Source organism: Salvelinus namaycush, chromosome 20, assembly GCF_016432855.1.
Source record: "Salvelinus namaycush isolate Seneca chromosome 20, SaNama_1.0, whole genome shotgun sequence".
Lineage (NCBI taxonomy): Eukaryota > Metazoa > Chordata > Actinopteri > Salmoniformes > Salmonidae > Salvelinus > Salvelinus namaycush.
In genome coordinates, this window is record NC_052326.1 from 31,216,207 (window position 1) to 31,360,385 (window position 144,179).

General features: G+C 42.2%; 5 protein-coding genes across 8 annotated transcripts in view; 1 reads left to right on the forward strand and 4 right to left on the reverse strand.

Annotated features, from left to right (window-relative positions):
- Positions 1-19,788: 19,788 nt before the first annotated feature.
- LOC120064569 (diacylglycerol kinase beta-like) lies at positions 19,789-27,062 on the reverse strand. Its single transcript, XM_039015160.1, has 9 exons — positions 26,990-27,062; positions 23,585-23,708; positions 21,812-21,922; positions 21,628-21,718; positions 21,345-21,424; positions 20,808-20,881; positions 20,635-20,709; positions 20,100-20,218; positions 19,789-19,999 (listed from the first exon to the last, which is right to left on the reverse strand). The coding sequence occupies exons 3-8, from the start codon at positions 21,812-21,814 to the stop codon at positions 20,209-20,211; spliced, it is 333 nt and encodes a 110-aa protein (XP_038871088.1). The 5' UTR covers positions 21,815-21,922; positions 23,585-23,708; positions 26,990-27,062; the 3' UTR covers positions 19,789-19,999; positions 20,100-20,208.
- Positions 27,063-45,623: 18,561 nt separating this feature from the next.
- On the reverse strand, positions 45,624-54,887 carry LOC120065236 (E3 ubiquitin-protein ligase NRDP1-like). Its single transcript, XM_039016051.1, has 7 exons — positions 54,756-54,887; positions 54,241-54,371; positions 51,347-51,462; positions 47,680-47,951; positions 47,208-47,343; positions 46,928-47,031; positions 45,624-46,428 (listed from the first exon to the last, which is right to left on the reverse strand). Exons 3-7 carry the CDS (start codon positions 51,434-51,436, stop codon positions 46,074-46,076), a joined length of 957 nt encoding a protein of 318 aa, XP_038871979.1. The 5' UTR covers positions 51,437-51,462; positions 54,241-54,371; positions 54,756-54,887; the 3' UTR covers positions 45,624-46,073.
- Positions 54,888-55,103: 216 nt separating this feature from the next.
- Positions 55,104-57,898, forward strand: LOC120065237 (SOSS complex subunit B1-like). 2 transcript variants are annotated; one of them, XM_039016053.1, is made up of 7 exons: positions 55,104-55,244; positions 55,470-55,609; positions 56,002-56,140; positions 56,349-56,420; positions 56,520-56,604; positions 56,742-56,784; positions 57,111-57,898. In XM_039016053.1, exons 2-7 carry the CDS (start codon positions 55,531-55,533, stop codon positions 57,272-57,274), a joined length of 582 nt encoding a protein of 193 aa, XP_038871981.1. In that variant the 5' UTR covers positions 55,104-55,244; positions 55,470-55,530; the 3' UTR covers positions 57,275-57,898. The 2 variants fall into 2 exon arrangements, with proteins under 2 accessions (XP_038871981.1, XP_038871982.1); XM_039016054.1 differs by lacking the exon at positions 56,349-56,420.
- An 11,563-nt stretch (positions 57,899-69,461) lies between these two features.
- LOC120065238 (serine/threonine-protein phosphatase 6 regulatory ankyrin repeat subunit C-like) lies at positions 69,462-111,498 on the reverse strand. The gene is made up of 28 exons (XM_039016055.1): positions 111,334-111,498; positions 110,158-110,241; positions 108,235-108,313; positions 107,858-107,928; positions 107,446-107,646; positions 107,142-107,229; positions 104,827-104,969; positions 104,425-104,637; positions 96,758-96,836; positions 96,344-96,458; positions 92,299-92,381; positions 87,961-88,078; positions 87,793-87,861; positions 87,531-87,671; positions 87,393-87,452; positions 87,097-87,208; positions 86,507-86,578; positions 85,974-86,175; positions 85,715-85,802; positions 85,432-85,549; positions 85,001-85,220; positions 84,773-84,860; positions 81,088-81,171; positions 80,801-80,946; positions 80,477-80,559; positions 75,336-75,418; positions 75,002-75,093; positions 69,462-72,222 (listed from the first exon to the last, which is right to left on the reverse strand). Exons 1-28 carry the CDS (start codon positions 111,358-111,360, stop codon positions 71,981-71,983), a joined length of 3,201 nt encoding a protein of 1,066 aa, XP_038871983.1. The 5' UTR covers positions 111,361-111,498; the 3' UTR covers positions 69,462-71,980.
- A 19,677-nt stretch (positions 111,499-131,175) lies between these two features.
- The window catches only part of LOC120065239 (citrate synthase, mitochondrial), a 13,645-nt gene continuing 641 nt past the window's right edge, over positions 131,176-144,179 (reverse strand). For all 3 annotated transcript variants that reach the window (XM_039016056.1, XM_039016057.1, XM_039016058.1), the window contains 10 exons: positions 143,078-143,125; positions 142,683-142,790; positions 142,494-142,559; positions 139,220-139,351; positions 138,717-138,905; positions 138,292-138,491; positions 137,988-138,117; positions 133,554-133,655; positions 133,112-133,321; positions 131,176-132,769 (listed from right to left, as the gene is read on the reverse strand). In XM_039016056.1, the coding sequence (XP_038871984.1) occupies positions 132,596-132,769; positions 133,112-133,321; positions 133,554-133,655; positions 137,988-138,117; positions 138,292-138,491; positions 138,717-138,905; positions 139,220-139,351; positions 142,494-142,559; positions 142,683-142,790; positions 143,078-143,125 (1,359 nt within the window). In that variant the 3' untranslated portion in view covers positions 131,176-132,595. The remainder of the gene's footprint in view (positions 132,770-133,111; positions 133,322-133,553; positions 133,656-137,987; positions 138,118-138,291; positions 138,492-138,716; positions 138,906-139,219; positions 139,352-142,493; positions 142,560-142,682; positions 142,791-143,077; positions 143,126-144,179) is intronic.

Here is a 144,179-nt window from a genome sequence, read left to right on the forward strand (position 1 = left end):
AATAAAACGGAACTACCCGGTGCGGGATTTCCGTTCCGCGAGGCGGAGGAATTTCAGCGTGGCACCAGAAAAAAAAATTGCTATTTTCCCTTGTTAGCTTTAGCACCTCGTGCCAGCTAACCCTCCTTTGTGCCTGAAAATGTAGCACGTAGGATTCCCTTGGCAAGGGAAAAGTTTTACTTATAACTTATTATGTTCAAACCCTTTTCAGCGTTTTTTGACGATGTTTTAACGGGAACACGCGGCAAACACGAAATGCACCGTGGTCTCCTCGCGTGGAATCGCGAGAGAGAGAGAGAGATAATTATCGCTGGTCGAGCTATATCTCCTGAATTTCAATCGGCTGGCTCTTTGTCCTCGCTCGAGAAATTAATAATGACCTCGCCTACCCGCGTATGAAACGCGCCAGGCAGAAATAGCCCTGCGTTTGGCCAAACGCTCTATTGCTCAGATTTCTATAATTAGCTTTCTCAGCCTCTTACAAGAAATGTATTCGCTTACGTTATCCACTGACTGCGTCAGAGAACAACACGGCGGCGGGGGAATCTTCAGCACACACACCCAAAAATGCTTGTCTATCACTCCAAAAATGTGTATAATAAACTTATATTATGTAAACTGCTTTTCAATTTTATACAGGCTGAATCAAAATGAAAACCTCATTCTATCTTAGATTCCTCACAGGGGGCACCAATATGTCGTGTCTTTGGCTATGCCAGATTAATTGCTATGACATGCTATTCTATAAAATAATTTCTCCGTAATTAATGATTGAACTAATCATGTAAATATAATTAACTAGAGAGGGACACCACGAAATAATATTTATAGAGCTGTTATCTTCCGAATAAACTCTTAAAGATTTAGTAATATTTTACATCCATAGCAGTCACATTAATCGTCATTTTATTCAGTCTCTACTGAAAGTGGTAAATCCTTGGTTATCTGCAAGAATCCTGGCTAACAAGTTGAATCAGCAATACAAAATTGGGTTTAATTATTTATTTACTAAATACCTAACTAATCACACAGAATCACACATAAACAATTAAATCATAACTTGATCACAAATTGCCATCATAAAGGCAAACGTCCCTAGCGGGCGGAACAGATATGACAGCTTGTTACACAAAGGGAAGGGGCGGGATTTTAGTGAAAGAGCGGGAGACTGGAACATAGGCGAGCTGTGCTATCGTAAATACAGTATCTTATGCATTCTAAATTACCGCCCATTTGAAAAAGGAAAATGCAATAAATATTTACTCTGAGCTGCGCTTCAGTAGGTTGGTGGTAGATGGAAGACCGTATCGCCAACCCGAGTCCTCTGTCCTTTGAAGAATGTCTCTGGTGGTATTTTTGTCAATGGCTTTTATAGTGGAGGGAGAGGGGTGTGTCTGAAAAGTTTATAACCCATGTCTCTTCACAGGGGCGGGCCCCTGGTTGAGCAGAAGCCAAGCTTATGAAAACCCAAATCTCTCATTTGGAAGCTAAAATTACATTTCATCTCTTCACCAATAATTTCATATTCAAACATTTGAATTAAACAACAATTCCATGTGAATCCGATACCTCTGACGTTTAGACTTTCCACAGTAGAGTTTATGTCATTCTATCATTGATGAGAATGTGTCAGAGGGCAACCGAACTGACATAATATACCTTAAGTACCACCGCATATGTTCAGTTGGTCGGATTACCAGAATATAGTTCATTTCCCCCCCAACTTCTGATGTTCCCAGAATCTCTATGTTAACCAATGGGTTTTCTTATGTCACATCAGTTATAGTAGGGAGAGAGAAAAAGGGGGAAAGAGGTATTTATGACTGTCATAAACCTACCCCCGGGCCAACGTCATGACAGTAGCTACAGTTGAAGTCGGAAGTGTACATACACTGAGGTTGGAGTCATAAAAACTCGTTTTTCAACCACTCCACAAATTTCTTGTTAATTAACAAACTATAGTTTTGCCAGGTCGGTTAGGACATTTACTTTGTGCATGACACAAGTCATTTTTCCAACAATTGTTTATAGACAGATTATTTCACTTATAATTCACTGTATCACAATTCCAGTGGGTCAGAAGTTTACATACACTAAGTTGACTGTGCCTTTCAACAGCTTGGAAAATTCCAGAAAATGATGTCATGGCTTTAGAAGCTTCTGATAGGCTAATTGACATCATTTGAGTCAATTGGAGGTGTACCTGTGGATGTATTTCATTGCCTACCTTCAAACTCAGTGCCTCTTTGCTTGACATCATGGGAAAATCAAAAGAAATCAGCCAAGACCTCAGAAAAAAAATTGTAGACCTCCTTGGGAGCAATTTCAAATGCCTGAAGGTACCACGTTCATCTGTACAAAAAATAGTGCGCAAGTATAAACACCATGGGACCACGTAGCCGACATACCGCTCAGGAAGGAGACGTGTTCTGTCTCCTAGAGATGAACTTACTTTGGTGCAAAAAGTGCAAATCAATCCCAGAACAACAGCAAAGGACTCTGTGAAGATGCTGGAGGAAACAGGCACAAAAGTATCTATATCCACAGTAAAACGAGTCCTATATCGACATAACCTGAAAGGCCGCTCAGCAAGGAAGAAGCCACTGCTCCAAAACCATCATAAAAAGTCAGACTACGGTTTGCAACTGCACATGGGGACAAAGATCATACTTTTTGGAGAAATGTCCTCTGGTCTGATGAAACAAAAACAGAACTGTTTGGGCCATAATGACCATCGTTATGTTTGGAAGAAAAAGGGGGAGGCTTGCAAGCCGAAGAACACCATCCCAACCGTGAAGCATGGGGGTGGCAGCATCATGTTGTTGGGGTGCTTTGCTGCAGGAGGGACTGGTGCGCTTCACAAAATAGATGGCATCATGAGGAAAGGAAAATGATGTGGATATATTGAAGCAACATCTCAAGACATCAGTCAGGAAGTTAAAGCTTGGTTGGAAATGGGTCTTCCAATTGGACAATGACCCCAAGCATACTTCCAAAGTTGTGGCAAAATGGCTTAAGGACAATAAGTCAAGGTATTGGAGTGGCCATCACAAAGCCCTGACCTCAAGCCTATAGAAAATGTGTGGGCAGAACTGAAAAAGCGTGTGCAAGCAAGGAGGCATACAAACCTGACTCAGTTACACCAGCTCTGTCAGGAGGAATGGGCCAAAATTCACCCAACTTATTGTGGGAAGCTTGTGGAAGGCTACCCGAAACGTTTGACCCAAGTTAAACAATTTAAAGGCAATGCTACCAAATACTAATTGAGTGTATGTAAACTTCTGACCCACTGGGAATGTGGTGAAAGAAATAAAAGCTCAAATAAATAATTCTCTCTACTATTATTCTGGCATTTCACATTCTTAAAATAAAGTGGTGATCCTAACTGACCTAAGACAGGGAATGTTTACTAGGATTAAATGTCAGGAATTGTGAAAAACTGAGTTTAAATGTATTTGGCTAAGGTGTATGTAAACTTCAAACTTCAACTGTAAGTTGAGCATCTTAGAGATCCAAGATGGCGTAGCAGTGTAGGCGTGTTTTGTTTCGTCCTCTCGTGTACTTTTGTATTTTTCGTATTTTTTGTATATATTTAAAAAAAAAATTCTATCTCTTTTTGATTTTAATTCGATTATACCTTCCGGTAATCTGCCTCACCCAATGTGATACGGAATCGCTATTATTTTTTACTTTGGAACACATTCAAGAACCTCCAGTAGCTAACCAGCTAATCAGCTACAAGCTATTTAGTCATTTTTAGCCACTGCTAGCGGTTTTTACCTTCTGCACAGACACCAGTCCTGTTCTTAGCCTGGATATTACTCGCCAATCTACCAGCATCAGACTGTCTCTCCACAACAACGCCGGATTCCTGCCGTAATCCCTGAGCCACTACTTCTGATCCTCACAGCTAGCTTGCAGCTAGCTAGCTCACAGCTTGCAGCTAGCTAGCTCACAGCTAGCTTACACCTTCCGTGGCACCCAGTACCGAAGCTATCCCCTAACGCCACTGCCACGAAGCTAGCACCAGTTAGCAAACAAAATTCTACAATACCTCTTTCGCCATCTGGCTTGGATTCTCTGTCGACACGGCGCCCCGCCGCACCACCACGTCTGGTCTGCCGACGAATACTCCATCCGCTGTGCCCTCAACCGGCCTCCGTCTGAGCAGACCACCCCCGGGCTACTAACTTTAAACGCCGCGTGCTAGCGTGGTGACGGCTTCCCTGTTCCATCCACTGCTCCCCCCTGGACACTATGATCACTTGGCTACATAGCTGATGCCTGCTGGACTGTCCATTAATCACGGTACTCCATTCTGTTTATTTGTGTTTATCTGTCGGCCCCAGCCGCGAACTCAGGCTCTGTGTGTAGTTAATCCGACCCTCTCTGCCTAGTCATCGCCATTTTACCTGCTGTTGTTGTGTTAGCTGACTAGCTGCTGTTGTCTCACCTGTTGTTTTAGCTAGCTCTCCCAATCAAGACCTGCGATTACTTTATGCCTTACTATATGTCTCTCTCAAATATCAATATGCCTTGTATACTGTTGTTCGGGTTAGTTATCATTGTTTCAGTTCACAATGGAGCCCGTAGTTCCACTCCTAATACCTCTGATACCTCCTTTGTCCCACCTCCCACACATGCGGTGACCTCACCCATTATAACCAGCATGTCCAGAGATACAACCTCTCTTATCATCACCCAGTGCCTGGGCTTACCTCCGCTGTACCCGCACCCCACCATACCCCTGTCTGCACATTATGCCCTGAATATATTCTACCACGCCCATAAATCTGCTCCTTTTATTCCTTGTAAGCCAAAGCTCTAGGAGACCAGTTTTGATAGCCTTTAGCCGCACCCTCATCCTACTACTCCTCTGTTCCTCGGGTGATGTGGAGGTAAACCCAGGCCCTGCATGTCCCCAGGCACCCTCATTTGTTGACTTCTGTGATCGAAAAAGCCTTGGTTTCATGCATGTCAACATCAGAAGCCTCCTCCCTAAGTTTATTTTACTCACTGCTTTAGCACACTCTGCCAACCCTGATGTCCTTGCCGTGTCTGATACCTGGCTTAGGAAGGCCACCAAAAATTCTGAGATTTCCATACCCAACTATAACACTTTCCGTCAAGATAGAACTGCCAAAGGGGGAGGAGTTGCAATCTACTGCAGAGATAGCCTGCAAAGTTCTGTCATACTTTCCAGGTCTATGCCAAACAGAACGAACTTCTAATTTTAAAAATTAATCTCTCCAGAAATAAGTCTCTCACTGTTGCCGCCTGCTACCGACCCCCCTCAGCTCCCAGCTGTGCCCTGGACACCATCTGTGAATTGATCGCCCCCCATCTAGCTTCAGAGTTTGTTCTGTTAGGTGACCTAAACAGAGATATGCTTAACACCCCGGCAGTCCTACAATCTAAGCTAGATGCCCTCAATCTCACACAAATCATCAAGGAACCCACCAGGTACAACCCTAAATCCGTAAACATGGGCACCCTAATAGACATTATCCTGACCAACTTGCCCTCCAAATACACCTCTGCTGTCTTCAATCAAGATCTCAGCGATCACTGCCTCATTGCCTGTATCCGCTACGGGTCCGCGGTCAAACGACCACCCCTCATCACTGTCAAACGCTCCCTAAAACACTTCTGCGAGCAGGCCTTTCTAATCAACCTGGCCCGGGTATCCTGGAAGGATATTGACCTCATCCCGTCAGTTGAGGATGCCTGGTCATTCTTTAAAAGTAACTTCCTCACCATCTTAGACAAGCATGCTCCGTTCAAAAAATGCAGAACTAAGAATAGATATAGCCCTTGGTTCACTCCAGACCTGACTGCCCTCGACCAGCACAAAAACATCCTGTGGCGAACTGCAATAGCATCGAATAGTCCCCGCGATATGCAACTGTTCAGGGAAGTCAGGAACCAATACACGCAGTCAGTCAGGAAAGCAAAGGCCAGCTTTTTCAAGCAGAAATTTGCATCCTGTAGCTCTAACTCCAAAAAGTTCTGGGACACTGTAAAGTCCATGGAGAACAAGAGCACCTCCTCCCAGCTGCCCACTGCACTGAGGCTAGGTAACACGGTCACCACCGATAAATCCGTGATAATCGAAGACTTCAACAAGCATTTCTCAACGGCTGGCCATGCCTTCCTCCTGGCTACTCCAACCTTGGCCAACAGCTCCGCCCCCCCCGCTGCTACTCGCCCAAGCCTCCCCAGCTTCTCCTTTACCCAAATCCAGATAGCAGATGTTCTGAAAGAGCTGCAAAACCTGGACCCATACAAATCAGCTGGGCTTGACAATCTGGACCCTCTATTTCTGAAACTGTCCGCCGCCATTGTCGCACCCCCTATTACCAGCCTGTTCAACCTCTCCTTCGTATCATCTGAGATCCCCAAGGATTGGAAAGCTGCCGCGGTCATCCCCATCTTCAAAGGGGGAGACACCCTGGACCCAAACTGTTACAGACCTATATCCATCCTGCCCTGCCTATCTAAGGTCTTCGAAAGCCAAGTCAACAAACAGATCACTGACCATCTCGAATCCCACCGTACCTTCTCCGCTGTGCAATCCGGTTTCCGAGCCGGTCACGGGTGCACCTCAGCCACGCTCAAGGTACTAAACGATATCATAACCGCCATCGATAAAAGACAGTACTGTGCAGCCGTCTTCATCGACCTGGCCAAGGCTTTCGACTCTGTCAATCACCATATTCTTATCGGCAGACTCAGTAGCCTCGGTTTTTCTAATGACTGCCTTGCCTGGTTCACCAACTACTTCGCAGACAGAGTTCAGTGTGTCAAATCGGAGGGTATGTTGTCCGGTCCTCTGGCAGTCTCTATGGGGGTACCACAGGGTTCAATTCTCGGGCCAACTCTTTTCTCTGTATATATCAATGATGTTGCTCTTGCTGCGGGCGATTCCCTGATCCACCTCTACGCAGGCGACACCATTCTGTATACTTCTGGCCCTTCCTTGGACACTGTGCTATCTAACCTCCAAACGAGCTTCAATGCCATACAACATTCCTTCCGTGGCCTCCAACTGCTCTTAAACGCTAGTAAAACCAAATGCATGCTTTTCAACCGGTCGCTGCCTGCACCCGCACGCCCGACTAGCATCACCACCCTGGATGGTTCCGACCTAGAATATGTGGACATCTATAAGTACCTAGGTGTCTGGCTAGACTGCAAACTCTCCTTCCAGACTCATATCAAACATCTCTAATCCAAAATCAAATCGAGAGTCGGCTTTCTATTTCGCAACAAAGCCTCCTTCACTCACGCCGCCAAACTTACCCTAGTAAAACTGACTATCCTACCGATCCTCGACTTCGGCGATGTCATCTACAAAATAGCTTCCAATACTCTACTCAGCAAACTGGATGCAGTTTATCACAGTGCCATCCGTTTTGTTACTAAAGCACCTTATACCACCCACCACTGCGACCTGTATGCTCTAGTCGGCTGGCCCTCGCTGCATGTTCGTCGTCAGACCCACTGGCTCCAGGTCATCTACAAGGCTATGCTAGGTAAAGCGCCGCCTTATCTCAGTTCACTGGTCACGATGGCAACACCCACCCGTAGCACGCGCTCCAGCAGGTGTATCTCACTGATCATCCCTAAAGCCAAAACCTCATTTGGCCGCCTTTCCTTCCAGTTCTCTGCTGCCTGCGACTGGAACGAATTGCAAAAATCTCTGAAGTTGGAGACTTTTATCTCCCTCAACAACTTTAAACATCTGCTATCTGAGCAGCTAACCGATCGCTGCAGCTGTACATAGTCCATCGGTATATAGCCCACCCAATTTACCTACCTCATCCCCATACTGTTTTTATTTATTTACTTTTCTGCTCTTTTGCACACCAGTATCTCTATTTGCACATGATCATCTGATGATTTATCACCCCAGTGTTAATCTGCTAAATTGTAATTATTCGCTCCTATGGCCTATTTATTGCCTACCTCCTCATGCCTTTTGCACACATTGTATATAGATTCTCTTTTTTTTCCCTTCTTTTTTTCTCCTACTATGTTATTGACTTGTTTATTGTTTACGCCATGTTTAACTCTGTGTTGTTGTCTGTTCACACTGCTATGCTTTATCTTGGCCAGGTCGCAGTTGCAAATGAGAACTTGTTCTCAACTAGCCTACCTGGTTATATAAAGGTGAAATAAAATAAAATAAATAGAAATCTTCTACAATATCCCTCCTCACGGTTGCCAAAAGCAGAAGTGCCATGGGGGTGTATCTAGGGGGAAGAGATTGAATTAGTTGTGGTCCCTGAAATTAATCAACCTATTGAGACATACATGTAGTCTACACTACCGGACATAAGTTTTAGAACACCTACTTATTCAAGGGTTTTTCTTTATTTTTAAAGAAAAACCCTGTGAAGACATCAAAAATATGAAAAAACACACATGGAATCATTTAGTAACCAAAAAAGTGTTAAACAAATCTAAATATATTTCATATTTTAGATTCTTTAAAGTAGCCACCCTTTGCCTTGATGACAGTTTTGCACACTCTTGGCATTCTCTCAACCAACTTTGTGAGGTAGTCACCTGGAATGCATTTCAATTAACAGGTGTGCCTTGTTTAAAGTTAATTTGTGGACTTTCTTTCCTTCTTAATGCGTTTGAGCCAATCAGTTGTGTTGTGACAAGGTAGGGGGGTATACAGAAAGCCCTATTTGGATAAAATACCAAGTTCATATTATGGCAAGAATAGCTCAAATAAGCAAAGAGAAACGACAGTCCATCATTACTTTCAGACATGAAGGTCAGTGAATACGGAACATTTCAAGATCTTTGAAAGTTTCTTCAAGTGCAGTCGCAAAAACCATTAAGCACTATGATGAAACTGTTTCTGATGAGGACCGCTAGAGGAATGGAAAACCCAGAGTTACCTCTGCTGCAGAGGATAAGTTCATTAGAGTTAACTGCACCTCAGATGGCAGCCCAAATAAATGCTTCACAGAGTTCAAGTAACAGACACATCTCAAAATCAGCCCTATAATAAAAACAGTTATAAAACATAAAGAGTAAAAAAATTATTCCGCAAGACACCAGTACCAAAAATGATTGCCTAAATTGCAATGCCTACAAGTTGAAGGCCTATTTTATATTTGGATAGGCCTAAATTAAACATTAGAATTTAGATCATTTTGAATACACATGGATTTCAATAAACAAATGGATAAGACTGTTCTATTCTCTTTGATTTAGTTCCTATTGCAACTCAGACAAATGACTGAATGGATGACATAGACTGACTGAATGAAGGATTAATTCAATGTTCAAATATGTTGGAATGCATGCTCTGCACTTTATTTGGCTAATAGGGAAATAGGCCTACATTAGGGTATAATGACTGTATGGCTGCATGCCTACAGAAGGGCATCTTCTGAGGCTGAGGGGTGCTTTTCTGAAGGTCCATGGTCCTGTGGGGCTCTTCGTGATGGAGGGAATAGCCTAAACGGAGACTACCTAAGACCACTGCAACAGAGTTATTGTAAAGTGTGGGAATAAGCTTATGCCAGACTTAGCCTACGTTTAACCTTTCCCTTGTTCATTTCAAAGTCCATACAGTATGTTCATGACCCGATTAATATAAATCATGTACAATTATTTTATATTATTATTATGATTATTTTACACCTCCTACAGAATATGCTTTGGCAAGATTTTGAGTGATAAAATAAACATCAAAACATTAGATAAAAAAAACATTTAGCGTGGCAAAGACTCTGGTGGTCATACGTAATTCATAGATTCACCAAACATCTATTATTCTTCTATGTTTCATTATTCCTGGTATATACTACTGGTTATGATTGCAGACACAGCCCAGAGAATGGGATGGTGCAATAATCAATTAGTCATATTTTGAAAAGTTGGCCATGCTGTAGAAATACACCTAGTGGACTGAAACTTCACTGTTGTATGCATAATACAGCTAGTGCTATCTAGACTTGCGCAGGCAAACAAATCCATTACATTAGCTACCTAAATGTGAAGTAAACTCAACTGAGGAGTAATAGAGAATGGAGACTTTAAACTTGAAAACGTGCAGAATACTTCTTTCTGGTTTCCCTGACTTCCGTTTTTTTATACTGTGTTATGCTTGTTCGCGTAGCACTCCTCACAGGCTGTTTGGTGTATGATTTTGTCTTGTTTGTGAGATGAAAATGCCAAAACTCTGAAAGGTATTATTGTACGTCAGAATTACAACACAAGATTTGTTCAAGCCTAAAATTTTAGTCCGTAATCATAATATGGTGTTTGTACAGTAGCAAGAAAAAGTATGTGAACCCTTTGGAATTACCTGGATTTCTGCATAAATTGGTCATCAAATTTGATCTGATCTTTGTCTAAGTCACAAACATAGACAAACACATTGTGCTTAAACTAATAACACACAAATTATTGTATTTTTCTTGTCTTTATTAAATACATCATTTAAACTTTCACAGTGTAGGTTGGAAAAAGTATGTGAACCCCTAGGCTAATGACTTCTCCAAAAGCTAACTGGAGTCATGAGTCAGCTAACCTGGAGTCCAATCAATGAGACAAGATTGGAGATGTTGGTTAGATCTGCCCTGCCCTATAAAAAACACTCACAAAATTTGAGTTTGCTATTCATAAGAGGCATTGCCTGATGTGAACCATGCCTTGAACAAAATAGATCTCAAAATACCTAAGATTAAGAATTGTTGACTTGCATAAAGCTGGAAATGGTTACAAAAGTGTCTCTAAAAGCCTTGATGTTCATCAGTCCATATTCTGGGTTCGAGTCCAGGCTCTGTCGCAGCTGGCCACGACCTGGAGACCCATGGGGAAGCGCACAATTGGCCCAGCGTTGTCCGGGTTAGGGGAAGGTTTGGCCGGCAGGGATGTCCTTGTCCCATCGCGCACTAGTGACTTCTGTGGCGGGCCGGGCGCAGTGCACGCTGACATGGTCGCCAAGTGAACAGTGTTTCCTCCGACACGTTGGTGCAGCTGGCTTCCAGGTTAAGTGGGCATTGTGTCAAGAAGCAGTGCGGTTTGGTTGGGTTGTGTTTCGGAGGACGTACGGCTCTCGACCTTTTGTCTATTCCACCTTTTGTCTATTCCATTTGCACAACAGCATGTGAAATTTATTGTCAATCAGTGTTGCTTCCTAAGTGGACAGTTTGATTTCACAGAAGTGTGATTGACTTGGAGTTACATTGTGTTGTTTAAGTGTTCCCTTTATTTTTTTGAGCAGTGTATATAAAGATGACTGCAAGAGCACAGAGCAAAATGCTTAATGAGGTTAAGAAGAATCGTAGAGTTTCAGCTAAAGGCTTACAGAAATCTCTGGAACATGCTAACATGTCTGTTGACGAGTCTATGATACGTAAAACACTAAACAAGAATGGTGTTCATGGGAGAACACCATGGAAGAAGCCACTGCTGTCCAAAAAAACCATTACTGTACGTTTGAAGTTTGCTAAAGAGCACCTGGATGGTCCACAACGCCATTGGCAAAATATTCTGTGGACAGATGAAACTAAAGTTGAGTTGTTTGGAAGGAACACACAACACTATATTTTGAGGAAAAAATTGCACAGCACACCAACATCAAAACCTCATCCCCACTGTAAAGTATGGTGGAGGGAGCATCATGGTTTGGGGCTGCTTTGCTGCCTCAGGGCCTGGACAGCATGCTATCATCGACAGAAAAAAGAATTCCCAAGTTTATCAAGACATTTTGCAGGAGAATGTTAGGCTATCTGTCCGCCAATTGAAGCTCAACAGTTGTTGGGTGATGCAAGAGCACAACGACAAAAAACACAGAAGTAAATCAACAACAGAATAGCTTCAACAGAAGAAAATACGACATCTGGAGTTCTGACTTCAACCCAATTGAGATGCTGTGGCATGACCTCAAGAGAGCGGTTCACACCAGACATCCCAAGAATATTGCTGAACTGATATAGTTTTGTAAAGAGTAATGGTCCAAAATTCCTCCTGATCATTGTGCAGGTCTGATCTGCAACTACAGAAAATATTTGGTTGAGGTTATTGCTGCAAAAAGGAGGGTAAACCAGTTACTAAGTCCAAGGGTTCACATACACGGTGTGTTCAATAAAGACATGAAAACGTATAATTGTTTGTGTGTTATTAGTTTAAGCAGACTGTGTTTGTCTATTGCTGTGGCTGAAATGAAGATCAGATCACATTTTATGACATATTTATGCAGAAATACAGGTAAATTAAGACCAAAAAGCAAATTTTTGTTTTAATACATTTTATGATATAGCTAATTTAGACTTTGTGTAATTTAGACTCACGTGCTAGTAAGAACTAGGAAACTCATAAATGTCCGACTTTCTAACTGGTTGTTGTCATACACGTACTGCGTTCAACAAATCAGCAAGTCAGAGTTTCCTAGTTCCGACTAGCATGTGAACACGGCATATAAACCCTGGATTGCTGATGCTACATGTATTGGCCATAGAGTAGCACAGTATGAGTCATAATACCCATAAAACCTAGCGGTCAAACAGGGAAATGGTTCCAATATTTTTTCCACCATTCATTTATCCCATAGGGGATTTTAGAAACACGTAAAATAAGGGCTGTGTTTCATGTAGGCTTACCCTGGCGTAACGTTTTGATAACCGTGTAAATCTCTCTAGGACAAGGGGACTTTTATCAATATATTTGCCTGTATTTATCCCCACAAAATGAAACGTTAATTAGCTGCTAATGTAGCTATCATAAGAACTACAAATGCCATGATGCCTGGACAAGACTGCCGAATCGAGACAAAGGTAAGATGTAGTGAAGGCTAAATCTAGTAATGAATAAATTGGCTACATTTCTTTAAATTGACAATTCTGTGAACTGTTTTGTGCAAGTTTTAAATTGCCACAGACTAACATATAGACGAAAGTCACCTTGTTCGAGAGAGATTTACATGGTTATCAAAACGTCACGCCAGGGTAAGCCTACACGAAACACATACCTTATTTTAAGTGTTTCTGAAATTCCCAATGGGAAAAAATGAATGGTGGAAAAACAATTGGGACCATTACCCTATTTGACTGCTAGATTTTATGGGTATTATGACACCACCACTGTGGCGCTCTATTGAGAGATTTTAAAGCCACCAGACGGCCATATTGGCACTCCCCAGTAGGAACTGCCCTCCATAGGAATGAATGGAATTCTACAGTATGTTAGGGTTAGCAGTGTGGTTAAGGTTAGGCTTAGGTTTAACATTGTAGAAATAGACAGGGTTTATGACTTCGTGGCTGTGCTTGTGCTTCCTATCACTCAGAAGTTGTATAGCAAGCTAAGGTGACAACAATGCCTGCCATCGACGTTTCCCAGTTGCTTTGAATGTTCAAAATCATAGTGTAAGAACACTTTTAAATTCTCAAAGGGTAAATCAAATCAAAGTTTATTTGTTACGTGCGCCGAATACAACCGGTGTAGACCTTACAGTTAAATGCTTACTTACTTACTAACCAATAGTGCAAAAAAGGTATTAGGTGAACAATAGATAAGTAAAGAAATAAAACAACAGTAAAAAGACAACCTATATACAGTAGCGAGTCCATAAAAGTAGGGAGGCTACATACAGACACCGGTTAGTCAGGCTGATTGAGGTAGTATGTACATGTAGATATGGTTAAAGTGACTATGCATATATGGTGAACAGAGAGTAGCAGTAGCGTAAAAGAGGGGTTGGCGGGTGGTGGGTGGCGGGACACAATGCAGATAGCCCGGTTAGCCATTGTGCGGGAGCACTGGTTGGTCGGCCCAATTGAGGTAGTATGTACATGAATGTATAGTTAAAGTGACTATGCATATATGATAAACAGAGAGTAGCAGCAGCATAAAAAAGAGGGGGGGCACACAATGCAAATAGTCCGGGTAGCCATTTGATTACCTGTTCAGGAGTCTTATGGCTTGGGGGTAAAAACTGTTGAGAAGCCTTTTTGTCCTAGACTTGGCACTCCGGTACCGCTTGCCATGCGGTAGTAGAGAGAACAGTCTATGACTGGGGTGGCTGGGGTCTTTGACAATTTTTAGGGTCTTCCTCTGACACCGCCTGGTGTAGAGGTCCTGAATGGCAGGCAGCTTAGCCCCAGTGATATACTGGGCCATACGCACTACCCTCTGTAGTGCCTTGCAGTCAGAGGCCGAGCAATTGCCAGTCAGGATGCTCTCGATGTTGCAGCTGTAGAACCTTTTGAGGATCTCAGGACCCATGCCAAATCTTTTTAGTTTCCTGAGGAGGAATAGGCTTTGTCGTGCACTCTTCACGACTGTCTTGGTGTGTTTGGATCATTCTAGATGTTCCAACTAGCTAGGTATCTTTTTAGTTTTCTAGCACATTCATTCATTTGTTTGTGAACAATTAACAAGCTAGTTAGCTCCCACATGTTCTTGTCAAACTATCAACAGAGTAGCTAGCAAGCAACAAGATATGCCAAATACGGGGTCTAAAAACCACTTGAGGGCAAATGAATCAGATTTGACCATTCAGACAAGTCGCATGGCTAGGAATCAGATTTGTACATATCCGTGGGAAGTAGGGGCGCTGAGGGTGCACCCCCTGAAAAAACGGAATCAATATTTTTTTTAAATTATAAATCACAAAAGTAGTGCACTGGGCCTTTACTAGTCATGTATTAGCAGACCGATATAGCCCCCCCCCCCCCCCCCCCCCCCAACAAAAGAATCTCAGCACCCCAACCCTCAAACTACTTCCGGCGGCTATAGATTTGTATCCGATTTCAAACCACCTACGAAGGTGGTTTCAAATATGTCTTGAAATATCCGATTCCATATGCTTTTTGGCTATTCAGACTGCAGGAAAAAGAACAGATTCAAATTGGATATGCAAGAAAAAAGGATCGAGTCACTTGTGAACAAGGCTTCACTTACTTTCTGACTGCAGCTGGGGCAAAGGTCTAAATGTGCTGAGTGGATGTTTTGCCCCTCCTTCATAATGTGTATGGGGTTTATTTCGATATGGGCGCATGGTTAACAACTGGTGCTCAACATAATGGCTGTATATCAGTCTGATTAGTCAACAAGTGTAGCATGTGATTGATGAGTGTGCTTGAACTCTGTGCCATTTGGGCACTACATAAAATACCTGGCCAGTCATGTCTGATAGCCAGACAGTATTCACACACTTTGATATGATTTGCATTAAAGAGGGCATGAATGTATTTTGATAAATGTTCCAAAATTAGATGTATTTTCTGTATTAAGTGTTCCAAATGTAGGGGATGCATGAATCACTATACTGTAACTCATGTGTCTGAGTGTTTGAATATGTTCTGCACCTTGAGACATAGACGGTTTGTGTGTCTGGCCAACAACACTAAGGGGCCGTATCAGTGTGTCTGTGCCTGTGAGTGGACATGTGAGTTGAGGGACTTGAGTTACGGGGGCATTTCCCCTGTCTCTAGGCACCACTATGGGCAGAGAGAGAAAGGGAAAGAGAGATAGAGTGTGAAAGGGGGAGAGAAAGTCAGAGTGTGGGTGAGAGACAGATAGAGAGAGAAAGGGAGTTAGGGGTGGGTAGAAAGAGAGAGAGATGAGGAAAGAGAGAGTGGAAGCACCGAAAGAGACAGATATGGGGAAAGAGGGGGTGGGTAGGGGTGACACGGAAAGAGAGAGCGATGGGGAAGGGGTGGGTCATGTTCTGGTAGAAAACTTCTCTACGTGTTCCCATAAAAAAAGGCAGAGTAACATAAGCCTTGCCCCACCCCCTCACCCCAACCCAACGCCTCCCGTAACCCTCTCCCATGCCCCCCCGCAACCCAACGCCCCCCGTAACCCTCTCCCATGCCCCCCCGCAACCCAACGCCCCCCGTAATCCTCTCCTATGCCCCCCCGCCTGAACCCCCTGCACCCCACCCCAACACCTCCTGTTACCCTCTCCCACACACCCCCCCCGCATGCCCCCTAGACTATATCAGGTTAGCATAGGTTGTGAAGAGTTTCAAATATTTCAGTAAATTGGGCAGATGTTAAAAAACTGATAGTTTTGTTGTTTATTCTGCTAGAAATTGAGAGCTCAATTCAGCCTTTCACCACCATCACTATTCTGCCCCCTCATGTGAAAAGCATTACTGCCTGGGTTAGGGCAAGGTTACAAATCAAGGCTCTGCAATGAGTAATGGTATATTTGGATAAATAATTCATTACATTTAGTAAAAAAAACAATGAACTATTGTCCCTTGACTAGAGCAATGAATCTGTATTTTAATCTATAGAGCATTCACAAATGCCCTTTGAAAATCCTTTGTACACAGTAACTAACTCATACAGCATATCATTAAGTGAAGCTGACCAGGTGGGTACAGTAAATCAGCTTTAATCCAACTGAATAGTATCCATTGAACTGTTTTCCCCTTTAACTGTGACAGTGGATTTGTACATTTTTTTGTTGTATTTTTTTGACCGAATGCTTCTCTCACCTGTAGCATTATTATTTTTTTTAATTTAACCTTTAATTAACTAGGCAAGTCAGTTAAGAACAAATTCTTATTTACAATGACGGCCTACACCGGTCAAACCCGGACGACGCTGGGCCTATGGGACTCCCAATCACGGCCGGTTGTGATACAGCCTGGATTCGAACCAGGGTGTCTGTAGTGATGCTTCTAGCACTGAGATGTAGTGCCTTAGACCACTGCGTCACTCGGGAGTACCATAAAATGCACCACCAGATGTCATCATAGGCAAATGAGAGATGGCTGTGCCATCTTGCTGTTCCATTGACAACCATCAGCAAATATTGCTTCCAAAACAATATCATGGATAAGTGAGGGAAAAAAGCATATTTGATCAAGACCAATTAACTTGTATCCAGTTATTCGGTTCTATGATCTCTCATGAGTCATAACATATAATTGTCATTGAGGGAAATATGTTGGCTAGGACATGTTCTGCAGTATTTGTCTTGTCTTTGAAGAAGGAGCCATCCAAACCATGACTTTTGAAGTGAAGCCTGTAGCAAGCTATGCACATAGAGAAAATCTCACAAATTGTCCTAGAAAGAGTTCTTCCCAAGTTTGAGGAGTCAAGGGGCCCCAAAAGTGAGCTTAGCACCTTCATTTACAGATCACGTTACTCGTCTACATACTTCTCTTTTGGTAAAGTATACCATGTAATGTACTGTATACATGTAGTCAGACACACAAATAGGTACCCTATGCTACATATGGAGAGCATCCCCTTTTCATGTGACCTTTGGAAGGATGGAGTGTGTATTTCTAGGGGTATCAGACTCTAGCTGGTTCTCGTTACAGCATCCCTCCGCCACTAATGACTCAATTAGCACTCATTTGCTCGTTATGACTAAACAGTGTTGTGACTAAACAGTGCAGCGTAAAGACGGGAAATCTCCAATTAGAGAGGCTATTTGGGTGTCATGGGTAATAGAACTGTTCTATTTCAACCTATTTTGGCCTCTCACATGCAACGTTACATTGGAACACTAACATCATCTAGCTAGTTCTAGTGTTGCAGTCATTTTAAGGGAGCCTCCTGAATACTAGGGATGCGTCCCAAATGGCACCCTATTCCCTATATTGTGCACTACTTTTGGCCAGGTCCCATGGGGAATAGGGTGCCAGGCTAGCCCTCCCGGACCGGGAATAGCAGGCCCTGCCCTCCATCCATGCTGACTCTGTGGAAAGACTCCCATGGTAAAGCCAATCCATGGCCAACAAACACAAAACCTTTCAGGATTACACAGCACCGCTATGACAGCTGCTCAACTGCCTTAGACACCCTTTATAAAACTACATTCAGTCACGTACAACGATATCCCTCTGGTAACTGACCTTGAGAAAGGCGGAGATAAAATTGCTGTCTGTTTTTCAAGGTCTTTAAAAAAAAGATCTCTTACCATGGTAGATACATGAATACACATACTATTCTTTTTTATGAGAAAAGCCATGTCTCTTTTTCATGAGGACAGCATCTCAGTAGTTGTGGTTTGGAGGCAGCCTCACTAAGCAGAGAAAGATGAGGTCAGCAATAAAGAGGAAGTGAGCTTCTGAATGTCGGGCAATCCTAATGATACCCTCAGCTGTCTGATCTGTCGACACTACAGGACATTTGCTGAGGAAGTCAAACGTACTTAATTAGATTTATGACAGTGAACAACAATTATAGCGACACAGACTATTGGCATTTCGCATTAATCAATATGGATACAAAAACATTTGTTGTGAAAATGCTATAGGAAGCTGGTAAACAAACAGGAGGTCTATTACTGTAATGAGACAAAACAATAAGGCATAATAGTAATCCAACTCATGGAATTGAATTATAAATTATAACAACTTAAACAATAAGCAGATATCAAGCTTAACATAAGGAACCTACTCAAATCAACAAAAGCCTGGGTTAGTTAGAGTTCTTTGTTCACTGAAATGAGTTGAGCTTCAATGTTAATTAATGGCTAGTAGTGTTTCTGGAAGCAATTCAGACGAACATGATTCAGAATGTTTCCACTCAAATGTCTGTTTCTTTATGGCAATGGACCTTGAGCAGAGTCAGTGGATTCAGAATGTTTCCACTCAAATGTCTGTTTCTTTATGGCAATGGACCATTGGGTGAAGTTCCTGGGTGAAGTGGGTGAAGTTTCCCCTAGGTACAGATATAGGATCAGCTTCCCCTCCCCAATCTTAACCTTAACCATTAATGCAAAACTGAAAAACTGACCCAAGACCAGCAACTAGGGACAACGTAACATTACACCTGGACCTTTGAGGTGGAAGAAGCCTGACGGTTAGGCAGGTATAGCCATCAGCATGTTGGCTTGGTTCTTGTGTGTGATGTGGATCTAAACACAGGGTGTAAAATAAAGAGGTTTTACGATGCCGTCACAGTCTACAACACAGTCTATCCCTATACCCTCTGGTGTTAGGGAAACATTTTTGTTCTATCCCTACACTGACACACCTGATTCAAGTAATGAAGTAATCACCAAGCCCTAGATGAATTGTGTCTGGTGTGTCAGTGTATGGCAAAAACAAAAATGTGGTCTGTCTGGTGAGGGTTTGGGAAATGCTGATCTCCAGTAAATCAAATTGTGTTTCTGAAACAATCTTGAGTCATGAGAATGGGCCTAATTGGGGACATTGCTAAAACAAACAAGCCAACATTTATTTATTACATTTCTTATTTAACCTTTATTTAACTAGGCAAGTCAGTTTAAGAACAAATTCATATTTACAATGACGGCCTACCAAAAGGCAAAAGGCCTCCTGCGGGGACGGGGGCTGGGATTTAAAAAAAACAACAACAAAAAAACAATATAAATACAAAAAGAATAAATACAATTTAAATACAATTTAAATATAGGACAAAATCAACAATGTTTCTTAAGAATAAATGTGCCTTGAGTTTTGTCACACTCTAATTCAATTTGTCATAAAGATCCCAATGTAACGATATTCGTCGTCGGATGAAGAGTAGTCGGACCAATGCGCAGCGTGGTAAGTGTTCATGTTATATTTATTAAAAAACAGAACACTAAACAAAATAACAAGGAGAAGGAACGAAAACAAAACAGTCCTGTAAGGTGCAGCAACACAAAACAGAAAACAACTACCCACAAAACCAACATGGAAAATGGCAACCTAAATAGGCTCCCCAATCAGAGACAACGAGAAACAGCTGTCTCTGATTGGGAACCAATTCAGGCCACCATAAACAAAAACCCTAGACAAGACAAAAACCCCTAGACAATACAAAAAACTAAACAAACCACCCTTGTCACACCCTGACCTAACCCTAACCAAAAAATAAAGAAAACAAATATAACTAAAGTCAGGGCGTGACACCCAAGGCCAACCTCACTTATTACAGTATACAATATATTACATTTATTATATCAAGTATAAAAGTATATTAATATTAGCACGTGCAAGGAGGCTGCATCCAGGGCTCACCATCAATCTACATAGGCAGTGCTTTATATGTCCTGAGAAAGGCAACAAGACAGAGAGACAGGTCCATTTTAATTAACAAAAGGTAAAAGGCATAAAACCTTTAAGACTTGTGTATAGAGCATTAAAGTCTACCTGATAGTGATCTGTGAGGTTTGAGCCAGTCTGTGTCCAGCACACTTCAGCCCAGAATAGATCTGACCCATTTCGATAGCCCGACAACCCCACCACCTCAATCCGCTTGTCACTCGGGTCTGTGGTAGGGAACAGAACACATAAAAATACTATACATTGTCATACGCTTTTGAATCCCCTGCACATGCCAGAGGTCCATAGGAACCAATGAGCTCTCCTCAACCCCACCATTTACATCAGCAGTTGTCACAAAGTGTTTTTAGTCACCCGGCCCAAACCCCAAAGAGCAAGCCGAAGCAAGAGCACACAATGATACAAATTCATAGTGGAACAGATAATAAGAATTAAGATATAATTTAACTAAATATGTCACACAGATCTCCAAATTGGAAATTGGTTAAAAAAAGGTAGCACTTTACATGAACCCTTCGACATAAGACAGTTACTGTCGTAACAAGGACATAACAGATAGTTATGTAATAGTACAGTCCACTTCCCTCCCACCCTGAGATGGTCAAACTGCACTTGTATTTACCGGGGTCCAGGTCCTCCGTCAGAGAAGTTGATGACCTGCCGTGGGTTCAATAAATAGTGGAACTTCCTCATCACTCTGAAACATACATGCCATGACATGATATTCCCTCACAGGACAACATGCTATTAGTGCAGGCTAGGAGATATTTTATGTCTGTCCTGCTCTGTTCTTACCTCTCCCCCTGCTTCCCTCCACTCTTTGGGTTCACAAACACCAGAAGAGGGTGGGTGTCTGGAATTGGAGCAATCTGCAAAGGGAGATGGGGAGGAGAAAATATGAATGTGTTAATTCCCCAAATTCCAGTAAATACAACTGACATTCGCAGATCCATATAAAATTAAAATGTATTACTGGCTTTCACACATTGGTGCCCAGGCTAATAGATAGGACTAGTATTTTGTGTAAGGTGGATATGCTTACCCCTGACATTGATAGTTAGGGGACCCTACACTCTTAGAAAAAAGTGTTCCAAAAGTTTTTTTTGGCTGTCCCCATAGGATAAACCTGTTTTGGTTTCAGTAGAACCCTTTTAGGTTACATGTAGAACCCTCTGTGAATAAGGTTCCACAAGGTACCAAAAAGGGTTCTACCTGGAACCAAAAGGGTTCTACCTGGAACCAAAAAGGGTTCCTCAAAAGGTTTTCCTATGGGGACAGCCGAATAACCCTTTTAGGTTCTAGGTAGCACCTTTTTCCCCCCTAAGAGTGTACCTGCAGAATGTGACCGTCTGGGGTGATGTCCTCTAGGCTAGTGTCCTCCGTGGAATTCCTCCTTCCCTCTTCATCCTTCTCTAGAAACCCAGGGACAGAGAGTTAGGAGCATGGCAATGAATAAATACATTTAACACATACTGTAGTTTTATTGGGTGACAAAATCTGCTTGCATTTTTTGCTTTTAGTGGAAGAAAAGTCTGTATGGCAATTAACAGCGTGACTTAATTTGCAAAATGTTGTGGAACGGAGTCATGGGCTTGTCATGGGTTTAATGGCTGACCTTGGAGACTGAGTATATGGCCCATGGTGGCAGAATGTGGTCTCTTAGAGTCGCACGATGATGACCCAAAGATCACACATTCGTCATGGCGCTAAAACAAGACAGTCATTGTAAAAACTAGTGGCAGCCTGTGTGTACACATACATTCAAGCAAGTAAACACGCACGCACACACACACACTCACCATTTGTTGGCACCACACCCAGTGCTTCACTGCCAGGGTCTTGATCTTCTTGTTGCAGAAGGGATACTTACTGGAGTCACAGTCAGCAATGACCCAGCCATGAGCCGGCACCTGGAGCAGACAGAGGGACCAGAGCAAGATTCAATTTCGCTGACTGAAAACACATTCTTGAAATTTACATAAAAGTGATCAGGTGCGCAGATGAATCAAAATGTAAAATCATAATTTTACATTGAAATGTGAAGGACATTAGAACTCTTTTGAGCCTCACCCCAATCTGTTTTTTGGATTTAACGAATGTTTGGGTGCAAACACACCAAGACAGTAGTGAAGAGGACATGACAACACCTTTTTCCCCTCAGGAGACTGAAAAGATTTGGCATGGGTCCCCAGATCCTCAAAAAGTTGTACAGCTGCCCCATCGAGAGCATCTTGACCGGTTGCATCACCGCCTGGTTTGGTAACTGCTCGGCATCTGACCTTAAGGCGCTCCAGAGGGTAGTGCGCGCGGCCCAGTACATCACTGGGGCCAAGCTTCCTGCCATCCAGGACCAATATACTAGGCGGTGTCAGAGGAAAGCCCAATTTTTTTTCCAAAAACTCCAGTCACCCAAGTCATAGACTGTTCTCTTTGCTACCACACGGGAAGCGGTACCGGAGCGCCAAGTCTAGGACCAAAAGGCTCCTTAACAGCTTCTACCCCCAAGCCGTAAGACTGCTGAACAATTAATCAAATGTCCACAGGACTATTTACATTGACCCCCCTCCATTTGTTTTTTACACTGCTGCTACTCGTTGTTTATTATCACTTCACCCATACCTACATGTACAAATGACCTCGACTAACCTGTACCCCCGCACATTGACTCGGTACCGGTACCCCCTGTATATAGCCTCATCATTTTTATTTTATTGTGTTACTTTTTATTATTTTTTATTTCGTTCATTTGGTAAATATTATTTTCTTAACTCTTTCTTGAACTGCACTGTTGGTTAAGAGCTTGTCAGTAAGCATTTCACGGTAAGGTCTACACATTGTATTCCACGCATGTGACAAATAAAGTTTGATTTGATGGATCAAGGTTCTTGTTGGCATAGCGACCATGGACGGTGTACTTGTATACTGATCGGGAGAGAAGAAAAAAAACACTCTTAAGCATTTCTCTTTGGAAATGTTTTGTTGTTTTTGCATGTTGTTGGCAGTATCAACAATGTGCAACTCTCTTCCATAGGCAGAATATTGGATCAACTATATTGATGAAAACGTTTAATATTTCAGTCTCACGTTGTTTACTAAAGCTGCACTTAAGGAGGGTGGGCATTGTGAGTGCAGGGGCAGGGAAGCTGAATCATGTTAAATGCATAAATAATAAGTTAAATGATGGTTGATTGACATTGTGGCCCTACCATGCTTAGTTTTGAGAAGCATATGGCACACATCTGTGCAGCAATCAGGGGGCATAAAGAACGACAGCAGTGATCACCAACCCTGGTCCTGAATAGCTATCGGACATGCAGGCTTTTATTCCAACCCAGCCCCAACACACATGATTCAATTAATCAACTACTGATACAGAACTTGGTTAGTTAAATCAGTCAATTGCTGGGCTGGGACAAAAGCTTGTATGCCCTTAGGCCTATACACTGTAGCTCTCAAGAACCAGAGTTCAGTTAGTGACCACAGAACTACAGTCTACTGGGACACACAGAACTCCGGTCTATGAATATCAGACACATAGAGATCGCCCCCTAGTGATGGGATAGAGCTCTTACAGATGCAAGAAAGGCCTCATTTCCCTAGGCTCCGATGCACGCTGCAGTACACAGGCTTGTTAAAGTGCTTCATCCTCCAGATGTGCTGCCTGTCCATTTCTGCCATCTGAGCGAGGAGAGAGAGCTAGAAAAGAGAGAGAGAGGCAGGGTTCTTTGTTAAAAACAGTCAAGTAAACAGCGGGGTAGTCTCGTTGCATGGTAGACTCGTAGCGAAGGAGACACTGTGGCTGTGTGAAGAGACTAACAGCATGGTAAAGTAAACAGCACACCAATCCAAACAAGTATCTATTGTATGTGTGTACAGACTTATTTCTGATCCAGTCCTGTCAACAAAGTATGAGGGCCATGAATAGATAGATTTTGGATAAGACAGGGACAAGATAAGACATAACTGGATAAGACATGACTTTGGGGTGACATTTAAAAGTATAATCTCAAACAGAATTGAATAAAGCTTTATCAAGATGTACAGTAGTTGAACCATAGAGCACATAACAAATGTTCTAGGACATAAGGAGTCTATTGTCATATGCTGAATCATGTACACTGATTGAGTTAACCAGAGGAGCCAGAGTCTGACTGTCGGTGCTTCTTGTCTTGAGTCCCAGCAGCACCAGATTGTTAATCCCAGCATCGATGGCATTCATCATGTCCTTCAGCACCTTAGGGACCAATCAGAGTAGTTAGGCTTCCACTGTTCCTGTTTCCCTGCCAATCAGAGTAGTTAGACTCCCACCGTTCCTGGTTCCTGACCAATCACAATGTATGCTAAATCTCACTGCGCTGCTGTGAGTGGACATCACTTCAAATTTAATTTCGTAAATTAATTTATTGGAATTGAAATTGAATTTAAACCCAACCCAGCTAAATACTGTTAACGTTAGCCACTCATCGCTATTCATTACAACTCTCTAACCAGGAACTTGCACAAGGACTGTACAACTGAGTGCTGCTGAGTGTAGATTTTGGGCCCAATTCAATCAAGACCGGTAACTAGGTTACTGGGATGAGACAAAACAATTTGAGAAAGTGTATATTTAGATTAATGTGGTCTAATTCTTTCCATGAAAATAATGTTTTGCTCCCCATCAAAAAAAAAGGCATGATAATTAAGGCATAATAATTCCAACATCAAAACATCAACACTTGCTTACTTGTCCCTGAAACCTGATGGGTAAACTACAAAGCAGATTGGTTAGATGTACTATGAATCTAGCTAGCTTCAGATTTCAGCTCAGGCTTCATCCATATTACGAAGGTGGATATTGATTCTGCCTCCACCGCTAACTCCAGCCAGGCTTGTAACTATCACGTTTCAGGTACGACCCAAATGCAGACCGTGTCGAAGTAACAATGTTTATTACAGCAACAGGGGCAGGCAAACAACAGGTCAGGTCAGGCAGAGGTCGGTAATCCAGAGCAGTGGGGCAAAAGTACAGGACAGCAGGCAGGGTCAGGGCAGGCAGAAAGGTCAAAACAGGGAAAACTAGAAAGCAGAAACAAATGAGAGACAGGAGCAGAGGGAAAAATGCTGGTAGGCTTGACGAAACAAAACGAACTGGCAGCAGACAAACCGAGAACACAGGTATAAATACACAGGGAATAATGGGGAAGATGGGCGACACCTGGAGAGGGGTGGAGACAAGCACAAAAATGTGAAACAGATCAGGGCGAGACACATACTGGATAAGGTCTGCCAAAATGACAAGATGCCAAGTGTGTGGCGAAATCCTGCACCGAGCCTTCACCGTGCGCTGCCACTTTAAGAGCGCATCAGCAGTAAGGAGGAGGAAATAAAGACAGCTCTTTCAGCTCTCTGGGAAGGAGCTTTTGGTTGGTATTTAACTCAATCATCGGTGTGACCGCTCTAAATCGTGGTTGTTATAGTTTGGGACCGCACCGGTTATGGATCGCATGGATTAGTAGCAACATTGTTGCGAAGCTTTGACATACAAACTATCAGACGGTCAGACAGTACACCGGCACGCCTGAAGACCACAGCTAAGATCTCTTGTTCTCGTTCTCTCATTCTCTTCCCTCTATCGTTCCAGTGCTTTACCCTGCAACAGACTTTCTATTTTTCAAATGCACTTCCCATTGATGTTCATTAGAGCTGGACTATTATTGCCCTGCCAGAAATATTTGGGTGGACATTTTAATTAAAAGGGAGGTTGCTTGCAAGTTGTGTATTGTTATTTGAACTATATTGATGACATGTGGCCGAGAAGATTGTGGCCATTTTTAAGGCCTTTGTTTTGTCTATGAACACCCCCCACATTCATACCCTCTGCACTCCTCCACTGGAAGGTAATACATATTACTGCAAATCCTCTGATGACTGGGTTCTTTCTTGTAAATTGTTACTAAGAAGTTGCCGTTCAATTGCATGAGGAATTATTGGTGGGGTTACCCCTGTGCTGTGACGTGTGTCTTCTCTTTTCTCTCCACTGGCTATCTGGCAAACAGGCTACACTCTAGGCAGTCTCTTCTGCTGATGTGTGTGGGTCTGGTAGTGGTACTCTCTCTATTACACTCTTTTCCTTTCGGCATGGTTAATACCTGCCTGGCGCCCGAACAAAATCTTTATCTTTACCCCTCTCTAATAAATACCGCTACAAGTGTATTCTACATAAGTGTATACTGCTTTATGTAAACATTAGCTGTATCCATAATGAAAGCAGAGATAGGCAGGTAGCCTAGTGGTTAAGAGCGTTGGGCCAGTAACTGAACTTTTGCAGGTTGAAATCCCTGAGCAGACTAGGTAAAAAATGTTGATATACTCTTGAGCAAGGCACTTAACCCTAATTGCTCCTGTAAGTCGCTCTGGATAAGTGTCGGCTAAAATGCTTTGTAGTATACCCGTCAGGTGAAATGTTTTGATTTAATACCCAGTGAGTATTCCCATAAGGATAATTGACAGGTATGCAAGTGGATGTTTTACCGGTCTGCGATCTGTCACGTCCCAACCCAGGTAGTCTGCCGCATGCATCATCTGGGCGATGATCCACTTCCTGATTGAGAGTTAAAGCACATTATCATGGAGGTGTGTATTCTTTCACAACTCCTACTGTTCACTGTACAGTGTACACTACATCCCTTTTGATTTGATGTGAGAGTAGAATGTATTCATAATATATCATATAGAAAGTACATTTCAGTCAAGTTGAAGTCATTTACTGAGCTGTCCAGGAGTCCGTTGCCATCTATGTCGTAAAGTTTGAAAGTAACAAAGCACAAAAGGTTATGAAATTAGTAAATCAATAACAAATCCTTTGTTTCCACTCTCTGCTCCTTGTCTCTCCTCACTGGTGAATTGAAAGCAGCTAAAATATAAACTTATCAGGGAATACAACTATCACACAGAATTACATTTGGTGAAAAGACAGTAGGCTACTCAGTACTCACGTTCCAGTTTCTGGCGTCTTTTCCTCCATCACAGAGAAGTAACATGACACATCTTTGAGGTAGACTTGACCTGAAAGACAAAGCCAGGAGTTTATTCAGATGTTTAGCAATTGGAATTTTATCCACTTCCTGCCCATATCAAGTAAGGAGCCATTTACAGTACGCATTAAAGTATAACATATTGTTGGGCTATCGTAAACTCATGAATGTTCACATCAATGCTGTCACTTTTTAAGAGCAATTGATGGGCATTGAGGGTATACGTAAGATACAGTGCCTAGTGAAGGCAGGCAGGGGTCGATAATCCAGAGTAGTGGGGCAAAGATACAGGACGGCAGGCAGGCTCAGGGGTCAGGCGGGCGGGCTCAGGGACAGGACAGGCAAGGGTCAAACCCCGAGAAAAGAGAGACCCGGGGAAAAGCAGGAGCTGATACAAAAAACGCTGGTTGACTTGACAAACTGGCAACAGACAAACAAAAAACGCAGGTATAAATACACAGGGGATAATGGGGAAGATGGGTGACACCTGGAGAGGGGTGGAGACAATCACAAAGACAGGTGAAACAGATCAGGGTGTGACAGTACCACCCCCCAGGGGCGCTACCTGGCGTCCTACCTGGGCGCACACCTGGTTGAACGGGGTGACGGCGGTGGAAGTCAGCGATGAGGACTGGGTCCAGGATGCCTCTAGCGGGGACCCAGCACCTCTCCTCCGGGCCATAACCCTCCTAGTCAACCAGGTACTGGAATCCCCTGCCCCGCGGTCGAACACTCCGGAGACGTCTCACCATGTAAGCCGGATGGCCGTCGATGAGAGGGGTGGGCCTGGAAACAGTAGACAAAGGGCTGTGAGACATGGATTTAACTCGGGACACATGAAAGGTGGGGTGTATAAAAAGGGTACGGGGAAACAGAAGATGAACAGCAGGAGGGACTAATCATTTTAGAGATGGGAAACGAGCCAAAAAAGCAGGGGGAGAGATTGCAGGATTCCACCCGGAGGGGCAGATCCCGGGTGGATAGCCATACCTTCTGCCCGAGACGATGCCGGGGTCTGATGGCGATCTGCTTGTCGTTGATACCTGGAGGTGGTCTTGAGGACCGACCTGGTTCTCCTCCAGGTACGACAACAGCGGTGGACAAACATCTGGGCAGAAGGTACGCCGACCTCTACCTCCTGCTCGGTGAAGAGCAGGGGCTGATACCCCAGGGAACATTCAAAGGGCGATAGGCCCGTGGTAGAGCAGGGAAGGGTGTTGCATGCGTATTCCACCCACACAAGCTGCTGGCTCCAGGTGGTGGGGTTGGCGGAGACCAGGCAGCGCAGAGTTGTCTCAAGGTCCTGGTTGGCTTGCTCCGACTGGCCATTGGACTGGGGGTGAAACCCAGAGTCAATTGCTGGGCTGGGACAAAAGCTTGTATGCCCTTAGGTCTATACACTGTAGCTCTCAAGAACCAGAGTTCAGTTAGTGACCACAGAACTACAGTCTACTGGGAGACACAGAACTCCGGTCTATGAATATCAGACACATAGAGATCGCCCCCTAGTGACGGTATAGAGCTCTTACAGATGCAGGAAAGGCCTCATTTCCTGAGGCTCCGATGCACGCTGCAGTACACAGGCTTGTTAAAGTGCTTCATCCTCCAGATGTGCTGCCTGTCCATTTCTGCCATCTGAGCGAGGAGATAGAGCTAAAAAAGAGAGAGAGAGGCAGGGTTCTTTGTTAAAAACAGTCAAGTAAACAGCGGGGTAGTCTCGTTGCATGGTAGACTCGTAGCGAAGGAGACACTGTGGCTGTGTGAAGAGACTAACAGCATGGTAAAGTAAACAGCACACCAATCCAAACAAGTATCTATTGTATGTGTGTACAGACTTATTTCTGATCCAGTCCTGTCAACAAAGTATGAGGGCCATGAATAGATAGATTTTGGATAAGACAGGGACAAGATAAGACATAACTGGATAAGACATGACTTTGGGGTGACATTTAAAAGTCGATGAGAGGGGTGGGCCTGGAAACAGTAGACAAAGGGCTGTGAGACATGGATTTAACTCGGGACACATGAAAGGTGGGGTGTATACAAAGGGTACGGGGAAACAGAAGATGAACAGCAGGAGGGACTAATCATTTTAGAGATGGGAAACGAGCCAAAAAAGCAGGGGGAGAGATTGCAGGATTCCACCCGGAGGGGCAGATCCCGGGTGGATAGCCATACCTTCTGCCCGAGACGATGCCGGGGTCTGATGGCGATCTGCTTGTCGTTGATACCTGGAGGTGGTCTTGAGGGCCGACCTGGTTCTCCTCCAGGTACGACAACAGCGGTGGACAAACATCTGGGCAGAAGGTACGCCGACCTCTACCTCCTGCTCGGTGAAGAGCAGGGGCTGATACCCCAGGGAACATTCAAAGGGCGATAGGCCCGTGGTAGAGCAGGGAAGGGTGTTGCATGCGTATTCCACCCACACAAGCTGCTGGCTCCAGGTGGTGGGGTTGGCGGAGACCAGGCAGCGCAGAGTTGTCTCAAGGTCCTGGTTGGCTTGCTCCGACTGGCCATTGGACTGGGGGTGAAACCCAGAGGACAGGCTAGCCGACGACCCAATGACGGTGCAGAACGCCTTACAGAACCTGGGACGAGAACTGGTCGGAGACCATGTCCATGGGCAGTCCATGGATCCAGAAGACGTGCTGCACCATGAGCTGGGCCGTTTGTGGTTGGTCCATACGATGAACGCATGTTCTGCCCCCTCCAGCCAGTGCCTCCATTCCTCCAACGCCATATTCACTGCGAGAAGCTCACGATTTCCCACATCGTAGTTTTTCTCCATGATGTTGAGGCGATGGGAGAAGGCGCAGGGATGTAGCTTCAGGTCCAGGGCAGAATGCTGGGACAGGACCTTCCCCACTCCTACATTCGACACATCGGCCTCCACCACGAACTGATGGGAAGGGTCAGGATGAACCAGGATGGGAGCAGTGGTGAAGCGGTGTTTGAGGTCCCGGAACACCCGGTCAGCAGCAGGGGACCACATGAACGGAACCTTGGGAGAAGTGAGGGGGGAAGCCAGAGTGCTGTAACCCCAGATGAAGCGGCAATAGAAGTTGGAGAACCCCAGGAAACGTTGCAGCTGCACCCTGGACGAAGGCTGGGGCCAATCCACCACCGCTCTCACCTTCCCGGGATCTCTCTGGACACTCCCAGCGGAGATGATGTACCCCAGAAAGGGGATGGTGGAGCGATGGAACTCACACGTCTCTGCCATAACAAACAGCTGGTTCTCCAGGAGGCGTTGAAGAACCTGTTGGACGTGGAGCAAGTTCTTGGGGTGAGCCGGAGAAGACAAGGATGTCATCAATGTAGACGAAGATGAACCGGTTCAATATGTCGCGGAGAACATCATTTACCAGAGTCTGGAACACAGCAGGGGTGTTGGTGAGGCCAAATGGCATGCCCAAATACTCGTAGTGGCCGCTGGCCATGTTGAAGGCGGTCTTCCACTCATCCCCCTCCCGTATTCGCACCAGGTGGTAGGCGTTCCGTAGATCCAGCATGGAAAACACGGTGGCCCGCTGGAGCGGCTCGAAAGCCGAGGAGATGAGTGGTAGCGGGTAGCAGTTCTTCACCGTTATGTCTTTGAGTCCCCGGTAGTCGATGCACGGGTGCAGGGTCTTGTCCTTCTTCTCCACAAATAAGATCGCTGCACCGGCGGGAAAGAACAAAGTACGTATAAATCCTGCAGTACAGTTGTCCCCGGGATGGAGTGGAGCTAGGGAGAAGGTCAATCCAGCAGTCATATGGTCGGTGCGGCGGAAGCGAAGTGGGCTGGGCCTTGTTGAACACCTCCCAAAGGTCCTGATACCCCGCGGGAATGGCAGAGAGGTCTGGGGAACCTTCCGAGCCCCCAGGAAGATGTCCCGGGGCAGGTTGCGCTGACTTCAGACACTGAGCGTGGCAGAACAGACTCCAGCCCATGATGGCACCAGTAGACCAGTTGATGAGGTGATTGTGTCGCTGAAGCAAGGAGAATCCCAATACCAAGGATCATCAAAAGTTGTGCTATAAATTCTCGGACAACCCAAAGATTCCTAGATGCCCTTCCAGACTACCTCCGCCTACCCAAGCACGTCATAGTACAACAATCAGTTAATCACCTAACTGAGGAACTCAATTTAACCTTGCGCAATACCCTAGATGCAGTCGCACCCCTAAAAACAAACATTTGTCATAAGAAACTAGCTCCCTGGTATACAGATTATACCCGAGCTCTGAAGCAGGCTTCCAGAAAATTGGAACGGAAATGGTGCTACACCAAACTGGAAGTCTTCCGACTAGCTTGGAAAGACGGTACCGTGCAGTATCGACGAGCCCTCACTGCTGCTCGATCATGATATTTTTCCAACTTAATTGAAGAAAATAAGAACAATCCAACATTTATTTTTGATACTGTCGCATAGCTAACTAGAAAGCAGCATTCCCCAAGAGAGGATGGCTTTCACTTCAGCAGTGATAAATTCATGAACTTCTTTGAGGAAAAGATCATGATCATTAGAAAGCAAATTAGACTCCTCTTTAAATCTGCATATTCCTCCAAAGCTCAGTTGTACTGAGTCTGCACAACTCTGCCAGGACCTAGGATCAAGGGAGACGCAAGTGTTTTAGTACTATATCTCTTGACACAATGATGAAAATAATCATGGCCTCTAAACCTTCAAGCTGCATACTGGAACCTATTCCAACTAAACTGCTGAAAGAGCTGCTTCCTGTGCTTGGCCCTCCTATGTTGAACATAATAAATGGCTCTCTATCCACCGGATGTGTACCAAACTCACTAAAAGTGGCAGTAATAAAGCCTCTCTTGATAAAGCCAAACCTTGACCAAGAAAATATAAAAAACTAATCGGCCTATATCGTATCTTCCATTTCTCTCAAGAATATTAGAAAAAGCTGTTGCACAGCAACTCACAGCCTGCCTGAAGACGAACAATGTATACGAAACGCTTCAGTCTGGTTTTAGACCCCATCATATCACTGAGACTGCACTTGTGAAGGTGGTAATTGAACTTTTAATGGCGTCAGACCGAGGCTCTGCATCTGTCTTCGTGCTCCTAGACCTTAGTGCTGCTTTTGATACCATCGATCACCACATTCTTTTAGAGAGATTGGAAACCCAAATTGGTCTACACGGACAAGTTCTGGCCTGGTTTAGATCTTATCTGTCGGAAAGATATCAGTTTGTCTCTGTAGATGGTTTGACTGTAAATTTCGGTGTTCCTCAAGGCTCCGTTTTGGGACCACTATTGTTTTCACTATATATTTTACCTCTTGGTGATGTCCTTCGGAAACATAATGTTAACTTTCACTGCTATGCGGATGACACAGCTGTACATTTCAATGAAATCTGGTGAAGCCCCAAAATTGCCCTCCCTGGAAGCCTGTGTTTCAGAAATAAGGAAGTGAATGGCGGCAAATGTTCTACTTTTACACTCGGACAAAACAGAGATGCTTGTTCTAGGTCCCAAGAAACAAAGATCTTCTGTTGAATCTGACAGTAAATCTTGATGGTTGTACAGTAAAAAAACTGTGAAGGACCTCTGCGTTACTCTGGACCCTGATCTCTCTTTTGACGAACCTATCAAGACTGTTTCAAGGACAGCTTTTTTCCATCTACGTAACATTGCAAAAATCAGAACATTTCTGTCCAAAGAAACAATTTATCCATGCTTTTGTCACTTCTAGGTTAGACTACTGCAATGCTCTACTTTGCGGCTTCCCGTATAAAGCACTAAATAAACTTCAGTTAGGGCTAAACACGGCTGCTAGAATCTTGACTAGAACCAAAAAATGTGATCATATTACTCCAGTGCTAGCCTCTCTACACTGGCTTCCTGTTAAGGCAAGGGATGATTTCAAGGTTTTACTGCTAACCTACAAAGCATTACATGGGCTTGCTCCTACCTACCTTTCCGATTTGGTCCTGCCGTACATACCTACACGTACGCTATGGTCACAAGACGCAGGCCTCCTTACTGTCCCTAGAATTTCTAAGCAAACAGCTGCAGGCAAGGTGTTCTCCTATAGAGCTCAATTTTTATGGAATGGTCTGCCTATCCATTCCGTAGGTCCTATGATTGAGTGTAGTCTGAGCAACGAACCGCCCTTGCTGTGTCTGCCTGGCTGGTTCCCTCTCTCCACTGGGATTCTCTGCCTCTAACCCTATTACAGGGGCTGAGTCATTGGCTTACTGGTGCTCTTCCATGCCGTCCCTAGGAGGGGTGCGTCACTTCAGTGGGTTGAGTCACTGACGTGATCTTCCTGTCCGGGTTGGCGCCCTCCCTTGGGTTTGTGCCGTGGCGGAGATCTTTGTGGGCTATACTCGGCCTTGCCTCAGGATGGTAAGTTGGTGGTTGAAGATATCCCTCTAGTGGTGTGGGGGCTGTGCTTTGGCAAAGTGGGTGGGGTTATAGCCTGCCTGTTTGGCCCTGTCCGAGGGTATCGTCGTACGGGGCCACAGTGTCTCCCGACCCCTTCTGTCTCAGCCTCCAGTATTTATGCTGCAGTAGTTTGTGTCGGGGGGCTAGGGTCAGCCTGTTATATCTGGAGTATTTCTCCTGTCTTTTCCGGTGTCCTGTGTGAATTTAAGTATTCTCTCTCTCTCTCTCTCTCTCTTAGGACCTGATCCCTATGACCATGCCTCAAGACTACCTGGCCTGATGACTCCTTGCTGTCCCCAGTCCACCTGGCCGTGCTGCTGCTTCAGTTTCAACTGTTCTGCCTGCGGCTATGGAACCCTGACCTGTTCACCGGACGTGCTACCTATCCCAGATCTGCTGTTTTCAACTCTCAAGAGACCGCAGGAGCGGTAGAGATACTCTGAATGATCGGCTTTGAAAAGCCAACTGACATTTACTCCTCAGGTGCTGACCTGTTGCACCCTCGACACTGTGAGTATTATTATTCGACCCTGCTGGTCATCTATGAACATTTGAACATCTTGGCCATGTTCTGTTATAATCTCTACCTGGCACAGCCAGAAGAGGACTGGCCACCCCTCATAGCCTGGTTCCTCTCTAGGTTTCTGAACAGGATCTCATTAACATCGACAGGGCTGTAGTGGAGCGGGTCGAGAGATAAGTTCCTTGGTGTCCACATCAACAATAAACTATCATGGTCCAAACACACCAAGATAGTCGTGAAGAGGGCACGACAACACCTTTTCCCCTTCTGGAGACTGAAAAGATTTGACAGGGGTCCCCAGATCCTCAAAAAGTTCTACAGTTGCACCATCGAGAGCACCCTGACCGGTTGCATCACGCCTGGTATGGCAACTGCTCAGCCTCCGACTGCAAGTCGCTACAGAGGGTATTTCGTATGGCCCAGCACATCACTGGAGCCAAGCTTCCTGCCATCCAGGACCTATATACTAGGCGGTGTCAGAGGAAGGCCCAAAAAATTGTCGAAGACTCCAGTCAACCAAGTCATAGACTGTTCTCTCTGCTACCGCACGGCAAGCAGTACCAGAGTGCCAAGTCTAGGTCCAAAAGGCTCCGTAACAGCTAATACCCCCAAGCGATAAGACTCCTAAATAGCTAATCAAATGTTTACCTGGACTATTTGCCTTGCCCCCCCCCCCATTTTTATGCAGCTGCTACTCTGTTTATTATCCATGCATAGTCACTTTACCTCTTCCTACATGTACATAATACCTCGACTATTCGGTGCCCCCGCACATTGACTCTGTACCGGTACCCCTGTATATAGCCTCACTACTGTTATTTTATTGTTACTCCTTAATTATTAGTTTTTTATTTTATATATATTTTTACATTTATTTCAGTAAATAATTTCTTAATTCAAAAGGCACTCGCACATCTGAGCTATCTTTTTTGCAGGTGCATGGTAACAGTTGAATAAAATGAGAAAAAAGAGGCAAACCGCACACTTCTCTTGATAGTATCACTACTCTTTAATAAGCTTTACATATCAGCCCCGCGGACTAAAAGCTCTGACGAAGGCCGTGAGGCTGATATGTAAAGCTTATTAAGGAGCAGTGATACTATCAAGAGCAGTGCGGGTTTCTTCCTTTTTCTCAGTAAATCCTTTCTTAGCACTTTTTTCTTAAAACTGCATTGTTGGTTAAGGGCTTGTAAGCATTTAACTGTAAGGTATTTGGCGCATGTGACACATTTGATTTGATATAGACAAACAAAAGAAGGATAGCAATTCAAAGTAGATGGTAACTTTACAAGTAAAGATGTGGGGCTTGCTTTAGCTTTTTAAAAGTATTTTTGTGGTAATGGAAGAAGTTGTGGTCAGGGATTGTGTTCAGTAGTTGTTGTGGTCTTTAGTTATGGTCAGTAGTTGTGTGGTCAGAAGTTGTGTGGCTGTGGTCAGTAGTTCTGTGGTTGTGGTCACTAGATATGGTCAGTAGCTGTGTGGTCAGAAGTTGTGGTCCGTAGTTGTGGTCAGGGATTGTGTTCAGTAGCTGTGTGGTCAGTAGTTGTGTGGTTGTGGTCAGTAGTTGTGGTCTTTAGTTATGGTCAGTAGTTGTGTGGCTGCAGTCAGTTCTGTGGTTGTGGTCAGAAGTTATGGTCAGTAGTTGTGTGGTTGTTGTCAGTATTTATGGTCAGTAGCTGTGTGGTCAGAAGTTCTGTGGCTGTGGTCAGTAGTTCTGTGGTTACTAGATATGGTCAGTAGCTGTGTGGTCTGTAGTTGTGGTCAGGGATTGTGTTCAGTAGTTGTGGTCAGAAGTTGTGTTCAGTATGTGTGGTCAGTAGTTGTGTGGTTATGGTTAGTATTTATGGTCAGTAGTTTTGCTCAGTGATTGTGGTCAGTAGTTGTGTAATAATGCACAGCCCCATGTCGCAAGGATCTGCACACAATTCCTGAAATCTGAAAATGCCCCAATTGTTCCATGTCACCCATTGAGCATGTCTGGGATGCTCTGGATCGACGTTTACGACAGCATGTTCCAGTTCCCGCCAATATCCAGCAAGTTCTCACAGCCATTGAGGAGTGGGACAACATTCAACAGGTGACAATCAGCAGCCTGATCAACTATGCGAAGGAGATGGGTCTCGCTGCATGAGGCAAATGGTGGTCACACCAGATACTGACTGGTTTTCTGATCCACGCCCTTACCTTTTTTAAAAAGGTTTCTGTGATCAACAGATGCGTATCTGTATTCCCAGTCATGTGGAATCCATAGATTAGGGCCTAATGAATTTATTTCAATTGACTGCGTTCCTTATATGAACTCAGTAAAATCTTTTAAATTGTTGCATGCTGTGTTTATATTTCTATTCAGCGTAGATTCAAATCTCTTTTTAAGAAATGTCTCAGACTATCCCTGGAGGTAATGTGGAAGACATCTGAGTGGCACAGTGTAAAGACAACGACTCTCCCACACCACGTGCCTGCAAGAATTTACCCTAATACCAGTAGACAGCCTTTTTGCTCTGTTAGCCAAATAGAAAATAAATACTTGAAAAATATTCACACATTGGTGAATCATTGCATTATTCAAGTGTGTAGCACTATATGCAATGTGGTTTAGATGAGAAGCTTGTGTATAGGTTGTGGTAAACTGTGGGGTGTTGGGTTGAGCGTGCAGAGATTGGCACAGAGGTTTTGGGGTCCCCGGTATCCCCCCGGGGTAGACCTCCTGGGATACAACAAGGTGTAGAGCTTGCGAAGTGAAAGCCCTCACTTAAATCTTCAAAATAGTTATTCTTTAGCACTCATCTTCTCACTGTTTAAACTAGAACTGCCGTTCAAACTTTATGTGTAGACTGGTCTGGATTGAGTTGCTTGTATTCAACTTTTTGATATCTTTGATACTTTTTAAATTACAATTTCTTTCCTTTTTGTCCATCTTCATTCACTTTTATGGCATTTCCCTGCACATTGTAAGTATGATATTGGAACTGACCTTGTATATAGTACGCTTACTTACTTATTGTGCTTTCATATTTCTCGTATTTTTCTAGGATTAGATTGTTATTGATTATTGCATTTTTGGGTTTGCAAGAAAGGCATTTCACTGTACTTGTGCAATGTGACATTAAACTTAACTCAACATTCTAAAGCTCCCCATTGTGACATCACTTCCAACATTCACTGTAAACAATTTAACTTTTGACACAAGTCAGCTATTGACCACTTTTCCAACAAGTTAGACAAAAAGTTAGAGCATACATCTTTGTCAACTTCTCTGCTATTCAAATATGTTAGCAGAACTATATCTGCTACGGATCTAACAATACAGCTGTTTTAGTAACTGCATTAACGCACTATTTCAAAACTTTTGCCCAACAACTGCCATTTTGACTACTCCCCCAACAAGTCAGACAAAAACTTAGAGTATGAAATCTTAGCTAACATCAGCTAACAGCTCTCTGTCTCATCATTGAGCAGCCCAAAATTATGTTTAGGGTGAAGTGGCTACAATTAATGAGCACAACCCCACAACTACTGACCACACAACTATTGACCATAACTACTGGCCACAACCACACAAATGTTGACCACACAACTACTGAGCCACACAATTACTGACCACAAAAGTACAGATCACAACTACTGACCACAACCACTCACCACAACTACTTACTACGACACAACTACTGACCAAAATTGTTTACCACAACCACTGACCACACAACTACTGAACAAAAACCACAACCCCACAACTACTGGCCAAAATGACTGACCACAATGACTAGCCACAACCACAAACAAAAACACTGACTACAACAACAAAACTACTGACCACAGCTACAGACCAGAATATCTGATCTAATATCCACAACTTCTGATCAAAACTACTGACAACCACACAAACTGACCACACAACTACTGACCACAATCCCACAACTGATCACAACCACAAAACTTCTGACCACAACTACTGACCAAAACCTCAACTACTGAACACAACCACATAACTACTGACCACAACCATACAACTGCTGACCACAATTACTGATCACAACCACAACCACACAACTTCTGATCACAATCACACAAGGTGGCTTATGGTAGAGAAATTAACATTCAATTCTCTGGCAACAGCTCTGGTGGACATTCTTGCAGTCAGAATGCAAATTGCATGCTCCCTCAACTTGAGACATCTGAGGCATTGTATTGTGTGATGAAACTGCACAATTTAGAGAGTGGTCCTTTATAGTCCCCAAGCACAAGGTGCACCTGTGTAATGATCATGCCGTTTAATCAGCTTCTTGATATGCTACACCTGGCAGGTGGATGGATTATCTAGGCAAAGGAGAAATGCTCACTAACAGGGATGTATATTTGCAAAAAAAAATTATACAGAAATACGCTTTTTGTGCGTATGGAAACATTTCTGGGATCTTTTATTTCAGCTCATGAAACATGAGATCAACACTTTACATGTTGCGTTTACATTTCTGTTCAGTGTAGATCCGTCTCTTTACACTACCATAAGTATCTCTCCTTGACCTAGTTTGTGTCGTCAAAGTAGTGTAGTGTAAAGAGGCCCTTAGATTCAGACTCGATTGTGTTCTATGTAAGCCATTGTTCCAACAAATATTTATATAAACTTGAGAAAATGGATACATTCTTCAACTGAATTAAGTGAATTGTATATACATTTAAATAGGCATAACACAGTAATTATAAGGGAATAATACTTACATGAGTATTAATAACAGCCTACCCATCACCATTATTAACTCGTTTTGGAACATCAAATTACACTGTAGGCTAGTGTCCAAAATCAGTTCCAACCTGGTTAGTCAAACAAGTCCAAGGCATCGTGTTAGATGGGCAAAGAAAAATATTTTTACCTTTCAGGTGCCATAGCCTACACATTGTGTTATCGGCAGGTGGTCATAGCTCTTTCACTAGGCTACATTTGCTTACAGGTGGAGATTAATCATTTATAAAGGGAATGTAAGAACAGCTTACTTTGCATAAATACCTTGGTGAAGTAAGTCCTAATAGATGGCAATGGTGACGAGGGACAAGTGGACCTGAAAGAAACCCTGTGTCCACAGCAGAATTCAGTCGAACATGGGTGAAGTTAGGTGGCCATAGCAGTAGCGTAGCCATCCTGAGTAGATGCTTTTAGTGTATTAGGGCCTTACATAAATGGATTTAGTGGGCGGGGAGGGGTTTGCCGCCAGCTTGCAACAAGTTACACTAGCACCACCTTGGTGACAATATAGGACAGTTCCTACTTATATTTTTATGCGATAAGGGGTTAAAGTAATCCATTGGGACAGGAGGCCCTTTTTGCAGTTGAATTTGTCTTTTGTCAAAATGATAACTGACAGAATACTCCAGATTAAAAATATAAGAGCAACAGAATCACTATCATCAAGAAGAGTGGATAGGTCAGAAAGGATACAATGTAGCTTCTCAGGGCACAGCAGGTAGAATATTTCCTCATCAATACATGAACAAGTTGAGACATGGTTTAGGCCATTACAATGTAATCTTTTTCATTGGGGAAGATTTCCCCTTGTACTTGGAAATAAATAGTGTGTTTTTGTTATAAAACAAATTAACACAATACAACAATCCAAACCACCAGGAATTCTTATCTGCTTTTAATGAAAACATATATCTCACAAAACAAAACTATGGATAGATACTGAAATGGAAGTGCATCAGTATGTGAATATTGATATATGGTGAACTATTTACAATAAATGTGTAATTCTAACCTAGTTGTGTGGTATTATTATCAAGTCAGTATGGCATCATCACAGTAACACACTAGTTCACATGAATAAGCAAAAAAGGTAAAGACAGGTGCAGCCCAAAACCAATTTAAAATATCAGGGGTACTTTAAGTTCTATTAAACGTTTGCTACGGTGCGTGACGGTTTGTCCTGAACGACACGTATCCGAAAACGTTCAACTTTCTTGAACCAACTTTGATGTATGTTTGCTCTGATTGGTAGGGTGTGACTTTTTTTATTTTACCTTTATTTAACTAGGCAAGTCATTGAAGAACAAATTCTTACTTTCAATGACGGCCTAGAAACAGTGGGTTGTTCAGGGGCAGAACGACAGAGTTTTACCTTGTCAGCTCGGGGATTCGATCTTGCAACCTTTCGGTTACTAGTCCAACGCTCTAACCACTAGGCTACCCTGCCACCCCATGCAGCAATGAGTGACGTATTTAAAAGGGCAGAGGCCATGCTGACTGCGTACCCCAACCCAATCGCTCCCCGTTTTTTCAACTGGTCGTTGAAAAAACGAACGAACAGCACTGTTTCCGTTTAATTTAATGTTACACACCATTTCCCCCCCGTACTGAACGCAGCCCAGTTTCTGTGTACAGGGGTGTATTAGTCCACACCATTGCAAACTGTAGCAAAACATTTTTCAACAAAACTCAGCATTTCTTATTGGATAAGTTTAGGTTGGTCCCTTCCGTTTCGTTCCTAGTGAATACATCCTAGATTGCAGTTTAACATCAAAATACATATTTGTCCTGTCTCTCACTGCCGTCTACATTTCTGAATAGTAAAATGGAGGGTCTAGCCACTAATCCTTCATCAATTATTTGGAAGTTTAATCAACATTCTGACCGTTTTGTTTCAAGTACAGTATTATAAATCATCCATCCTCTAGGAAGACACACAACAGAACCCCTCTATTCAAACTGAAGCTGCACAGATGACTAAGTCACAACACTATAAAGAATAAAGGCACCTAACTGAAAGAGCAAAGAGAGACAGCCATATAGAAAGAGGAAGCAGATTTAGACTAGGTTCCAGTTTCAACACAGATCTTATGAGGAATGTAGAGGGCAGTCTAGATATTGGTTAGCTTCCGCCGAGTTAAATACAAGTGTGTTCGTGTCCATTTTTATTCAGTCACCCCAGGAATTGAATTAATTGAATTTAGACTAATGTAATGAATCAGCAGAGGTAAAGTGTGTGAACTTGTTCATTATTTGGTGGATGGAAGTAAAACCAAATAGTTTTGTTCTCAAACTAACAAGTTACACAATAACCAAATGAAAAAATGCCACAAAAGGCTATCACTATACAGAAGATCTAAACCAGAATAGTCCAAACTGTTAGGAATAATAGCATCAGTAAAAGCTTTGCTAATTGTGGTGATGGATTCAGGGTCACAAATCACATAACCTCATCTGGGAAAAATATTACAAATCAGCAAAGCCACAGGGAAGTACTTCATGTATGACTGAACACAGAATATTAGGATAAGCTACATGATATACAGTGATGTGTTAGTGACATGCTATTTGACAATGATTAAAATAAACCAAGCCTAAATAATAAAAAACAGAACTTTTGGCTGATGTTATTTTGTACACAATTGCTATGGATAAATGCTTTGGTAGCCTCTGAGAATAAGTATTTATTTTCATACAAATTGGACCCACTTCTAACCAACTACATACATATCATAAAATAAAAACAGTTCAAACACAGGACTCTCAATAACTCAGACAAATCATACACAACAATAACATCACAAAAAACACAAGGTGTGAAACTCAAACCAAAAGAAAGTTCCAAGTCTTCTCTGTCCATCTACTACTCCTATCAGAAGTGACATTCCTGATTAGCTCCGCATCCCGAGGATAAACAAGGGCATTCCTGATTAGCTCTGCATCCCTGATTAGCTCTGCATCCCGAAGATAAACAAGGGCATTCCTGATTAGCTCTGCATCCAGAGGAGAAACAAGGTCTGTTGTCGACAAAGGGGAAGGTGGTACCATTTTAAATGTGATACTGTAATGATGGAAAATGTAATTGCCCCCCCCCCCAAAATGTGATAAAACATGCTCTGCATTTACGTTCAGCCCCCCCCCCCACACACGTCTATGTGCATACCGGGGCTCACATACAGCAGAGCACATCCAATAGGATTCACTTAACCAATCCAAGCATGCAGTCCTTCTCCTGAGCAGGAAATAATCCACATTTCTCAGCCCAGGGAGGAGAGAGAGTGCCATGGACATAGATACAGAGAGCTAAAGAAACCACATTGTCTCAAAGGTCCTGAAGAATTGTGTAGTCCCTGACAGAGATAGTCTCAGAAAAAACATTCAATCACAATGATCAAAACCTTATGATGTTGCACTGAAGTATGCTTAGATGGCCTATATGTTAGTTTCATGATTGATAGATGACTTTCTGGTGAAATCACATACCTAGAGGCCATGGGGGGTATGAGCCAGCTCATTACACATCTGAGCCAACGGGATATTTTGTCAGCAGCAGAGGGGGCAGGGAGAAGGCAGATTAGCCAACAATCTTGTTTCCCTTGAGATTACATTAAAAAAAATATATATTCCTTCCTATGCACTTTACTGATAAATCCTTGTTAGTTTCCCTAAATAAAAAAAATGTGTTTAAGGCAGAGAGCAGGGGAATCCTGACTGAGTGTCTCCTTCAGGATGTTTATCCTTCACTTCTATTTCCTCTACCCTCTTAGTTAGAGACCCCTGTTATATTTTTCCCTGTCCCTCCAACCCTTGATTTGTCATGGTATAGGCAACTAGATTCCGATTTTTGTCGGAGTGGATGGTCGGGGGGCCGGAACATAATGATAATTTGTACACTGCAAATTGACCACAACTAGCCTAAAAAGAGATTGTAGTTTTGAGAATGACACAAATATTAATTTTCAAAGTCTGCTGCCTCAGTTTGTATGATGGCAATTTGCATATACTCCAGAATGTTATGAAGAGTGATCAGATGAATTGCAATTAAATGCAAAGTCCCTCTTTGCCATGCAAATTAACTGAATCCCCCAAAAACATTTCCACTGCATTTCAGCCCTGCCACAAAAGGACCAGCTGACATGTCAGTGATTCTCTTGTTAACACAGGTGTGAGTGTTGAAGAGGACAAGGCTGAAGATCACTCCGTCATGCTGATTGAGTTTGAATAACAGACTGGAAGCTTCAAAAGGAGGGTGGTGCTTGGAATCATTGTTCTTCCTCTGCCAACCATGGTTACATGCAAGGAAACACGTGCCGTCGTCATTGCTTCGCACAAAAAGGGCTTCACAGGCAAGGACATTGCTGCCAGTAAGATTGCACCTAAATCAACCATTTATCGGATCATCAAGAACTTCAAGGAGAGCGGTTCAATTGTTGTGAAGAAAGCTTCAGGGCGCCCAAGAAAGTCCAGCAAGCGCCAGGACCGTCTCCTAAAGTTCATTCAGCTGCGGGCTCGGGGCACCACCAGTACAGAGCTTGCTCGGGAATGGCAGCAGGCAGGTGTGAGTGCATCTGCACGCACAGTGAGGCAAAGACTTTTGGAGGCTGGCCTGGTGTCAAGGGCAGCAAAGAAGCCACTTCTCTCCAGGAAAAACATCAGGGACAGACTGATATTCTGCAAAAGGTACAGGAATTGGACTGCTGAGGACTGGGGTCATTTTCTCTGATGAATCCCCTTTCCGATTGTTTGGGGCATCCGGAAAAAAGCTTGTCCGGAGAAGATAAGGTGAGCGCTACCATCAGTCCTGTGTCGTGCCAACAGTAAAGCATCCTGAGACTAGAGGTCGACCGATTATGATTTTTCAACGCCGATACCGATTATTGGAGGACCAAAAAATCCGATACCAATTAAAATCGGCCGATTTTTTAAATGTATTTGTAATAATGACAATTACAACAATACTGAATGAACACTTATTTTAACTTAATATAATGCATCAATAAAATCAATTTAGCCTCAAATAAATAATGAAACATGTTCAATTTGGTTTAAATAATGCAAAAACAAAGTGTTGGAGAAGAAAGTAAAAGTGCAATATGTGCCATGTAAGAAAGCTAACGTTTAAGTTCCTTGCTCAGAACATGAGAACATATGAAAGCTGGTGGTTCCTTTTAACATGAGTCTTCAATATTCCCAGGTAAGAAGTTTTAGGTTGTAGTTATTAGGACTATTTCTCTCTATACCATTTGTATTTCATATACCTTTGACTATTGGATGTTCTTATAGGCCAGTGTAACAGTATAGCTTCCGTCCCTCTCCTCGCTCCTACCTGGGCTCGACCCAGGAACACAACGACAACATCCACCCTCGAAGCAGCGTTACCCATGCAGAGCAAGGGGAATAACTACTCCAAGTCTCAGAGCGAGTGACGTTTGAAACGCTATTAGCGCGCACCCCGCTAACTAGCTAGCAATTTCACATCGGTTACACCAGCCTAATCTCGGGAGTTGATAGACTTGAAGTCATAAACAGCGCAATGCTTGAAGCACTACGAAGAGCTGCTGGCAAAACGCACAAAAGTGCTTTTTGAATGAATGCTTACGAGCATGCTGCTGCCTACAACCGCTCAGTCAGACTGCTCTATCAAATCATAGACTTAGTTATAACATAATAACACACAGAAATACGAGCCGTAGGTCATTAATATGGTCGAATCCGTAAACTATCTCGAAAACAAAACATTTATTCTTTCAGTGAAATAAGGAAACCGTTCCGTATTTTATCTAACGGGTGGCATCCATAAGTCTAAATATTCCTGTTACATTGCACAACCTTCAATGTTGTCATAATTATGTAAAATTCTGGCAATTTAGGCAGCCCAAACTGTTGCATATACCCTGACTCTGCGTGCAATAAACGCAAGAGAACATACACAATTTCACCTGGTTAATATTGCCTGCTAACCTGGATTTTTTTAGCTAAATATGCAGGTTTAAAAATATATACTTCTGTGTATTGATTTTAAGAAAGGCATTGATGTTTATGGTTAGGTACACATTGGAGCAATGATACGCACCGCATCGATTATATGCAACGCAGGACACGCTAGATAAACTAGTAATATCATCAACCATGTGCAGTTAAATAATGATTAAATAAAGGTGTAAAAAAACAAAAAAAACATCCAAATCGGTGTCCAAAAATACCGATTTCCGATTGTTATGAAAACTTGAAAATCGGCCCTAATTAAAATCGGCCATTCCGATTACTCGGTCGACCTCTACCTGAGACCATTCATGTGTGGGGTTGCTTCTCAGCCAAGGGAGTGGGCTCAATCACAATTTTGCTTAAGAACACAGCCATGAATAAAGAATGGTCCCAACACATCCTCCGAGATCAACTTCTCCCAACCATCCAGGAACCGTTTGGTGACGAACAATACCTTTTCCAGCATGATGGAGCACCTTGCCATAAGGCAAAAGTGATAACTAAGTGGCTCGGGGAACAAAACATCGATATTTTGGGTCCATGGCCAGGAAACTCCCCAGACCTTAATCCCATTGAGATCTTGTGGTCAATCCTCAAGAAGTGGGTGGACAAACAAAACCCCACCAATTCTGACAAACTCCAAGCATTGATTATGCAAGAATGGGCTGCCATCAGTCAGAATGTGGCCCAGAAGTTAATTGACAGCATGCCAGGGTGGATTGCAGAAGTCTTGAAAAAGAAGGGTCAACACTGCAAATATTGACTCCTTGCATCAACTTCATGTAATTGTCAATAAAAGCCTTGGACACTTATGAAATGCTTGTAATTATACTTCAGTATTCCATAGTAACATCTGACAAAAATATCTAAAGACACTGAAGCAGCAAACTTTGTGTAAATGAATATTTGTGTCATTCTCAAAACTTTTGGCCACAACTGTACATTGAGACACGATCACAGCTCTCTTTTTTTATTTTTATTAGTGGGAATACTTGAACAGATTTCCTAAACTCAACAGATTCTTAGCTGATTTCCTGGTGATTTTAGTATTTTTTGGACAAAAAAACTAAAATCGCCGCAAAATTGCTAAAAGCTTTAGGGGGCCAAAAAAACACTTGCGGGCTGGTTTTGGCTCGTGGGCCACCTGTTGCCAACCTCCTGCCCTATACCCGTCTACTGGTGCTGGTGTCATATCTCCTTAATCCCTGCTTTGTCATAGGCTCTTCCCCTCCTCTTACTATCTTATAGGCACCCTATTCCCTTTACAGTGCACTACTTTTGACCAGGGCCCATAGAGAACAGGGTAGAATTTGGGATGCAACTGTAGAGTTACAGCATCCCCTGCTCCCTCCTCTACTCAGTTCAGGTCAGTCTCCCCTCTGCTCTCCACCACCCTCAGCCGGGTCATAGTATCTCCTCCACCCCGTGGGCGAAGATCATGACCAGGCCTGGCTCCAGGATCATGTCCTCACCCATATGCTGGTTCTCACAGGCCATCGCCACCACTGCCTGTTTCCCGGGGATACGCTTGGCCACGTAATTCTCATAGTAGCGCCGGTTCATCTGCCGCGTCTCCAGCGTGGCCAGGCCGGTGGGCCAGTTCCTCTCGTGGGCGTTCTCGATCAAGTCGTTGACAATGGAAGGCGGGCAGCCGCTGTCGATGAGCGAGCGCTTGATGACCGCCTGGAGGACAGCGTCCGGTGTCGAGATCATGCCGCCCCAGCGGGTGACACGCGCTGGCTGGAGGGAGTTCACCCACCTAGGAGGGAAAGTAGAGGAGAGGATGAAAGGGGGGACTGGGATATTATGATGGCTATTTTAATCATGTAATAACAACTAGATGTGTCCTAATACGTAGTTATTATAATCATATAGAAATGGGACAATAAACCCGGAAATGATCAGCACAGGCATTTTGCTGATATCGTTCATTACAATAAGTATCCTATACTTGAGGAATGTGAAGTTTGAAATAAAATAAGTTGATGGCTACCACAACCATCAAACTATTCGCTAGAAATAATAAAATAAAATAAAAAAATAAAAAACTGGTGCACATTAATGTTATAAACTTAGTTCCATTTATCGTTATCGCATCAATTCAAGCAATTTATTACATATCGCACAGCTCTATAATTATCACTTTAATTATGCATAAAAAAGGTGGAAAATGACACAGCGTAGTAAGTTAAACTGTCTGATTGTAAAGTGTTCTGTGCAATTGAGTATTGCACCACAGTGCTTGATAATCCACTCACTCTAGGATCTCATTGTACTCAATGGTCTCCTCGAGGTTCTGTAGGTTGGGGTTGGCACTGCGGATGGCTCTCATGTACGCCTTCAACAGCTGGATGTCCCGTTTCTGGAGGCAGAGAAGAGACATCACACTGGGCTTACAGACCCCGCTGCCGCAACATCACACAAACACTTGTATGTACAAGCACTGACACACACGCGTGAAAGCATAGATTCACTTACTCACGCATACACAAACACACCCTGACGCACACACACGTATAACTGCAGACACACACACACCTGCTCTGCTAGCTGGTGCTTGTGTTCAGCAGTAGTCTTGTCCAGGTCGGTGACCTTGCCCTGCTGTTGCTGCACCACGCTGCGCAGGTGTTTGATGCAGTTGTGGCTGGGTACCTCGTCTTTAGGCATCTCCAGTCTGAAGAGACGTAGGGAGGACATAACAGCTGATCAACAGTCTTATAGCTCAGCTGACTCACCTACAGCCCCACTAAACTACAACCTTTAGTCAATACCCTAACCCCATAGCCCTGTTGACCCACTAACCCAGAGCTACTGTAGTAGCACCACTCGCCTACAGCAGAGTTTCCCAATCCGATTCTTGCCCCACTCTTGGGGTTGTGCTCATGCTCCCTCATATAGTTGAAGTTTACAGTTTCACAGCTTTGCCTACATAATTTATATAAAGGATTAACAAAACATGCGCTAAAATAGAGCCTTTAGGAACCCCTTTGTTGGAGCCAACCCCACTCACCCGCAGCCCTGCTCGCACTGGAAGGGCCTCTTGGGGTTGTGCTGGCAGTCCCTGAGGTGCGACTGCAGCTGGTCGAGGCGCAGCACGGCGGTGCAGCCGAAGCCGGCGTTGTCGCAGGTGATCTGCAGCTTGGACAGCATGTTGCGCATGATGCGGGGCACGGGGCGCAGGTGGGCCAGTGTCACCACGCTGCGGTCCACGGGGCATATCTGCTGCTGGGAGAACCACTGGGTGATGCAGGCATTGCAGAAGGCGTGCTCGCAGTGAGGGGCCTAAGGATGGAAGGAATGTCACACACGTAGGAAGAAAGGGACAGCAAACAAAGACCCGCTCCGGTGAAAAAGCACTCGTTAGAAATATATTTTCAGTTGATAATATAAAATGTATAATATGACAATTTTGTTGAGAGAGACATTCCGATTCAAATATCAAATTATTGGAATGACTAGAGGTAGGGTTGGGCGATATTGCCTAAAAATCATATCTCGATTTTTCCAAACTTATGGGCGATTCACGGAATACACTGGGTGTACAAAAAATAACACCTGTCCTTTCCATGACATAGACTGACCAGGTGAATCAAGGTGAAAGCTATGATCTCTTATTGATGTCACTTGTTAAATCCACCTCAATCAGTTTAGATGAAGGAGAGGAGGTTAAAGATGGATTTTTAAGCCTTGAGACAATTGAGACAGAATGGACAACACAAAATATTTAAGTGGCCTTGAACAGGGTATAGTAATAGGTACCAGGCGCTCCGGTTTGAGTGTGTCAAGAACTGCAACGCCGCTAGGTTTTTCACGCTCAACAGTTTTCCGTGTGGACTAAGAATGGTCCACCACCCAAAGGACACCCCACCAACTTTACACAACTGTGGGAAGCTTTGGAGTCAACATGGGCCAGCATTCCTGGGGAATGCTTGACACCTTGTAGAGTCCATGCCCGATGAATTGTGACTGTTCTGTGGGCATAAGGGGGTGCAATTCAATATTAGGAAGGTGTTCCTAATGTTTTGTACACTCAGTACAAGCTTTGTTGTACAATTAAAAAGGTAAAATACACTGCATTTAAAACAGTCAACAATAATTCATGAATGCAGGGCTTGTGAAATTATATCTATATCTAGGCTAAATGTAAGCCTTCCACAACCGTAAGACCCACTAATAATTACATTATTTTATCAAAATAATTTAATCAGCTTTTTTGCAATAATCACTGATCTGAAAATGTCTTTTTGTTACAAATTTAACCAGAACCATGAATTATGCGCATTCACCAATAATGACTAACTTCTTGTAGCAGGCATTATAGAAAATTAACACAGGTCTCATAAACAATCTCAAGCCCACATGCTAGTGAGTTGCCAGGTAATCTTTATGTTTAAAGTCTAGCCAACCTGTATCTATTTGCTAGCTAACAAGGTAGGACAGTTCAATTGTTATGAACGCACCCTTCTGTACGTCTCCAACTGTTTAAACAGCATGCTAGTCTCTTCACTTTGTTCAGATGCTGAAATCAAGTGGCCTACCTTATTTATCAGAATGAGAATGAGTTAAAATGCTGCTAGTGGTAAGTGGTACAGCAATGCACGCGCAACAAACTAAGTATTCATTTTCCAGAATCAATGTTCATTGATACTCTTGTTATAAACATAAAAAGGGTATCGTTAGAAACGTTCACTTCTCCTTTCTTACAGTCAAATAATGTCTCCATGTGTTTCGGTGTCCATATGACCCATTCTGTTGGACCAAACCTCAAATGCAAATAGCGAGTTGAAACCGCATGTCACAGAGGAAGAAGCGATCGCTCCTCTTTGTTATTGTTGTAAGTGGCAGAGGGAGGGGCTTGTTGTGTGGGGGACGGGCTTGTGTGTGTGTGTGTGTAAATGGGAAGGTGCACACAGCACAGAAAGAGTGGAGGAGACGAGACCAAAAAGAAAACATGAGAACAAACTGACATGTTCATAAATAAAAACATGATTCTTGCAATACAGGCCTTTGGAATACCGTGCAAAACCATACATTTGAATGAATTCGATATATTGCCCAGCCCTAACCAGAGGCAGAGAGCATGATAAAAATCTAAAGCCATTGAAAGAGGGAGTTACAGGTTACATTGGTGTATAGCAGTTCTGCTGTGGGTGAAGTGCTCATCAACGCAGGGGTGACAGTACTGATGACATCAGTGCGTGATGCTAAGCTAGCGACGGGCCGGCTAGTTTCTGCTGGCTTCAATTGCCATTCCCACTACAGTTCCTGGGTGTGTCAGGAAGAAAGCTACTGGTAGCAATGAATCCCCCAGATACTGAACCTTCTTGCCCTCTGTTCCCCATGCAGTCTCTGGGTAAGTTCCAAATGGCATCCTATTCCCTATATAGTGCACTACTTTTGACCAAGGCCCTGGTCAAACGTAGTGCATTATAGGGAATAGGGTGCCATTCCAGACACAATCCTAGTTCTGATTCTTCCCATCTCAGTGGGGTTCTGTGCTGCAAAGCTGCTGATTCACACTGGGGCCCCAGAGGGAGTATAAATTATCATCACACAGCTGAGTGCAGATGCAAGCAAACTGAATTCCAATTCTTCCCTCTCAGTATACTATGTCCACACTCCTGTACTGCTGCCAGCATTCTGCACAAAGTCCAAGGACAGCTCTGAATGCATAGGCTACATTGACTGGAAGTGACACTGAACGGTCACACTAGCTCCTTGCTGAATTAACCTACCAACACATGTGCCCACAGACACAGATGCAATCACTCTCTCCTAAGCACAGTGCAAAACAAAGAACACCAATAACACCAATTGACCAATCCCTAGGCTGGAAAAAGTGTTTTGTACTATAAAAAGCACAATCCAGCAACCATTTGCTCCAAGGGCAAACACGTAGGAAAACAATTCCATCCTCTTCAAGTGTGTCCATTTAAAGCTACTCACCTCATGGTTGGTCTCGGTTTGGGAGATTGGTTTGTTATGTTAGCAACCCTATGCTTTATTTACATTAACAGGACTAAGCATCACCACTCACTTCTTCTATCCTGATTACCTACACCTCTGCACCACTACAAACATAAGGCTCTTCTCATTCATCTAGAACAAGAACGGACAGACCTTCCTTCAGAGCTCATCTCTCCATATTTCCTTCTTCCTTCTACCTTCTGTCCTCTCCCATTTCTGTCACTGCATCCCTCTAAAAGTCAATTACCCTGTAGGCTCTCCTCCCTCTGCCCATATCCTTCCTGGCCAAGACGCAATTTAGCCCATTCTCATGTCTATTATCGCTCCCACCCCCCCATACAAGCATTGGATCTTCATCACTGGAGCTTCATCGTAGAGAATTAAATTACAAGTCTAGTGATATGTTTATAGAAATGCAAGAACAGCATATCAGCAAGAGCACTTCGGACAAGATGATAATCATCTTTTTAGCATCACAAAATAAATGGCCTGCGCACGGCCTACAGGACTGAAATGTCTGTTTTTTTTCTCCTTTCTCTACGACAATTGGAACAGCATGTGTGTGGTCAACGCGTTGACAAGAACTGGATCCTATTTGACTGAAATGGAACTGAATTTACAACACACTGACAATTCCTTATTTTCCAGTGACTGAAGCAGCACTGCTTCTCCAATGGCTGAAATGGTACAGAGATGTGCACGTCACTGACCTGCACGGGCTCCTCCAGGACTCCACTGCAGATGGGGCACAGCAGGTCCTCATCTACTTCCCCCTGGAACCGGGTGACGTCGTAGCCCATGGCACATCCCCAGATCCAACTACAACCTGCAACACAGGTGAGGAAATGGTAAGCCTACAGAGTACAGACCAACACGACAACCTACATGCCATCCCACGTGCAGGATTATAAAACAACATGGAACACCTTCAAAGAAAAAAGTATAGAATTCAATTTGCCAGAACATACCTTCCCTACCGTTACGCTTGTTTACATGAAGCTGCACTGGGGTCGAAATGCAATCAAGGTTACATTAAGACACTGTGGAGCCGGCGCGAGATATTGATTGGAAAACGTACGTCAGTGCAAGGATGGGATATGCCACTGTTATCCAAATTTGACCTTTATCCACACTGCTCCATCGAGAAGGTGTCTTCATGTACCCATGATTGCCTTCCGACTTCAGTGCAGCTCAGTGTAAACAAGCGTAACAGTAGGGTCGATATCTTCTCGCTTAGTTCTTAATCATGTTCAAAATAAACAACCTGTATATACAGTGCATTGACTTATTCCATATTTTGTTGTGTTACAGCCTGAATTCAAAATAGATTAAATAGACTTTTGTTTACCGGTGTTTTTGATATGGTAGAGTTCGCAAAACAAATACCCACTGGATTGATGAAAATAGTCATGATATCATTCTGCCAGGTAAGCATAGTCTACTTAGTAGTTAACATTTAATTGAGAAAGTCTCCATCTACCAGAAGACCGTTTTCATTAGCATCATCCTTAACGGCTACACAACGTGGTAGACGTGCATCACACACACAGACAGGGGTATTCTCATTGCCTCTTCAGAAAGTTGCAGGAAATACAAATTACTGATGCATTCTGTTGATGTCTTATGATAAATTTGGACAGATTAAATCATTTTCAATAAATGTAGTTGATTCCCTAATAAGAACAATACATTGTTGAATATTGTTGAATTCCGTTTTAATGCCTGGATTCCGTGAGGGCCCTAATTATCATATTTGGACCAGGCTCTCCACTACCTATTGTTCCTGCAGTGATGATTCACAATCTTCATCTAAAGTTTTCATAATTTATCTGCAGATAATCGACCCCCCAAATCCTAGGCCTAACAGTAGCCTATCCAAATTAGGAAGCCAAATGAACAGCTCTCTCACCAATGCGATTCGGTAGGCTACACTGACTGACAAGAGGAGAGTCAGTGACTTTAGCGTAATGTCTGGCAAGCCCGACAAACTAGGAAAGGAAATATTGGAAATCCTTTGGTTTAGATACCTTGGACATCCAGTATAACCAGGTTGCATGATTTAGGAATGGCAAAGGGATTAGGGCTGTCCTTGACAAAAAAAAAAATCTTGGTCGACCGAGAGTTGTCTGTTCTTTCGAGAAATCGATTGGTCAAAAATGTTAAGTGTATTTTTCCATATATAGACACACCCTGTTTGAATAAAATCAACTATATGTAGGCAACTGAGCTTGTCTGATGCTTTAAGCACTGCGATTAAAAATGAAGACACTCAAATTACTAAAGAGGAAACCATAGATCAATATAGTCTAACCAAAACAAAAAAACCTGTTCCCGACCCTCCACCTTCCGTTGCTGCTGGCCTTCGCAGATTCTGCCCATTAAGCTCCTGAAGATGCCAGTAATAGGCTACACCAACGGTCGGCAACCTTTTCCATTTGGAGTGCCAGGTTGTCGTACCATTTTTACTGATCTGTGCGCCAGTTATGAGTTTCATATGCACATTCTCGTGGAACAGTTTCATTTATAATAAAGTCTTCATCTCAAAAATCAATGTCATGTGGTTAATCAACATTCTATCTAAAACAAAATTATACAAACATAAAAGTAACTTCTATTGCCATTACCCATATGTAAAAATAGCCTACATAAAGCCAACAAATAAAAACACTGCAGCTCTCAGGTAGAAAATAGCCGGATAAAAAATAAATATTCTATAAATCACATTGGCTACACATGGCCTGTCTGCAAGGAACTTGAAACATTATATCAACTATGAACTCTGTCTGGCCTGAAGATCTAGGTAACAAACTTGCAACATTGTATTAAATATTCTGGGCCCTCAGTTTCTTGCCCCAGTGAGCTCCTGACAGACACATTCCTTCTTGGACACTGCTCGGCGATGCAAATGACGACTTCCAAATCAGAACAATCAATCGACTATAGATATAGGCTTGGACGTGGGAAAAGTTCCACTAGGATCTAGAAACTCTGGGCTAGACACTGAGATGAGAAGTCTATCAGAATTGAAAGCAAAGGGCTTGTCATTAATTAACAGAATCTACTGCACACTATCTCTCTGATGTGATTTCATTTTGAGATAGCCATTGTGTACAAAGAGTCAAGACTAACTATAAAGACACTTACCCACTATAGTGTAAGTGGGTTTTATTTTTGTCTAAGACTAGCGGTAGTATGAACATTTATGGTGTGGATACTTCTTGGGTATCAGTGCACTTTGAAATAACTACCTGGATCTATCACATGGTATTCCAATGAGTTGGTGCATGGATTAAATCAACAAGTAAAAAGCCCAACATTCTCAATGAATATGGACAATACAACTAAAACACTGACTTTATAGTCATCAATGATCAAAAGGTCAAATTACAGGGTATTTATGGTCACAGCTAGGGATCAGCCATTATTGACAGCAACCCTGGAGCAATCAGGATTAAGTAGCTTGCTCAAGGGCAGATCAACAGATTTTACACCTAGACTGCTCAGGGATTTGAACTAGGAATCTTTCAATTATGGGCCCACGCTCTAAACGCTAGGCTACCAGCCACCCCCAGTACCTGTACATGTGTGTTCAATGTCCACTCACCGGTGTCTTTCCTTCCTTGGGCCAGAATCCATAGCCCTCCTACTCATTGAAAATAAGGACCACTGGGGCAGAGTTATGGGAAGGAGAGGAGCAACCTGGGGCCTAGGTAATGATGTCCTGGGAAAATTAGTCTGTGGAAAAATAGTAACGTTATGCAACGTTGTTGGAATGAATAAAGTTACTGTCCCTTTAATTTACTTTATAAGCAGTTTACGATATGATTAGCGCTGTTTGCTACTCAAACACGTAACTCATCATTACTGTTCCAAATGGAATACCGTAACGTTAGCTATGTGGCTAGCTGCATATAGATGAAAGATACATATTGGATACTAATTAGAAAATCTGACAAGCCAGTGTGCACGCAAATTAGCCACAGCTGACTAATTTACGTGAACAAACGTTAGCTAGCTAATTTACAGATTAGCTGGCTGGCACAAGGTGGAATCACACAGGAAAACAAACAAAGAGAGAGAGCAAAGCTAGTGATATTTCGTCGAATTGAGAAACGTTACCTGTTGATATAACAATCAATGGTTAAATGGTATTTTAAATTACGTTTGCGTCAGTATTTGGGTTAGCGTGCCAGCATGATATCCATTTTTTTCTTGATTCCCGTCACCACATTTCCACGTCCAGCCCTCACTCCTGCAGCTAAGCAACCAAATTGTCAAATCGTTGATTGACAGTGACTCCACCTATCTTCGGTACGATCAGTGTCCCTTCTCAGATAAAGGGCCTATCACATGATTAGCTCTAAAGCACATCCTATATAGTCCATTGCCATTGGACACAATTTTGATTGACATTAAATTTGACCAACAATGCAGCAGGGGACAAGTCTTCACTACTGTAGTGACATACTGATGCTCACGAAAAACAACTAGCTAGCCAGCCCTTTTACAAACAGGAAAACAATACTTATATTTAAACTGATTTGTCCCATGGCTTAAAATCCCTTATATCGGACAACGCAGCTGTGAACGACAATACACACCGTTGAGGTAAAGTTAATGTCATTTGTAGCTAACAACCTGGCACCCAGTTAGCTAGCTATAACTAACGATAGCTAGATTGCTGCCATAATGCTCATAGGTCATGGCAGTGAGTAACGTTACTGCAGCTTGGTTATTGCAGCTTGGTGCAGCTTCTAGCTACTTTACAAGTCATTAGTCAACCTGGGTTGCATACTTTCTAATCATGTATTCATACTCACGTCAACATTTCAGTGCTGCTTTGGTCTAAAGTTGACTTAGCTACAGTTGTGGATGCATGACGAGAATCTGAAAGATGACGACTGAGACCCACGTCAAGGACATCAAGCCAGGACTCAAGAATCTCAACGTTATCTTCATCGTACTGGAAACCGGTGAGGGGGGGGGGGGGTGCGCTGTTTCAAATACTACCTCATAACAGTATTACTAGGAATCAAATGTTAATGATCTTGTAATGCACTGGGGTGGGAAAGAAAGTTATGTAAAATCTTACACACAATATAATGGCACAACAGATGTTCAATAGTGAGTAACATCCTTCTTGTATGCCACTATGTAGTCTGAGAACAGTTCATGTTGGTTTATTTGAATCATACCAGCCATCAAATAACTTACCTGTGTTGAACCCTCCCTCTTTTTTCCACAAGTGGATGTTTACACTCCTCACAATGAGATATGACACTTTCCTTGTACAACTAGCTTGGTCTGTCTTTGTAAAAAAATCAAAAGCCACTGATTTATTTGTCCCTCATAACCCCTCACATAGGACGAGTGACAAAGACAAAGGATGGGCATGAGGTGCGGACCTGTAAGGTGGCTGACAAAACAGGCAGCATCAGCATCTCTGTTTGGGATGAGGTGGGGGGACTGATCCAAACCGGTGACATAATCAGACTCACTAAGGGGTGAGTTATTGAGTCACATCCCAGTCAACACCTCCACTGTATGGACAAAGCTCCAAACCTACTGCTGAGTATAAAATCAATACAGAAATAAGACCACCCAGTCATCATGTCTACTTTACCTAACCGCATGAAGTTATTCGGATGAATACGTGCCATACGTTATTAGTAGTCTGCAATATTGTATTGAAATTGCTGCCTTTTTCTCCAGATATGCGTCTGTGTTCAAAGGTTGCCTGACTCTGTACACAGGCAGAGGTGGAGAGCTGTTGAAGATTGGAGAGTAAGTCCTGTAGTTGCAGCCATGTAAATGTGGCTGAGAGATGCATGTAATGTCATAAGTTACTGGTGTAAACTAATGCCCACTTAATGTTTTGTTCAGGTTCTGCATGGTGTACTCCGAGGTGCCAAATTTCAGTGAGCCTAACCTAGAGTATTCTAACATGGACCAGATGAAAAACAAGACGGTAAGGGGTGTTCTGAACATAAGGATGTCAGTGTGTAAGCATGTCTTACTACAGGATGCTTTACGGAAGGATAGGGGGAAAATATTATTAAGTGCCTTTTTCTTGTACTGTAAGTGAACAGATTATTTCATTCCCAGGTACTCAGTGACCAAGGAAACATACTGAACAATAACTCAGCTGGTAAGTCCACTATCAGAGACCAACAAAAAAAGTGACATCAAATGGAAGTGTTTCGGCAACTACCTTTGTTAGTGTTTTTCAAGAAAAGTAATTTTGACCTCTGCGGCTTAAGGTGCTATATGCAACAATTCCACCTGCATGTCTCCAGCAGTAAACTAAATTGCTGCTTGAAGCTGTAAAGTTGCATATTTTACCTGTGAGTGGCTGGTTCAGCCACCTTCAGTGTATAAACAGCAGTGTCTTCATTTTAATTGTGAACACTAACAACTTTTCCTTTTATCACTTTATGAACATTCTAATTTGTACATTACAATTTCTTATTCTAGGAAATGACACTACCAATGGGAACGGTGTAAATTCACAAGGTTCCGGGAGCTCAACTACCCCTCCGCAGGGAGGGCGGGCTGGCAGTGGTGTCAGCAGCAGGGCAACCAATCCAGGAGGGACCACTGTCAATGGAAAGGAGACCAGACGTTCTACCAAAAGATGATTAGAGAAGAGAGAAGCAAAGTCCATCACGTGCCAGAAACTTCAAATGAGAGACTCTACCACTGAAGACTCGTGTTTCTTTTACAAACTGTGTAATCAGTCTTTATATATTATTTAGTTTTGTTGAAATTACCATGACCATTATTTACTTGTCTTTGTAAAGTGGGTTAAGAAATAGTATCTTAATTAGGTTTGTTTAAGGAACATGGTTCACAAAAGCTGTAACAAGAGTTTACCTTACATTTTTTTTTTTTTTTTTTTTTTACAATTAATTGTTTTAATGGGAAGTCATGTGTTTTTCAAAGGAAGACAGGCAGGGATGTTACCATCCCTTTGTTTAAAATGTGATACCTTTTTTTAAACAAAATATTTTCTGCACTCAATGTTAAGTTTTCCCATGAGATGTCTAAAATATAAAATTACTCTTAGAGCTCTTACAGCTAATGTGCTGTGTGGGCTCTGTGTTCAAAAAGTAGCCTAAGGCTGACAGATGGGTGTGTAGTTGGATTTTGTCAATCAGAAATACAAGCATATACAGTTGAAGTCAGAAGTTTACATTACACTTATTAAAACTTGTTTTTCAACCACTCCACAATTGTTTTGTTAAACTATAGTTTAATCTACTTTGTGCATGACAATAAATTTTTCCAACAATTGTTTACAGATTTTACTTATTCACTGTATTCCAGTGGGTCAGAAGTTTACATACACTAAGTTGACTATGCCTTTTAACAGCTCCAGAAAAGGAGGTCATGGCTTTAGAAGCTTCTGATAGGCTAATTGATGTCAATTGGAGGTGTATTTCAAGGCCTACCTTCAAACTCAGTGCCTCTTTTCTTGACATTATGGGAAAATCAAAAGAAATCAGAAAAAAGTTGTAGACTACAAGTCTGGTTCATCCTTGGGAGTAATTTCCAAACGGTTGAAGGTTCCACGTTCATCTGTACAAACAATAGTACACAAGTATAAACACCATGGGACCACGCAGCCGTCATACCGGTCGGTCTCCTAGAGATTAATGTACTTTGGTGCGAAAAGTGCAAATCAATCCCAGAACAGCAGCAAAAAACCTTGTGAAGATGCTGGAGGAAACAGGTACAAAAGTATCTACATCCACAGTAAAACGAGTCCTATATCAACATAACCTGAAAGGCCGCTCAGCAAGGAAGAAGCCATTGCTCCAAAACCACCATAAAAAAATCCAGACTACGGTTTGCAACTGCACATCAGAACAAAAAACGTACTTTTTGGAGAAATGTCCTCTGGTCTGATGAAACAAAAATAGAACTGTTTGGCCATAATGACCATCGTTATGTTTGGAGGAAAAAGGGGGAGGCTTGCAAGCCGAAGAACACCATCCCAACCGTGAAGCACGGGGGTGGAAGCATCATGTTGTGGGGGTGCTTTGCTGCAGGAGGGACTGGTGCACTTCATAAAATAGATGGCATCATGAGAAAGGACAATTATGTGGATATATTGAAGCAACATCAAGAAATCAGTCGGGAAGTTTAAGCTTGGTTGCAAATGGGTCTTCCAAATGGACAATGACCCCAACATACTTCCAAAGTTGTGGCAAAATGGCTTAAGGACAATAAGTCAAGGTTTTAGAGTGGCTATCACAAAGCCCTGACCTCAATCCTATAGAAAACTTGTGGGCAGAACTGAAAAAGCATGTGCGAGCAAGGAGGCCTACAAACCTAACTCAGTTACACCTGCTCTGTCAGGAGGAATGGGCCAATATTCACCCAACTTATTGTGGGAAGCATATGGAAGGCTACCCAAAACGTTTGACCCAAGTTAAACAATTTAAAAGGCAATGCTACCAACTACTAATTGAGTGTATGTAAACTTCTGACCCACTGGGAATGTGATGAAAGAAAATAAAGCTGAAAAAAAGCATTCTCTCTACTATTATTCTGACATTTCACATTCTTAAAATAAAGTGGTTATCCTAACTGACCTAAGACAGGGAATGTTTACTAGAATTAAATTGTGAAAAACAGAGTTTAAATGTATTTGTCTAAGGTGTATGTAAACTTCTGACTTCAACTGTATAAAAGTGAACAAAAAACAAAGTAGATATTAAGCAATAGCACTTTATTTAAACAACCAATCCTAAGCCACAACACTGAATGACAAGACTCATAGGCTGCAGCATACAATGTATAAAATCGATAAGGTTTCAATGCCTTGGTTTGTTAAGTTTCTCCTGTAATGTCAAAGGTCAATGCAGATTACGTTGTTTGATTCACTCAAATCATTATACATGTACAATTTTTGTAACAAATAACCATTCACTATCACACTTAATGATATACAAAGGCAAAGTGCTTTCAAGGATTGCATTATCATGAAAGTTGGATATTTGTTCAGGAGTGGGAGAGAGGGGGGGTTTGTGTGTCTCTTTTAGGGCATCTCTAACCCCTAATGCTGCATCGCACATTCCTCTGCTTCAGTCAAAATCGCAAAGGTCGGGGGGGGTTGTATGACAAATGATTCATTTATTTTATTTTGAATGCTTAAGGCTGGATACGATAACATTTACCTCCACACGTAAACACCACATTCATCATCAGACTTCAGTAAGAGCCTTAGTTATTTGTTGCTTTTGTAATGAAGTTAGATGCACACACATTCTCCCAATATCTCATAGTGTCACAGTTACAACTGTACAGTTACAACTGTAAACTTGATGTTTAGACATATGGCTCAACTTAAACGTACAGTAAAAACCCACCGTACTATGAAAAATTGGATGATTCCTGGTGGATAAAGGATACTTTCAGGGTGTTAAATAAAAGCAATCATAAAGTACCTTCTTGCGACAAGTATCTGAAGGATAGCAAACATGTACCACAGACGAGGTTCACGTGTATGCTACAACAGACCTTAAAGAGATTTCATTCTGATCATAATACAGTTTGGCTTCACATTCCAGTGGCTGTTGTGATATATTATTTTTCCTTTCATTTTACATGCTCGTACGTACATACACACACACAAAATCAAGATCACATTAGATTTGTCTTTTAGATTAAAAGTGATTAATATGAGTTCATATTTTTGAGACACAAGTATAGGTGGTTATGAGCTAAGAAGACAAAGATGAGTTGTGCATCAAGGAGGTAGGCAAAACATGATCATAGCAATTACATTAGTAGCAAAAGTAATCTTTACTTTCAAAATAGCATGGACTTTGTATCTTGCCAATGAGATTCCATTTTGGATGAGAGACCGTTTTTTCCCATTTCAATTCATTAATATTAATTTATATATTTCTGAGGTAATACGATTTTAATATCGCACAATGTCATGCTAGTAAAACGTATATAAGATTTTTTGTTTGTTGTTGCTGTAAGCAACTGAAGGCTCTAGAAAATACACAATACTGAATGCAGACATGCTCAAACTCTCCACCAGGCAGCAGTAGCCGTAACTTACTTCAAAACAGAGCCTAAGGTGCAAGAGAAAAGAGTGAAAAGTTGACAAAAGGCCTGAAAAAGCATTTTATGCATTTTCACTTGCTCACATTGCACCACCTGAATTTATAATTAGGCCTAAATGAAGCACAATAAACACTTTCATGATCACCTACAGTTCACACTGAAGTCACATGGGAAGTTAACATGCTGTCCTAAACATTGGCTTGGCATATCCTATCCATTCCAAGGACCACAACCAGATATGCCATTTTTTTTAACCACTTGTCCCTGACATGAAATTCTTGACCAATTCCTAACTTTAACCCGCAACTTCCGAGATGGTGAAAAAAATTGCAGCAAAACAAGGAGCCAATGAAATTCTAGCAGAAGCAATATGGACACTGCTAGCCAATCAAAGCACATAATAATTCAAGGTCATAGCCCGTAGACATGGCCTGTGTTATATTTTGCCTGGCTGGTCTATGGAGTAAACAAATCCCAGCATCATACAAAGCAATGTCCAATGACTGAATCAAAACAAGATGCCTCTGCCCTCCTGAATAAGAGCTTAATATATCCAGACCAAAATAAAAAGGAGGGCTGTTAAGGTAAAGGACACGGCCAACCACCAACCTCAAGCTTTCAATTACACTAGAGTTTTACATTTTATTCAAAGGGTCAGTTAATGCATATTAGGCTACCACACATACTACGTAGGATACTGTACCAGAAACCAGTAGGCCTAACCTTACATATTATAATTTTCAAATATGCTCAAATTAAAATAATCCAATTTATGGACTCAAACCAAAAACTATTAAAAGACCATAGCACCAGAATCTTACAAACATCACTTGTGTTTCAAAGGGAATGTACTTTGCGTTACCAATTAGAAACAAAATAACAATATTCTTTACAGTATTTGTAAATCAGGAAAGTGTGTAAAGTTTTTCTTTGCCCTTTTGCTGATAGTAGTTCATATTGCCATCTCACACTCACATTCTTGACATCATACTCACTAATGAAGACATGACAGCTAACTGCCCAAATCATCACACAAACACAGAACTCTATGCCTACTCACTGTACTATAAAATTAATCACTACATCCTTAAGTTCTATGGCATAGCAATCCATTGTCTTTCTTGTCCACAAAATACAATATTCTACCACCATCTCAACCGAACCCAGTGCCTTGATGTTACCTTGAAGATTACATATATTATACTTAGAACATATCGCAATACAGAGAACAATTTATATAAAACCCAAACATAGATGCCCAAATAAAGTGGTTGCATACAAACTAGCTATTAAAATGTTTAAGCTACAACTTTTAATACTTGATTATCTTAGGTGTGTTCTTTTTGCATTCAAATACTTGAAATACGGTTAGAAGGGGTTGTACAGACACCAACTAAAACTACATCCCAATCAAATTAACATATACACTGCTAAAATGGTACTACAACTGTCACAAATATTAAATCTTTCTCTCTCAGCTTTATAATAATTCACCATGTTGATTTCAATACCATTTAGTTGAGTAAGTAAAGCAACAATCTCTACACACTACTGTCTGCAGTGCATTTTTAGTGATGTGCTTAGAACACCCAACAAAGTGCACTTGCCAATATTGCTTTTGTTATGAATTCACACTAAAACTTCAGTATTATCACCACAGTGATCCAAAACTATTTCACTGTGTGGTTTTTCAGGTCCCTTAATAAGAAAGGCTGTTCATTGAAAAATATGGCAAGCCAAGCAAGACTAAGGCAAGAATCAAACAAGAGCTAAATAAACTACAGTCAAGTTGTACATCCAGGTGTTTGGATTTATGACAACACCACGAGTGTTTCTTTGGATTTGTGCTTTGAAAAATGTATCCAGCCAATTAACAATTTCTCCAGGAGTCAAGCCACAGTGGACCACATGGATGATGAGACTGGGAAGCACTCTAGCATAGCATCATGTTTTGTATTATGAATGAACAATGGCTCACTGACTTCACCCCGTCTGTGATTGTGAATAGCTGTGCTCCTGAGAGGTGCGACCTCAACTTTTATCAACAATAAGGCTTTCAGTTGGCATGAATGGAAGACCAATTTCCTGATGCATAAAATATAAAAATCAGACTTTACTATTTGCTCAATTGTTTTCTAATGACACAGTTTAGTATACCTGTTTGTGTCAGGACAAAGTGTCAGTCAGGATTGTATTGACAGTAATAGAGGATCTGAGTTTTGCCGTTTACAAGTTCAAATAATATTCTTTAACCATCTTCAATTTTCTACGAGATCAAAATAGATTCCAACCCCATCATTTTGAGCAGCCATGTGTTACAGTATAACAATGCACACAACTCTCATAAATAAGGTACTTTATAATGGATCTAAAACAACTTCCGTTCTGAGACATCTCTTTTTTGCCTACTAAGGCATTCCTTTAATGGAAATATCATGATTTAATATCCTTATTCACCTATTTGCATTGTCCATCCTATGGGTAGTTGTCAAGAAGCAGTCAAGTCATGAAGAAATCATCAAATCAAAGAGAAAAAAGTTACAAATGTTTTCAAGTTGCATAATATGTATCAGATAACATTTACTCTCCAATGAGGTTCAATATATTAACAAAATGCACTGGCTTGGATAATCGTTGCGAGATATAACATCTTGAGGTAAGCTGTTCGATGTCAGATTACGGCTAATCAAGTAATACATGAAGTCACACAATAGAAAGTGTAGACATTACTCTCCACTAAGACAACACCATTGAATCCCTTTAAAGAGTAACGTTACTCTTAGATAGTATTTTTGGAGTAAGAGGTCAACTCAGTAACTGCCCTTAAAGAGGAAGAGAAAACAGACTAAATAAAAGCAATTGGTGTCGACATTTTGTCCCTGAAGTTTTTCAAAGCAGCCAACTACTGGGTTGAATAAAGTGAATCCAAGGATCAGTATGCTTTGTTTTGATCATAGGTATATGTTGCTAAGCCTTAACTAACTACAGAGGCACAAGAGAGACAAACGTATTCAACCAGTTCACTCTAGTTAATTCAGGACCAAACAAACTTTGGACAGTATAACAGGCCACACCACCTATGAGGACTGTATTGCAGAAAAGAGCACTAGCTACATGCGTGCCAACAAAAAAATTACAGTCTCTGAAAAAAGAAAAGGCCAGAAGTCTGGAGTCAATATATAATTGTTAAATTCTATAACCAGTTTGTTGTGTGCGTTTTTATTTATTTTCTCCATGACCTAAAGTATATGTGCCGCGGTATACAGGGATATGGGCAATCCCACATGAAAATGGAACAAATGTCAATTACATTTGATAATTGTTTCTCAATAATGATGTTAGACACGTGCCAAATTCTGCGAAATTACACTTCTTACTGCTACATTTCAAGGCCTTATTTGTAAAGTGGGACCAACAGTTTTGTTCCATTTTAACAAGCATTTGGAAGTTATGATTGAATAAGCATGGAAATCTTTTCCACCTAATGTAGTTGTACAACAATGACAAATGAATAATGAAAGCATAAACATACTATGCAATCAAAGAATCTGAACATCTCAAATAAATATTTTGTGTACATAGACAGGACAGACATGCAGCAGTTAGAATCATGGAAGAACTTAAAGGGATATTTTGGCATTTTTGCAATGAGGCCCTTTATCCACTTCTCCAGTCAGATGAACTCGTGGATACCATTTTTATGTGTCTGCTTACAGTTTGAAGGAAGTTGCTAACTAGCGTTAGCGCAGTGACTGGAAATCTATGGGTCTCATTGGGCCTCATTGCCAAAATCCCGAAGTATCCCTTTAATATTGTGCTTCACTCATGGATCTATACTTAAGATGACATAATTCCATCCATATCAAGACGTGTTTGTTTTGGTGATCAAATGTAAATTTATGACGGACTATAACATGAGATTTATTACTTTTAACTTCTTGTTAAAATCCACTTAAATATAATGTACCGCATCTTACATGTTAATTTATTCACTTTTTTTGTGAACTGTAGCCATTTTGAAGAATTCTTTGATAACAGTACACCGATGACAAATAAAGATCTAATTCAGCAGTTTAATTATGCTTGGAGAAGAGGAAATGTTTTTTGTGTACTCTTGATTTGAAATAATATTTTAAATGGAAATAAAAGAAAAACAAAATGGTAACTGCGTAGCTATTGCCTTTATCCAATGAGTTTTCAAGTAATGAAGGACACCGATGTCCTCGAGGTACAGTTATTGGCAGATATCCCAAAGGAATACGCTATGGACAGCATCACCATGGGGATCACTGGCATAACCAAAAGAAACCAACACCCTCTTTGTTTCTAACTTTATCCCTTCCACACCTCATTTAGAGGTTATTTAAAATCAGCATGACATAAGTGTTCGATCTCATATGAATGCTTTCTCACTTGAAGGACAATGGCGTCTACAGCAATAACGTTTTTCCTATTCTCCAATTTCAACATGACCCTACTTAGTCTTTCTTTCCACTCACATATCAGATGGCAACATTTTACAAGTTGCCCAAAATCAATAAGTACCCTGAATTTTTCTCAAAAGAAAAATGGAATGAAACAAAGATGTTGAATATGCTTCCATTCAATAGTTCTTCCCCCAACTTAACACGTAACTCAGTTTACAGTATTCTGACTCAACTACTTCTGTGCAATTTTACCGTCTTCTACCCTACTAGCCACCCTGCCATATTGTGTTTTCGATCACGCTCCCAAATAAAACTTGATCAGTCTTGCATCATGCAAATTACAATTACCTAATGCTATGCATTTCACTCCTCCCCTTGCCCAAAGCTCCCATATCACTTATTCCTACAATCTGAAGCATTTTGAGAAAGTTGCCAATTTTTGCAATTTGAGCCATGGTAAGGTATTATTGGCATTTGTCAAAGTTGACCTTTACTTTTTTAATCTCCATAGACACTTCCTTTTTCCATAGGCAGACAAACCAGGATTTCTACGGCACTTGTGGGTCTAGGTAATAGCATGGGGTGTTAAGGACGACTGTTTTGATATGGTATTGAGATAAGACAAAAAGGGACACATTCCCAAATGCAAATCAGATATGGGCCACAAAAAAAAATTGAGTAACAAAATAACAATACATAATTTGAGAGGTATTGTAAGGCAATCTTGATAGAAAAAATGGCGAGTCCATGATTAACAGGAGAGATAGCTCAGCTATTAGCCTGAGTGCCAACTGTTTACAAAATAAAACTCGAGGAAATAAAATAATCCCGGGATTACAAATCACAATGATTATATTGGAGTGAGGCTTGTACTGATAGATGTAAGGCAGTGCCTTCTAAAAGTATTCACACCTCTCAACTTTTTCCACATTTTGTTGTGTTACAGCCTGAATTTAAAATTGATTCAATTTATATTTTGTGTCACTGGCCTACACAAAATACCCCATAATGTCAAAGTGTAATTATGTTTGTAGATTTAAAAAAATAAATACATAAAAAATGTAAAGCTGAAACGAGTCAATAAGTATTCAACCCTTTTATTATGGCAAGCCTAAACACGTTGAGGAGTAAAAATGTGCTTAACAAGTCACATACTGTAAGTGGACTCACTCTGTATGCAATAAGTGTGTTAAACATTATTTTTCAAATGACTACCTCATCTCTGTACCCCACACATACAGATACCTGTAAGGTCCCTCAGTCAAGCAGTGAATTTCAAAACAAAGATTCAAGCAGTGAATTTCAAAACAAAGATTCAACCAAAGACCAGGGAGGTTTTCCAATGTCTCGCAAAGTGCAACTATTGAAAGAGCTGAAATTGACTATCCCTTTGAGCATGGTGAGGTTATTAATTACAATTTGGATGGTGTATCAACACACCCAGTCACTACGAACATACAGGCATCCTTCCTCAATCAGATGCCAGAAACAGCTCAGAGATTTCACCATGAGACCAATGGTGACTTTAAAACAGTTACAGAGTTTAATGGCTGTGATAGGAGAAAACTGAGTTACTCCACAATACTAACATAATTGACAGGGTGAAAGGAGGAAGCCTGTGCATACAAATATTCCAAAACATGCATCCTGTTTGTAACATGGCACTAAAGTAATACTGCAAAAAACAACAACACATTTTGCCCTGAATACAAAGTGTTATGTTTGGGGCAAATCTAACACAGCACATTACTGAATACCACTCTCCATATTTTCAAGCATAGTGGTGGCTGCATCATGTTATGGGTATGCTTGTAAGCCAGCAGCATACCACCCTGCATCTCACTGCTGGCTTGCTTCTGAAGCTAAGCAGGGTTGGTCCTGGTCGAGAGACCAGATGCTGCTGGAAGTGGTTTTGGAAGGCCAGTAGGAGGCACCCTTTCCTCTGATCTAAACAAAATATCCCAATGCCCCAGGGCAGTGATTGGGGACATTGCCCTGTTTAGGGTGCCGTATTTCGGATGGGACGTGACTCTCTGTTGTCACTAGATCCCATGGCACTTATCGTAAGAGTAGGGGTGTTAACCCCGGTGTCCTGGCTAAATTCCCAATCTGGCCTTCATACCATCATGGCCCCCTAATCTGCCACAGTTTACAATTGGCTCATTCCTCTCCCCTGTAACTATTCCCCAGGTCGTTGTTGTAAATGAGAATGTGTTCTCAGTCAACTTACCTGATAAAATATAGGTTAAAAAAAAGGACTGAGGAGTTTCAGGATAAAAACAATACATGGATTGGAGCTAAGCACAGACAAAATCCTAGAGGAAAACCTGGTTCCATCTGCTTTCCACCAGACACTTGGAGATTAATTCACTTTTCAGCAGAACAATTACTTAAAACACAAGGCCAAATGCACACGAGTTGTTTACCAGGAATACAGTGAGTGTTCCTGAGTGTTACAGTTGACTTGATTCGGCTTGAAAATCTATGGCAAGACCTGAAAATGGTTGTCTAGCAATGATCAACAACCAATTTGAAAGAGCTTTAAGAATTTTAGAAAATATTAATGGGCAAATTTTGCACAATCGAGGTGTGCAAAGCTCTTAGAGACTCACAGCTGTAATTGCTGCCAAAGGTGCTTCAAACAAAGTATTGAGTCAGGTATGTGAATATTTAAGCAAATGAGATATTTCTGCATTTTATTTTCAATAAAAAAATGTCAAAAAAAAATTATTCACTTTGTCATTATGGGGCATTGTGTGTAGATGGGTGAGAAAAAAGTAATATTTAATACATTTTGAATTCAGGCTGTAACACCAAAATGTGGAATAAGTCAAGGGTATAAATACTTTGAAGGAACTGTATGCACCACATTGTTAGGCAATAGACTAACCCATCCACTGAATGCAATAATACCCTTCAATGGCTCAAGATAAAACACAATCCTTCTACATCTATGCATGAGCAGAAGGCAGAGGTAAAGATGTTGCTTTAGTTAATTTTTCATTATTGTCCCCATCATGCCTATTACTTTTTTCTTAGTTAAACAGTGCAGCAAAAATGTCAGTTATTTAACAACCAAAACCCCTGCTTTAATTTAGACCATACATTAACATTTTTTTCAGCAATTGACTAATATGGCTCAGTGGAGACGTCTGCAAATGTACGTAATATCTTACATTTCTGCACTTAATCAAACGTGTTCTTGAGTTTCATCCCCTGCTTTTTGTTTTTGAAAGGCAGTGCAAGTATACTTTTCCATTTGAAATGTTTTTTGGGCTGCGTACGTGTGCACACCAAGGTGTGACCTTCAACTTTTCACTGCTCCGTTATGCGGATCCCAAAGAGAACCATGACCCTCCAATTAAACAGTGTCTCTCATACAAGCACCCACACATCACCCATGATCGTGAAGATCAGTCACCAGTTCATCTACTCTCATCTCTCCATTGAAGGTATTGTCTTCCCTAAATATAAGTTAATATCTACATAGGTAACCTATGTAAACACACACATACATATAGAGATATTAAATATACAAAAGTGCTTATTCTTGAAATAAGTGCTTTGGGTCAGGACCGAGTGAAAATAGAGTTGTTTGTTGTTGCATTACTGAAAATCGAAAAATGCTTTCCATTGTTTTATTGCCCTAAAAATCACAATACTAGGGTAATCCTTGTCCACAATGTAAACGGAATGGTTAAATAGGGAGAGGGAGGAAATAAAAACATAAAAAAGGGTCTTGCCGGTATATCATGAATGTAATCCTCCCCACACTCGACTTATGCTTTCTTGACATCAAATTGAACAATTAGGGGTTCAGTCCCACATGAAACTTGTTTCAAAAGGGGATTTTTGTTTTCAATGTCCTATCTAACCAGCCTAACAAAACCATAGGCTAAACCAAATCTATGGTCAATGAAATGTCACACAATATAAGATAAACAATGGATGGGATCTAGTTGTGAGAAGTTCATATTTAAACCAACCCCAAAAATTCTAACATAGCAAGTCACCCTTGAACATAATAAGAACATTATTTAATGGCTTACTATTCGATGTGATCTCACGTCATTGAACTAAACCTTCTCTGACATCATATAAAAAGGCTTATGTAAAATGCCACAAAAAGTTCAGATAGCTTAATACAATCATTTTTTTCAGCATATTAGTATAAAGGTGAGGTACAACGACGACACTGGTTTTGGCATTGCTATTCCTACATGTAAGGGATAGACTTCGTCATCTTATTTTTTTCTTAAAGGCTTTGACATTAAATACCTTGTAGAATACCAGTACTGGCCACAGAACAGATAAGCTCTTTTTCCCCCTTTTTTTCTCCATTCTGTTTTAAAACAGTTCCTTCCCAGCCATATGGTTGAATGCACCAGGAACTGACAATGAATCTCAGTCCGCAAAATTATTCAGAAATTGATGCAATGTTTTTTTCTTATATAAATAATAGTATGTACATCTAAAGAGATATGCTAAATGGTTTCGATATTCCATTCAAAGAGAACAATTCTAGGAGTATCATTAGGTTACACAAGTGATGATAGGACTGAGGCATCTCGAGAAAAAAACAACAATTCAACTGAGAAAGGTGGATGAGGTTGTCAGTGTATCACACGATAGACGTATTGGTACCAGACATGCCTACATGGTGTTCTTGTTGACGCAAAAGAGAAACGGGAGCACACATACTTGAAAATGGGTGTAAAAGAAATCAATCACTTTTGGTATTCTTTGAAATTCAAATAAATAAAATACAGTAAGACACTTCTTAAACAACTTCCGAGATGCAGTTACTTATAAATAAAAGCCATTGTGATGCTGATTGTCATAAAATAAAAAAGCTAAAAAAAGTAGCTGTCCATGCATAACCATAGCAACATAATGTAGATATTTTTGTTTTCAGTGTTAGCCATATGTTGTGAAGAGTAAAGATCCCGGTACATTACCACTACTTTCACAATTTCACTATCTAAGCCAAACTACATTTATGTAATATTGAAAATACATTAACAAAATAGGATACTGCGTAATATTACAGTACACCATGGATTTGAAATGTTCCTAAATTCCAATTAGTTTATGGAAGTGTGAGTAAGGTCAAATACTGATAGATTTTGTAATCTGAATTTTTTCAAATCGCTATAACCACATGAAAACAATTACAACAGAGTGAACATAATTTGAATTATGTTCTAATTAACATAACTAACAATCTTCATAAATAGCTTAATCAAGTGAAACACAAAACTAAATTGATTCAACCAATGTGCAAAAGAAGACAGAAGCAAACAAGTATGGCATGAATAGATAAATAGGTAAAAAAGGGAAAATTTACATGAACCTTTCCACTATAGCAAACAGCAGGGAAATACAAATGCTATAAGATTTTGAAGGCTGTCTGTGACTGAATATTGCTTCCAATTCCAAATAACGTAAAAAGTCAAATTAAACACTACATGTAGACCCGGATTGACGGAAACCGTGAATACAATCCATGGAAAAGGCAGCAATATTTTAGCAGCTATATTAAAAACACGTTTTTTTCTCATGGCTCTGTTGTGCAAACATATTTGACTGACAATTCACAAGTAAATGCGACGTCGGTTTACATTGTGTAAACAAGTGTTTATACAACAATAGCTTATACCGCAATCAGTATGTGTGCTAAACCCATCTTTATTTAAAAAAAAAAACAGAATTTCATCCTTTAAAAATGTCCCACTAGAATTGTTCTCTTTTTAAGTCTCAAATAATCAGGGATAAGGTGGGAGATCAGAGGGCATAAACTAGTTGGGGATGAGGGGGTGGGGCCATCTCTCAGTAATTCTCAGTATTCCATAGGCACAACATTGTTAAATATCCACAAACGCCTACGACAGTGACAAGCGGTAGTGGGGTTCAGGCAAGAACCACAACTTCTTCCTTTAGTATGGACTCCGTGAGAGGGTGGCTAATGCAGAAACCCCCAGTCAGACAGTGACTGGACCCGTTGGATGGTGTCACTCAGATGGCCTTAGCCATTAGGAAGTGTTTGTTGTCGGATGTCTAGGGGAGTAGACACCAGCTTGTAACCGCTTATTTTCAAATCCATGGGGTTTCTCTGCAGAGCTTTCAACTCTCTCTCTCTCTTCAGAGACACACAGCACGGGAAATACCCACACATGCTGCATATTGCACCAGTTTAAGTCAGAGGAGAAGTTGGAGGCACCGTTCTCCTTCTACTAGGTCATCGCTTTCACTGGGATTTGCGAGGTTAGTTTATTCGTTGTTGAAGTGCAATATCAAAAATTCACCAAAAATTGAAATTTAATTTAGAATTAAATTGATACTATCTGTAACTTGTCACACATGCTTGTGAATCTGTTAATTCAACAAAACTGTCCATGATAATATCGTAAGGGAAAAAAATCATCACTGCTGGTAGGATTTAGAGGGACTCTGTGACGAGCTCTGTCCTGGACACTGGACAGAGGGTGTCTTACCTAAGCCCAGGCTAGTGACGACAGACAAATAAACAATGAAAATGATGCCAGAGGAGAGAGGCAAATAATTGCATATAGGTTTGACTACACCCATTAGGGATTTCGTTTTTCTTCAAACAGACAGACACACGCACACACATCCAAACACACACTCAAGTGAATCTAAGTATATTCCTGCTCTTGTTATGTGTTAGAAAGGGGGGGGGGGGGTTGTAACCCGGATCATAGTGGATTAAAGAGGGGCGATCCGGTTAGTTACAGATACAACGGGACAGGGGCTCATAGGGTAGGGCGGTCTGAGGGGGAGCAGGTTTGGGGGGGGGGGGGGGGGGGTTTCATCTCACTCGGTGAAGCAGCCGTCCAGGCCGATGGTGCCATGACGGTCCTTGGCGTAGGTGTGGCGCAGGTTGCCGTTGGGCAGGGGCCCGCAGGCGGCGATGCCACAGTGCTTCAGCAGGTTAAGGCCAAAGGAGGCGGCGGCGCTGGCGTCTTTGGGAGGGAAAGGCTTCATGGTGGAGAGGATCAGGGCCAGGCAGTCCGCCACATCCTTGTTAGGGGCACAGGCCAGGGCCGGGGTGTGGCCTGACGAGAGAAGAAAGAAACAAACACACACAATTGATTAAAAGACAATTCACATTTAGGAAGAACAAATTCTCTTTTATAAAATTCTCAATAACAACCTGGTTAGTCAAGAGGGCTAAGCACTTTTACTCAGACACATATACACACCAAAACGAGATAGGCAAATGGCCACCTCACCCCAGTGGCGTAGGCAGAAATTGATGTGTGGCTGGGCCTGAGTAAGTGACTGGGCCAACATTTTCCAGAAAAAAATACGGCAAAACCCCCCCGTCATATTGTTCAAATTTGTTCAATCATATTGCATATTGAAAACACAAAAAATGATACATTTGACAAAGAAACACTACAAACTAGAGATGTGCACGGTTATTTGAATATCTGAATGGCCGTTAGTAGTCGAATTTTGGGACCAAAAAATGTATAGGCCAATTTTAACACTGAAAAGGCCTTTTCTAAATGACATCAAATCAAATGTTATTGATCACATACACATGGTTAGCAGATGTTAATGCGAGTGTAGCGAAATGCTTGTGCTTCAGGTTCCGACAGTGCAGTAATATCTAACAAGTAATCTAACAATTCCACAACAACTACCTAATACACAAATGTAAAGGGATGGAATAAGAATATGTACACAAATATATGAATGAGCGATGGCCGAGCGGCATAGACAAGATTCAATAGATGGTATAAAATACAGTATATACACATGAGATGAGTAATGTAAGATATGTAAACATTAAAGTGGCATTATTTAAAGTGACTAGTGATCCATTTATTAAAGTGGTCAATGATTTGAGTCTGTATGTAGGCTGCAGCCTCTGTGTTAGTGATGGCTGTTTAACAGTCCGATGGCCTTGAGATAGAAGCTGTTTTTCAGTCTCTCGGTCCCAGCTTTGATGCACCTGTATTGACCTCGCCTTCTGGATGGTAGCGGGGTGAACAGGCAGTGGCTCGGGTGGTTGTAGTCCTTGATGATCTTTTTGGCCTTCCTGTGACATCGGACGCTGTAGGTGTCCTGGAGGGCAGGTAGTTTGCCCCCGGTGATGCTTTGTGCAGACCGCACTACCCTCTGGAGAGCCCTGCGGTTGAGGGCGGTGCAGTTGCCATACCAGGCAGTGATACAGCCCGACAGGATGCTCTCAATTTTGTGCATTTGCAAAAGTTTGTCAGGGTATTTGGTGACAAGCCAAATTTCTTTAGCCTCCTGAGCCCACTACTGTTGTGTTGTCTGCAAACTTGATGATTGAGTTGGAGGTGTGCATGGCCACGCAGTCATGGGTGAACAGGTAGTACAGGAGGGGCCTGAGCACGCACCCTTGTAGGGCCCCAGTGTTGAGGATCAGCGAAGAGGAGATGTTGTTTCCTACATTCACCACTTGGGGGCAGCCCGTCAGAAAGTCTAGGACCCAATTGCACAGGGTGGGGTTGAGAACCAGGGCCTCAAGCCTAATGAGCTTGGAGGGTACTATGGTGTTCAATGCTGAGCTGTAGTCAATGAACAGTATTCTTACATAGGTATTCCTCTTGTCCAGATGGGATAGGGCAGTGTGCAGTGTGATGGAGATTGCATCGTCTGTGGACCTGTTGGGGCGGTATGCAAACTGAAGTGGGTCTAGGGTGACAGGTAAGGTGATATGATCCTTGACTAGTCTCTCAAAGCACTTCATGATGACAGAAGTGAGTGCTACGGGGCGATAGTCATTTAATTTCAGTTATCTTTGCCTTCTTGGGTACAGGAACTATTGTGGCCATCTTGAAGCATGTGGGGACAGCAGACTGGGATAGGGAGCGATTGAATATGTCCGTAAATACACCAGCCAGCTGGTCTGCGCATGCTCTGAGGATGCGGCTAGGGATGCTGTCTGGGCCAGCAGCCTTGCGAGTGTTAACACGTTTAAATGTCTTACTCACGTTGGCCACAGAGAAGGAGAGTGGGGGCCCGCAGTCATTGTTCCATACAAGGATATACCGTGACGTTCTAAATTATTTAATTGAACAAAACAAACTTTGCAAGATTGCAAGATCGAATCCCCGAGCTGAAAAGGTAGAAATCTGTCATCCTGCCCCTGAATAAGGCAGTTAACCCACTGGTCCTAGGCCGTCATTGAAAATAAGAAACTGTTCTTAACTGACTTAATAATAAAATATATAAATAAAATCCATACTACGACGGTAAATATTGCTCCTCCGCCTGCCGCTAATCTAGCAGGCTTGTAGGTGCTTATGCATGTCGCACGTGGCTAGTCGAATGCCAAACTCTTCATTGAGACAATGCTGAAACATCAATTCATGGGCGAGTCAGTGCCACATTTTCATTTGTGCCGAAATTAAAATGAAAGAAAAATTATCTTGCAAATTTAGCAGCTATGGTGTGAAATAAGCTTGAAATGACTTATCATTAATGGTGTGCTCATCAATCCACGTGCACCTTTTTTTACCCAAATAATTGTATTAAGTCATACACAAGTTTAGCACACAAACCATTTGATTAACAAAATATTGAAATCCGTAGTCTTCCTCAAATGAAGGGCATGATGACGGTCCTCAACTCGCAGCTCAGACACTTCATTCAGGAAAAATTGAGTTAGTCATGAGTTAGCCTGCCCTGGAGCAGGTTAGTTCTGAAGGATTCATTGCCATAGAAATGTACCTGGCTAAAAGTTGAGCCACGTTCGTGGTACTGGTTATGCCGAGTAGAACTCAGTTGACGAAAGTTACCTCGTACGTAGGATAGGGCTCTGGTCTTTTTTCACTAACCGACACGGTGGTGACTCACCCTCCTCATCGACAGCCATCACGGCTGCCCCCCGGCTGAGCAGCACCTGCACCACCGTAGCCAGACCATTCCTCGCAGCGATATGAAGGGGCCTGAGGAGGAAGAGGGGAGAGATAAGGGATAGACAGTCAATAGACCACCTGAGTAAACAAATCGCTAGGTTTTTATGGTGTTAAACAGACCCAGCTTCAACTCTAACTTATCCCAACTCCTGGAGTTCAGAGTCACACCGTTTGAGAGTTGGAAAGAGCTGAGTGAGAGCTGAAACTGGAGTTTTCTACAGTGTTGAACAGTGTCATTAATGAAAGGCTGAGTAGCTGAGATGACGGCTCACATTTGCAGTGCACCGTTTGTTGCATTGATGAGGGAGGGGTCGCTGATCTCTCCCAGGATTAACAGGGCACACATCTCATGAGCCTGCCGGAGAAAACACATTAAGTAAGTAAGCCTTGTCCAAACCAGAATGGCCCATAGAGCAGGAGCCTATCTTCTGTCCCTGTAGCGTGAGACAGCTTGATGTACAAGTTCCCCCTGGACACTACGCCAGTCTGTCGCTGGGAAACACTAGGATTGGAACATCTAGTACTCTGATGGTTAAACTCATATGGAAACACACATGCCATATCCCTGCCACCTAATTTTTGCTTTGGTATCAACAGAAATACAAATGGGCAATCTAATGGATAAAGCACTTTTCCCAATGATATGTGGATCTATCATGACTTTGACTGCTGGTTTCCTGTAGAGTTGATAAAGGCCAGTTTTTAGATAACTTGGGTTGTGTATTTGGCTACAGTGGGTCAAAATTCTAAATAACAGAGGGTCGTGTATCAGCTGGATATATGATGGAGTGTCTTGCCTTGCTGCGGGACTTGAGTGACTGAGTGAGTGAGTAGGGATGGGCATTTTAAATGTTTTTATTATTCGAGTACTTGCATAATTTTTTTTCGAGTACTCGATTGAGTATTATTTTTAGAACACAAGACCCGCACCGGAAAACAATGTGTGCATTTATCTACAGGTAACTGACAAATAATGGAAACACTTGAGGGATGAGGGATACAAAGTATACTGAGAGCAGGTGCTTCCACAGGTGCGATTCTCGAGTTAATTAAGCAATTAACATCCCATCATTCTTAGGGTCATAACAGATTATCCATTATATTAAATGATATTCAAGTGGCCACTCTAACAATGAAAAGAAATGTCTTCAAAAATGGAAGGGAATCGGGAGGAGGTAAGATCAGGTGGGACCACTCTAGCCAATGACAGAGCAGATACGCGTGTGAACAACAGGCACAATGTTATAAAAGCTGCGTTTCAAACACAAAAGACACTCCCTCCTCCACTTACCCTCGCCTTAAGCCCTTGGGAGAATCCCCGCGGCCATCTTTGCCATCGGTCCAAACAATTAGCCAAGCAAGGGAAATTGGCAACGTAAGCCCTTCAACCCTCGTTAGTGATCGAGTGTGCAGGTGTACAATAAAGTTCACTACGGGGCCTGAAACTCCACATAATTCAATTCGCAATGATTGTAAATCCGCTAAGAAAAGTTAGCCAAAACTTAAAACCAACATCAATATGGCGAAGTCAACATACCACCAAGTAAAACATAATGTAAATAAGTTAGAAATTGTGGTAATGCACGACAGCAAAAACATGTGTCATAAAAGTAATGTTTAGTTAGCTTGCGCATACAACTTTCCCTGACATTACACTTATACATGGCTATGTCCCCATAGGATGACAATGCCCCCATCCACAGGGAACGAGTGGTCACTGAATGGTTTGATGAGCATGAAAATGACGTAAACCATAAGCCATGACTGTCTTCTTCTGGATCATCCAAATGCTCTCTAGCAAACTTCAGACGGGCCTGGACATGTACTGGCTTAAGCAGGGGGACACGTCTGGCACTGCAGGATTTGAGTCCCTGGCGGCGTAGTGTGTTACTGATGGTAGGCTTTGTTACTTTGGTTCCAGCTCTCTGCAGGTCATTCACTAGGTCCCCCCGTGTGGTTCTGGGATTTTTGCTCACCGTTCTTGTGATCATTTTGACCCCACGGGGTGAGATCTTGCGTGGAGCCCCAGATCGAGGGAGATTATCAGTGGTCTTGTATGTCTTCCATTTCCTAATAATTGCTCCCACAGTTGATTTCTTCAAACCAAGCTGCTTACCTATTGCAGATTCAGTCTTCCCAGCCTGGTGCAGGTCTACAATTTTGTTTCTGGTGTCCTTTGACAGCTCTTTGGTCTTGGCCATAGTGGAGTTTGGAGTGTGACTGTTTGAGGTTGTGGACAGGTGTCTTTTATACTGATAACAAGTTCAAACAGGTGCCATTAATACAGGTAACGAGTGGAGGACAGAGGAGCCTCTTAAAGAAGAAGTTACAGGTCTGTGAGAGCCAGAAATCTTGCTTGTTTGTAGGTGACCAAATACTTATTTTCCACCATAATTTGCAAATAAATTAATTAAAAATCCTACAATGTGATTTTCTGGATTTTTCCCCCTCGTTTTATCTGTCATAGTTGAAGTGTACCTATGATGAAAATTACAGGCCTCTCTCATCTTTTTAAGTGGGAGAACTTGCACAATTGGTGGCTGACGAAATACTTTTTTGCCCCACTGTATATGGTTTTGAATTTGAATTTTTCAGACCACATTAAGTATTTAAAAAATGTGGTGATGAAACATTTTATTTGGCCTTACTACTATTAGCCCATACAAAGGCATTGAATAACAGATCCACTCCATGGAGCCCCCCCAAAAATCTAAAGGAAGTTTGTTTTTAAGTGTCTATCCTATATCTGAGATATATATATATATTAATGTCTCCTGATCTTATATATATAAATATTTTACATGTATTTAACCCCTTATTTTTGTCAATAAACAGTCTCCATATATACAGTACTTCCATTAATGTTTGACTGGTACCGGGGGACCTTCAGACGAGTCTTGCGAGGCTTTTGGGCATCCTAGAGCAAAACAACCGACATGTACAGTACATGTTCACCTTTACACAGATGAGTCATATCAGTGGGTAGGCTAAACTGTTCGGACGCTACAGACAATTTTGTGAGAAGACCGATTTTCTCATGGTCTGACAAACACCGTTCTAGCTGTGTCACCTTTCACCGCAGACGTATAAGTATTGCATAGGTGGTGGATTCAGACCTATCCAATGCAAAAAAAACGGATATCTCTAGCTTAAACTGACAGATTTTATGGGGATATTTGTATTATGTTAATTCGATTTCTGCGGGGGCAGAAAACAAGACAGTATCTGGTGTGACCAACATTTGCCTCATGCAGCGCGACACATCTCCTTCGCATTGAGTTGATCAGGCTGTTGATTGTGGCCTGTGGAATGCTGTCTCCCTCCTCTTCAATGGCCTACTGGTTAGAGTGTTGGGCCAGTGATCGAATCTCCGAGCTGACAAGGTAAAAATCTGTCGTTCTGCCCCTGAACAAGGCAGTTAACCCATTGTTCCCTGGTAGGCCGTCATTGTAATTAAGAATGTTTTCTTAACTGACTTGCCTAGTTAAATAAAGGTTAAAAAAAAAAAAAAATGAAATAGCTGTGAAGTTGCTGGATCTTGGCGGGAACTGGAACACTCTGTCATACACGTCGATCCAGAGCATCCCAAACATGCTCAACAGGTGACATGTCTGGTGAGTATGCAGGCCATGGAAGAACTGGGACATTTTCAGCTTCCAGGAATTGTGTACAGATCCTTGCGACATGGGGTAGTGCATTATCATGCTGTAACATGAGGTGATGGCAGTGGGTGAATGGGCCTCAGGATCTCATCATGTATCTTTGTGCATTCAAATTGCCATCGATAAAATGGAATTGTGTTCGTTGTCCATAGCTTTTGCCTGCTCATACCATAACCCCACCACCATGGGGCTCTGATCACAACGTTGCCATCAGCAAACCGCTCACCCACACGACGCCATACACGTGGGTATGCGGTTAGACTTACTGCCAAATTCTCTAAAACGAAGTTGGAGGCAGCTTATGGTAGGGAAATTAACATGAAATTCTCTGGCAACAGCTCTGGTGGGCATTCCTGCAGTCAGCATGCCAATTGCACATTCCCTCATAACATGAGGCATCTGTGGCATTGTGTTGTGTGACAAAACTGAACATTGTAGTGGCCTTTTAAGTAACATGCCGTTTAATCAGCTTCTTGATATGCCACACCTGTCAGGTGGATGGATTATCTTGGAAAAGGAGAAATGCTCGTTAACAGGGATGTAATCAAATTTGTGCCCAAAATTGTGACATAAGCTTTTTGTGCGTATGGAACATTTCGGGGATCTTTTATTTCAGCTCATGAAACATGGGACCAACACTTTACACTTTATATTTTTGTTCAGTGTATAAAGTTAGTGAAAACCATTTCTAAGATGCATACTTTAGGTTTTTCCAAATGCACTTCACTCGCGCATAAGAGAGAGAGGCTTGTTCTACCAGTGCTGGCACATGCGCAGATCAAATACACCGCTTAAGCTGTTTACATGTCCTAATCATTTGAAAGATTGCTCAGAAAATCATGTTTTGTTATTGGCGTATGCTTACTTCCTTTATTACCTTCCATCGATTCAGATAAGCAGAGTAAGGTGCTTACATTCAAAGACTCAATCATGGACAAGGAGAGTTGAGGCTGCTTCGCGTGATGTATTGTTGTCTTCCTTCTTGCCCTTTATGCTGTTGTCTGTGCCGAATAATGTTTGTACCATGTTTTGTGCTGCTACCATGTTGTGTTGTCATGTGTTGCTGCCATGCCGTTGTCGTCTTAGTTCTCTCTTTACGTAGTGTTGTGGTGTCTCTCGTCGTGATGGGTGTTTTGTTCTCTATTTTTATTTTAAATCCCAGCTCCCAGCCCCCCGCCTTTTGCTAGGCCGTCATTGTAAATAAGAATTTGTTATTAACTTACTTGCCTAGTTAATTAAAGGTAAAAAAAATTAATAATGCCATACTTGGCCTTCTGCCATAATCAGTTTAATATTGAATAATTACTGTGCATACTCAATTATTCCAAAACGGCAGCTTGTTGTTGGAAAACATATTTCCCTACTTCAATCAACCAGAGAATGTAGCTTGAGTATGTATCCCATCCGTTAGATACGTTTTAAATTGGCATTTATTTCTGAGCGCAAGTGAGAGAGACACGGAGGGGAAAGAGAATTTATGGAGAAGAACTGTGTGATGCTTGGCTTGGTTTCACTTTTGTTGTGCCCCGGAAATGCACTTGTAAAAATGAAAACACCAGGGTCAAAGCAAATTAATGTTGTCTTAAAGACCAAAAAATAAATACATTCGGGAAAAAATGTCACTTGCACATTACACCAAATTGTAAAAATAACAAAAATGTAATCTCTGGTTAAAGATTGAGTTTTGACATGCGTTTGAGTACTCATGCCTATGAGTGAGTGAGTGAGCGATCAAGCATGCGTGCTCCCACCTTGCTGCAGGCCAGGTGAAGGGCGGTGTTCTCGTTGACATCCAGCAGGGTCAGGTCTGCCTTGGCCTGGTGCAGCAGGACCTCTGTTGGGTTAACACATCTCTAACAATTACAATCATCAGTATCATCATCATCGTCGTTAGGCTGCAGAACAGTCCACAACAAGCTTCCTCCAGTTGCTATAGTCACTATCAGTTCATAAATACATGTAATAAATGAATATAAAATAAAACAAATGACATTTCAAACTAATAAGACCACTAAATGGTCAGTTTTCATATTTACTGGATCAATGATCACATTTCCTCATTTCTGGTCACTCACCGACGGCTGCAGTCTGTCCGTTGTTGGCGGCAACCATCAATGCGGAGTGTCCGGTGGTGTCCACCGCATTGACCTCTGCCCCCTGAACCAGGGCTAGCTGCAGCCCGGCCACACTCTCTGAATAGGCAGCTGCGTGCAACGGGGTCCTTCAGGCACAGCCCAGGTCAGCCACAACCAGGCAGACAGACAGACAGGTAAGCAACAGTGGCAAGCTGCAATACACTAGACTAGAAAGAGCACCGTACGAAAATGCATAGGAAGAAACTAAAAATAGACATGACACGCACCTTCCTTTGGCATCTCTGATGTTCACCATCTGAGTTCCGACGGTCTCTACCAGTAGTTCAGCAGCACCATCATGGCCATTTATTCTGGAAAGGAGCAAGAAAACATCCTCCAGCTCTCTTATCAAAAAGGAGAGCAACATTCTGATGGATTCAATGCCAGAGCTGATCATCTGATAGAAGAATACAGAAACCAGAAGTAGTGCTGTTTGATTATAAATGCACTATGCATTATGTGGGTTGAATTCTGTAACACAGAATAAAACAATAAATAAAAGTCCCATGATGGTAGTGACTGCCCATTACTACTGATCACTTATTAATCATAATTTATTCACATGACTTTAATAAAATATTTCAGTTGTGTATATACAATTTATTTTACAAGATGATTATTATTTAAGTCCATGTCATCATCTCATCTCTATAGAGCTGCTGTATATGCTGTCTGACAAAATCACTATTTTAGTAGTTCTTCGAAGTAAATAAGGCATACTTTTGAGACTGCTGAATACCAACACCAACTCCGGTCCTCCAGTACCCCCAAAAGTACACATCCAAATCTTGAGCTTTATAACAAAATAGATCTGTTGGAGTAGCACTTGCGAGGCACAGCTGAGCATAAATTTAAATAATTTCCTTTTTTATTTGACTGGACTGATGGTACCTGCATCTCATGGTCATGGTGCTTTCAAGACAACTGGGAACTCTGAAAAAAGGAGGCCAAATCAAGATGTCAGTGAACTTCAGGTCAGAAAGTCAGAGTTCTAGAAAGATGCCAGTTTCCGAGTTGGATGACCATTCAAACCGATTTTTCCCAGTCGGATCTCGTTTTCCCCCCACATAGTTCCCAGTTGTCTTTAACGCACTTAAGTCAGAATTGTCAGAATTCACAGTTGTTTTGAACAGGCATTAGTCTCAGTGGAGTGAGGGAGAGAGCAGCAGAGGGTCCACCTCTCACGGTCCCTGCTCTTTTCTTCCTTTCCTCTGGGTGAGACTGATCAGAGACAGGGAACACCGTCTACCACCTGATGGTCAAACTCAAGTCGCACCGCATCTGCCTCATGCACAAATTCATATTGTTCCTATGACCAGGGAAAGTGGAATTCTCCATATTAAAATAGACAAGCTGCTAATAATAATAAAAATACAGGGCTATCGATACACTTGGCTACTCATTCATTGCGGTGCGAGTGGAAGTAGAGAGAAGCGCGCTGTGTTTGAAATAGTGTTGAATACAAAGTGCTGACAGTGATGAATACAAACTTAAACATGAACTCACTCATAAAAACAGCAGCTCTTTGCTGTAATCTTTGACAGTCTCTCTGTGGTCATGGTTTTAAAAGTTATTAAATCTTACGTAGGCTAGTATCAAACTTTGTGGTGGCCGTGGAAGCTGTAGGTAGCTCAAATCACTATGCCTGTCCGATTGAGTAGGTGCACTCGATCTAGCCACATATCTCCCGGTCATCCAGGTAGGCGGAGATTGTCTTTTCAGACAAATCAAATAGTTAAAAATGGGAACACTTTGATTGAAATACACCTCCAGCCAACATCGCAACACGGAAAAGAGAGAGAAAAAAAAGAGCTGATGGCTTTATCGTCGGCTTTTCTACACAAATGTTTGGTGATTGACTAGGAATGCCTTGAAGATCGACCAGTCTATCGTGATTGACCGGTTGGTGACCACTAATGTTGAATACTGGCCTGTTGGAAACTACAACTCCCTACTAGAGGTCGATCGATTAATCAGAATGGCCGATTAATTAGGGCCGATTTCAAGTTTACATAACAATCGGAAATCGGTATTTTTGGACACCGATTTGGCCGTTTTTTTTTTATTTATTTATTTTTTTACACCTTAATTTAATCTTTATTTAACTAGACAAGTCAGTTAAGAACACATTCTTATTTTCAATGACGGCCTAGGAACGGTAGGTTAACTGCCTCAATCAGGGGCAGAACGACAGATTTTTACCTTGTCAGCTCGGGGGATTCAATCTTGCAACGTTAACTAGTCCAACGCTCTAACCACCTGATTACATTGCACTCCACGAGGAGCCTGCCTGTTACGCGAATGCAGTAGAAGCCAAGGTAAGTTGCTAGCTAGCATTAAACTTATCTTATAAAAAACAATCAATCAATCATAATCACTAGTTAACTACACATGGTTGATGATATTACTAGTTTATCTAGCATGTCCTGTGTTGCATATAATCGATGCGGTGCGTATCATTGCTCCAATGTGTACCTAACCATAAACATCAATGCCTTTCTTAAAATCAATACACAGAAGTATATATTTGTAAACCTCCATATTTAGCTAAAATAAATCCAGGTTAGCAGGCAATATTAACCAGGTGAAATTGTGTCACTTCTCTTGCGTTTATTGCACGCAGAGTCAGTGTATATGCAACAGTTTGGGCCGCCTAATTTGCCAGAATTTTACGTAATTATGACATAACATTGAAGGTTGTGCAATGTAACAGGAATATTTAGACTTATGGATGCCACCCGTTAGATAAAATACGGAACGGTTCCGTATTTCACTGAAAGAATAAACGTCTTGTTTTCGAGATGATCGTTTCCGGATTCGACCATATTAATGACCTAAGGCTCGTATTTCTGTGTGTTATTATGTTATAATTAAGTCTATGATTTGATAGAGCAGTCTGACTGAGCGGTGGTAAGCAGCAGCATGCTCGTAAGCATTCATTCAAACAGCACTTTCGTGCGTTTTGCCAGAAGCTCTTCGCTGTGCTTCAAGCCTATCAACTCCCAAGATTAGGCTGGTGTAACCGATGTGAAATGGCTAGCTAGTTAGCGGGGTGCGCGCTAATAGCGTTTCAAAAGTCACTCGCTCTGAGACTTGGAGTAGTTATTCCCCTTGCTCTGCATGGGTAACGCTGCTTCGAGGGTGGATGTTGTCGTTGTGTTCCTGGTTCGAGCCCAGGTAGGAGCGAGGAGAGGGATGGAAGCTATACTGTTACACTGGCAATACTAAAGTGCCTATAAGAACATCCAATAGTCAAAGGTTAATGAAATACAAATGGTATAGAGAGAAATAGTCCTATAATTCCTATAATAACTACAACCTAAAACTTCTTACCTGGGAATATTGAAGACTCATGTTAAAAGGAACCACCAGCTTTCATATGTTCTCATGTTCTGAGCAAGGAACTTAAACGTTAGCTTTCTTACATGGCACAATGCACTTTTACTTTCTTCTCCAACACTTTGTTTTTGCATTATTTAAACCAAATTGAACATGTTTCATTATTTATTTGAGGCTCAATTGATTTTATTGATATATTATATTAAGTTAAAATAAGTGTTCATTCAGTATTGTTGTAATTGTCATTATTACAAAAAAATAAAAAAATAAAAGATTAATCGGCATCGGCTTGTTTTGGCCCTCCAATAATTTGTATTGGTATCGGAGTTGAAAAATCATAAATCGGTCGACCTCTACTCCCTACTACTGCGCACAGTCCAGGTTTGATCTGATTTCTAAAAGAGAAACTGCAGTGAGAAAATGCGCATTGAGCTCACAGAAAAAAACTAAATGGAATTAAAATAATTGAACAGACGTTGGTCAATTAGTTTAACAACCTGAAAAATTAGCAACATTTCAGTTAATCACTCAGCAATACCTAGAAAGGCAGGGGGAACCAGTCGTGGTACTCACAGAGCACAGTGCAATGGGGTGAAGGGGTTTCCTTCCTGTATGCTAAATGGTTTGTGGTCTAGTAAAACATCCAAACAGTCCTCGTGCCCTGAAAGAGAAAAAAGATGAGTCAGACAACGGTTCACAGTTTAGGAGCAATGAGTTCTCTCCATGCCAGCTAGCCAAATCCTATACTTGTGAGTTATTCACCACGGTTATTTGTAGCCCCTCCATGAAGGCGTGTCTCACCGTGGTAGGCTGCCCAGTGGGCGGGGGTGTATCCGTTGTAGTCCAACAAGGAGTCCAGGGGGTCGGTGCTTGTGACACCCTGCAGCAGGCTGAGCAGGAGCTCCATGTGGCCACAGGAGGAGGCCAGGTGCAGGGGTGTGCGTCCCCGAGACTCCCTGCACAGAGCAGAGGCTCCGTGCTCGAGCAGGGCCGACACACAGTCCTCACAGCCCATCGCCGCCTGGAGGAAGAGGCAAAGAGTTACAGAGGATGAACTCATCACTGCCAAGAGGAAGAAAGGACAGAAGGAGAAAAGAGAAAGGAAAGAGAAAAGAGAGAGCGCCGCGAGACGGAGAGAGTGAAAGAGAAGAACAGATGAAAGGCATAAGTGTTTCGGACCACCACAGTAGGTTGGGCAAGATAAGACATATACACATGGTGGAGAAACTCACAGCTCTGTGTAGAGCAGTGCGGCCTCTCTTGTCAGCGGTGTCAGCCCCAGCTCCCTTCTCCAGCAAGATGTGGACACAGTCAGTGTGACTGTCCAGAGCTGCCAGCATCAGAGCCGTCCTGCACACGCGCACACACACAAGGTTAAACAGGGAACCCTCTACTAGAGCATTGTTGTAAAACATTTTTAAAGAACCGCTGACATTGTAGGAAACTAAAAAATCCTCTGTTCTTCTATTCTAGTGGGTGCACATAATGTTCAATAAATTAATGACAGTCACTCACTGTCCCTGTATGTCGACGATATCGATGACGTCAGCCTTCTCTCCTCGGTTGACCAGCATGAGCAGACAGTCTGTTTGGCCGTTGGAAGCTGGAGGTGGTGACGGAGACAGTCAAATATTGAGACAAGCACACACAATGAAGAGCAGGGAGAACGCAACACAGAGAGGAGTGAAAATATGAACATGTGCTCAAACACATACAAACACCAAGAGGATCAGAATCGAACAACCACCCAATAGAATGCAACATACACACACACCTGCGACATGAAGCGGGGTCCACTTGCGGCGGCGCTCCTTGAGGTGGCAGGAGGCCCCGTGGGACAGCAGTACCTCCACGCACTGAGCATGTCCCCGCTGCGCTGCCAGGTAGAGGGCGGTGTGCCCCCTCGCGTCCCGAACATCCAGACTCACCAGCGTCTCAGACAACACCCCCAACGCCTCACAGTGACCATTATACGCCTGGTTGAGGGAAAAGGGCAGGGAATACAAGACTGTGAGAATGGCAGAGGGTCACTGTGTTAATGGGATATTTATTTCACTCCAACTTCAAAACCAGCACCTCATAACAGTGTGAGAACGGGGGTCATGCGGATAAATGTGTCAATGAATTGGGTGACTGTGTTAAATGGATAGTTAGTTCACTCCAACTTTGAACTGGCACTGTAGAACAAAGAGAGGGCAGTAATAAAACTAATGTGATGGGTTAATCAGAAGTTAAACTAATAGACCGTACAATGAAACGGAACGTCGGGCCAGAGGAAACGAGGCTAAGCGGGTGTACTGTACTCACGGCTAAGTGCAAAGGGCTAACTGGAACACTGCTCTCCACGTCTCCCAAACAGTTGAACGACATCTCCAAGAGCTGGGGAACAGAGGGACAAAGGGAGGAGTTTGCAACCTGTACATACCATTTACTAAGATCACTGCACTTCCCAAAGGAAGCCAGAAAATAGTACACTTTCATCTGAGTTTATCCCTCTGAAGAGGAAGCAACAGTAAATGCTTTACCGACACCCAACAGCCAATCTCAACTCCTAAAAAGGTGTGGCTGAAAATACAACTTAATTACAAAGGCCATTACCAGTTCCAAACCCTTACATTTCAGAACCATTTTGAAGTACAACTTTGGATGCATCTCAATACTCTAAATTTATGTATTTTCCTCTTCTTTATCTGCACTGATCTGAAATCAACAGCCTAGTGAACGCGATATGGTTGGATATCTACTAGGACTTTGCAGTCACTTGTCCTGTTGTTTCATAGTGCAGACGAAGACGAGGAGGGTAAGCCCCTATTGAAAAGACAACATGATTCGGTCTCATCTTTCCCGGTATGTCTGTAGCACGCACACACTGGTAGTCCCTCCTCCTACTAACTCACCAGCTCCAGGTTCTGCTTGTTTCCGTGGGCTGCTGCATAGTGGACTGCGCTATAACCCTTGGTGTTCCTCAGAGCTGGGTCAGCCCCATTATCCAGCAGATACTCTAAACAACTGTGAAAGGTCAATCAACAAGCCGTCAAATACATGGGCAGGTTAACCTTAACTGCAAACCATTGCCAAAAATAATACATTTCTAAATGGTTCCCATCTTCTGAGAAAGCAAAATGTTAGGGCTTTGTTAGATTGCATGTCTTATGTTTGATAGAAACAGACTAAATCATGGTATGGGACTTACAAAAAGGCCTCCTTGGCCCTCTCCTCACTATGGTGACCAACTGAGTAATGTCTGTCCACTCTGAAACAAAAACAAAATGTCAGTCAAATTTTGGTCTGGTATCTTTTAGCCCCCCTGTGTGTTATCTGTGCGTCTCACCGGCGGAAGGTCTGTGAGGCAGCGGCATAGTGCAGGGGGCTGCAGCCCTTCTGGTCCAGCTCGTTCACCTCGGCACCAGCACTCACCAGGGCAACCGTGCACTGGTAGCTCCCATTCGCCGCAGCGTAGTGCAAAGGAGCTCTGCCATGGGAGACGGGAGAGAAGTCACACTCACAGGAGAAGAGAATTAAATAGAATTCACTGAATGACAAAAATATTATGGGGAAAAACAAATTTGTTGAATTCTAGAATGAGACCACACCTTCCCAATGTGTCCTTGTTACTCAAGTCAGCACCACTGCTCAACAGCAAGTTAAGACATTCAACGTTTCTGCCATCAAAGAGAGAACAGAAATACAAATGAGACGATTATACAACCACTACCAAAAAGCTCACTCTTCATTCAAAATGTGTGTGAACGTGCGCTCACCCTCCAGAGGCAGCGGCGTGCAGGCAGGTTCTCCCCAAGCTGTCTGGGGTGTTTATGTCAAAACCGGCTGATAGCACGTGCTCGTTGCTCAGAGATGATACAATGCTGTACAGCTGACCTGCAGAAAGCACAACACAAAACAGGAAGTGATGTCATACGTGGTGACCACATTGGTCTGTTTCCTAACATGACACAATGAGGAAAAGCAAGAAGTTAAAGAATGTGTTGTATGTAAATGCCCTCTCACATTCTATCTGGTAGAGCACTACTTAGGTCAATTTGAATGTACACTGGAGGTCGACCGATTATGATTTTTCAACGCCGATACCGATTATTGGAGGACCAAAAAAGCCGATATTTTATATTTATTTGTAATAATGACAATTACAACAATACTGAATGAACACTTATTTTAACTTAATATAATACATCAATTAAATCAATTTAGCATCAAATAAATAATGAAACATGTTCAATTTGGTTTAAATAATGCAAAAACAAAGTGTTGGAGAAGAAAGTAAAAGTGCAATATGTGCCATGTAAGAAAGCTAACGTTTAAGTTCCTTGCTCAGAACATGAGAACATATGAAAGCAGGTGGTTCCTTTTAACATGAGTCTTCAATATTCCCAGGTAAGAAGTTTTAGGTTGTAGTTATTATAGGAATTATATGACTATTTCTCTCTATACCATTTGTATTTCATTAACCTTTGACTATCAAGTCTGAATATGGAATGCTATTAAGTCTATGTCTGGTAACAGTAATGTTAATGATTTACCGTCATGTGTTTTGAAGGACTCTGTTGCCATATATGACAAAACTGAAATGCTGAATTGTTTCAATGAGCACTTTGTATCATCTGGTAGGCTGTTTGATTCAGTGTCCTCTGTCTCTGTACAACCCTGTGTGGATGAACCAGTGAGAGCTGGTCAAACTTTTAGCTTTTTGCCATTCTCAGTGCAGGTGGTACATAAAGCTCTGAAATCCTTAGATCAAAGAAAGCCTGCAGGTCCTGATCTTTTGGATCCCTGCTTTTTAAATCTGGCAGCTGATTTCATAGCTGCACCACTTACATATCTGTTCAATCTAACCCTGGAATGTAATGAAATGCCAAAGATCTGGAAATCAGCATTTGTCCTACCACTTTTAAAAAGGGGAGATCCAACTCTTTTAAATAATTATAGGCCAATCTCAAAGCTGTCACCCCTGGTGAAAATACTTGAAACCCTTGTAAGTGAACAGCTAAAAGAGTTTTTATTTACTAACTCTATTTTATCAATGTACCAATCAGGCTTCAGGAAGAAGCATAGCACAATTACAGCAGCCATGAAGGTTTTAAATGATATCACTGAAGCCCTTGACAAAAAACAGCACTGTGTCTCACTTTTTATTGATCTCTCTAAGGCTTTTGATACAGTTGATCATGCTATACTAAAGGCAGAGATTGTTGAGTGTAGGTCTTTCGGAGCATGCAGTTGCATGGTTTGCTAACTATCTGTCTGATAGAACTCAGTGCACTCAATTTGATGGGCTTATGTCTGTTAAATTGTCTGTCCTGAATGATGTGCCCTAAGGCTCTGTACTTGGTCCTCTCTTATTCACTATTTATATAAATGATTTAGACAAAAATGTCCAAAATGCACAACTTCATTTTTATGCTGATGATACTGTTATTTACTGTTGTGCCTCGTCTCTTACAAAAGCTTTCCAGAACTTGCAAACTGCTTTTTATACTGTTCAACATACTTTGTGTCAATTGAAGCTTATCCTCAATACTGACAAAACTAAACTAATGGTGTTTTCTAATGCAAGAAATAGACCTCTGAACCTTTCACCTATTACTACCTGTCAGGCCAAGGAGATTGAGGTTGTAACCTCATATAAATATCTTGGATTCTAATTGATGATGGCCTCTCTTTTAAATTGCATATTCAACAACTTACAAAAAAAATTGAAGCTGAAATTGGGATTTTATTTTAGGAATAAGGCCTGTTTTTCTTTTGAAGCCAGAAGGAGGCTAGTATCAGCTACATTTATGCCTTTACTAGACTATGGGGATATTTTATATATGAATGCTTCCGCTCAGTGTTTGAGATCAATAGACACTCTTTACCATGGCACTTTGAGATTTATTTTAAACTGCAAAACCCTTACGCACCACTGCACTTTGTATACCAGGGTTGGCTGGCCTTCTCTAGTCACTCGTAGGCTCAGTCACTGGTATACTTTTATTTACAAAGCCATTTTGGGTTTACTACCTTTTTATTTGGGCATTTTTATTGTTCAGAAATGTGGTGGGTACTCTCTTCGTTCGCTGGACTTTATCCTGCTAACTGTTCCAAATGTCCGAACTGAATTTGGCAAAAGGTCTTTTATGTACTCTGCGCCATCGTCTTGGAACATCTTACAAAATAATTTTAAACTGGAAGAACTTGTCCCGATTGGTGTTTTTAAATCACTGATGAAGGATTTTGAGGCTGATTCCCTGACCTGTCAATGTTTTTAATTTGCTGTTTTTGATTTTGTTATACTCTTGTGAATTAAATGGTTTTTACTAGATTACTTGTAGTTTTTCATGTTGTCTGTCTGTAATTTTTGTAATGACTTGGTGCTGCCTATCTTGGCCAGGACGCTCGTGAAAAATTTATTTTAAATCTCAATGAGCCCTTCCTGGTTAAATAAAGGTTAAATTAAAAATAAAAATAAATATTGGATGTTCTTATAGCCACTTTAGTATTGCCAGTGTAACAGTATAGCTTCCATCCCTCTCCTCGCTCCTACCTGGGCACGAACGAGGAACACATCGACAACAGCCACCCTCAAAGCAACGTTACCCATGCAGAGCAAGGGGAACAACTACTCCAAGTCTCAGAGCGAGTGACGTTTGAAACGCTATTGGCGCGCACCCCGCTAACTAGCTAGCCATTTCACATCGGTTACACCAGCCTAATCTCGGGAGTTGATAGGCTTGAAGTCATAAACAGCAGAGCTGCTGGCAAAACGCACGAAAGTGCTGTTTGAATGAATGCTTACGAGCGTGCTGCTGCCTACCACCGCTCAGTCAGACTGCTCTATCAAATCATAGACTTAATTATAACATAATAACACACAGAAATACGAGCCTTAGGTCATTAATATGGTCGAATTCGGAAACGATCATCTCGAAAACAAGACGTTTATTCTTTCAGTGAAATACGGAACCGTTCCGTATTTTATCTAACGGGTGGCATCCATAAGTCTAAATATTCCTGTTACATTGCACAACCTTCAATGTTATGTCATAATTACGTAAAATTCTGGCAAATTAGGTGGCCCAAACTGTTGCATATACACTGACTCTGCGTGCAATGAACGCAAGAGAAGTGACACAATTTCACCTGGTTAATATTGCCTGCTAACCTGGATTTATTTTAGCTAAATATGCAGGTTTAAAAATATATACTTCTGTGTACTGATTTTAAGAAATACATTGATGTTTATAGTTAGGTACAGTCGTGCAATGATTGTGCTTTTTTCGCAAAAGCGCTTTTGTTAAATCATCCCCCGTTTGGCGAAGTTGGCTGTCTTTGTTAGGAAGAAATAGTCTTCACACAGTTCACAACGAGCCAGGCGGCCCAAACTGCTGCATAAACCCTGACTCTGTTGAAAGAGATGTGACACAAAGAAATTCATGTTCGCAGGCAATATTAACTAAATATGCAGGTTTAAAAATATATACTTGTGTATTGATTTTAAGAAAGGCATTGATGTTTATGGTTAGATACCTTTTTCGCGAATGCGCACCGCATCGATTATATGCAACGCAGGACACGCTAGATAAACTAGTAATATCATCAACCATGTGTGGTTAACTAGTGATTATGATTGATTGTTTTTTATAAGAAGTTTAATGCTAGCTAGCAACTTACCTTGGCTTCTTACTGCATTCGCGTAACAGGTGGGCTCCTCGTGGAGTGCAATGAGAGGCAGGTGGTTAGAGCGTTGGACTAGTTAACCGTAAGGTTGCAAGATTGAATCCCCGAGCTGACAAGGTAAAAATCTGTCGTTCTGCCCCTGAACAAGGCAGTTAACCCACGGTTCCTAGGCCGTCATTGAAAATAAGAATGTGTTCTTAACTGACTTGCCTAGTTAAATAAAGGTGTAAAAAATATATATAAATAAATGAAAAATTGGCCAAATCGGTGTCCAAAAATACCGATTTCAGATTGTTATGAAAACTTGAAATCGGCCCTAATTAAAATCGGCCATTCCGATTAATCGGTCGACCTCTAATGTACACCTCCATGAAACTTGATTAGTTTCAATCATACAGTTTCCATGGCTGTGTATAAAGGCTTACCTGAGGAGAGTAACTTGCGACAACAGTCTGAAAACCCGTAGAGCACAGCCAAATGCAACGGAAACATCCCATTAATCCCTTGCCTAGAGAGAGCAAGGAGAGCAATAGAGGAATATATGAGACAGGGAAGGAGATAGTGCTGACAGCAGCTTCTCAAATATGTACACAATGAACAAAAACAGTTCCTTTGGAAAGTATTCAGACCCCTTGACTTTTTCCACATTTTGTTACGTTACAGTCTTATTCTAAAATTGATTAAATAAAACAATTTCCTCAGCAATCTACACACAATACCCCATAACGACAAAGCAAAAACAGGTATAACATTTTTTTGCATATGTACACTGCTCAAAAAAATAAAGGGAACACTTAAACAACACAATGTAACTCCAAGTCAATCACACTTCTGTGAAATCAAACTGTCCACTTAGGAAGCAACACTGATTGACAATAAATTTCACATGCTGTTGTGCAAATGGAATAGACAACAGGTGGAAATTATAGGCAATTAGCAAGACACCCCCCAATAAAGGAGTGGTTCTGCAGGTGGTGACCACAGACCACTTCTCAGTTCCTATGCTTCCTGGCTGAAGTTTTGGTCACTTTTGAATGCTGGCGGTGCTTTCACTCTAGTGGTAGCATGAGACGGAGTCTACAACCCACACAAGTGGCTCAGGTAGTGCAGCTCATCCAGGATGGCACATCAATGCGAGCTGTGGCAAGAAGGTTTGCTGTGTCTGTCAGCGTAGTGTCCAGAGCATGGAGGCGCTACCAGGAGACAGGCCAGTACATCAGGAGACGTGGAGGAGGCCGTAGGAGGGCAACAACCCAGCAGCAGGACCGCTACCTCCGCCTTTGTGCAAGGAGGAGCAGGTGGAGCACTGCCAGAGCCCTGCAAAATGACCTCCAGCAGGCCACAAATGTGCATGTGTCTGCTCAAACGGTCAGAAACAGACTCCATGAGGGTGGTATGAGGGCCTGACGTCCACAGGTGGGGGTTGTGCTTACAGCCCAACACCGTGCAGGACGTTTGGCATTTGCCAGAGAACACCAAGATTGGCAAATTCGCCACTGGCGCCCTGTGCTCTTCACAGATGAAAGCAGGTTCACACTGAGCACGTGACAGACGTGACAGAGTCTGGAGACGCCGTGGAGAACGTTCTGCTGCCTGCAACATCCTCCAGCATGACCGGTTTGGCGGTGGGTCAGTCATGGTGTGGGGTGGCATTTCTTTGGGGGGCCGCACAGCCCTCCATGTGCTCGCCAGAGGTAGCCTGACTGCCATTAGGTACCGAGATGAGATCCTCAGACCCCTTGTGAGACCATATGCTGGTGCGGTTGGCCCTGGGTTCCTCCTAATGCAAGACAATGCTAGACCTCATGTGGCTGGAGTGTGTCAGCAGTTCCTGCAAGAGGAAGGCATTGATGCTATGGACTGGCCCGCCCGTTCCCCAGACCTGAATCCAATTGAGCACATCTGGGACATCATGTCTCGCTCCATCCACCAACGCCACGTTGCACCACAGACTGTCCAGGAGTTGGCGGATGCTTTAGTCCAGGTCTGGGAGGAGATCCCTCAGGAGACCAGCCGCCACCTCATCAGGAGCATGCCCAGGCGTTGTAGGGAGGTCATACAGGCACGTGGAGGCCACACACACTACTGAGCCTCATTTTGACTTGTTTTAAGGACATTACATCAAAGTTGGATCAGCCTGTAGTGTGGTTTTCCACTTTAATTTTGAGTGTGACTCCAAATCCAGACCTCCATGGGTTGATAAATTTGATTTCCATTGATATTTTTGTGTGATTTTGTTGTCAGCACATTCAACTATGTAAAGAAAAAAGTATTTAATAAGAATATTTCATTCATTCAGATCTAGGATGTGTTATTTTAGTGTTCCCTTTATTTTTTGGAGCAGTGTATAAACAAAAAACTGAAATACCTTATTAACATAAGTATTCAGACCCGTTGCTATGAGATTCGAAACTGAGCTCGGGTGCATCCCGTTTCCATGGATCATCCTTGAGAAGTTTCTACAACTTGATTGGAGTTCATCTGTGGTAAATTCAATTGATTGGACATGATTTGTAAAGGCACACACTGGTCTATATAAGGTCCCACAGTTGACAATGCATGTCAGAGCAAAAAACAGGAATTGGTCGAAGGAATTGTCCGTAGAGCTCCGAGACAGGTTTGAACCAATCAGGCCTTTATGGAAGAGTGGCCAGACGTAAGCCACTCCTCAGTAAAAGGCACATGAGAGCCCGCTTGGAGTTTGCCAAAAGGCACCTGAAACACTCTCAGACCATGAGAAACAAGATTCTCTGGTCTGATGAAACCAAGATTTAACTCCTTGGCCTGAATGCCAAGCGTCACGTCAGGAGGAAACCTGGCACAATCCCTACGGTTAAGCATGGTGGTGGCAGCATCATGCTGTGGGGATGTTTTTCAGCGGCAGAGACTGGGAGACTAGTCAGGATCAAGTACAGAAAGATCCTTGATGAAAACCTGCTCCAGAGCACTCAGGACCTCAGACTGGGGCGAAGGTTCACCTTCCAACAGGACAACAACCCTAAGCACACAGCCAAGACAACGCAGGAGTGGCTTCGGGACAAGTTTCTGAATGTCCTTGAGTGGCCAGAGCCCAGACTTGAACCCGATCTAACAACTCGAGAGACCTGAAAATAGCTGTGCAGTAACGCTCCCCATCCAACCTGACAGAGCTTGAGAGAATCTTCAGAGAAAAATGGGAGAAACTCCCCAAATACAGGTGTGCCAAGCTTGTAGTATCGTCATACCCAAGAAGACTCGAGGCTGTAATTGCTGTCAAAGGTGCTTAAAGAAGGTTCTGAGTAAAGGGTCTGAATACTTATGTAAATGTGATATTACAGTTTTTTTTTATAAATTAGCAAGAAAAATATAAAAAACTGTTTTTGCTTTGTAATGATGGGGTATTTTATGTAGCTTGAGAGAAAAAAACTGTTTAATCAATATTAGAATAAGGCTGTAACCTAACAAAATATGGAAAAAGTCAAGGGGTCTGAATACTTTCCAGAGATACTGTATAAACGAAACATGCAACAATTACAAATGTTTTACTGCATTTAAGTTCATATGAGGAAATCAGTCAATAGAAATCAATTCATTAGGCCCTAATCTATGGATTTCACAGGCCCTAATCTATGGATTTCACGACTGGGAATACAGATATGCATCTGTTGGACACAGAAACCCTAAAAGAAATGGTCCTCACAATGGGCCTTAAGATCTCGTCACAATATTTCTGTGCATTCAAATTGCCATCGATAAAATGTAATTGTGTTTGTTGTCAGTAGCTTACGCCTGCCCATACCATAACCCCACCACGGGGCACTCTTGACAACGTGGACATCAGTAAACCACTCGCCCACATGACGCCATACACGTGGTCTGCGGTTGTGAGGCTGGTTGGACGTGCTGCCATAGTCTCTAAAATGATGTTGGTGGCGACTTACGGTAGAGAAATTAACATTCAATTGTCTGGCAACAGATCTGATGGACATTCCTGCTGTCAGCATGCCAACTGCATGCTCCCTCCAAACTTGAGACATCTGTGGCATTGTGTTGTGTGACAAAACTGCACATTATAGAGTGACCTTTAATCATGTTGTTTAATCAGCTTCTTGATATTCCACACATGTCAGGTGGATGGATTAGCTAGGCAAAGGAGAAATGCTCACCAACATGTATGTAAACAAAAGTTGTGCACAACATTTTTGAGAAAAACTTTGTGTGTATGGAACACTTCTGGGATCTTTTATTTCAGCTCATGAAAAGTGAGGCCAACAATTTACATGTTGCGTTTATATTTTTGTTCAGTGTAGAAAAGATTTGAGTTTTGCTGCTAGTTTTGTTGAGAGGTCCATTATGTTGCATAAGCAATGTGAGAGCTGATCCTCTGACATTCAGAAGAGACATTCTGCTTCTGCCATAAAGAATGTCTACAGTGGAGTTCTGTGTCTGTTCCGCCACTCACCTGATTGTGTGTGTGCGTGTGTCTCTCACCTGGCCGTGTCAGCACCATTAGTCATCAGGGTGCTAATCAGCAGCTCGTGGCCGTGCTTAGCAGCAACGTGAAGAGGAGTATTGCCATATTTATCTACACAGTCGATCTCCCCACCTGCACACAGAGGAGAGGGGATGTGGTCGGGGCAGAGAGGAGAATTGCACAATACTGTTTTTGACACAGCTATGAGAAGCTATGTAGCTGTTGGAGTTGTGGTGGTTGCTATGGGCTGGTGGGGGGATGAGTGTTGAGTATGTTTGGGTGGGTGGTGAGCTTCAATAGAAGTTTGTTACCTAAAATACTGCAAGCACTTTTCACAAACACTCTATCATTGTGTAGTGTGTGATAATGTTGTATTCATTTTAATAATATTGCAAATATTACTATTATTTTGGATGTGTGTGTGTGGTTACCATTTTGGATAAGGATTTGGGAGCGAGTGAAGCGCCCGTGAATAGCGGCCATGTGCAAAGGGCTCTTCCCTTCTTTACTCTGAGAGAGAAAGAGAGAACACACAAAAACAGTTCATTGTTAGGTAAATAATGAATTTATCTTAAACCTCTGTTGACTAAGACCGCGTCCAAAACGACACTCCATATACACACATATAATGTACTAATATTGAGTTGCACCCCCTTTTGCTCTCAGAAGAGCCTCATTTTGTTGGGGCATGGATTCTACAAGGTGTCAAAAGCGTTCCACAGGGATGCTGGCCCATGTCGATTCCAATGCTTCCCACAGTTGTGTCAAGCAGGCTGGATGTCATTTGGGACGGTGGACCATTCTTGACACACACGGGAAACTGTTGAGCGTGAAAAAAAACAACGTTGTGCCTTGCTGACACCTACACAAAGTTCAAAGGCACTTAAATATTTTGTCTTGCCCATTCACCCTCTAAATGGCACCCATACACATCTCATGGCTTAAAAATCCTTCTTTAAAAACTCTTCTCCCCATCATCTACATTGATTGAAGAGGATTTAACAAGTGACATCAATAAGGGATCTTAGCTTTCAAATGGTCAGTCCATATCATAGTAAGAGAGCTGGTGTTCCTAATGTTTTGTACACATTGTGCTTGAGCATACACTACCGACATACAGAGACCCATTATCAGCAACCATCACTCCCGTGTTCCAATGGTACGTTGTGTTAGCTAATCCAAGTTTATCATTTAAAAAAAAGGCTAATTGATCATTAGAAAGCCCTTTTGCAATTATGTTAGCATAGCTGAAAACTGTTGTGCTAATTAAAGAAGCAATACAACTGGCCTTCTTTAGACTAGTTGAGTATCTGGAGCATCAGCATTTGTGGGTTCGAGTAAAGGCTCAAAATGGCCAGAAACAAAGACCTTTCTTCTGAAACTCGTCAGTCTATTATCGTTCTGAGAAATGAAGGCTATTCCATGTTAGAAATTGCCAAGAAACTGAAGATCTCGTACAACACTGTGTACTACTCCATTCACAGAACAGCGCGAACTGGCTCTAACCAGAATAGAAAGAGGAGCGGGAGGCCCTGGTTCACAACTGAGCAAGAGGACAAGTACATTAGTGTGTCTAGTTTGAGAAACAAACACCTCACAAGTCCTCAACTGGCAGCTTCATGAAATAGTACCCGCAAAACACCAGTTTCAACGTCAACAGTGAAGAGGTGACTCCGGGATGCTGGCCTTCTAAGGCAGAGTTGCAAAGAAAAAGCCATATCTCAGACTGGCCAATAAAAAGAAAAGATTAAGATGGGCAAAAGACACTGGACAGAGGAAGATTGGAAAAAAAGTGTTACGGACAGACAAATCTAAGTTTGAGGTGATCACAAAGAACATTCGTGAGACGCAGAAAAAATGAAAAGATGCTGGAGGAGTGCTTGACGCCATCTGTAAAGCCTAGTGGAGGCAATGTGATGGTCTGGGGGTGCTTTGGTGGTCATAAAGTGGGAGATTTGTACAGTGTAAAAGGGATCTTGAAGAAGGAAGGCTATCCCTCCATTTTGGAGTCCAATTCCATACCCTGTGGACAGCGCTTAATTGGAGCCAATTTCCTCCTACAACAGGACAATGTCCCAAAGCACAGCTCCAAACTACGCAATAACTATTTAGGGAAAAAGCAGTCAGCTGATATTCTTTCTATAATGGAGTGGCCAGCACACTCACCGGATCTCTTGAGCGGTTGTGGGAGCAGCTTGACTGTATGGTACGTAAGAAGTGCCCATCAAGCCAATCCAACTTGTGGGAGGTGCTTCAGGAAGCATGGGGTTAAATCTGGTTAAATCTCTTCAGATTACCTCAACAAATTGATAACTAGAATGCCAAAGGTCTGCAAGGCTGTAATGGCTGCAAATGGAGGATTCTTTGACAAAAGCAAAGTTTGAAGGACACAATTATTTCAATTAAAAAAAAACAGTATTTATAACCTTTTCAACGTCTTGACTATATTTCCTATTCATTTTGCAACTCATTTCATGTATGTTTTCATGGAAAACAAGGACATTTCTAAGTGACCCCAAACTTCTGAACGCTAGTGTATATACAGTGGGCTCCAAAATTACTGGCACCCCTGACTGGCAATGCACAAACAATGCTTAAACAAATATAAACAATATAATTATAGAGATAAACTCAAAATACCAACATGTGAGAAATACTGTACTTTATTAATGTTTCAATGGAACCAAACAAAATAATTGATTGATTTAATTAAAAATCAATGTCCTCCAAATCAAGGTTTCACAATTAATGGCACCCTTAAAGATTATTGTAAATAACATCTACCAAAATTATACCACAAATTAAAGTCTTAAGGAACTATATTGAGCCATTACATCACTTCCTGTTTCACTAGGGTATCAAAATGAGGTAACAGGCATGCAATATCCCTTTGTCATCCAACACCATGAAGAAAACAATAAAACTGGCAGTTCAAAAGAGACAGATGGTCGTAGACCTTCATAAATCTGGTAATGGCTACAAGAAGATCCACAAACGATTGAATATACCACTGAGCACTGTCAGGGCAATTATTAGAAAATTCAAAAGATATGGAACAGTTGAAAACCTCACGGGTAGAAGATGCAAATGCATTTTGCCCCCCAGGATGGGGAGGAGAATGGTGAGAAAAGCAACAAAATCCCCAAGAATCACTGAAAGAATTGCAGGCCTTGGTGGCGTCTCGGGGTCACCAGGTTTCAAAAAGCACCATCAGACGCTACCTCCACATCCACAGGCTCTTTGGAAGGGTTGCCAGAAGAAAGCCCTTAATGACCCCAAGACACAGACGCAAGCACTTGAAGTTTGCCAAACGCCATTTAAATTATGACAGGAAGAAGGTGCTCTGGTCAGATGAGACCAAAATTGAACGTTATGGTCAGATACAGCATCGGCATGTTTGGCGTCGAAACAGAGATGCATACAAGGAGAGGCACCTCATACCCACGGTGAAATATGGAGGGGGGTCAGTGATGTTTTGGGGCTGTTGTAATTTCATAGGTCCAGGGGCACTGGTTAAGATTGATGGCATAATGAATTCCACCAAGTATTAGGCAATTTTGGCTGACAATCTGGTTGCCTCTGCCAGAAGGCTGGGACTTGGCCGTAGGTGGACTTTCCAACAAGACAATGACCCGAAACATACCTCATGATCCACACAGAAATGGTTCTGTGACAACAAAATCAATGTTCTGCCATGGCCATCTCAGTCGCCGGACCTCAATCCAATCGAAAACCTGTGGGCTGAGTGGAAGAGGGCAGTTGATAAGAGCAAACCTAAGAATGTGAAGGATCTTGAAAGGATCTGCATAGAGGAATGGTCCAAAATCCATCCAAATGTGTTCCTTAACCTGTCAAATATTACAGGAAAAGACTCTGCTGTTATCCTTGCCAGAGGTGGTTGCACTTAGTACTAAATGAGGAGTGCCAATAATTATGAAACCTTGATTTTGGTTAAATTTATTTTGTATTAAATAATTGAATGATTTTGGTTGGTTCCATTGAAACATTAATAAAGTACAGTATTTCTCACATGTTGGTATTTTGAGTTTCTCTCTATAATTATATTGTTCATATTTTTTTAAGTATTATTTGTGCATTGCCAGTCAGGGGTGCCAGTAATTTTGGAGCCCACTGTACATACACACACACACACAGTGCATTCAGAAAGTATTCAGATCCTTGACTTTCAGATTTTGTTTCGTTACAGCCTTATTCGGAAAATCATTAAAACGACAAAGCAGAAACAGGTTTAGACATTTTTGCAAATGTAATAAAAAATACAACAGGAAATACTACATTTACATAAGTATTCAGACTTTTTACTCAGTACTTTGTTTAAGCACCTTTGGCTGCGATTACAGCCGAGTCTTCTTGGGTATGACGCTACAAGCTTGGCACACCTATATTTGGGGAGTTTCTCCCATTTATTTCTGCAGATCCCCTCAAGCTCTGTCAGGTTGGATAAGGAGCGTCGCTGCACAGCTATTTTCAGGTCTCTCCAGAGATGTTACATCCGGTTCAAGTCCGGGCCACTCAAGGCCATTCAGAGACTTGCCCCAAAGCCAGTCCTGCATTGTCTTAGCTGTGTGCTTAGGGTCGTTGTCCTGTTGGAAGGTGAACCTTATCCACAGTCTGAGGTCCTGAGCACTCTGGAGCAGGTTTTCATCAAGGATCTCTCTGCATTGCACAATGTTAATCTTTTCCTCATTCCTGACGAGTCTCCCAGTCCCTGCCACTGAAAAACATCCTCACTGCATGATGCTGCCACCATCATGCTTCACCATAGGGATGGTGCCAGGTTTCCTACAGACGTAACGCTTGGCATTCAGGCCAAAGAGTTCAATCTTGGTTTCATCAAACTAGAGAATTTTGTTTCTCATGGTCTGAGTCTTTAGGTGCCTTTTGGCAAACTCCAAGATGGTTGTCCTTCTGGAAGGTTCTCTAATCTCCACAGAGGAACTCCGGAGCTCTGTCAGAATGACCATCGGGTTCTTGGTCACCTCCCTGACAAAGGCTCTTCTCACCGATTGCTCAGTTTGGCCGGGCAGCCGGCTCTTGGAAGAGTCTTGGTGGTTTCAAACTTGTTCCATTTTAAGAATGATGGAGGCCACTGTGTTCATGGGGATCTTCAATGCTGCAGAAATGTTTTGGTACCTTTCCCCAGATCTGTGCCTCGACACAATCCTGTCTCGGAGCTCTACGGACAATTCCTTCGACCTCATGGCGTGGTTTTTGCTCTGACATGCACTGTAAACAGTGGGACCTTACATAGACAGGTGTGTGCCATTCCAAATCATGTTCAATCAATTTAATATACCACAGGTCAAATCCAATCAAGTTGTAGAAACATCAAGGATGATCAATGGAAACAGGATGCACCGGAGCTCAATTTCGACTCTCGTAATAAAGGGTCTGAATACTTATGTAAATAAGGTATTTCAGTTCATTTGTAATAAATTTGCTCAAATTAATAAAACCTTTTTTTCGCAATGTCATTATTATAGTATTGTGTAGATTGGTGAGATTAAAAAAAAAAAAAATCTATTTTAGAATAAGGCTGTAACGTAACAAAATGTGGAAAAGGGGAATGGGTCTGAATACTTTCTGAATGCACTGTATATACAGTACCAGTCAAAAGTATGGACACCTACTCATTCAAGGGTTTTTCTTTATTTTTACTATTTTCTACATTGTAGAATAACAGTAATGACATCAAAACTTTGAAATAACACACATGAAATTAAGAGGTAACCAAAAATGTGCTACAAATCTAAATATATGTTATATTTGAGATTATTCAAAGTAGCCTCCCTTTGCCTTGATGACAGCTTTGCACACCTTGGCATTCTCTCAGCCAGCTTCATGAGGTAGTCACCTGGAATGCATTTCAATTAACAGGTGTGCCTTGTTAAAAGTTAATTTGTGGAATTTCTTTCCTTCTTAATGCGTTTGAGCCAATCAGTTGTGTTGTGACAAGGTAGGGGTGGTATACAGACGATAGCCCTATTTGGTAAAATACCAAGGCCATATTAGAGTTGTTCTTGATATGATAAGCAAAGAGAAATGACAGTCCATCATTACTTTAAGACATGAAGGTCAGTCAATTCGGAAAATTTCAAGAACTTTTAAAGTTTCTTCAAGAGCAGTCGCAAAAACCATCAAGCGCTATGATGAAACTGGCTCTCATGAGTACTGCCACAGGAAAGGAAGCCTCTGCTGCAGGGGTTAAGTTGATTAGAGTTAACTTCACTTCAGATTGCAGCTCAAATAAATGCTTCACAGTTCAAGTAAAAGACACATTTCTACATCAACTGTTCAGAGGACACTGCGTGAATCAGGCCTTCGTGGTCAAATTGCTGTAAAGAAACCGCTACCAAAGGACTCCAATAAGAAGAGACTTGCTTGGGCCAAGAAACACGAGCAATGGCCATTAGACTGGTGGAACTCTGTCCTTTGGCCTGATGAGTTGAAATTTGAGATTTTTAGTTTCAACTGCCGTCTTTGTGAGACGCAGAGTAGGTGAACGGATGATCTCTGCATGTGTGGTTCCCACCGTGAAGCATGGAGGAGATGTGATGGTGCGTTGCTGGTGACACTGCCAGTGATTTATTTAGAATTCATGGCACACTTAACCAGCATGGCTACCACAGCATTCTGCAGCTATAAGTCATCCCATCTGGTTTGCGCTTAGTGGGACTATCATTTGTTTTTCAACAGGACAATGACCCAACACACCTACAGGCAAAGTAAGGACTATTTGACCAAAGAGAGTCATACCGCAGATTCTCAATTGAATTGAGGTCCGGGCTTTGACTAGGCCATTCCAAGATATTTAAATGTTTCCCCTTAAACCACTCGAGTGTTGCTTTAGCAGTATGCTTAGGGTCATTGTCCTGCTGGAAGGTGAACCTCCGTCCCAGTCTCAAAACTCTGAAAGACTGAAACAGGTTTCCCTCAAGAATTTCCCTGTATTTAGCGCCATCCATCATTCCTTCAATTCTGACCAGTATCCCAGTCTCTGCAGATGAAAAACATCCTCACAGCATGATGCTGCCACCACCATGCTTCACTGTGGGGATGCTGTTCTCGGGGTGATGAGAGGTGTTGGGTTTGCGCCAAACATAGCATTTTCCTTGATGGCCAAAAAGCTACATTTTAGTCTCATCTAACCAGAGTACCTTCATCCATATGTTTGGGGAGTCTCCCACATGCCTTTTGGCAAACACCAAACGTGTTTGCTTATTTTTTCTTTAAGCAATGGCTTTTTTTCTGGCCACTCTTCCGTAAAGCCCAGCTCTGTGGAGTGTACGGCTTAAAGTGGTCCTATGGACAGATACTCCAATCGCCGCTGTGGAGCTTTACAGCTCCTTCAGGGATCTCTTTGTTGCGCCTCTGATTAATGCCCTCCTTGCCTGGTCCATGAGTTTTGGTGTGCGGCCCTCTCTTGGCAGGTTTGTTGTGGTGCCATAGTCTTTCCATTTTTTAAATAATGGATTTAATGGTGCTCTGTGGGATGTTCAAAGTTTCTGATATTTTTTTATAACCCAACCCTGATCTGTACTTCTCCACAACTTTGTCCCTGACCTGTTTGGAGAGCTCCTTGGTCTTCATGGTGCCGCTTGCTTGGTGGTGCCCCTTGCTTAGTGGTGTTGCAGACTCTGGGACCTTTCAGAACAGGTGTATATATACTGCGATCATGTGACACTTAGATTGCACACAGGTGGACTTTATTTAACTAATTATGTGACTTCTGAAGGTAATTGGTTGTACCAGATCTTATTTTGGGGCTTCATAGCAAAGGGGGTGAATACATATGCAAGCACCACTTTTCCGTTTTAAATTTTTAGGAATTTTTTGAAACAAGTTATTTTTTCCATTTCACTTCACCAATTTGGACTATTTTGTGTATGTCCATTACATGAAACCCAAATAAAAAATGAAAAATGACAGGTTGTAATGCAACAAAATAGGGAAAAAAAGCCAAGGGGGATGAATACTTTTGCAAGGCACTGTATATACACATTTGTGCACTATATAAGGAATAGGGTGCCATTTATGGTGCAACCAATCCCTTTTTCCCCAGCCTACTCCAACTGACCTGCATGTTGACGTCAGCACCATTGTTAACTAGCAGCTCGAGGCAAAGCGCCCCGTTGGTGGAGACAGCGGCCAGGTGCAGCGGCGTGCAGCCGCGCTGGTTTGGCTGGTTGACGTTGGCGCCTCGGTTCACCAGCTCGTTGGCAACCGCCTCTTGGCCTGTGTAGCACGCCATGTGGAGCGCTGTGTTCCCAAAAGCGTTGGGCTCGTCAATCTGACGCAGAGATAAAGAGAAGGTAGAAATTAGACAACAACTAGAGATGATGGTGGGGTTTGGGGATGTTATATGGTCCGGAGATAAAATTTAAAAAAAAAAAGCACATTTCAACAATAGGAAACGACCTGACACATGGAGTGACCATATGATGGTGACCTGATGGAGCCTCACCCCCTGACCCCTCACCTCTGACCCCAACCGCAGCAAGTACTTGACCACCTCGATCTGGCCGCTGGCAGCTGCGGCGTGGTGCGGGGTATAACCTCGCTTGTCCCTGCACATGGCGTCCGCACTCCGCGACACCAGTAGCTTCACGATCTCCAGATGCCCTGAGGGAAGAGGAGACAACCATAGAATCATTGAACATATAGACACACACGGATAGGTTAATGAAATCCAAGTCAATCTTCTGCTTGTGCGTGAGGATATGTGATTCGGCAAAGATTTTCTTATCTTTGTACAGTGTATTTGGAAAGTATTCAGACCCCTTGACTATTTCTACATTTGGTTACGTTACAGCCTTATTCTAAAATGGATTAAATAATTTCCCCCCCATCAATCTACCCACAATACCCCATTATGACAAAACGAAAACAGGTTTTTGGACATTTTTGCAAATGTATTAAAAATAAACAGAAATACCTTATTTACATAAGTATTCAGACCCTTTGCTATGAGACTCGAAATTGAGCTCAGGTGCATCCTGTTTCCATTGATCATCCTTGAGAAGTTTCTACAACTTGATTGGAGTCCACCTGTGGTAAATTAAATTGATTGGACATGATTTGGAAAGGAACACACATGTTGATATAAGGTCCCACAGTTGACAGTGCATGTTAGAGCAAAAACCAAGCCATGAGGTCGAAGGAATTGTCCGTAGAGCTCCGAGACAGGATTGTGTTGAGGCACAGATCTGGGGAAGGGTACAAAAAAATGTCTGCAGCATTGAAGGTCACCAAGAACACAGTGGCCTCCATCATTCTTAAAATGGAAGAATTTTGGAACCACCAAGACTATTCCTAGAGCTGGCAGCCAAAAGGCACCTAAAGGACACAGACCATGAGAAACAAGATTCTCTGGTGTGATGAAACCAAGATTCAACTCTTTGGCCTGAATGCCAAGAATAACATCAGGACAACAACCGTAAGCACACAGCCAAGACAGAGCAGGAGTGGCTTCGGGACAAGTCTCAATGTCCTTGAGTGGTCCAGCCAGAGTCCGGACTTGAATCCGATCGAACATCTCTGGAGAGACCTGAAAATAGCTGTGCAGCGACGCTCCCCATCCAACCTGACAGAGCTCGAGAGGATCTGCAGAGAGGAATGGGAGAAACTCCCCAAATACAGGTGTGCAAAGCTTGTAGCGTCATACCCAAGACTGTAATCGCTACCAAAGGTGCTTCAACCAAGTACTGAGTAAAAGGTCTGAATACTGATTTCATTTTATTTTTTAATTCGCAAACATTTCTAAAAACATGTCTTCTCTTTGTCATTATGGGTTATTGTGTGTAGATTGATGAGGAAATTTGTTTTATTTAAATCATTTTAGAATAAGGCTGTAACATAACAAAATGTGGAAAAAGTCAAGGGATCCGAATACTTTCCCAAATGCACTGTATATGAAGATGCCTTGATGGGAAGTCTAGAATGCAAGTTGATTTGTAGATCAGTGAGTCTGATCAATGTACAGTGCCTTTGCTCAGACCAATGAGAGAAGTGTCAGTAACCTCATTCAACCATTTAATGCGGCTGAATTACCTGACGCATGAAAAAAGTGAAGACCGGGCTGATGGAAACATGAAATGCCGGTACAATTTTATAAACGCCGACAATTTGTTTGTTCAATCTTTTTGTGTCTGTAAAATTAATTATGCTAGAAATTGTGGTGGAAATGCCTTTATGCGAAAATATTACTATAATAACCATCATAATGAAGTAAACTTGGAGTCACGCAATATGTTCTGTGGTCCTCCCACTACGACTCGGGAAAGCATGCAGTTTATTAGGCAACAGATGAAATAAGTTATGATGAACTTCACAGGAGGTGAAAGTGCAAGGTGATGAGCTTGATGCTCCTTTCCAATAAATATTGAGGGTCTTATTCTGGTGACGTGATGATCGATGCTTGGCTGCCATTTGACAAATACAAATAATATCGCTCTTATCCATAAGAATATGCGAGCTGTTGGCTAGAGTGCATGTGCCAAGACCAGAGTGGATACATTTGCTACAGTTCGTGACAAAATGCGATGGAAATCCATTTAACTTGTATTTTTCCATTCGGTACATGGGAATTTAACAGCAAAAGTTATTTTTATATGCACTATGTCATCCCGTACAGCCTTTAATCTGCAAAAAGTCTGTTTGATGGAAACATCTCTGGAGGGAAAATGCCCATATTTTTCTATAAAGATTTCAGAACATTCGATTTCAAATCTGTCGCAAATTGTATGGAAACCAAGCTACTTTCAGGAAATGTGTTCATTCTAAGGTCCCACCCACCGAGGTATGCGGCCCAGTGGATTGGCTGCCTCTCCTTCTTATCACTGGCACTCAAGTTCGCCCCTTTGTTGAGGAGCAAATTCACCATCTGGAAACAGACAGCAGATAGTAAGTTAAAACCAGCACACTCAAGACACCTTTCTGAGTAGAGGATGAACAGTTAATCACCTAGGCTACGTCTGAATTGGCACCTATTCCCTATATAGGGGACCCTATGCGGGCCCTGGTCAAAAGTAGTACACTATATAGGGGATTGGGTGCCATTTCAGTGTTACTCATAACCCTCCACCCTATGACCCCTAACCTCCACATGGCCGCTGTGTGCTGCATGGTGCAGGGCCGTCCTGCCGGAGCGGTCTGCTACGTTCAGGCTGCTCAGCTTGGGGATTAGGGCCTCAGCGCAGCGTGTGGCCCGGTTTGCCGCCGCCACGTGCAACGGCGTCTGCCAAAACTTATCTCGCAGATTGACCTCCGCATCCTGCTTCAGAAGCAGCCCCACGGCCTTCTGGGAAAGACGGAAGGAGAATAAATAAAAAGGATGAGGAGTGTGACTATCACTGACATTCATATAGCTACTCATTCAAGAAAGGAGGTGATGGGTTATAAGTATGCAAATTCTATTTCAAAAGCTGAGCAATGCTATTAAGACAGATGAGGAATTCAAGTGAAATGACTGTAGAAGGTTTTACATATAGTACTTGACATCACGGTCTTACTTCGTTCCGTGAGGCAGCTGCCCGATGCAGGGGTGTCAGCCAGCCTTGGTCCTTAGCATTAATACTAGCACCTGAGAGAGAGAGAGCAAACTCAGTCAACCATTCTGTGGCTTTCAGCTCTACTGCACATTCAGCTAATCACAATGGCCCTCAGATCTCAGATGGTCAGTGACATTTGCACACGTCTCTGGTTTCATTAGCAGTATATTCATTTAGGATAGGGCTTATCAACCTCTGACTATAGGGAAGGGTTTCAATGCTGGTTGATATTCTAACAGATAATGAGATGAACCTTTATTCCATAATATGATAGGGATAATTGAGTGAATAATGCAAATCACTCTGAAAAGTGTCTGTCTCATGCTGGAGAACGTTACCTGAATTAATGAGGAGGTCCATAATGTGAACGTCGCCCAAACACGCAGCAGCATGTAAGGGGGTACGGCGTTCTTGGTCCTGAGGAGAGAGAGCAGACAGAGAAACAGTCAGCAAGGACCCAGATTAATGCCCACAGTTGGTTTTGATCACATCATTGTATTAAAAACAAACAGCAAGTTGAACGATACACCTCAAAGGCCGAGAATATAAAACGTAATACCGCTGCTAATAGGTTTGAACTTGAAACCAACTACATAAAATAGCTTTTAATTACAGGATATTGAAAATACAGAAAGAAATAGCCATCCTGCAAAAAACTAAAGTAAAAAGGTATGTCATACATGTTGGCCTGTAGTCCGTCTCCTCAGAATATTCAGTATGAACTATTTTTCACAGAAAATTATTAGTTGGGATTAGGTATGCTGTATCTAAAAATGTGGCAAGACCAGATTTTATTTTTTTCATTCTGTAAACCGAAAGGGCTTGAAATCCACCTCAGTGAGTAAAATTGCTCAGGCATCTTTAGCCTGTTAACGGACCCTGTCCTCCATACTGGAATGTGTGTGTGCAGTGTAAACCCACCAGTGAATGACTCATGACAGTGAAAGGAAGGAAGGGAGGCGTGTGGGGAATGAGGGCTCAGGCCCGGTCTCACCCTCACAGCCCTAGTAAGGAAATTGCTGTCATATTCTCCATACGCATCATTCAATCACTGACTGACTGGAGGAGGAAGCCGTTTGAGGATTTTGGGCCTCCGGGATGAGAGGCTGTTTTAAGGACAACAAATCCCTGTGGGTTTTGGGCGTACAAGTCAAAAATGTTATCTTGCATAGCAAGAATTCATGTTTGGATGCATGTAGGAATCAAAACAATGTTAACCATGTGAAAGTGAAGCAAAGAGAGCTCAACTGCATATTACTTTTGCTGTGGTAGAACAGAATGTCTTCTTTGACTTGAAGCAGTGATTGAATAGCCTGAGGGCTAGTGGCTTCAACTGAGTATTGACAGTGATATAATATTTGACCTCTGCCAAATATTGACTCCATTGTAAATGCAAAATATATTAATATACAATAGAAACTGATTTAGGTTGTTGAGACATTTAACAAATTGCAGCTACTGAATTTACATATTGGCACCAAGCCATATTTGAACCGATGCTGATTGAAAGCATGCACTCAGCAATTTGAGACCCCTTCCTCTCCACTGTAGAAGTTCCTTTCCACTTTCTATACACCACTATTCACATTAGGTGCCCTCACCTTGCCCTGTTTCAGCACCTGTGAAACTAAATGTTAAGACTGGCTGTGTGTGTATTAAGTGGACCTAGAGAATGGTGTCAGGGCTCTAACCTGACAGCCAGCTGGTCAGATTACCAGAGGGATGGACTGAACGAGCGAGGAATCTAGACTGATCGGCCACACACTTGGATGGAAGAAGATGCTTTCAATCTCTCAATGCTAAGCTTTTCCTCCCATCAATCCCTTAACCGTAAACTAATCTTTTCCTTGTCTTCAAATACATGGGGCATATGCACTTGTGTGCAATGCAACCACACACAAAATACAGCTTACACTCAAGATGGTTTTTGAAGAGAACAACATGCACAGATACTGTTGAAAGCTGTGACCAAGAATGTGAAGTGTGAAATACTGTGGGTATAACATTACTGCTCCACATAGCATTATTTATTTACTCTGTTGCGTTAACTATATCTGATTCACAGTTGACAGGAAGGTCAAATCAAATCAAAGTTTAAGGTCACATGCACAGGAGGTCAAAGCCTGTAGAGGATTGGAGAGGTAATTCCTTGCTGTTTAACTGGCTGGCCCATTAAGAAAGTGTCTAGTATGGGTACCATAGGAAATGTGGAGTAAATTGATTCACACAAGGGCATGTTAATGTGTAGCGAGCCATCTTACCAGTGCATTGACTTCTTCATTCTTGTGCAACAAAAACTTCACTTCCTCTGCATTTCGGCTAAATATAGCCTGGACCAGCAAAGTCTGGAAGAGAATATAGACACATTACATATTTTCAGATTGTGCATGCATAACTGACATCCTGATCCTGTAAATAAAAATATATATAATGGACCTGCGTTATCTGGTCCAATTTCTTGCAAACTTCTTTGCATTGTGTTGCTGCATCATGCAAGTTAATATTATAAGAGGTCATTGTCATAGACAGGTGTGGGATCTGGGCATTACGCTATAAAATGTGTGATGCTTCCCTGATAACACGGGGTGGACGAATGACATTAGCTAGCTATCCACTTGACTGGGAATTGCTAAACAGACAGACACTACTTGTCATATTTGCCAACGTTAGCTGCGTGCACCCAACACAACGTACTTCGCTTGGAATTGGAAAACGCCTCACGCACGCAGTAATTAAATCGTAACAGCTGATTGCATTTCTGTACAACATGCAACTATAAAAAGTTAGCGGAATACATAATTATGTCCAATTAGCTCGAGACTTTACCAACACAGTAGTGACAGCCCAGTCCATAGCTAACTAATGCTTACTGCAGCGACGACGTATCGATCTAGATAGCTAACGTTAGTTTCCTAGCTGTCAGTTAGTTGGCTAAGAATGTGACCGTCATTACTCCTATATTGTTGGTTATTGACGTCTAAACAAGTTGTTCATACTGAAAATCATAAAATCCCAAATGCTTAGCCAAATAGATAGCTGGCTACTATTCAGAATATGTCGTCGTCCATACCGATACCAGCTAGCTAACTACGTTAGCTATGGGATGATAGCCTGGATAGGAAAACTGGTGTGTACATGATATTGCCACATTTAGTAGTTAGGCATTAGCAAGCGAACAAATCAGCGGAGATACTTTTAGCAAACAATACAGTCCCACGTTATACTTCATTTTATTGGAGCATGTAAAATGTGATTACACTGTATCGTTAAAATGGCCATAAACGAGCTTAGGCCAAGCACCGTAGTTAGCGAGACCTAGCAAGCTAACGTTAGCTAGCTATCTAACAAACCCGCCCTCATAAGGAAGCAGTGATAAAGAAAACAACGGTTTCCAAAAGGAATACCGACCGTAGCTAGCTTTAATTTGCGTTACCTACCTGGTCTATTATGTTAAGTATTCCCATCTCCTAGTCAGTCAGGCCGGAGATCCTTCATTAGGATCGGGTGGAGATGTAGCTAATTGCGATATTTTTGTTTTATTGTGGTAATTGTTCGGGGAAGGGTTTGTTCTGCGCCCGTGTGTGCTAGCCGTTGTTTATTGCACTGATAGACACAAGTGGTGCGTACTTGAACGTCGGCCGTCGGTAAAAGCTAGTATGTGCAGTAACTACAAGCAGCGACATACAGTGGTCACTTTGAATAGTGCACCACAATCTATCCATAAAATGTGTAAATGTAATAGTTTTAGTAACGTCGTAACTATATCAGAGACAAAACATCTGTCTGCAATGAATATTATACCATCTAACGTTACCTGTCTTATTCAAGAAAACTAGCTGGACAATTCTTTTGTGTTAGGTAGATATTTCAGCTTCTTTTTTGGGGGGTTGAGAAAATTAATCTTCTGTAGCAAGATTTACAAAGTGATGAACATATGGCCGAGGGACAGCTATTGGGGAACTGTGGGGGGATCTTGGAGGGTTCGGGTTCACGTTTTTTTGGCCTGGTGGGAGATCTGCCAACGTGCCCTTGAGCAGGGCATTGTTTCTGTATGATAAGTTGGATTAAGGAATAAAGACAGACACCAATGTTAAGTTCAATAGCCTTGTTAAGCATTGTACAAATCCCCACGCCTGGAGTCTGGGGAACAGTCCAACTAGTCGATTACCTATCAACTAGACTCCGTAACATCATCCTTTTCAATAGAAAGTGCAAACATAACGGCATAACATTGAGTTCTTAACAGTCAAGTCATAACAATTGAAAAGCATGACATTTTCTTTTTACTTCAGCTGTCATCTTCCTTTTTTAAATGTTTTAAATTTTTGAAATATTTTTTTAAATTAACAGACAACAAGTTAAGTCTCTTGCTTACAGAGTAAGCCTGTCCGGTGGCTTGCACAGCCGACCCACCCGTGAGTAAGTATTGGCTCTGACAGGGGTAGGATTAGGGCCACGAGCTGGAGAGTTTGGTGGGGTAGAAGCTTCACCTTCAGTTGGCTCATGTCTCAATTCTGCACCCCTTACCCTTAGGCCTGGACTGTGATCCAGCTCATCTAGGTGAGTGTATGGCATGTTCTGGTTTGTCTGCTCTGCTACGCGCAGATCCACCCGATTGCGACGATAGAGGGAGCCACCAACATCCACCAGGTAAGAACGTGGTGCAACTCTCTGTAGGCATGTGCCCAGCCTCCAAAGTCCTGTGTGGTCTCCCGGCAGCGGTTTCATCCTTATAGTTTCACCCACCTCCAGCTCTGGTAGGTCTCGAGCAGTCCGGTCGTAGAAGCACTTAGCGAGCTGCTTTCTGTGACGCAGTTTGTCCGTGACGCCAACCATGACGCAGGGCTCAAGTAGCTTGTTAGCTACGGGGATAGTAGTCTTCAGACGTCTGGACAGAAGGCGTTGTGCTGGGCTGCTGTCCATGTTTTCGGTGGGTGTGTTCCTCCACTGTAAGATCGCTTTCCATGGGTCGTTGCTGTCGCGCAAGGCCCTGCTTAACAGGTTTTTTGCAATCTTGACAGCTGATTCTGCCTTGCCATTTGCTTTTGGGTGTCTTGGAGAGGAGGTCACGTGGTCAAACTCCCATTCTGAGGCGAAACGCTTGAACTGTGCAGTGAATTGTGGGCCATTGTCCGTGATTACCTTGTCAGGCTGACCTTGCCTTGCAAACTGCGCCTTGCAGCGCTTTATGACCGTCTCTGCAGACAAGTCAGGGAGCAGTTCAATTTCCCAAAAGTCAGAGTAATGATCAACGAGGAGAAGATAGTCCTTTTGTCTGTGTCTTGGCAGCGAACATTCCGCCACCAAATCACATGGTTCTCACAGGGGACTGGAATACTAATTGGGACAACTTCAGGGATGAATTCGAGGACTATGCGCTGGCGACCGGTCTACATGAGAAAACCAACGAGGTACAAGCGGCAACTCTGAGGAGTTTAATGGGCAGCGAATGCAGGCATATCTACCGGCACAATCTCACCCTCACGGCACGACAACAGTGTGATGCAAAGGCTATATTGGATGCATTGGAGAATTACTTCAAACCCGCCAGAAACGTAATTTACGAGCGGTTCGTTTTCGGAAGCTGCAAACAGGAAGAGGGTGAGTCAGTACACAACTTTGTAACCCGTTTGAGAGAGAAATCCGCCACTTGTGAATACGGGGGATTGAAAGATGAACTGATTCGTGACAAAATAGTACTGGGAATTGCAAATGAGAATACGCGCCGGCGTCTACTGAGAGAGAGAGGCTTAACATTAGTAACTGCCATCGAAATGTGCCGCACTGCTGAAGTCACTGACATGAGAATGAGAGCAATGGAAACGGAAACCCCACGCTCCGACGTTGATACTGTTCACGCTGTTGCTAGGCAGACATTCAGACAAAACCAATCGAGGCAGAGTAATTCACCACGAACGGTGAACACAGAGAGCCCCGTAGCATGTAAATACTGTGGGAATACACACACACGTGGCAAAGAGCACTGCCCGGCCTATGGAAAACCATGCAGAGCTTGTGGAACTAATAATCACTTTGCAAAAGTGTGTCTCAAAAGCAAAAGAAGGGTGAGTGAGGGCAAGATTCACTGTGTTGATGATGTTACTCAATGTTCAGAGCTGAACAGTGAAAGTGACATTTACATGCATGAATCCATTGGGGCTGTACACTCAAGAGGGAAGAAATGGTTTGTGACACTACGATTACACAACAAGCAACAACAATGTCAACTGGATTCGGGTGCTACATGCAACTTAATGAGCTACAAAGACAAAATCAATCTGGCACCTGACACACATCTATTTCCAAGCGATACTAGACTAAAGCTGTACTCAGGAGAACTAAGGAGCTCTATGGGCACCTTTGAGACCGAATGTGTTATTCGGGGACGCAAACACAAGCTGGAGTTTGAGATTGTGAAAACCAGTCAAAATCCTCTCCTCTCAGGCTCTACATGCGAACGCCTGGGACTGATGCAGTTCACTGTACCAAATGACCTGCACATTGTGGATCATGTCCAGCATGGACCCCTGTCCAAAGAACAACTACTCAGCAGATATGACGATGTATTCAACATGCCCGTTGAATCAGTGCCTGGGGAGGTACACTTTGAAGTGGATGAGAGCATTACTCCAGTCCAGTGTGCTCCTCGCAATGTGCCCATTGCAATGAAAGTGGCTGTGAAGGCCCAGCTGGACAAGTATGAGGCCGATGGCCACATGACATCTGTGACTGAACCAACTGACTGGATCAGCAATATGGTCATAGTGAAAAAACCAGAGAAGCTGAGGGTCTGCATCGACCCAAAGCATCTGAACCAAGCACTGAAACGATCCCACTACATCATGCCGACACTAGAGGATGTCCTCTATAAGCTTCCCAAGGCCAAGATTTTCACCTTGGTGGATGCCCGAGATGCATTCCTTCAATGCAAGCTGGACGAAGAAAGCAGCTTCATGACTACCTTCTGGACCCCCTGGGGTCGGAAACGCTGGCTCAAGCTCCCGTTTGGTGTCTCAGTGGCGCCTGAGGTATACCAACGCAAGCAGCACGAGTTACTGGCTGGGCTCAAGGGCATTGAACCCATCGCCGATGATATCCTGATCGTAGGCTGTGGTGAAACAGACGAAGAAGCAGAACGCGACCACGATGTGAAGCTCCTGGCACTGATGGAGCGCTGCCGATCAGTTAAGCTTCGTCTTGGCCTGAAGAAGCTGCAGTTCAAGGTGAAAGACGTCCACTTCCATGGCCACATTCTCTCGGCAAAAGGCCTGAAGCCGGACCCAGACAAGGTCCAAGCGATCCTCGACATGCCAAACCCGTCTGATGCAAAAGGAGTACAGCGTCTCATCGGCTTTGCAAACTATCTTGCAAAGTTCATGCCACACCTATCAGCAGTCTGTGAGCCTCTGCGCCGGTTGCTGGACAAAGACACACCATGGCACTGGCTACCCAAGCACGAGGCCGCAGTGCAGGAGATGAAATCTCTGGCTTCATCCATGCCAGTGTTGCGCTACTACGACGTCACGAAGCCTGTCACAATCCAGAGTGACTCTAGCCAAAGGGGACTTGGATGCTGCCTTATGCAGGAAGGCCAGCCCGTTGCGTTTGCCTCGAGAGCGCTCACCCCCACCGAACAAAACTATGCACAAATTGAGAAAGAGTGCCTCAGCATCGTCTTCTCCTGCCAGCGATTCCATCACTACTTATATGGTCGAGAGCTGGTCACCGCTGAAACTGACCACAAACCACTCATTGCCATATTCAGTAAACCTCTCCTCAACGCGCCCAAGAGGCTTCAAAGTATGCTCCTGACTCTGCAAAACTACAGCCTGAAGGTCATTTACAAGCCAGGACCTGAGATGTACATCAGCGACACACTGAGCAGGGCAACAGCACAATGTACAGGTAGAGGCACTGCCTATCAGCGGCAGGCCATCTGTTCGCTACAGCAGGAACAACAAGATGTTCAACAGATCAATCAGGCAGACTACTTAAACGTGACAGATCACCGCCTAGCCCAGATCAGGCAACATACTGACAAAGACAGACACCAATGTTAAGTTCAATAGCCTTGTTAAGCATTGTACAAATCCCCACGCCTGGAGTCTGGGGAACAGTCCAACTAGTCGATTACCTATCAACTAGACTCCGTAACAGGCATTGACCCTGGATGTTTCTGTGTGTCGCTCTGAATGGGAGTCTGTTGGATGACTGGTATGATGTAGCTGTTGAGCGGCTTCAATGCAAGTACACTGTATGTTTCGGATATTCAATAAAATAAAATAAATATATATATATATAGTGATGAACATAGAAATTGAATGATCGTTCTATTTCTACGGGGGTGAATGCGTTCATTGACAACAACAAAAACGAATGAGTCAGATGGTTAGCTTCTTACACAATTTAAGTGGGAGTGTCCGGACCTAGGACATGTTTCAGTAGAATTTTCTCCAACTCGACAGAAGTGAAGAAGGCAGTTTATAGCCGGTGACTATCAGTGGATCTGACCGGGCAAAGTAATAAGAAGGTAAGAAGCTGGCAGATGAAACTGTTTAATACTGTAATGACCTGACTAGATCATAAAGGAACAATTGTCCAGACAGAGGATTGAGTTTACGAATTGACGGTTTATTAACCCAACTTTACACAGGCTAATGTTTGGCCGTAGCCCACGCCAAATAAATGAAAGATACCCACAAGCCAACCGTGACCTTCTCTTGTGAAGGCCAGACATAAGAGAGAGAACAAAGGCTAAACCTGGTCTTAACTTCCAATGCTCCATCCCCCTGCCCAACCCCCCTCCACGCCACTCCGCCAACCACCAGGATGCCCGGCATCAGAACATTCCAGGCATTCCCGTGATTGGCAGATAGCAGGTTGTTTGGCATGTCGGACCCCGCGAACACTGGTAAGTACAACACAACCCACTAATAGCCTAACACATAACACACAGCTGTCTGTGCGGGTCGCTACAATACGTAACAAGCTAAAGAGTTATGGCATTTCATTCAAGGGGTCGAGCAATGTTAGCTTGCAAGCTGATTATCCTGTTACTAAAATTACATTAAAAATGTAATTCTGATGGAATCAGGCAGTTAGGTAGCACACATGCTTTACAGAACGTGTGTGTGTGATGTGAGCAACATTAGCTGAGCAACAATAGTGGAATCGGCCATTCGCCTTGATTTTGGCTCAATAGGCCTGGTATATTATCAAGGAGCTTTACATTTTTATGGGGTTATTTTGCCTAAAAACATGTATGCCAACCTATAAGCTCAGCCTAGCAAGAGTGGCCAAAATGGTGTTTAGCATCCCCAGTGGCTCTGCAAGTGTGGAGAGCATATTCGCCGCTGGCCTGCTCTTCTGACACCAACGCATGAGCATGAAGCCACAGACTGTCCAAACTCCTGTTTCTAAAAATGTATTCAAAGGCACTGAAGTCATTTTTCGTTTAGTTTGTATTTAATTCTAAGTAAGTCACAGCCTATAATGGAATGGCCCATACCATAACCCCACCGCCACCATGGGGCACTCTGTTCTCAACGTTGACATCAGCAAACCGCTCCATACACGCTGTCTGCCGTCTGCCAGACAGTTGAAGCCAGGATTCATCTGTGAAAAGCACACTTCTCCAGCGTGACGCCGAACTGCAATCAGGTCAAGACCCTGGTGAGGATAACGAGTTGAGCTTCCCTGATATGGTTTCTGACAGTTTGTGAATAAATTCTTCGGTTTTACAAAACCCACAGTTTCATCAGCTGGTGGCTGGTGGCTGGTCTCAGTCTATCCTGCAGGTGAAGAAGCCTGATGTGGAGGTCCTAGGCTGGTGTTGTAACACGTGGTCTGCGGTTGTGAGGCCAGTTGGACATACTACCAAATTCTCAAAAATGATGTTGGAGGCGGTTCATGGTAGAGAAATGAACATTCAATTATCTTGCAACAGCTCTGGTGGACATTTCTGCAGTCAGCATTCCAATTGCACACTCCATTGAAAATTGAGACATCTGTGGCATTGTGTTGTCACAAAACTGCACATTTTAGTGGCCTTTTATTGTCCCCAGCACAAGGTGCACCTGTGTAATGATCATGCTGTTTAATCAGTTTCTTGATATGACACGCCTGTCAGGTGGATGGATTGTCTTGGCAATGGAGAAATGCTCACTAACAGGGATGTAAACTAATTTGTCCACAAAATTGGAGAGAAATAAGCTTTTTGTGCATATGACAATTTTCTGGGATCTTTTATTTCAACTCATGAAACGTGGGACCAACACTTTACATGTTGCATTTATATTTTTGTTCAGTATATTTGGCATCAGTCAAATGGGCAGGTATGTAGGCATGTTCCTCATTCAGTTGTCAAAATGTGGGTTGAGACAAGCATGCATTGGCAGGCAAGTTGGAGAAGGGTGAGCAGGCCTGTGTATCAGTGCAATTTTGATTGCCAACTACAAGCTGAAAATGTTTGAGTGTTTATTTACTATTCCCTCATTAGATTTGAGATCATCTCACTCTGGCTAACAGTTGTTGATGTGCATAGGCAACTGAGTGAGAGAGAGCATACCTTTTAATGGTTGTTTGATCAATTGGACTGTAAAGTTCCCAAATATAAGAGGACTCCCGTGGTAGTTACCTATTTGCAGAAATCATTCAGGTGTATTTTGTGGCTTTTGGCGAATGCTTTCTAATGATCTAAAGTCACACTGTTGCCACTGCCTGTAAACATAGTCCAGATCAAGGTGAATGATGGCAGGCCTGGCAGGCTTATTTGCATATAGGCCTACTGTAGCTCTGATTGGCTATGGCGCACCGGTCTGTGTAGACTCTGGTCCTGGACAAGACAGATGTTTTTTAATAGGCTTTATTTACTGCAGTGTCTATTAGTTGTCCAAACACACCGCCGCTTTCCCACTCTATATTGCTATATAATTTTCACAAATGCCTTACTCTACGTCATTCCCAAACATTCTATACATGTATAAAAACTACCATATTTAAGTGCTTGCTTGTCATAAAATCTAAAAAAGGTGTCATTCTTCCTGGGGGTATACAGTGGGGCAAAAAAGTATTTAGTCAGCCACCAATTGTGCAAGTTCTCCCACTTAAAAAGATGAGAGAGGCCTGTAATTTTCATCATAGGTACACTTCAACTATGACAGACAAAATGAGAAAACAAAATCCATAAAATCACATTGTAGGATTTTTAATGAATTTATTTGCAAATTATGGTGGAAAATAAGTATTTGGTCACCTACAAACAAGCAAGATTTCTGGCTCTCACAGACCTGTAACTTCTTCTTTAAGAGGCTCCTCTGTCCTCCACTCGTTACCTGTATTAATGGCACCTGTTTGAACTTGTTATCAGTATAAAAGACACCTGTCCACAACCTCAAACAGTCACACTCCAAACTCCACTATGGCCAAGACCAAAGAGCTGGACAGCGTTTAATACGATTTCATGTTGCTAAAACAGTGTCAGTTCCACTTTAAGTGCACTATTCATGCAAAGGATGAAAAAGTGAGTGAACATTATTTAAAATAAGGGTTACATGGAGAAAATCAGACCTCTGAAATGAAAATGGATGGCCCTCCCTTCAGTAAATATATTTTACCTAAACCCTCCCTGAATCCCTTGAAAAAGGTGACCCTCCCCTAAACCCAAAATAATAATTAAAGCAAAGTGGATAGCACAGAACATGTCTACCGTTTACCCATACTTCTTGGACAGACCAGAGCCTAAGATATGCAGTTTTAGAAACTGTTCTTCATTCTGTAAGCATTACATAGCAACGTGTAACTTTTGATAGAGCAAAGTGCTGAGGGTTAGAAGGTTTACGGTTCGCAGACCACCGTGGACAAGAGTAGGGGTGGATAGATCTCCTTTTATAGTAAAATCATTGCATAAATCTATCATCGTATTTGCAGGTCCGGAAAAAAATGGCAATTTATTCACATTTCATGTAATTTTACATATTAGCAGAAACTTTTTTTTAATACAACACAAATTACCAAAATTACAGGCTAAGAATAGACAGAGGTAGGCCTTGGGTGTTAATTAATTCATATTTCTCCATTGCCAAATCAGTATGTCTTGTTTGCAACTAAACTGGCCCTGTTTACAAATAATTAAAACTGTGAGATCATTAGGAATCTGAGCATGGTACTTTCAAAAGTTAGTCCTACCTTTCCACCCCCCAGTCAGAGTAGGCCTACCGATGCAGAAAAATGTCAGCTTTAACTGCTGGCTACCTCTTCTACCAGAGGTTCTCACAAGTGTTTCCCTAAAAGCTGTCTGGGTTTAAACATCTTCTATTGTACAGAAAGTGAATTGCCATCGTAGCGCTACACAGTACAGCCATTGGTTAAGCAGCACTCAAAAAAGTAGTTGATCAGCAGAGCAGGCCGGGGCTCAGGGTTGGCAGATTCACTGCAGTGTGTAATGCAGCCTAGTTTAATTTATACCATTCCAGCAGCTATCTTAGAAATATAACTTGGCTCTGTGCTTCTCCAAGAATGCATTTCGTAGCCTATAGATTATTTGATTGAGACCACACTAAATAGCCTATAGGGCCAATTGATATTGCGTGCCCAGCAAAGATCAGAGATGAGGGGTGGCATCGGTCACACATCGATATATAGCCTAATAAGCAACTCATTCTAAAACACTGAGAAATTTTAAAATGTAATCAATTACAAATTACATGATCCCCCTGGACTATGTAAAACATTATTTTTTAAATAAACCCTCCCCTTGACTGAAATATTAAATGCATGACCCTCCCCCATTTTCCTCCAGATTTTGATCCATTCTTAACTGACACAAACACAGATTCAACTTTAATGGAATATTTTTGCTCATTTTATAATAGCTGTGGGTGGCTCTTAAAATATAATCTTGGGGTGGCACTGTGGAGGATGGATCACACCACCACGTACTGCCATGGGACTGCACCAGCTGGAAAGAAGTATTTGGCCCCTTTCTAATTTTCTCTACTTTTGCATTTTTTTTTATACTGAATGTCATCAGATCTTCAACCAAAACATTCTTCTAGAACATTCTTCCAAAAGTCTTGATGATCATCCAGATGCTTCTTGACAAACTTGAGTCAACTTTTTAGACAACATGGGTCCCATTATGCCTGGTTGAAAACCAAACACTGCATTCCAAAGTAATAACCTCTTCAATCTAAGCCTACTAGAAAGTGTGTGCCCTCAGGCCTGGAGGGAAGCAAAAGTCCTTCCGCTACCCAAGAATATTAAAGCCCCCTTTACTGGCTCAAATAGCTGAACAATAAGCCTGTTACCAACCCTTAGTAAACTTCTGTATTTTTTTTGTTAACCAGATACAATGCTATTTCACAGTAAACAAATTGACAACAGACTTTCAGCATGCTTATAGGGAAGGACACTCCACAAGCACAGCATTTACACAAATGACTGATGATTGGCTGGGAGAAATTGATGATAAAATGATTGTGGAGGCTGTCTTGTTACACTTCAGTGCAGCTTTTGACGTTTACCGATCATAGTCTACTGCTGGAAAAACGTACACTACCGTTCAAAAGTTTGGGGTCACTTAGAAATGTCCTTGTTTTCAATGAAAACATACATGAAATGAGTTGCAAAATGAATAGGAAATATATTCAATATGTTGACATGGTTATAAATAATTATTTTTTAAATTGAAATAATTGTGTCCTTCAAACTTTGCTTTCGTCAAAGAATCCTCCATTTGCAGCAATTACAGCCTTGCAGACCTTTGGCATTCTACTTGTCAATTTGTTGAGGTTATCTGAAAAGATTTAACCCCATGCTTCCTGAAGCACCTCCCACAAGTTGGATTGGCTTCATGTGCATTTCTTACGTACCATATGGTCAAGCTGCTCCCACAACAGATCAATAGGGTTGAGATCTGGTGACTGTGCTGGCCACTCCTTTAGAGACAGAATAAATAGTTATTGCATAGTTTGGAGCTGTGCATTGGGTCATTGTCCTGTTGTAGGAGGAAATTGGCTCCAATTAAGCGCCGTCCACAGGGTATGGCATGGCATTGCAAAATGGAGTGATAGCATTCCTTCAAGATATCTTTTACCCTGTACAAATCTCCCACTTTACCACCACCAAAGCACCCCCAGACCATCACATTGCCTCCACCATGCTTGACAGATGGCGTCAAGCACTCCTCCAGCTTCTTTTAATTTTTTCTGCGTCTCACGAATGTTCTTCTTTGTGATCCGAACACCTCAAACTTAGATTCGTCTGGCCAAAACAAATTTTTCCAATCTTCCTCTGTCTAGTGTCTGTGGTCTTTTGCCCATCTCAATCTTTTCTTTTTATTGGCCAGTCTGAGATATGGCTTTTCTTTGCAACTCTGCCTAGAAGGCCAGCATCCCGGAGTCACCTCTTCACTGTTGACGTTGAGACTGGTGTTTTGCGGGTACTATTTAATGAAGCTGCCAGTTGAGGACTTGTGAGGCATCTGTTTCTCAAACTAGACACTCTAATGTACTTGTCTTCTTGCTCAGTTGTGCACCGGGGCTTCCCACTCCTCTTTCTATTCTGGTTAGAGCCAGTTTGCGCTGTTCTGTGAAGGTAGTAGTACACAGCGTTGTACGAGATCTTCAGTTTCCTGGCAATTTCTCTTATGGAATAGCCTTAATTTCTCAGAACAAGGATAGACTGACGAGTTTCAGAAGAAAGGTTTTTGTTTCTGGCCATTTTGAGCCTGTAATCAAACCCACAAATGCTGATGCTCCAGATACTCAACTGGTCATAAGAAGGCCAGTTGTATTCCTTCTTTAATAAGCACAACAGTTTTCAGCTGTGCTAACATAATTGAAAAAGGGTTTTCTAATGATCATTTAGCTAATCCAAGTTTATCATTTTAAAAAGGCTAACACAATGTGCCATTGGAACACAGGAGTCATGGTTGCTGATAATGGACCTCTGTACGCCTATGTAGATATTCCATAACAAATCTGCCGTTTCCAGCTACAATAGTTATTTACAACATTAACAATGGCTACACTGTATTTCTAATCAATTTAATGTTATTTTAATGGACCAAAAAATTGCTTTTCTTTCAAAAACAAGGACATTTCTAAGTGACCCCAAACTTTTGAATGGTAGTGTATGTGTTATGGCTTTACACCCCCTGCTGTAATGTGGATAAAGAGTTACTTGTCTAACAGAACACAGAGGGTGTTCTTTAATGGAAGCCTCTCAAACATAATCCAGGTAGAATCAGGAATTCCCCAGGGTAGCTGTTTTGCCTCCTTACTTTTTTCAATATTTACTAAAGACATGCCACTGACTTTGAGTAAAGCCAGTGTGTTTATGTATGCGGATGAGTTAGTTTCGGAATGGGTTGCAAGGAATAAGTTAGTCCTAAATATTAACAAAACTAAAAGCATTGTATTTGGGACAAATCATTCACTAAACCCTAAACCTCAACTACATATCGTAATGAATGTGGATGTTGAGGTGACTAAACTGCTTGGAGTAACCCTGGAATGTAAACTGTCAGTCAAAACATATTGGTACAACAGTAGCTAAGATGGGGAGAAGTCTGTCCATAATATAGTGCTACTCTGCCTTCTAAACAACACTATCAACAAGGCAGGTCCTACAGGCCCTAGTTTTGTTGCACCTAGACTACTGTTCAGTAGTGTGGTCAGGTGCCACAAAGAGGGACTTGGGAAAATTGCAGTTGGCTCAGAACAGGGCAGCCGGCTGGCCCTTAAAAGTACACAGAGAGCTAACAATGACATGCATGTCTATCTCTAATAGCTCAAAGTGGAAGCGAGACTGACTTCATCACTACTTCTTTTTGTAAGAGGTGTTGACAAGCTGAATGTACCGAGCTGGCTGTTTAAAATACTAGCACACAGCTCAGACACCCATGCATACCCAGCAAGACATGCCACCAGAGGTCTCTTCACAGTCCAGAACAGACTATGGGAGGCGCATAGTACTACATAGAGTCATGACTACATGGAACTCTATTCCATATCAGGTAACTGATGCAAGAAGTAGAATCAAATTTTTTCTTTAAAGGTAAAAATACACCTTATAGAACGGGGACTGTGAAGAGACGCACACAAAGGTGCAAACACATGAATACGCACATAGTGATATTAAACATTTAGTATTGTAGATATGTAGTGGTTTAATAATGTTATGATGTACTGATTTAGCTTTTATGTAATGTAAGTGCTTTAATAGGTTGGACCCCAGGCAGAGTAGCTGCTGCCTTTGCAGCAGCTAATGGGGATCCCTAATAAATACAAATACCAATGGTCAAGCATGGAGATTGTTTGGAGATGCTTTGCTGCCTCAGGACCTGGATGACTTGCCTTAATAGAAGGAACCATGAACTGTATCAGAGAATTCTACAGGAGAATGTCAGCCCATCCGTCTGTGAGCTGTAGCCCAGCTGGGTCATGCAACAAGACAATGATCCAAAACACACAATCAAGTGTACATGAAAAGGGCTAAAAAGCAATACGTAAGTTTTGGAATGGCCTAGCCAAAGTCCAGACCTAATCCCAATTGAGATGTGGCAGGACTTTGTTTGAAAACCCACAAATGTTGCTGAGTTAGTGGTTCTGCATGCAAGAGTGGGCCAAAATTACTCCACAGCGATGTGAGAGACTGATCAACTACAGGAAGCATTTGGTTGCAGTCATTGCACCTAAAGGTGGCACAACCAGTTAATAGTGTATTTAATTTTATTTAACCTTTATTTAACTAGGCAAGTCAGTCAAGAACAAATGATTATTTACAATGACGGCCTACCAAAAGGCCTCCTGCGGGGACGGGGGCTGGGATTTAAAATAAAAAATAAATACAATATAAATATAGGACAAAACACACATTGACAAGAGAGAACACAGCAAACACTACATAAAGAGAGTGAGGGGATTACTTTTTCACACAGGATAATTGGATGTTGCATAACTTTGTTAATGAAATAAATAAAATAAGTATACAGTGCATTTGGAAAGTGTAAACCCCTTGACTTATTCCACATTGTTACGTTACAGCCTTATTCTAAAAAAAAATGTAATTACATTTTTTCCCCCATCAATCTACACACAATGCCCCATAATGACAAAGCAAAAACATGTTTTTAGACTTTTTTTATTTAACCTTTATCTAGGCAAGCCAGTTAAGAACAAATTCTTCTTTACAATGACGGCCTACCGGGGAACAGTGGGTTAACTGCCTTGTTCAGGGGCAGAATTACTGATTTTTACCTTGTCAGCTCAGGGATTCGATCCAGCAACCTTTCGGTTACTGGCCCAACACTCTACCCACTAGGCTACCTGCCGCCTCTCAATTTACAAAATGTATAATTGATCATGTATTGTAAATAAGTATTCAGACCGTTTGCTATGAGATTGGAAATTGAGTTCAGGTGCATCCTGTTTCTATTGATCATCCTTGAGATATTTCTACAACTTGATTGACCTGTGGTAAATTCAATTGATTGGACATGATTTGGAAAGGCACACACCTGTCTATATAAGGTCCCACAGTTGACAGTGCATGTCAGAGCAAAAATCTGGGGAAGGATACCAAAAAATGTCTGCAGCATTGAAGGTCCCCAAGAACACAGTGGCCTCCATTATTCTTAAATGGAAGAAGTTTGAAACCACCAAGACTTTCCTAGAGCTGGCCGCGCGGCCAAACTGAGCAATCGGGAGAGGAGGGCCTTGGTCAGGGAGGTGACCAGGAACCCGATGGTCACTCTGATAGAGCGCCAGAGTTCCTCCATGGGGATGGGAGAACCTTCCAGAAGGACAACCATCTCTGCAGCACTTCATCAATCAGGCCGTTATTGTAGAGTGGCCAGACGGAAGCTCCTCAGTAAAAGGCACATGACAGCCCGCTTGGAGTTTGCCAAAAAGCACATAAAGGACTCAGACCATGATAAACAAGATGCTCTGGTCTGATGAAACCAAGAATGAACTCTTTTGCCTGAATGACAAGCGTCTCAATATTAGCCTTTTTTCTCTCTCTTGTTGCCATTCCATAAACATATAGCTGAAAGCTACACATAAGCACCTTCTGGTTTAATCTACTTCTGTTTCTGAGACCACACGGCAAAGCAACGTACAAGTTGCTAAAATCTGACTCATGCGACACACTGCACGCACCGCAGCCTAGTCCGACAGATGAGTCGCAGCTGTGCAGATTGTATCCCATTTACAGTGCCTTGCAAAAGTATTCAACCCCTTGGCGTTTTTCCTATTTTGTTGCATTACAATTTGTAATTTAAATGGATTTTTATTTGGATTTCATGTAATGGCCATACACAATTGTCCAAATTGGTGAAGTGAAATTTAAAAAAATTACTTGTTCCAAAAATGTACGGAAAAGTGGTGCGTGCATATCTATTCACCCCCTTTGCTATGAAGCCCCTAAATAAGATCTGGTGCCACCAATTACCTTCAGAAGTCAAATATTTAGTTAAATAAAGTCCACCTGTGTGCAATCTAAGTGTCACATGATCTGAGTGTATATACACCAGTTCTGAAAGGCACCAGAGTCTGCAACACCACTAAGCAAGGGGCACCATGAAGACCAAGGAGCTCTCCAAACAGGTCAGGGACAAAGTTGTGGAGAAGTACAAATCAGGGTTGGGTTATAAAAAAAATCAGAAACTTTGAACCCCACGGAGCACCATTAAATCCATTATTTAAAAAATGGAAAGACTATGGCACCACAACAAACCTGCCAAGAGAGGGCCGCACACAAACTCATGGACCAGGCAAGGAGGGCATTAATCAGAGGCGCAACAAAGAGAACCCTGAAGGAGCCTGCAATGCTCCACAGCGGAGATTGGAGTATTTGTCCACAGGACCACTTTAAGCTGTACACTCCACAGAGCTGGGCTTTACGGAAGAGTGGCCAGAAAAAAAGCCATTGCTTAAAGAAAAAATAAGCAAACACGTTTGGTGTTTGCCAAAAGGCATGTGGGAGACTCCCCAAACATATGGATGAAGGTACTCTGGTTAGATGAGACTAAAATGTAGCTTTTTGGCCATCAAGGAAAATGCTATGTTTGGCGCAAACCCAACACCTCTCATCACCCCGAGAACAGCATCCCCACAGTGAAGCATGGTGGTGGCAGCATCATGCTGTGAGGATGTTTTTCATCTGCAGAGACTGGGAAACTGGTCAGAATTGAAGGAATGATGGATGGCGCTAAATACAGGGAAATTCTTGAGGGAAACCTGTTTCAGTCTTCCAGAGTTTTGAGACTGGGACGGAGGTTCACCTTCCAGCAGGACAATGACCCTAAGCATACTGCTAAAGCAACACTCGAGTGGTTTAAGGGGAAACATTTAAATGTCTTGGAATGGCCTAGTCAAAGCCCAGACCTCAATCCAATTGAGAATCTGTGGTATGACTTAAATATTGCTGTACACCAGTAGAACCCATCCGACTTGAAGGAGCTGGAACAGTTTTGCCTTGAAGAATGGGCAAAAATCCCAGTGGCTAGATGTGCCAAGCTTATAGAGACATACCCCAAGAGACTTGCAGCTGTAATTTCTGCAAAAGGTGGCTCTACAAAGTATTGACTTTGGGGGGGGGGGGGTGAATAATTATGCACGCTCAAGTTGTTTTTGTCTTATTTCTTGTTTGTTTCACAATAAAAAATATTTTGCAACTTCAAAGTGGTAGGCATGTTGTTTAAATCAAATGATACAAACCCCCCAAAAATGTCCAATTCTGAGAATGCGTCATTTCCCACTATTCATTGATTTTGGTAGCGCATCCCCATATCTAATTGATCAGCTGTTGTCAAAGCCTAAATGAGTATGATATCCTGACATTTAAAGTATACTAGATTTTTGAAATGTCCCATGCTATTAAACCAACAAATTCTGCATACTCCCAACGGCCTACTATTTATGGCCACAGAAAATCTTAAATATAATAATACAATAATCATGATAAACATTATTGATGGCAGAATTTAACTAGGATTATCAAATAATGAAAGATTAAATATCTTATGGCTATTTCTCATGGAAGTTGATTAATAACATCCAGGGACATGGCAAAAATGCTGAAAAAAAGTGTTCAAAATACATACAATTCCCATTAAGATCCATACTTGTTTTTAAGGTAAAGGACACCTGACCTTATATTTAAAGCCTTTTGGAATCCACATGACATTATTTTACACTAAATAAGAAGTGATATTTCCTGGGGACAGAAAAGTCACCGCATTGGTATGACACAGCTAGCACAGCCAGTAATAAAATCTGATTTTAAATCTATCGAACTTTAACCACACTGCTAACCCTAATCTTAAATTAAGACAAATGTTTTCATGAATTTTTAGGATATAGACCATTTTGACTTTGCAGCTGGCCCATTAGCGGTAATCACTCAAAATTCATGACAAATGTCAACCTGCTTGTTGGACACGGTTGGAGTTTAGTGAATGAATCTCCATCTTGACTGCTCGAATGCCACCGCCACTATTTGCATGTGGAAAGAGCAGTATTTCAGACTGGGACCATCCTTCGTATGGACTGGATTCTTTGGGAATTGTCCCACATTGCCAAGTTGATGCAGAGCCTGATATGTCATTTAGCAGACACTCTTATCCAGAGTGACTTGCAGTTAATGCATTCATCTTATGTGGTTGTCCCACCTAGCTACTTATCAGTCATAGTACATTTTTCCTCAAAGTAGCTAGCTTTTTTGGGGACAGGAGGCTGTGGGATAATTTAAGATACTCTTTGAAGAGGTAGGTGTTTCAGAGGTTTTGGTAGATGGGCAGGAACTCTGCTGTCCTAGCTTCAGGGGGAAGTTAGTTCCACCATTGGCGTGCCAGGACAGAGAAGACCTTGGACTGTGCTGAGCGGGAGCTGCCCTCCAGTAGGTGTGGGAGAGCCAAGAGACCAGAGGTGGCAGAACAGAGTACTCAGGTTGGGGTGTAAGGTTTGAGCAGAGCCTGAAGGTAGGGAGGGGTAGTTCCTCTTGCTGTCCTCTAGGCAAGTACCATGGTCTCGTCGTGGATATGAGATTCGACTGGAAGCCAGTGGAGTGTGCAGAGGAGCAGGGTGCCAAGGGAGAATATGGGAAGGTTGAACACCAGGCGGGCTGCAGTGTTCTGGATGAATACCAAAGCAAATTCCACATTTATACTGAACAAAAATATAAATGCAACATGTAAAGTGTTTGTCCCATGTTTCATGAGCTGAAATAAAAGATCACAAATGTTCCAATTTGTTTACGTCCCTGTTAGTGAGCATTTCTCCTTTGCCAAGATAATCCATTCACCTGACAGGTGTGGCATATCAAGAAGCTGATAAAACATTATTACACAGGTGCACTTTGCTGAGGAAAATGTAAAAAGTCACTAAAAATCACACATTGCTACAGATTTGAGGGATCATGCAATTGGCATGCTGACTTCAGGAATGTCCACCAGAGCTGTTGCCAGATATTTTAATATGAATTTCTCTATCAGAAACCGCCTCCAACATCATTTTAGAGAATTTGGCAGGACGTCCAGCCAGCCTCATAACTGCAGACCACGTGTAACCACATCAGCCCAGGACTACCACATCCGGCTTCTTCACCTGCGGAATCGTTTGAGACCAGCCACCCAGCCAGCTGATGAAATTGGAGTTGCACAACCGAAGAATTTCTGCACAAACTGTCAGAAACCATATCAGGGAAGCTCATCTGCCTGCTCGTCGTCCTCACCAAGGGTCTTGACCTGACTGCAGTTCGGCGTTGTAACCGACTTCATGGGCAAATGCTCAACTTAGATGGCAACTGGCATGCTGGAGAAATGTGCTCTTTACGGATGAATCCGATGAGCGGTTTGCTGAGATCAACATTGTAAACGGAGTGCCCCATGATGGCGGTGGGGTTATGGTACGGGCAGACAGGCATAAGCTACGGACAACAAACACAATTGCATTTTATCAATGGCAATTTGAATGCACAGAGACCTTGAGATCCTGAGGCCCATTGTCTTACCAATCATCCGCCGCCATCACCTCATGTTTGGGATGCTCTGGATCGACGTGTACGACAGCTTGTTCCAGTTCCCGCCAATATCCAGCAACTTCGCACAGCCATTGGAAGAGTGGGACAACATTCCACAGGCAACAATTAACAGCCTGATCAACCCTATGTGAAGGAGATGTGACTCGCGCTGCATGAGGAAAAAAATTGAGGTCACACCAGATATTGACTGGTTTTCTGATCCACGGCCCTACTTTTTTTTTTTTTAAGGCATCTGAACAGATGCATATCTGTATTCCCAGTCATGTGAAATCCATAGATTAGGGCCTAATTTATTAATTTCAATTGATTTCCTTATATGAACTGTAACTCAGTAAAATCTTAGAAATTTGATATTTGTTTACATGTAAAATTCTTATTACCTCACATTTTTAAAAGATTGCAGGGGAGATTTCTTTATTACGGTCCTATAACATTTCCCTGATTTGCATTATGTTTATTTTGGTGGCTAATGTTAAGGGTTAATATAGGTGGTGACTGTTGGTGGGAATCAGGGCTCCTAAGGTCCTGTCAGCCATTACAACTAGTCAGTGCTTCCCTTTATGCGTTATGTATTTTAGGCTCTTTAAAACCAAAGTCAATATACTACTACAGTACAACTGTTGCCGTATTTTTGTCAATATCAGGACATTTAGTTAACAGGGTTGTATGTCACAGTGGTGATTGTTATTTCTCCTAATTTGCCATCGATATAGTCAGCCCCCATTGTTAGGGCACCTCGTGAGCCCATTTGTACCCACAGTTGCTACACATAGCAATTTTATATTTTGTATTTCCTTACCAAAGCACATTGATCTGTTGTTTATTTGTACTTCAGAAGAATCCAGAGTCTCTGTACTACAGGCGCATGGAATCTTGATTAGCCCAAAGGGAAGCAGAAACTTGAGTGCTGTGGAGAAACGTCTGGAACACTATTAATAACTGAGACGTCCTCAGAATACTCCAGCCAGCCAACACTTATACAGTATGTACTATACACAGCCTGCACTGAATAACATGAGGCTCTGCGGTACCCCATTATGACCACACATTACTGTGTAGTCTTTTAGCTGACACTTATCCAATGCACCTTCTAGAAATGCATTCAGCTAAGGAATGTGAAACAACCACATCCCCATAAATGTTGTGATAGGCAGTTCATTGTGGATTTCTATTGTAGGAAAGAATGAGTTGTTGCAGTTACATAAACACCACAATCGGAGTATTCGAAAGAGTAATTGCTAATAAAAACATTTATTGGACTTTGTTTTCCATTTTCTCTCCTACATCCACTGTACAATCCCACTCTGCTACATTAAAGTTCAAATTCCTCCTTCAATTTACAATGATCTCACATCAGATGTATTTCTCTTTAAACCAGAATAACCTGAGGTTTGATTAAAACAGGATCAGAACAAACTTATAAAACCTAAAATACATATATACTATGTGGGAAGGAATCAGCTGGGAAAAGACAGTGTAGGGGGCTGTTTGAAAACAAATTAAATTAATACCCAGGGGGTGGTGTTGGGCCCTCTGTGCCCAATTGGAGTGTATTGGATAAGGTCTGCATTGAAACAGACTATTACAAACACATAAGGCCCCCCACCACTAGACCGGAGGGCAACCTTAAAACTAAACCAAGCAAATATGTATCTTAACATTCCAGTTAACACAACCATTAGATTATTTCATATGGTGTTTCAGATGTGTATGTGCTTGCTTCATGAGCAACATGAGACATTTCAGGACATAGTAAAACCAGCAAACATTTACAAAACATTAAGTACATTGATTTAATGGGTCAAGTGTGCCATTAGTCAATGCTAGCCATCTCTTCAATTAGTCATTTTGCTGATAAAAAGAGAAAATTGATTGAGTTCAATTGATGTTTTAAGGTTGCCCTCAGGTCTTGAAGAAAAAGTCTAAAAGATGAATTCTCACACTCTTCCCCTCCACCCGAATCTGATAGAAAATATTTAAAAATCAGTCAAAGTCCTTTCAGCTCAGGAAACAGTGCTGTCTTACCCGGTCTATCACTTTTCAAAACAACCTCCCTTCCCAAGAGAACAGATAGCGCCATTTGTGAAGCACTGTACAAAGCAACCTGCAGAGTATTCTGATTACCAGAGGTGCCACGGGGTTGGTGAATACTGCCAGAAAGAGGTGGAGGTGTAATAAGTGAACTCTGCCTTAATTGATAGCGGTGTGACGTCAGTCAGTGATGAAAGGGGCTGCAGTACCCTATTACTAATCTACCGACCCTGGTCATTTGCATACTGTACATATTCTAACCTGCTAGGCCAGATTAGAGTGGTTATATTACAGAAGGACCTTGCTTGCCATGGAGTGTTGTCTTTTGTTTTGGTATTTTGGATAATTCCGTCAGACAATGCGAGTGCCCCACATTTTAGAACAAAAAAATTGACATGATTTTTGGATTTCTTTACAAAACCAAGTCATCTTCAATATCTCAAGACAACTACCACGGCTCAACGAAAGGAAAAATATAACCTTGGTGTCACTGACTTGAACCGGCTAAATCCAGCAAAGGCCCTTTAATGTTTTCATAAGTGTACTATATATTTTGCCGCCCCCCTTTTGTTATTCTTTGTCCTCATCCTCCTCCTTCCCTCTTCCTTTGATACTTCATCTTTACCCGGATTTGTTGGCCCCCACCAGGTGCATGAGTCCGTCCGTGCTCATGGACTTTGGGCGTTCCAGGGGGAAGCCCAGGGCTCGGCTCCAGATCAGCTGGGCCAGCACCCCCAGGGCTCGGGACACGCCGAACAGCACCGTGTAGTAGTTCATCTCTGTCATCCCATAGTACTGTTAGGACAGGAGAGAGGAAGGGGATGGAGGGTTAATTGCACAGAACAAGGTATTTCATTATTGCGCTCCCAATTGTATGTGATATATAAGGGCTTTGTAGGAAGATAAGGGACAGCTCAAGTAGAGTAGAAGAGCGCCTAGACTTTTTTTTTTGTCTCTGACAGTTCACTAAGATGGAACAAACTATGAAGAGAAGCTCAAATTAGACCTTTACATTTTCCTTCATTCCTTCAAGAGATGGTGGAGGCCTTTCTTGTAACCTTCATGCAGTGTCCCTCCCAATCAGTTGAAAGTATACTGCAATAGTTGGCTCCATCCTCCTGTAACCCCACCACTCACCTGCAGCAGCACTCCACTGTGGGCGTCCACGTTGGGCCAGGGGTTCTTGGCCTTGCCCTGCTCCAGCAGCACGTTGGGCACGATCTTGTAGAGTTGGTGCACCAGTTTGAACATGGGGTCATCGGGCAGGTGCTTGAAGGCAAACTCCTGCTGGCAGGTGTACCTGGGGTCTGTCTTCCTCAGGACGGCATGGCCGTAACCTGGAACCACCTGAGAGAACGCAAACAGAAGGTCAAAAAGGGTAGGATGAATATCTTTGAGGTTACATATATCATTCCCCTTGCAGCTTATTCCTCAAATGAAAACGTAAATGCATCCTTTCTTTTGTACACCTGTTCACTACACGTTTAGGTAGATGGAAAAGTTTCCTTTGGGTTTCCTGACCTTGACTCATCCACCTCATTCACCCAACTTCGCATACCCTCCAGTCCAGACCACTTACCCTTCCAGACTTGAGGGTGTTCCAGATGTAGTCTCTCATGGCCTCGTCAGACACCTCTCCTCCCATCTCCTTCTGCAGGGCCGTCAGCCATACCAGCACCTCCTACAAGGGGCATAGGTAAGGCAGGGGCTCACTCCAACCAAAACAAAATCACTGCTTTCATTCTCCATTTCCACTACTGAGCTTATTATAGTTCCATAGTCATCCTCTCTCTCTACTATGTTAATGGTGAGAGGTTGAAAGCCTTGCTTTGAATGAAAACAGATAATACCTTTGGATAAAGATGTCTGTTAAATAGCACACATATATATAAATACACACACACACACAACCATTCAAACATGGAATCACTTAGAAATGTCCTTGTTTTTGAAAGAAAAGCAATTTTAAAATAATATCTAATTGATCAGAAATACAGTGTAGACATTGTAAATGACAATTGTAGCTGGAAACGGCTGATTTTTAATGGAATATCTACATAGGCGTACAGAGGCCAATTATCAGCAACCATCACTCCTGTGTTCCAATTGGCACGTTGTTGGCTAATCCAAGTTCTTCGTTTTAAAAAGGCTAAGTGATCATTAGAAAACCCTTTTGCAATTATGTTAGCATAGCTGAAAACTGTTGTCCTGATTAAAGAAGCAATAAAACCTGCCTTCTTTAGACTAGTTGAGTATCTGGAGCATCAGCATTTGTGGGTTTGATTACAGGCTCAAAATGGCCAGAAACAAATACCTTTCTTCTGAAACTCGTCAGTCTATCATTGTTCTGAGAAATTAAGGTTATTCCATGCAAGAAATTGCCAAGAAACTGAAGATCTCGTACAACGCTGTGTACTACTCCCTTCACAGAACAGCGCAAACTGGCTCTAACCAGACTAGAAAGAGTGGGAAGACCTGGTGCACAACTGAGCAAGAGGACAAGTACATTAGAGTGTCTAGTTTGAGAAAGACGCCTCACAAGTCCTCAACTGGCAGCTTCATTAAATAGTACCCGCAAAACACCAGTCTCAACGTCAACAGTGAAGAGGTGACTCCGGGATGCTGGCCTTCTAGGCAGAGTTGCAAAGAAAAGCCATATCTCAGACTGGCCAATAAAAATAAATTATTAAGATGGGCAAAAGACACTGGACAGAGGAAGATTGGAAAAAAAGTGTTACGGACAGACAAATCTAAGTTTGAGGTGATCAAAGAACATTCGTGAGACGCAGAAAAAATGAAAAGAAGCTGGAGGAGTGCTTGACGCCATCTGTCAAGCATAGTGGAGGCAATGTGATGTTCTGGGGGTGCTTTGGTGGTGGTAAAGTTGGAGATTTGTACAGGGTAAAGGATATCTTGAAGAAGGAAGGCTATCACTCCCTTTTGCAAAGGCATGCCATACCCTGTGGACGGCACTTAATCTTCAGGCTAGGGTCTATTTTTCTCCACTTCCTGTCTGACGTGCCCAAAGTAAACTGCCTGTTACTCAGGCCCAGAAGCCAGGATATGGATATAATTGGTACCACTGGATAATAAAACACTTTCAAGTTTTTAGAAATGTTAAAATAATGTATGAGACTATAACACAATTGATATGGTAGGAGAAAATCCAACCGGGAAAAAATGGAGCCCATGCTCTTACAATGGAAAGCTATGGGTCATATGCAATTCCAGCTCCCAGATTGCAATTCCTATGGCTTCCACTAGATGTCAGTGTTTGCTCAAGGTTTCAGGCTTGTTTCTTCCCAAACAAGGAAGAAGTTTGGTACTGGGAGTTAGAGTTGGAAATCTGTCTGTGCGTGTGCGACGAAGAGGACGCTCACCTGCTTATTTTGCTTTTTTTATTGAACATACTTCTTTCCGTATGAAATAGTATAGTTTGATTACATTTTAGGGTACCTGAGGATTAAATAAACTTATTTTGACTTGTTTTAACAAAGTTTCGCGGTAGCTTTTTGGATTCCTATCTCTGCATGTTGAACGAGTGGATTACTGAAATCGATGGTTTTTGCGACTGCACTTGAAGAAACTTCAAAATTTCTGCATTAAAGTAATGGACTGTCATTTCTCTTTGCTTATTTGAGCTGTTCTTGCCAAAATATGGACTTCGTATTTGACCAAATAGGGCCATGTTCTGTATACCACCCCTACCTTTTCACAACACAACTGATTGGCTCAAACGCATTAAGGGAAAAAATTCCAGAAATTAACTTAAGGCACACCTGTTAATTTAAATGCATTACAGGTGACTACCTCATGAAGCTGGTTGAGAGAATGCCAAGAGTGTACAATGCTGTCATCAAGGCAAAGGGTGGCTACTTTGAAGAACCTCAAATATAAAATATATTTTGATTTTGATTTGTTTAACACTGTTTTGGTTACTACATGATTCCATATGTTATTTCATAGTTTTGATGTCTTCGCTATTATTCTACAATGTAGAAAAAAGTCAAAATAAAGAAAAACCCTGGAATGAGTAGGTGTTTCCAAACTTTTGACTGGTACTGTGTGTGTGTGTGTGTGTGTGTGTGTGTGTGTGTGTGCCGAGTGTACAAAACATTAGGAACACCTGCTCTTTCCATGACACACTGACCAGGTGAATGCTATGATCCCTTAATTATTAAATCCACTTCAATCAGTGTAGATGAAGGAGAGGAGACAGGTTAACTTCTTATGGCTGCAGGGGCAGTATTGGGTAGCTTGGATGAAAGGTGCACAGAGGTGCCCAGAGTAAACGGCCTGCTCCTCAGTCATAGTTGCTAATATATGCATATTATTATTAGTATTGGATAGAAAACACTCTCACGTTTCTAAAACTGTTTGAATTATGTCTGTGAGTATAACAGAACTCATATGGCAGGCAAAACCTGAGAAGTTCCACTCCCTGTTTTGGAATTTTTGGTAGTTTTTCAACCAAGCTCTCATTGAAATTACAGCGAGATATTGATGAGTTTTCACTTCCTACGGCTTCCACTAGATGTCAACAGTCAATAGAACTTTGTCTGATGACTCTGCTGTGAAGGGGGACCGAAGGAGACAGGAATGAGTAACCAAAGCCATGAGGTGACCACGCTTTGACCATGCGCGTTCACGTGGGAGGCAGCTCCGTTCCATCGCTCAACTGAAGTCAATGTAATTCTCCGGTTGGAACGTTATTCAAGATGTATGTTAACAACATTCTTAAGATTGATTCAATACATCGTTTGACATGTTTCTACTGACTGTTACGGAACTTTTGGACATTTCGTCACGTTATAGTGGACGTGCTTTGTGACTTTGGAATTGTTTACCAAACGCGCGAACCAAAGTAGCTAATTGGACATAAATAACGGACATTATCGAACAAATCAAGCATTTATTGTGGACCTGGGATTCCTAGGACTGCATTCTGATGAAGTTCATCAAAGGTAAGGAAACATTTATCATGTATTTTCTGGTTTCTGTTTACTCCAACATGGCAGCTAATTTTACTATTGTTCTGAGCTCCGTTTCAGATTATTGCATGATTTGCTTTTTCCGTAAAGTTTTTTTGCAATCTGACAGCGGTTGCATTAAGGAGAGGTATATCTATAATTCCATGTGTATAACTTGTATTATCATCTACATTTATGATGAGTATTTCTGTTGAAATTATGTGGCTATGCACTATCACTGGATGTTTTTGAAACTAGTGAATGTAACGCGCCAATGTAAACTCAGATTTTTATATAAATATGAACCTTATCAAACAAAACATGCATGTATTGTGTAACATGAAGTCCTATGAGTGTCAATTGATGATGATCATCAAAGGTTAGTGATTCATTTTTATCTCTATTTGTGTTATTTGTGGCTCCTCTCTTTTGCCTATTTGAAATCGGACACTTTGTTGGGATTAACAACAAGATTACCTTTAAAATGGTATAAGACACATGTATGTTTGAGGAATTTTAATTATGAGATTTGTTGTTTGAATTTGGCGCCCTGCACTTTCACTGGCTGTTGTCATATCGATCCCGTTAACGGGACTGCAGCCATATGAAGTTAAAGAAGGATTTTTAAGCATTCAGACAATTGAGACATGGATTGTGTATGTGTGCAATTCCGAGGTTGAATGGGCAAGACAAAAAACGTAAGTGCCTTTGAACGGGGTATGGTAATAATAGGTGCCAGGCACACCAGTTTGAGTGTGTCAAGATCTGCAACGCTGCTGAGTTTTTCAGGCTCAATAGTTTTCCGTGTACATGAAGAATCCAGACAATTTGACAACTGTGGGAAGCATTGGAGTCAACATGGGCCAGCATCCCTGTGGAATGCTTTCGACACCTTGTAGAGTCCATTCCCCGACAAATTCAGGCCGTTCTGAGGGCAAAAGGGGGTGCAATTCAATATTAGGAAGGTGTTCCTAATGTTTTGTACAGTCAGTTTTCAGTATATTTACACACATGTTAACTTTGACATTAGCATCCATACACACCTGGTTAGCCAGTCCATGAAGAGGTCCGGCCAATCCGTTCATAGCTGCGCTGAAGGACAGGTAGGGGTCAGACAGGGCACTGCCCACTAAGTGGCTGGTGTGAGCACTCACATTACCACCCTCATGGTCACTATAGCAAAGGGGAGTGAATTTAAGAATAAGTGATGCAGCCACATAACTGCATTGTGCAATGACGGAGCAGGAGCTGAATATGCACACCCTAAAGTTACCACGGTAGAGACTAATGGATGATAAACTTAGAAAAATGTATTATGAATGAAGTAGCACTCTCTATAAAACTGACCTGTGGATGGTGAGGTACAGGCGCATGAGCTCAGTGAACGTGGCATCGCTGTAGCCCAGCATGTTGGTGAAGTTGTGGGACCAGTCCAGACTGGAGTCGATGGCGCCGATGCTGCTGCCCTCACGGTAAAGGTTGCGGTAAATCTTGGCTGCAACGCATGGCAGTTTAGCGATCAGATCCATGGAGTCTTCATAGACAAACTGAGAGAAGAGAATAATTTTCATGTCAATAGTGTAATCGGAAAGGCGGCACTCTTTCAACAGATTTTTAACACATTTGTTCAGATTCCACCATCTTGACTTCTTATAACTGTGGCGCATTGACATTTTGCTACATTTCACAACGGTTTGTCCTATTGAACAACATGATTTCCCACAACAGCGTGCACTGTTCAACATTCTTTAGGGTATGTTTCCTGAGCTCACCTCCCAGTACATGGCCTTGTTGACTCCCTCGGAGTAGGCCCGGGCGAAGCTACTCTCACTGTTCAGAGCTGTGATGGCGGAGCTGAACTGAGACATGGGGTGGAGGTTGGTGGGGAAGTTATCCAGCATGGTGACCACGTGGGAGGGAAGAGCTGCACGCTTGGCCCACTCCTTGGACAGCCAGTTCACCTGGGGACAGACAATACACAAATAGGTTAATTGGTTCATTGGTCAAGCTATGCACACCAAACGTAATGTAGTTTTGTATGCAAAATATAGTCCGTCACTAAACCAAAATGGAAGCAAACCTCCTCCCAGAGATAAGATCAAGAGCTATTTGTCTGTGGTTAAGCTTTATGTTGTGGTTTATGGTATACGGGTCAACCTCTTATTGAATATATACATAATTTGATCTGTACCATTATGCAAAGGGTTGTTGTAACAACATTTAAGCTGATGTGCCATACTCTCTCTCCGTAATGAGTTACCTAGCTAACACTCACCTGTTCCTCTGTGGGCACCTGGCCTGTCACCAGCAGCCAGAACAGACCTTCGGGCAATGGCTCGGCACCTCCTGGAGCCTTGGGCAACAGCTGCTGGCACTCCGGAATGCTGTAGCCACGGAAACGAATTCCCTAACAAAAAATGTTTTTAAAAGATATCTACACTCCCCTCCATATGTATTTGTAAAATGTTAAGCATTTTTGTGTGTGTGGGGGTAGGGGTGTCTATACCCATCATGAGGCAACAGTACAGAATGTCACCTTTTATTTGAGGGTATTTTCATACATATGTTTAACCGTTTAGAAATGACAGCACTTATGTATCAAAGTAGTCCAAATATTAGTATTTGGTCCTATTATTCCTTGCACGCAATGACTACATCAAGATTGTGACTCTACAAACTCGTTGGATGCATTTGCAGTTTGTTTTGTAACTGAATGATAACTGAAGCACACTTCTTTATAAGTGAGAAAATAAGATGATTCTAAAGACTTCTAAATTATTCCTGATAATGCCAGGATTAAGAAAAATCATGAATGAATCATGACAATGATGAGTAGGAAAGTTACAAAGGCTACAACAAAACATGCTTACCTCACCATTACCAATAACAGGGGAGGTATGATCTTTATGCCTCTAACCTTCACACTCATTATCTATAATCCTGGTAGCATCCACATGAATGTAGAAGTGTACAGAAACATCTTCTATTCTTACTTACAATAAAAGTGAGTGTCTTTTTTAATAATGCACTTACAGTTGAAGTCGGGAGTTTACATACACTTAGGTTGGAGTCATTAAAACTAGTTTTTCAACAACTCCACAAATTGTTAACAAATTGTAGTTTTGTTAACAACAATTGTTTACAGACAGATTATTTCACTGTATCACAATTCCAGTGGGTCAGAAGTTTACATACACTAAGTTGACTGTGCCTTTAAACAGCTTGGAAAATTCAAGAAAATTATGTCATGGCTTTAGAAGCTTCTGATAGGCTACTTGACATATTTTGAGTCAATTGGAGGTGTACCTGTGGATGTATTTCATTGCCTACCTTCAAACTCAGTGCCTCTTTGCTTGACATCATGGGAAAATCAAAAGAAATCAGCCAAGACCTCCGGAAAAAATTGTAGACCTCCACAAGTCTGGTTCATACTTGGGAGTAATTTCCAAACGCCTGAAGGTACCACGTTTATCTGTACAAACAATAGTACGCAAGTATAAACACCATAGGACCACGTAGCCGTCATACCCCTCAGGAACGTACTTTGGTGCGAAAAGTGCAAATCAATCCCAGAACAACAGCAAAGGACCTTGTGAAGATGCTGGAGTAAACAGGTACAAAAGTATCTATATCCACAGTAAAACGAGTCCTATATCGACATAACCTGAAAGGCCGCTCAGCAAGGAAGAAGCCACTGCTCCAAAACCACCACAAAAAAGCCAGACTACGGTTTGCAACTGCACATGGGGACAAAGACTGTACTTTTTGGAGAAATGTCCTCTGGTCTGATGAAACAAATATAGAGCTGTTTGGCCATAATGACCATCGTTATGTTTGGAGGAAAAAGGGGGAGGCTTGCAAGCCGATAAACACCATCCCAACCGTGAAGCACGGGGGTGACAGCATCATGTTGTGGGGGTGCTTTGCTGCAGGATGGTCTGGTGCACTTCACAAAATAGATGGCATCATGAAGAAAGGAAAATGATGTGGATATATTGAAGCAACATCTCAAGACATCAGTCAGGAAGTTAAAGCTTGGTCGCAAATGGGTCTTCCAAATGGACAATGACCCTAAGCATACTTCCAAAGTTGAGGCAAAATGGCTTAAGGACAACAAAGTCAAGGTATTGGAGTCGCCATCACAAAGCCCTGACCTCAAGCCTATAGAAAATGTGTGGGCAGAACTGAAAAAGCGTGTACGAGCAAGGAGGCCTACAAACCTGACTCAGTTACACCAGCTCTGTCAGGAGGAATGGGCCAAAATGCACCCAACTGATTGTGGGAAGCTTGTGTAAGGCTACCCAAAACATTTGACCCAAGTTAAATAATTTAAAGGCAATGCTACCAAATACTAATTGAGTGTATGTAAACTTCTGACCCACTGGGAATGTGATGAAAGAAATAAAAGCTGAAATAAATCATTCTCTCTACTATTATTCTGACATTTCACATTCTTAAAATAAAGTGGTGATCCTAACTGACCTAAGACAGGGAATTTTTACTAGGATTAAATGTCAGGAATTGTGCAAAACTAAGTTTAAATGTATTTGGCTTAGGTGTATGTAAACTTCCGACTTCAACTGTGTGTGTGTGTGTGTGTATATATATATATATATATATATATCTCAGATGAAAACATATAATTTGTGACGAAATAAAGAAAATGTTATGTGCCTCATTTGCATATATACACTGGGTGCATTTGCATGCATTAATAAATTAATATACAGGGGTGGAACAGGGATGCAACCACCAAAAACCTCTCTCAGTCTGTTTTATTCAAATACCTTTGACCCCACATTGACATTACATAACCCATTGGCCCTATGTGACATGAATTATCTTATGACTTTTAAGCCAATATCCGTAAGTGGTGCTGAAATGGCTGCAAAATATCACCTTCCTTATTCTCAGCTAATGTAAGCTGATGAGTATGGTGGGACTTAAGGTCAAGTCACTGTTTAAGTAGCTAATTGTCTAGCTTCAAGCATCAGACACAGGATGGTTTTTATTTAGTTCCATTTCATTTAGTACTATTCAATTAATTTGCATTCTGCCATCTCCCTCAGAGGAGTACTAAGCAAGTGTGGAAATCATTCTCTTTCAAAACAATTCTCTTCAGCTCAGCCACGGGAAATGAATCACTAAAGGGCATGCCTAAATTGTATGTGTCATCTAGGCCAGGGGTTGGCAACCGGCAAAATCCTAATATCACTAAGAATTCCCAAGTATTCCCGCAAATTCTAAAAAAAAAAGTTACTTATGTGATCGTGTCTCAATGTAATCAACGTATGAAATTATTATTTGGCTTAGTTGTCATCAATTTGCAGTATACAAATGATTATAATTGTGTTCCAGCCCACCAACCATCCAATCAAACAAAAATCAGCCTACAGCTGAATCTAGTTGCCTACCCACCTAAGTGTAAACAATCTAAGATACCAACAAGCAACTGAAAATGGTTAAAATGCCCAATCTATTCCCCTACCTGATACTGAGCTTGCATTCAGTTCTCTGTCAAGGGGCTTTCCCTGCACAGACCAACTCACCTCATCTGCATCCAGCACTGAGGTCTCATACACCAGGCCCTTCATACCTCTCATCCCACCGTAGATCTGTAAAGACAAGGGCACACACATTTAACATCAACAGCTACCATATTCACACTACAACAGGCACTGAAAGGGGTACGTCTAATAATGTAGAACGTTTACAAATGACAGTTGAACAGAAAGTACCATATCCACAGTGATTGAGCCGATGTTGGTCTTGCCATACTGCGTTTTGAAATTCTTAACCCTACTCTGTTCTTTAGGGACGAGATCCGAAAGCACATCTCTCAGGTTCTGCAACGGCACAGAGAAAAATACAATACGTCACAGTTAGAAAGACAACTCAATTATGAGGGCCACTCAGTTCAAAACATCACAGCACTGCTAGGTAAAAAGCATATGTGTGTAAATCAAATTGAAAAACGAAGGAGGTCCACAGAGAAAAATACAATACGTCACAGTTAGAAAGACAACTCAATTATGAGGGCCACTCAGTTCAAAACATCACAGCACTGCTAGGTAAAAAGCATATGTGTGTAAATCAAATTGAAAAATGAAGGAGGTCCAGTCAGGGTACTTACTGTTGATGTAGTGGCATTTCTGGAAGCGGCGAAGAGACATGCTGTGCTCTGAGAGGCACAAGAAGGGGTGTCAAGAGATGCAATCAGTCAAAATAGGTTAAATCTCCGACATGTATCACAGACAGGCAGTCATCAGAGAAAGGTTTCAAGTTTCAATAATCAGAGGGGCGTTAGTCCTCACTTTAAAACATCAGCAAGCCACAATGCACTGCAAAGTATCCCCAACAATGACCTAGGCTGTATCCCTAACAATGACCAAGGCTGCATCCCTAACCATGACCTAGCCTGTATCACTAACAATGACCTAGCCTGTATGACTAACAATGACCTAGCCTGTGCACCTAAAGATGACCTAGCCTACCTAATCACTGCAGGAGAGAAACTGAAGTGTGAGTTCCATGACAAAGGATAACAAACAGAAAATTGCTGAACGATAGACGTGTGCAGTGGCAAATAGGCCTACATATGCCAATGCATTTATGTATTCTAACGTAGAACTGATTCAGTCAAAGCATTGCTCACAGCACTGTGTCTAAAGAGCATCCATGTTCTAAGTGTTTTAGGGCCATAAGGACACAACCACATTTTTTTTTAACCTCAAGTCAGAATGTACAGAGATCTGACCTTGGATTGACAGAAAAATAGAGCTTTGCCCAACTGGAAACAAGATGCCTTCACACAATCAAGAAATATCGGAAAAGTTAGGTAGCCTGTACAATTCACTCAAATGCAACTATTCTAACGTTATGTGCTGCTAGCTATGTGTTCCAGCTAATCAAACATGGCTGGTCCTCTTTTGCTTTACATGCAAGAGATGCCTTTTCCAGAAGAGTTAGAGCCAACGAAAGACTGTAATTTGCCTCCTGCTGTGAGTAACATTGCGGGAATGAAGCTGCATTGCAAGATATGGTAACCTACTTTATAGTTGGTTACTAGTACTTGCCTAAAACCTACAGTAGTGTACAAGTAACTGACGTTGGACAGCCGGTATCTGATTTAATCAACTCTGAGTCCTTGGCACAATATCAAGGCAGTGAAGGCCCACATAAGTACGATACAGTATCATCTAGCTAGATGTCTTTGTTTTTAAAAATAATTATCC

What these genes read in the sequence shown, in the direction of transcription:
- LOC120064569 (XM_039015160.1), bottom strand. An exon ending in CCATATACTCAGTCTCCAAG is followed by an intron (nt 21,425 to 21,627) that starts GTCAGCCATTAA and finishes CTGGGTTTCTAG; the next exon opens with AGAAGGATGAAGAGGGAAGG. An exon ending in CAGACGGTCACATTCTGCAG is followed by an intron (nt 20,882 to 21,344) that starts GTACACTCTTAG and finishes CTCCCTTTGCAG; the next exon opens with ATTGCTCCAATTCCAGACAC.
- LOC120065236 (XM_039016051.1), bottom strand. Translation starts at nt 51,436, where the DNA reads ATGGGCTACGACGTCACCCGGTTCCAGGGGGAAGTAGATGAGGACCTG. An exon ending in CAGTGCGAGCAGGGCTGCGG is followed by an intron (nt 47,344 to 47,679) that starts GTGAGTGGGGTT and finishes ACGTCTCTTCAG; the next exon opens with ACTGGAGATGCCTAAAGACG. An exon ending in GAGTACAATGAGATCCTAGA is followed by an intron (nt 46,429 to 46,927) that starts GTGAGTGGATTA and finishes TTTCCCTCCTAG; the next exon opens with GTGGGTGAACTCCCTCCAGC.
- LOC120065237 (XM_039016053.1), top strand. Translation starts at nt 55,531, where the DNA reads ATGACGACTGAGACCCACGTCAAGGACATCAAGCCAGGACTCAAGAAT. An exon ending in CTTCATCGTACTGGAAACCG is followed by an intron (nt 55,610 to 56,001) that starts GTGAGGGGGGGG and finishes CCCCTCACATAG; the next exon opens with GACGAGTGACAAAGACAAAG. An exon ending in GAGCTGTTGAAGATTGGAGA is followed by an intron (nt 56,421 to 56,519) that starts GTAAGTCCTGTA and finishes TGTTTTGTTCAG; the next exon opens with GTTCTGCATGGTGTACTCCG.
- LOC120065238 (XM_039016055.1), bottom strand. Translation starts at nt 111,360, where the DNA reads ATGGGAATACTTAACATAATAGACCAG. An exon ending in GTGCTGACGTCAACATGCAG is followed by an intron (nt 96,837 to 104,424) that starts GTCAGTTGGAGT and finishes TTTCTCTCTCAG; the next exon opens with AGTAAAGAAGGGAAGAGCCC. An exon ending in GACCCCGCTTCATGTCGCAG is followed by an intron (nt 85,803 to 85,973) that starts GTGTGTGTGTAT and finishes CACCACCTCCAG; the next exon opens with CTTCCAACGGCCAAACAGAC.